The sequence below is a fragment of the Diadema setosum genome, chromosome 4, assembly GCF_964275005.1.
Source record: "Diadema setosum chromosome 4, eeDiaSeto1, whole genome shotgun sequence".
Taxonomy (NCBI): domain Eukaryota; kingdom Metazoa; phylum Echinodermata; class Echinoidea; order Diadematoida; family Diadematidae; genus Diadema; species Diadema setosum.
In genome coordinates this window covers 546,321-690,499 of record NC_092688.1, presented here as the reverse complement: position 1 = coordinate 690,499, position 144,179 = coordinate 546,321, and the positions used below count along the sequence as shown (strand labels likewise).

At 38.2% G+C, this 144,179-nt stretch overlaps 8 protein-coding genes across 12 annotated transcripts in view; 3 read left to right on the top strand and 5 right to left on the bottom strand.

Annotated features, from left to right (window-relative positions):
- Positions 1 to 12,676: 12,676 nt before the first annotated feature.
- Positions 12,677 to 18,319, bottom strand: LOC140226736 (MORN repeat-containing protein 3-like). Its single transcript, XM_072307168.1, has 5 exons — positions 17,765 to 18,319; positions 16,239 to 16,393; positions 15,204 to 15,363; positions 14,163 to 14,347; positions 12,677 to 13,675 (listed from the first exon to the last, which is right to left on the bottom strand). Exons 1-5 carry the CDS (start codon positions 17,907 to 17,909, stop codon positions 13,607 to 13,609), a joined length of 714 nt encoding a protein of 237 aa, XP_072163269.1. The 5' UTR covers positions 17,910 to 18,319; the 3' UTR covers positions 12,677 to 13,606.
- Positions 18,320 to 26,350: 8,031 nt separating this feature from the next.
- On the bottom strand, positions 26,351 to 40,334 carry LOC140226735 (2-(3-amino-3-carboxypropyl)histidine synthase subunit 1-like). The gene is made up of 12 exons (XM_072307167.1): positions 40,253 to 40,334; positions 37,828 to 37,898; positions 37,164 to 37,233; positions 36,882 to 36,945; positions 36,059 to 36,180; positions 33,746 to 33,900; positions 32,596 to 32,714; positions 31,537 to 31,605; positions 30,549 to 30,705; positions 29,478 to 29,578; positions 29,032 to 29,110; positions 26,351 to 28,204 (listed from the first exon to the last, which is right to left on the bottom strand). The coding sequence occupies exons 1-12, from the start codon at positions 40,332 to 40,334 to the stop codon at positions 28,013 to 28,015; spliced, it is 1,281 nt and encodes a 426-aa protein (XP_072163268.1). The 3' UTR covers positions 26,351 to 28,012.
- Positions 40,335 to 46,392: 6,058 nt separating this feature from the next.
- LOC140227507 (sin3 histone deacetylase corepressor complex component SDS3-like) lies at positions 46,393 to 71,882 on the top strand. The gene is made up of 11 exons (XM_072307907.1): positions 46,393 to 46,581; positions 48,851 to 48,917; positions 49,629 to 49,776; positions 50,535 to 50,594; positions 55,757 to 55,853; positions 56,876 to 56,971; positions 61,375 to 61,436; positions 63,787 to 63,814; positions 64,510 to 64,560; positions 65,379 to 65,704; positions 67,245 to 71,882. The coding sequence occupies exons 1-11, from the start codon at positions 46,455 to 46,457 to the stop codon at positions 67,338 to 67,340; spliced, it is 1,158 nt and encodes a 385-aa protein (XP_072164008.1). The 5' UTR covers positions 46,393 to 46,454; the 3' UTR covers positions 67,341 to 71,882.
- Positions 71,883 to 72,011: 129 nt separating this feature from the next.
- Positions 72,012 to 95,431, bottom strand: LOC140227505 (THO complex subunit 5 homolog). Its single transcript, XM_072307905.1, has 16 exons — positions 95,266 to 95,431; positions 91,196 to 91,333; positions 89,634 to 89,845; positions 89,088 to 89,234; positions 87,360 to 87,474; positions 86,568 to 86,700; positions 85,944 to 86,062; positions 85,050 to 85,149; positions 80,749 to 80,860; positions 79,543 to 79,644; positions 78,903 to 79,114; positions 77,597 to 77,700; positions 76,756 to 76,843; positions 75,412 to 75,527; positions 74,264 to 74,466; positions 72,012 to 73,832 (listed from the first exon to the last, which is right to left on the bottom strand). The coding sequence occupies exons 1-16, from the start codon at positions 95,386 to 95,388 to the stop codon at positions 73,766 to 73,768; spliced, it is 2,091 nt and encodes a 696-aa protein (XP_072164006.1). The 5' UTR covers positions 95,389 to 95,431; the 3' UTR covers positions 72,012 to 73,765.
- A 164-nt stretch (positions 95,432 to 95,595) lies between these two features.
- LOC140227506 (3-oxoacyl-[acyl-carrier-protein] reductase FabG-like) lies at positions 95,596 to 110,341 on the top strand. Its single transcript, XM_072307906.1, has 9 exons — positions 95,596 to 95,733; positions 99,558 to 99,697; positions 100,099 to 100,191; positions 100,830 to 100,968; positions 102,238 to 102,278; positions 103,168 to 103,237; positions 104,577 to 104,613; positions 105,709 to 105,772; positions 106,023 to 110,341. The coding sequence occupies exons 1-9, from the start codon at positions 95,664 to 95,666 to the stop codon at positions 106,188 to 106,190; spliced, it is 822 nt and encodes a 273-aa protein (XP_072164007.1). The 5' UTR covers positions 95,596 to 95,663; the 3' UTR covers positions 106,191 to 110,341.
- A 4,899-nt stretch (positions 110,342 to 115,240) lies between these two features.
- LOC140226734 (transcriptional adapter 2-alpha-like) lies at positions 115,241 to 132,177 on the bottom strand. 4 transcript variants are annotated; one of them, XM_072307162.1, is made up of 16 exons: positions 132,038 to 132,177; positions 128,839 to 128,997; positions 128,217 to 128,276; positions 127,659 to 127,750; positions 126,392 to 126,489; positions 125,291 to 125,341; positions 123,652 to 123,743; positions 122,020 to 122,092; positions 121,154 to 121,217; positions 120,665 to 120,708; positions 120,153 to 120,263; positions 119,632 to 119,703; positions 118,984 to 119,116; positions 118,221 to 118,264; positions 117,546 to 117,619; positions 115,241 to 116,939 (listed from the first exon to the last, which is right to left on the bottom strand). In XM_072307162.1, exons 2-16 carry the CDS (start codon positions 128,974 to 128,976, stop codon positions 116,754 to 116,756), a joined length of 1,332 nt encoding a protein of 443 aa, XP_072163263.1. In that variant the 5' UTR covers positions 128,977 to 128,997; positions 132,038 to 132,177; the 3' UTR covers positions 115,241 to 116,753. The 4 variants fall into 4 exon arrangements, with proteins under 4 accessions (XP_072163263.1, XP_072163267.1, XP_072163266.1 ...); XM_072307166.1 differs by having other exon boundaries at positions 128,839 to 128,986; XM_072307165.1 differs by lacking the exon at positions 132,038 to 132,177 and adding an exon at positions 131,760 to 131,851.
- Positions 132,178 to 132,282: 105 nt separating this feature from the next.
- LOC140227504 (UPF0390 protein zgc136864-like) lies at positions 132,283 to 136,495 on the top strand. Of its 2 annotated transcripts, XR_011901054.1 has the most exons (4): positions 132,283 to 132,474; positions 133,976 to 134,031; positions 134,686 to 136,178; positions 136,276 to 136,495. XR_011901054.1 is itself a non-coding variant. In XM_072307903.1 (3 exons), the coding sequence occupies exons 1-3, from the start codon at positions 132,369 to 132,371 to the stop codon at positions 134,824 to 134,826; spliced, it is 303 nt and encodes a 100-aa protein (XP_072164004.1). In that variant the 5' UTR covers positions 132,283 to 132,368; the 3' UTR covers positions 134,827 to 136,493. The 2 variants fall into 2 exon arrangements, 1 of the variants encoding a protein (XP_072164004.1); XM_072307903.1 differs by having other exon boundaries at positions 134,686 to 136,493.
- Positions 136,496 to 141,686: 5,191 nt separating this feature from the next.
- The window catches only part of LOC140226733 (mRNA export factor GLE1-like), an 18,624-nt gene continuing 16,131 nt past the window's right edge, over positions 141,687 to 144,179 (bottom strand). Inside the window, exon 16 of the mRNA XM_072307161.1 lies at positions 141,687 to 144,179. This exon is cut by the window's right edge and continues 216 nt beyond it. The gene's annotated coding sequence lies outside the window, so the exon portion shown is untranslated.

Sequence of the window (144,179 nt, the reverse complement as noted above, 5' to 3'; positions counted from 1 at the left end):
CGATGCAGAAAATCCTTAATAAATTCATTTGAATTTGGATCGTGTAATGTCATAACAACACCTATAATATCATCATAACACGTCGACGACAAATGTCATAATGGCCATAACACTAATGTCATAACACGTCGACGACAACTATCAAAATCGGATTAACCACAAATGTCATAACACGTCGACGACAAAATTTAAAATCGGATTAATCACAAAATGTCATAACGTGTCGACCACAAATGTCAATTTTTTCAAATTTACTGCAAATGTCATAACGCGTCATAGGGGAGGATCCAGGAATTCCGTAAAGGCTGCGCGCCGCCTTTACAAAATCAAAGACTGGCGTGACCCCCCACCCTTTTCTTCTTTTTATTTCTGTTGTTTTAACAAAATATAGAGAGGGGGCACAAGAGAGGGAAGCGCCCCCTCTCGATCCGCGATTGCGTCAACCACAAATGTCAAAATCGGATTAACCACTTTAATGTCATAACACCTCGACCAGAAATATCAAAATTTCCAAATTTACTGCAAATGTCATAACGTTGTCAGAGGGGAAGATCCAGGAATTCCATAATCAAAAGCTGGCGCAACCAGCTTCATTTCAAAAATATAAGAGACGGCGCCGCGCCGCCCCTCTACAAAAGTACAAGCTGGCGCACCCCCCCCCCCCCCCGCCCCCATTTTTTTTTTGGTTTTTACTTCTGTTGTTTTAACAAGAATAAAAGGGGCACCAGAGGGGGATGCGCTCCCTCTCGATTCGCGATTGCATCATCCACAATGTCAAAACTCATTGCTTGCATTTCAGGGGCGGATCCAGGAATTCCGCAAAGGGGAGACACCTTTCAAAATGAAAGGCTGGCGCAACCCCATCCCCCTTATTTTTTTTTTTTCGTTTTATTTCTTTTGTTTAAAAGAAAAAAAAAGAGAAAGAAAATGAAGGAGGGGTTACTTTTGTAAAGGCGCCTCCCCTTTACGGAATTCCTGGATCCTCCCCTGTGACGCGTTATGACATTTGCAGTAAATTTGGAAATTTTGACATTTGTGGTCGACGTGTTATGACATTTGTGGTTAATTCGATTTTGACATTTGCAGCAAAAATGGGGATTTTGACATTTGTCGTCGACGTGTTATGACATTTGTGGTTAATCCGATTTTGACATTTGTCGTCGACATGTTCTGACATTAGTGGTCATTACGACATTTTGTCGTCGACGTGTTATGACATTAGAGGTTGTTATGATATTGCACGATCCAAATTCAAATGAATTTATGAAGAATTTTCTGCATCGATCATGATATTATAAAAATGAAATACCAGTCATTTCTTTTTGTTTACGAGACAATGGAACATGCACTGTGTACATCCGAATATAAAACTGAGATATACGTGTACAGATTAAAAAGACTCAGAGAACACATCGATTGGGAACTACTCGGAATAAAGAAAATCAAATGATCTGACTGAATTATGGCACATGTATTGGGAGTGTAAATTCAGAAGACTGTCGTCAAATAAGCATATAGCTTGAAGATGCGACAACCACATTAGTGGTTGTTATGACATTAGTGGTCGATTATTGTTGACATTAGTGGGCTCTAACATGGTGACAGCATATTTTGAAAGAAAATCATACAATGATATTGTGAATTCACCTAACTCCCTCAGCTTTTGAGCATCTGACTTGAAATTTGGCACATGTGACAGCTATAGTTTTGCAAACTTCATTTTTTCTTAATGTCAAACATTGTGTTGCCATGGTAACATTATTTTCATGAAAATCATAGAAATTGCTGATTTATTTACTTTACTCACTCAGGTTTTGAGCACTTGACTTGAGATATGGCACATTATTGTGAGTGAGCAAAATAACATATTACTGTACTGTTAATTTTATTCAATGTTGAACAATACATTGTCATGGTATTTTTTTTTTCAGGAAAAGCATACAAAGTAATCATTGCTAGTTGAGCTAACTGCCTCAGTGTCTAGTTGGGGGTATATTAATCACACTAGGTGATACTTCTAGTACTTCTTGGATATTGAAGGATCAGATTACATCTGTACCTTCATGAAAAAAAGTGCTTGAATATAAAGAAGTGAATAAAATGCATAATGACTTCATGCAATAGTGGTGTAATTTTTCTTCATACATGTGACTGTACATATTTCTAGACAAACTGATCAATGTATATAGAGAGTAGAAAGTGGTCTTGTAAACAAACATTGTAAAGTTTAAGAATCAGAAAGAGAGAAGGGGGAGGGACAGAGAGAGTATGAGAAACAAATAAATTGTATGATGTATATAGGCTAATTCAAGCAGTGATCGAGGAAGGAATACACGAGTCATGCATTTGAAAAAGGAAGGGGTCGAGAGAGGTCGGAAAAATGAATATGCAGAGTGAGTCTTTGAAACTAGTATGAAGAAAAGAGCGGGGCAGGTTTGAGAAACAAAATAATATACATCAGTATGAAGATAGATGTAGGGCCTTTATTATAGCAACAGGTATAACAGAGGGGGGTTGGGGTCTGAGAAATAAAATTAATACATGTACATACAATGTATATATATAGAGGGGGTCTTAGAAACAGAAATCATGTGATATGAGAGGGAGTCAAGAGAGATAGAGCTTGTATTTGGAACAAATACTATGATGTATGGAGAGACGGGAAATGAGAGACGTTTTGGAAATAAGAGAGTGAGGGGGTCTGAAGGACAAATACATTACTTTTGATACAATGTATTAATTTTAGAATGAGAAAAATGGCAAGCATGATTTTCCAATGTATTTCATTCCATTCAGGTGTCATTAGATTATGCGATCATGTTATTTCAGAACTGTCTGATACATGTACATGCACATGTACCAGCCTATTCCATAACTTTCAATTTTTTTGTTTTATATTGTCTTGTTTTTCGCACTCTCACTCGTTTACATAGTACAATGTACGTACATGGACTTGTTGGATGCAGGTCTACCACGGCAAGCAAAACTTTCACAGCGCGTACAAACACTCACTGATGCACGTGTACGAATCGAATCGGCGCGAGCGGAGGCACTGTACAAGTACTTAGAACGCTTCGCAACCCGAGCGGAGTAAGCATAGACGCATCACAAGCGGTTTCATTGAATTAAATTGCGAAAAGCCACAGGCTTGCGTGTAAATAAAAAATACGCCGGCGGGCGCTGCCTCTCTCTTTTTCTCTCTGATCCGAAGCTCTGTCAGCCTTTAGTTTGCTAGCTCGCTGCCTATGCTATCTTTGCGCTGATTGCACGATCTTGTTCGCTGCAGTTCCAACGCCCGGTCAAAGGTTTCGGCACATGTTCGGCAGGTACTTTAGTAATAGGAGAAGTTAAAGCAGGAAATCAAAATACAGTACGACTTGTAGTATACTATGAAGTACTACTTCCTAGTACTGACTGCTATGCCTACTACATACTCTGAACGTATTGCCGCCGCGCATAGCCCTCGAGAAGGTGACAGTTACCGTGATTCAAAAATGTCGAAACAATAGACACTGCTTAATGTTGCAAACAATTGTTATCTTTTTAAAAAAAAGTAGTCATACTACTAGTATTTTAATAGTGGATCGATCCCGTTTTGTTCAAGAAACGCTCATGCACTCCGAACTGAAAAAAGTGCACCTGGTGCGGAAGCAAGGTGTGTGTGTGTGTGTGGGGGGGGGGGGGGGTTTAAGGGATTTAGCCCCCCACCCCATCCCACACGCACACTCTTTTTTTAGGGGGGGTCGTAAAATAATCGATATCGGAGAATTCCCGCGAATAGTTTCTAAAGGTTCCGTCCTTACGATCCTGTCTAAAACAAAAAGGGTGTACCAATTATGACCCGCAGCCCCTCCCCCCTCTGCCACACCTTGAATTGCTAATAGCATTAGGAAAAGTCACAGAACCTCCTCATCTCCCTCCCTCGATCATCTCTCTCTCTCTCTCTCTCTCTCTCTCTCTCTACCTCTCTAGTCTCCCGTTGAATATATAACAACCCTATCAAAATCACAATAGCCCCCTCAAAAAACGAAAACAAAAACAAACACACACACACACACACACACACACACACAACAACAACAACAACAACAACAACAACAACAACAACAATGAAGAAAAGAAGTGCTCGAGAGCCCAGGGCACCATTTCATTAAAAAATTGTCAGGTCATATAGTGATCCTTGATTTTGATTGACTGAGAAGATCTGGTCACTGACTGTTTTGTAGGTATGGTTGTCAAGGCTGACAACTTTCATGAAACGGTGCACTGATCCGCAATAAGACAGCTCATTTTCAAGCGTCCTTCAATCACGAATAATAAGCAACACTAATGACAAATCTTTAAGGTTAAAAGATTAGGCCTACACTTACTCACATTATTATAATATTTTTCTCTTCCTCCTGCCATTTTACTGAATGCAAACAGTGTGAATAAATAAAAATTTGTTATATTTTGGATAAAATTTCATCCTCTGGTGATTGATTGAAAGAGCCTCACGTGATCATGGGTATTTTCAGCTATATCAGAGTATTAGCATGTTTGGTACCCAATACTATTTGCAGAAAGACGTCACTCCTATAATGACATTTCGCAAATGGTGTATATGTACTACCAAAGAGATTTTCCCAGGTGGGTGGGGAGGAGAAAAATCTCTTTGTGTACTACAGATATTTGTAAAATGATGTCACTAAGCATTTCTCAATTGTGCGCAGCAGCTTTGCACCGTACCGTCACTAGGCGTTTTCACATCAGCCCGATGTTTCGAAATAGCGCGCTATTTTGCTGACTATTTTCTGCGAAAAATATCTCGAGCTTGGATTTTTATCGGGCTGATGTGAAAACGCCTAGTATAATAAGACCGTCACTCTGTGAAGTAACATGCAACAATTTTTAACAAACAATTGTTACGTCACAAAGTACTTCTGACATAGCGCACTGCATGCGTCGTACCTTCACTCCAACAAGAAAAAAAAAAACGATGGTGATGTCACAAAGCAATTTTGACATTGCGCACTGCATGCGCGTCGTATCGGCGTCACTCTAAAAACCAATAGTGACATCACAAAGCAATTTTGACATATATGCGCGCTGCTCGTACCGTCAGTCTGTGAAATGTATTTCTTGTAAAGCAATTGGGACGTCGCAAAGCAATCTTAACATTGCGCATGGCTTCGTATCGTCACTCTGTGAAATGTAACACAAAACAATATTAACATCACAAAGCAGCCTGACATCGTGCGCTGCTTAGAGTCACTTCATAACATCGCATCCACCACTACGACACGACTTCTTGCTTCGCAATTTCCCCATTTTCCCTTCTTTTGTTTAAATTTTTATCCAAAATATAAAACAAAATGAAAATATGCTTTGCCTAATTTCGAGTCTCTGGTTGAAACTATAGGCCTCGGTGTCTAAAAAAAAAAAAAAAAAAAAAAAAAAAAAAAAAAAAAAACTTTTCCTTTTGGGGCTGCGCCCCTCAGTGAATAGTTTGGATCCTTTGGATCCTTTGGATTCACCTCTGCCCATAGTTATAACCAGAAACTCTCAAGGCAAAGTATCAAGTTTTGTTTACTATGACAGCGCATGATCCAATTATTAGAACCTTCAATTTCTTGCAATTACTGCCAGATAGGCCTAAGGTTGATTCGAATCAAAAGTTGCATAGTTAGTACAGGGTGTCTTATGATAATGACGATCAAGAAAGGAGCTGAGAGCAAAGAATCGCGTCGCGCTTATTTTTGTTTGTTTGTTTGCTTGCGCTGGTGCTTGTTTGCGAGTCGTTGTTTGTTGTTGTGTTTTTGTTTTTTGTTTTTGTTTTTGTTTGTTTTGTTTTGTTTTGTTTTGTTTTTTGTTTTGTTTTTGTTTTTGTTTTTGTTTTTTTTTGGGGGGGGGGGGGACCCAGAGATTGAGTTGTGGGTAAGTAGGGCCTGTACCTTTTTCGATTATTATCTGTCAAACAGATACTAAACCTGTTAACGCACTAACAACTGAAGTGTTTGATCGCAAAAGGAGCTACGCGCCATTTCCATGAATTTTAAAGTCAGGTCATCATCAGATGGAGCGAAATAAAACCTCTTCTGTGATAGGCTACCTCACTTGTGACATGACAGGAAATATGCGAGAAGTTATCATTAAGAATACCAAATGTTTTCTTTACTGTTTTCTTTGCTTTTTTAGGAGCTTTAATCACAAATATTTCAACTTAAAGGAATGGTCATAGTATTGGTGAAAATGAGGATTGGGCTTTTAACTTTTTGCAAGATACCAAGAAACTGTTTATGAAATACTATACAAAGCATGTCATTCTAATAGGAATTCAAAGTTTATTACATGAAAATCTGTTTTGGAATGGCTGAGACATCAAAAAACAAAACAAAACAAAGTGAAACAAAGCGATCCTAATAAAACGTGGGTCCTATCTTTCATTAGGATTGCTCCGATGTGGATATCTCAGCCGTTTCAAAATCAATTTTCATCAAATAAACGTTGAATCCTTTTTGAAATTACATGCTCTAATTCATATTTCATGAGAGGTTTCTGATCTCAAAAAAAATTATAATATAAATTGAAGTTGAAGTTGAAATTGAATTGAAGCAAACTATACAAAAGAATGGAGTTTAGTCGTTTTGCGATCAAACTCTTGCTCCTTTCTAGATTGCATCTTTGTGTTGGTGTTTGGCAGCAGGAGAGAGAGTAGCCTTTTGTCAATGCCCTCTCGCTTTATGGTGAAAAGAGCCCAGCTGCGTGGGGTTGCGGTGTCGCGCTCGGCTGGGCTTGCTTCGCTCGCCTGGGCTTGCTTCGCTCGCCTGTTACAGCGAGAGGGCCTTGATAAAAGGCCAGAGAGAAAGAGACCATGTCCAGAGAGGGAAAAGGAGAGGATGGGGGGGGGGGGGGGGTGGATCACAGTGATGAATATTACGTGTGGGGTGCCAAGTGAACTTGATGATGGATTGTGATGTTCATTTAAAGGTGCATGGTCCCGGTGTTTTAGTCAAGTGCGTACGCGGGCGCACGGCGCAAGTTTCCTATAGAGACCTACGCTATCGGCTCCTCTTTAGCGCTTACGCTTTGGCCCACTTCCCCGAGTCCGAAGAAGTCCGATTCACTGTAGTCAGTGGTCGGATCACAGTTCGGCTCATGATTCGGCTGAGGGGGATGACAGCTTTAGCAAACTTCCTTTGTGATGTCATAATAACAAGCACATGCACGCACCCTGGCATTATACAGACTGCGCGATGCGCAGAGAAGACAAGGAACTTTCCGCAGCGTTACTTAGCAACACGTACGCACTTTACTCTTAATGACAGCTCAACTTCGGTAATCTTCGTATCAATGCTAACGGTGATCGGCAGTATCATCAACAGCGCCCTCTACACTACCGGGACTATGCACCTTTAAGCGGCATCATGTGCCAAGACCCATGCACAATGTACATGGTTTCCGTTGTGTTAGCTATAGACGCCAGGAAAACATCACTAACGGGCTTTCAACATAGCAAAAAACAAACGTCGCAGAGAGCCTCGGTAGACACCCATCTCTCGATCGGACTCTCCCCTCCCCCCCCCCCCCCCCACACACACCCATCCCCTCCACTTAGCAAAAGGCTCCATCCGCACTGGAACATAATCTTGGAGAATATATAGCGCAAAGGTCAATTTTCTATTTACTTTGATTCCTTTATTGGTCGCGTAATATTGTTTAACGGATTGTCTTCAAATTCTACACCATTTCCATGTCTACATGAGACATAACTCACATTGAAAGTGGTCAATTTCAATCGCGCAAAGAGAGAGAGAGAGAGAGAGAGAGAGATTGCTTCGGAGTACATCTGTTTGCTTCGACATGGAATTTTGAACACTATAATGCTGGATATATTATGTGGGATGCTGGTCGAGGAGGGTACCCATATTTATGATTGAATTTCCCATTTTGTTCAATGTTTGTTGAATACTGAATACGGTCGGCATAAGCAAGATTTGTGTACATGTATGTGTATGCGGGTTGTGTGTCATTTTTAGTAGTGTAGTAGTGGTGGATAATGTAGACCAATATTAAATGTAGATCTAAATATATAGGCTTCTATATAATAGACGACTTCGGGAGTTCGGGTTCTGGTATTACAGTTGCCCGAGATTTGTGCAGTGGTTTTGTTTACAGCGCATATATGTTATCTATTATTATCGCTTATGAATTTTAAAGTGTAGGGCCTATAACTCGTTTTTTAATATAATTCCTTAACAAATTCACCCTTATGATGGGCATTGACACTGAAATGCAGAGGATAACATACATGTATGAGCAAGTTATGCGAAAAGGAAAGTAAAAACTTCGACAGCTTCAAACTGTGGAGACCACGGAAAGTATGGGCCATACACGTCAAATTCGAAATTCACACAGAAAAAAAAAAAATGCTTTAAAAAGTTCTGACTGCCCGGAGTAATCCATTTGAAAGTATGCCTATGTAGTGTTTTATTATTTTCTTGCTGACACCATTGACCGAATGAAAAAAAAAAAATGCGCTTTACATCAACCCAGGTTGCATATGGGAATAATAAAAACTAGAAAAGCACACTCCGAGAACTCAGACCTCCGCCAAGCAGTTACTACTTTCCATCGATGATTTTGCTCTTCCGTAGAGATCAATGATTTCCACCCACTGAAAAATCGCCCGATTTCCCAATATAGAAGCCTTTGTTACGTCATAAACTCTCAGATGCGCGGCGCGCCTCGCCCCAGCAGAAACTAGAGCACGCACTTTAGTGCGCGCATGAAAACTTCAAAAATGCGCAGCTTGAACTCCCAAGTTCATTGACCCTACGTGGCAAAATATCGAAAATCCTTTATAAAACCCATAAAAATTTCCGGATCACCACCAAAATTTAATCATCTGTTCCTTGTATCATTTCCAACCTTTCCTGCAAGTTTCATCCAAATCCGTGCACAACTTTTTGAGTTATCTTGCACACGGTCAAACGAAACAAACTAAACAAACTAACAAACTAACTAACAAACAAACCAACGGTAACGAAAACATAACCTCCTCCCTTGGCGGAGGTAACAAAAACAAAACAAAAACCGGACCGAAATATTTAATATTATGTTGCCGGGTTTTTTTTTTGTGTGTGTGTGTGTTTTGTTTGTTGTTGTTGTTGTTGTTTTTACCTCTGTTAAGGGAGGAGGTTATGTTTTCGTAACCGTTGGTTTGTTTGTTAGTTAGTTAGTTTGTCCGTTTAACTCAACTTAACCGTTTAACTCAAAAAGTAGTTAACGGCAATGGATGAAACTTACAGGAAAGGTTGAGGAATGACACAAGTAACAGATGATTACATTTTGGTAGTGATCCGAGATTTTGGGGGGGGGGAATTTATGGAGGATTTTTGATATTTTGGCACGTAGGGTCAATGAAATTGGGGGCTCAAGCTGCGCATTTTTTAGGTTTTCATACGCGCACTAAAGTGCGTGCATCACTTTCTGCTAGGGCGAGGCGCGCCGCGCAAGTGAGGGTTTGTGACGTAACAAAGGCTTCTATATTGGGAAATCGGGCGATTTTTTTTTCCCAGCATGTTATACCTGGGTGGCCCTCTATGGAAGAGCCTAATGAGCTTTTCCCCAGGGGTGGAGAGGAGAAAAATCTCTTTGGGAAGAGCAATTGAGATCCGTCAGCACGTGGAAAGTGCATAGCTGCTTGGCGGAGATCTGTGCTCTCAGAGTGCTTTTCTAGTTTTATATAAATAGTTTATTTACTTTAAAGAGGAGTTATCAACACTATTCTACTTGCTTCTGAATAGGTGATGTATTGCCTATAAACACATAATATATATACTATCGCAATGGATTATGACTAATGAGCGAGTTATTGCATACGCACTGAATGGTTGCGAAGAAAAGTGGGTGCGCCCTCTGTTGCTCGCTGTAGGCACAGTAATGTAGTACAGTTGGACCCAATTGAAATTCATTTCATTCCATACATTTCAGTCTTTTATTGTCCATAATGGCCCGAATTCACGAAGGTGGTACAAATGAAACCATGGTTTAAACCATGGACAAAAACCATGGAGCGCCAAGTGTCGCAAGGAATATTTCGTTACAAAATTGGTCATTTCATTGACAAAATGACCGTTTCGTCAACGAACACAAAATGCCCATTTAGTTACAAAATGTTGTCATTTCGTTACAAAATAATCATTTTATCGACGAAATGACTGATTTCGTAACAATATATTCCATGCGACACTAGGTGCTCCATGGTTTTTGTCCATGGTTTAAACCATGGTTTCATTTGTACCACCTTCGTGAATTCGGGCCAATGTGTCTAAAGTTATAAAATCATTGAATGTGGTACATGTACACGATCCGAGCCTCTGTAAATTTCATCAAACTTCATGCACAGAACGATGTCATGTCTGGGAATTGAAACCGCACTGATTACGTATTCTGAAGTCATGCTTACAATTATATTTTGTGTTGTTTAAAAATTCGATGGGTACTATGCAGTTTGTGTGTAAACAGCCCCGGCTGCAAAAAGTGGGAATATATATATATATATATATATATATATATATATATATATATATATATAATGATACTTGTAGTCCGCGTGTTGGTACCAGTATAGAAAAGATGAAGAAGTAGAGTGGTAATGCATTTTGACAGTCCAACAGTGCTATTTATTCAGACCAAATTTTCGACGAATACATTCGTCTTCCTTACGGTCGACCCTGAGGAAGACGAATGTATTCGTTGAAAATTTGGTCTGAATAAATAGCGCTGTTGGACTGTCAAAATGCATTACCACTCTACTTTTTCATCTTTTATAAATATATGTATATATATATATACATACATTAAGAAATTGGAACAGTAAATTAATAAACTGAAAATTCACTTTAAATTCACTTAGTATAATACACGAGTATAGATGTGCTTTACACACCTATTTTTAGGGTGGGACCCTACATAACATAATTATGTGCCATAGGCTTGGTATACTAGTATCACCACTGACAATTTGACAGAATAATGATATATGACTTGTCAATCAGTAACCTTATTCCACTTACACTTAAAAACATACATTACCGAATTTCTCGGGGTAGATTGCTGGAGAAATTATTGTTCGTAATTACTGTGTATCTACTTTGGCAACTCTAAATTTCACTGTATATCTTCTGTTGTAGAAAGATTGGACAGAAGTGGCAAAAGATCTAATCTGAACAAAATGAAAACAAAAATGACAGAAATTAAGACGATCTGTAACCATCTGATGTGTTGCCAGGCAATTTCAAAATCAATCATGGATTTAGCATAGTTATAAAGAAATCTTTGACAATTTTGAAACTAAAAAAATCATACAAAAGTCAAAAGATTTATTTTTTGGAGAGACTTTTCTTTACTCCACTTCTTACGATTGATTTATGGTATTCAGTGAAGAGTATGAATTATCATAAGATAAGACACAAAAATTACATTGAATGTGGGATTCTTGGAGTTGATTGATTAAACAGGAAATTAATGAAAGTAGGTATTATAATACATTGTATGTACATACAAGTAAATGAATAATAGGCCGATACATCTAATTGCATTGCTTTGCATACCCAACTTTAACATATGATCCTTCTGCAATTCTCTGCGAAGTACATGAATGCCCTTACACAAGATTCTGTGTTTGCCCATTGACAAAGAACAGACAGCTAGGTTGGTATAACCTACCTGTGTGACAGCAATCAAGCAGAACATGTATCCCCTGTTCTAGATGGTCAACTCACTGCATGATCCATCGAACAGTGCAAAGGTATCAGTTGGATGAGAGATATGAATACAGTATGCACTATAAGGGCACCTGAAGTGGGTCACAAAGTCAAAATCTTGTTGAGCTTAATACACACAAACCTATACATGTAGCCGATTGCTACCTATGTCTCCATATGAGTTTTGCTGCAAAATAAGTGCACTTCTTCATTGGAAAAGGTACATTAGACAAAACACACACACACACACACACACACACACAAAACAACAACAACAACAACAACACACACACATTTGATACAGAAAAAAAAAAACAAATATTAATAGAAGAAAATTCAATTTCTAGTCAGCTAAAAAAATAAACATGAACTTAGGCCACAAATGCAGACACTCTTTGTGTATATTTTGTGAGCTTGGTATATCAGATTCCCCTGAGGAACAGGTTACTTGCCAATCTTTCAGCCTATGGTTGTTGATCCAAGTATGGCAGTACAGCTTAGTGCAGGTAATGAAGCAACATCATCGGATGTACCAGCCTTATACAGATGACATCCAACCTTCAATTAAAAAGATGTTGAAACACCTTACACACACACACACACATTTTGTATCAAAATCTGCTGGTTCCTCCTTCCTGTCAAAACTATATGATATGCATATCAATAATACACACACACACACATTCACACACATATCAATTGTCTCCTCACCATAATGTTTTATAATCTAAAGCTGGATCCATGGTTATATCTATACATGCATACAAAAGTGACATGCATGCTGACTGAACCCTATTACGTGTACATACTTTTAAGTCAAAGATTACTATACACTAGGGTGCCAAGTTTTCACAATGTCTACAGCTTTTGCATTTGAGTGAGTTATACTAAACACACAAGCACATGTAAGATACAGTGCAAACAGATTGGATTTGCTACACACAGTATTGTTGCAGCAGATTTATTTGCAATATATTATTTACAGTCAAGTTACATAATTTACTTAATACAAGGCATATTTACAGTTTACTTAAAAAGATGTCATCGTTTTGCAAAATGATGTGATCCACTTCTGAGTTAGATCGTGGGTGAGATGAAAAAGCTAATGTATTGTTGATTTGTTTGGAACTGCACATTGATTTCAATATCTAAATGTGAGAACATGAGGGTTTGCTTGGTAGTGTATCATTTTTCCATTCACTGGAACTATCAATGATACATTATCCAAAACACTGGAAGAAAGAATATGTAATTTTCTGAATTTTGGTAATGGTATTCATGTATGTATATTAGATATCATACTACAACATAAACGTGGTATATAAAATGATATAGATCAATGCATTTGACATAGTGCAGTAGCATGATTTACATCAGGCCGAAATAACTCAAGTGTGAAAACAAAAACTATCACAGATTTTTTAATACTCAAGAAAGTTTGTAAATTAGATCTGAGCTCCTCGATCTGTAAACCTAGTACAATGATGAATGACATCAGCAGCCCAGAAGCAATGTTGGGGGGAAAAAATGCTTTTGTGCTTAGTATATCTCACTTAGAAAATATTTTCAAGGAAAATTGATCCAGGTATACATCCAAGTAACCTAAATACACATTGACGCTGGTGTGTTCAATCCATGCACTGTTTCAGTTTCGTGGCTGGGATGTTTAAGTTTATCAAATACACATTGACACTGGTGTGTTCAATCCATGCACTGTTTCAGTTTCATGGCTGGGATGTTTAAGTTTATCAAATACACATTGACACTGGTGTGTTCAATCCATGCACTGTTTCAGTTTCATGGCTGGGATGTTTAAGTTTATCATTTCACATCCTAGAGACAAAATGTGCTGCATCTCAGTCACTGTCAGGTAAAAATGTGTCCTCTGCTTCTCTTAGCACTCCTTCTGGATCTGCAAGTTTGATCTGTGGCACCAATGAAGAACAAAATGAGACATTATCTTTATACCTGAGGTTACACTTTCCTAACACACTGTATTATCATGATGTCAAAGAAAGATATGATTGTACTTTTGAATTACTAATTCAAAAATTCCAACTCATATCTTTTAATGATTTTTTGAATGTTTAAGAACTTTCTGGTTTACAAGTGGTAAAACCTGAATATTTATATCGATACTCTATCTTATAGGAAACATCAATGTAAAGGGCAATCTATTTTACTTGATCAAACTCTTATATAGCCAATGGATTTAGTTACTTGCTGATATATTTACTTCACACAAAGCATGCAATGAAAATTGAGATACTCCCTTCCAACATCTGGAAAAAAAAACACAGATTTGAAGCTGAACATTAAAATAAGTTTTGTCTTCAAGAAGTAATGTCCAACATACATTTCATTGTTAAATAGAATTTGATCACATAAAGTGTGTCTTAAATGATACTGTACCTCAGGAATTGGGTATTGAGTTGGTTCTGGAGCTCCATCTCTGCCGAAGTCCACCATGGTGCCACATTTGGCGATGTCATTGACCCACACACCTTCATACATCTGACCTTTGTCCAGGTAGAAGAACTTTCCTTCCCCGTTCTTCTTGTCATCTTTCCACATGCCTTCATAGCGATTCTCTGAAGCTGTCAAATAGAGAAAGTATAATGTTAGCTTTAAACCCTATGAACTCTCAGACATAAAGCCAATACCTAGAGGGTCATCGCTACACATGGTCACTATCATAACAAGTACACTGGCCACAGATCCACTCACACACAGTCATGTCATGGAAATATCTGTGACAACCACACATATCCTTATGCAGCTGAGTTAGCTGTTCACAATGATACATTAACAAGAATCAAGATGTCAAAAACACAATAACCTTTCTATCCTTCACTTAAATCATATCTATATAACACAAAACACTAAATTGTTAATTCATACAATCAACCCTATACTTACAGTAAATCCAAAGGGATTGCAAAAAATCCTTTGACTTATGTGAATTACATTACATAATAAGATTAACGCATGTGTTTATATCTATCCAAGGTATGATTTTTTTTTCTTTTTTTTTTAACTTTCGCAAGGTCGATTTTGGTTAGGTTGACTGTAACACATATTCAGATTGACCATGTTTGTCACGTAACATTTCATTAGAAAGCAAAAGAGAAGAATGCTGACCTATGTCATGCATAAAACAATGTGAAATATATTAGCACTTTATACAGCAGAAGTATTGCAAGTCATTTCCCCATTCTGTCACTCTAGCTTAATATACTCCAATTTGTGACAGACTTTAATGTGTATTGGTTAATCATCACTAATATTATTGACTAAAGTCATATATATGACCAGCAGGGTATAAAGTGGGTGATTTGTTGTTGTTTGTTGTTGTTGTTTGTTGTTTTGTTTTTTTTTGTGTGTGTGACTTAATCGGGGAATTCAGATTTTGTAATGTTTTCTCTTTAAAGATTGATTGACTGAAATTCTTACCCAGTCTTAGCATGCCTTGCCCATTCCTCTCATCATTGTACCACTCTCCTTCGTACGTGCTTCCATCAGCGAAGTACATTCTCCCCCATCCACTGCGCTTCCCTGCATACCACTCGCCTTCATAGTACTCCTCCGATGTGTAGAAGTTTGTTCCATATCCCTGCAAGGCGTGTTCATGAAGGAATGTATCTGGATCATAGCATATTTACTTGACAGTTCATAATTGGAAACAAGTGGCTGAGCTTTACTGATTTTGTAGTAACAACATTGTTAGGGGCGGATCCAGGAATTCCGTACAGGGGAGGTGCCATTACAAAATTAAAGGGGGGGCACATGCCATTTTTTCTTTTTATTTCTTTTGTTTTAACAAAAAATAAAGAGGGGGCGTGCGCCCGGTGCACCCCCATCTGGATCTACCACTGATTGTAGATCCCAGTGCAGTTTAATTTATTTAGCAACAAGAAGTTACCTAACCATGGCAGTACAGCTGCCAACATTATTTTGTTGTACGAACAGGTGGTACTGGTATTCCATTCGGTTCCTTTCAAACAGCCACAGATTAAGACATTTAATATGATTGTACACAACAAAAATTACAGAAAAAATAAATAAATATTCTAATAAAGTCATTTGGAATATTTACACCATTCTTGTGATCTTACTAAATAAAGTCCAGCTGTGCGTCATCATATATCAAAACTGAAATTAAATGTAACTTACAATAAACAGATTTCACAGACACACACAAACCCAAAGCAAAAGAAAAGCTATGTAAGAGTCTGAAACACAAACTAATTTTGTAGAAATGTGTCATGTATAGCGGTATGTACATGCAACAAGGACTTCACAATTAAACACGACTCTTAAAACTTCATGAGCTTGTGCCAAGTTCAATTCCTTGTTCATTACATGTTTGCAAATAATACTGGACTTCCACTTATTTTGGCACTTTAATCACATGAGATTAGATACTGGTTCTGATAATTCTACTGAGAACAATTATAAAACACATATGAAAGTAGTGTGATTACTTACATGTCGTTTGTCATTCTTCCATCCCCCTGAATAAATCCTCTTGTAGCCCCCTCCCTCTGCAGGAGTACTTAGTGTGCCAAATCCATTCCTCTTCCCAAACTTCCAGTCTCCATCATACAGGGCTCCCTGTTTCTTCCATTTCTGTGTTCCTTTACCTGCACCCAAGTGAGAGAAAATATGCATACAGAAATTTTCCTTTTATTATACAATAAAGAGTACACATTTTGTCAACTACATGTATGTTACTGACATAATAAAGGTTGTACATATTTTCCTCCATTTTCTGAAAGAGGTAGTCAAGCACCCTTTCTAAAACAACAAAAATACAATACTCTGAATTATCCTTTGAACAGTATTATCTTCATAGAAGCCTTACTATGTATTAAACAAATTATTAACATACAAGTATATTTAGTCCTCTTATCCAGTGATAACAGCATAAGAGAACCAAATTTAATTCATAACTCTGAAACATACTGCCCAATTATCCTCAAATTTCACTGATGTTCATTACAAAAAATATTTCTGCATTTATTGAATTCACATATAGACTCTATTGGGGGTAATCTCTATTGAATATCTGCATACCTGTGGGGCATCACCATTAACAAGTTTTCCTCTCAACATTTATCAAATTGTTGTCAACTTACGGAGAAAGGACATAAAATCACACTTGGAAATGGAATGGTGGAAAAATGAAAGCTTTCATGAAACACAGTGGCATGAGGGCATAAAAGTATTACCAGTAGCAGCCATCATATGCAAATTACATGTATTGACTTACAAGATCACTTCACAACTATTCCACTGGTTTGCATGTAATATGCAAACTTTGCAATATAATTCATAAACAAAGATACTCTTTCCAATGAAGAACTCTATCAATGAAAACCCCTGTACAAAAACAATGGTTTTAATATTTCAGTCAATTCAAGCCCCATATTTTCTTCCCGAATTCATAAAAAAAAAAGTCATCAAAAGGATGTACAATGTTGACTTGTGTGCAAGCCAATATATATGCTACGACACAATCACTTCATGGGCATAATGAGACAAGAAAATTGAAATCTCCCAATTTTCTTATAGATCTAGACCTATTTTCTATGTCTGATTTCATTCAAACCTAACTATACACAGCCCAGTCGCTGTACATGGTACGTCGCGTACAGCGACTGGGCTGTGTATAGTTAATTCAAACCTTAATTGGCAAGAACTTATACGTTTGGGTCAGCCACCCAAAACTCAAACTCTTCAGTACGCCACTACTCTACCTAGGTGAATTTCTTGTCAATTATGTGTGTGCATGCATCTGTGGGAAGCGACAACCCAACAATTCTGGGTAGGGCTGTGTAGAGATGTCATTTTACACTTGGTACGCATCTTGTACAATTGGGGTGGCAGTCCCAAAAGGAACTCTTTCCTAAACCTTTTCCATGTTGTTCTTTGATTTCGTCGATATTATCAATTTCAAACTTAACATGATTTGGAGTTGCATTATTGTCCACCAATTGATTTTTACTGCTCACCGTGTTTCTTGTTGTCCAGCCACTCTCCTGTGTACTCATCACCATTCACAGAATAAACTGTGTTTCTCACTCCTTTCTTTTGTGCTTTGTAATCCCACTCATGCCAAAGAGGTTGAGTTTTCTTTGGAACTTTCTGGTATGGCATTGTGAAAACTTAGCCTCTTAGATTTTCATTAATGTCGATACAAAAATTACCAAAGCAGATCCAAAGCACAACACACCAGCACGGTCGGTCTGTCTGCTGGAGCGCGCGGGAGAGGTCCAGCTTGCACCACAAGATCAAGCAGCTAGGCGCCCGAGGTTCAGGCGTAAGACAGCAGAGAAGAGCCGCTGGAAATCAGCTGCCTGCGCTGCGTTGTGTCGCGAAGTGAAACTGTCACAAAATACTTTTAGACTTGTGCCTTATATCATCAATTCCAGTAGAATAGCCTATTTGCGGAATAAAGAAAAGTGTTATTGTCAAATCGCTAGTAGAATGTGGCTTTTTATCCTCCGCAAACGAACATGGGCACGTCGTTACGATACCGACTGTACTGCATGCAACAGGTAGGTCTAGGTCCGCCGAACTGAGTTATTGGACATGTTGTTGCGGTCATAGGTCATCGCCATAGTAACAGCTGCAGCGCTAGCTGCGATAGTGCGAGGGATCGAGGGTGAGGAGCGCGCGATTGAAACAGTGTTCATCGAGGGGTTTTTTTTTTTGGGGGGGGGGGAGGGGAGGGTCAACTAGGTAAACTGTACCAAGGAGGTTTAAAAGTTTGAGTTTGAGTTCCAACTGGTTGTAATTAACAGTTGTCAATTTTCTACTGATGTACAAAAAAATTCCACAGGTGCACTTGACTTACCTTATCTCTTCGATGATCGATGTTCGATCCCGCCGTCTTGCTGAGCAATCTGAACATTCATTTTGAACATTAAAGGGATAGTACAGTATTGGTGGAGATGAGAATTGGGCTTTTAACTTTTTGCAAGATACCAAGAAAACACTTACGAAATAGTACAGTGTATACCATTTTAGGAGGAATTCAAAGTTTATTCGATGAAAATCGGGTTTGGAATGACTGAAACATCCAAAAACAAAGTAAAACAAAGCGATCGTAATGATCAAGTGTGGGTCCCATACTTAACTAGAATCGCTGTTTTGTATATCTCAGCCACTTCCAAACCAATTTTCATCAAATAAACGTTGAATTCCTCGTGGAATTACACGCTCTTTCATATTTCACAAGAGGTTTCTCATTATCTCACCCAAAATGTTAGAAACCTGAAATTAGGTCTCAACCAAAACTATACGTTAGATCCCTTTAACATAAGTTTGCTATACCAGGTATTTTGCTTGTTTACTCGTTAAAGGAAATGAAATCTCACTTAATGATAAAGCCTATAAAACCAAAGTCAATCCCATCCAGAAGTTTAATTGTGTAAAAGTGTAAATCACTCAGAGCTGTATCATGTGAAAGTGTCTAAAAACTATATCTTCCTGGATAGCCGATTTTATCATTTTCCACTTAATTCCCACAAATACATCTGATATGGAATAATCGTCGAGTATATTAGTCTTTATTGATAGATATATCTGAATAGTGCCCGGGCATGCCCAGTCGAGTAATTTTCATTTTTATTTCCCCATTTATTTATTTATCTATTTATTTATTTATTTATTTATTTGTTCATTCATTCATTTATTCCATACCTGCCAACATTTCAAGATGAAATATCTTACTCATGGATTGCAAAAATCTTATTTTATATGCAAACTGAAGTTAAAAATCTTACTTTCAGTCAAATCTTCAGAAAATACTCATGAAAGGTATATCTAAATATTTTTTAAAAATCTTATTTCTCTGACAGAAAATCTTATTTTGCTATTTTTAATGTAAAAAATCTTACTGAATCTGATGAAATCTTATTAGTTGGCAAGTATGTTATTCATTCATTCATTATCTATTTATTTATTTATTTACTTGTTTATTTATTTATTTTTGCACAATTCATTAGTGCATCCCCCTGTATTTACCATTATATAGGGTCCTAATCACATATCTTTTATAAGTGGGGATGGCAATAAGTAATTATCATCACTAAGACATATTTTTTTTGTGGAAAGTGGCCGGTGATAATGTAATGAGACACAAGTTAATTGTATTACTACCTGCGTGGCAGTTCCAGTTTGGCACATGCCTCAAATATTTTCGAGTGGCGGTATCGGACATATAGCAATTAAAGAATCAAATAAGAAGTGGATTGGGATGAGGGAGGTTCTTCTGTATCTCTGCGGTAACATGTACAGAGACATAATGATGTACTTAGGAGCTTAACGGTCATTGGCAGTGGGCCAAAACACCAAAGGCCTCTTTACGTCATTCGTAGGCTTAATGTATTAATTTTTAGCTGCCCTTAGTGTCTCGTGAAGTCAATGAAGGTTTCTACAGGCCTGAAATTGTTGACAATAATAGAATTTGTGAATAATCCTTCAGAAAAAATAAAAATAAAAAGTCAACGTTCCACAAGGGGAAGTTCTTCCCATAAAAAATGGGGATGGATACACCATTATGTATACTCTCGACACCAGCCCTCCCCCTACTAAAAGGTCCGATCCACTGCCCTTGAAAGTACATGTACAGTGGTGTTTAAAAGATATGAAAATTACTGCTCAACACTAATTTTTTTTTTTTTTTGGTCTGGTGGCCCATTGAGACCACTTAGGTGCCCTACCCCCCCCCCCCAAAAAAAGAAGATATGTAGTGACCCAAAATAAAAGCAAAAATAATCCATTTTTCATCTTTAGGCCTACAGGCCTATCGTTTGCCCAGTCAGGCTACCACAAACATTGAGCCCTGATGAATGAATATATATCTATGTCTATATCTATGTCTATATATATATGTATATATATATATATACATATATATATATATATATATATATATATATATATATGTAACATTGTGGTTTTTGTCAAAACAAAGAGAAAGAAAGATTTCTAAGAATCAAAAATTAAAACAAAAAGTAACATAAAAATACATTTTCTGGAAAATGAGTCACCCTGCGTCATTCAGGAAGTCCAATCCTTCCGGTCACATTCTCCACTTTTACTTGCCAAATTTGGGCATAATGTCCACTCTCTGCCCTCCTTGGGTCAAGCTATGACCTCATAGCCAGACATAGCCCTCCACCCAAACAAGTGGCAGTAAAAGTGACGTAGAACTGTGCGTCGGTGGATTGGAATTTAAAGTTAAAATATATCTTTGGGAAGGGACCTAAACCCAATAAATAGCGAAGTTTTCCTCTCCTCACTTCATATTGGAATCTTTGACAACGAAGAAGCAGCAAGATATTTTGAAGCAGAGCGAGTGATCGGGAGTCAGCTATCTTTGTCTCCGGCAGGGGGTTTGGGTTCAGTTTGATGATCAGAACCTGCGAATAATAAAGAACACCCGTAACCAACACTGCGAGTCCCGGCTCCATTTGTTGTCGTTACAAAAAAATTGGCGTCACGGACAGGATTCGTAGTTCACTGGTCATCGACAGCCCCCTCGCCGGAGACATGATGGAGAAATCAGCAGAAATCGAGGTGTTGAACGGAAGTAAGCTGAAGACGGAACGGGTGGAAGAACGGTCATGTTCATGGTCTCTGGCCGTGTCTATTCAACTGTAAGGAAGCAAGCGTTCAGTCGCAGTTGTTGAGGAGTGGGATGCCTCAACATTACCAAATGGACTCGTTCTCCTACCTACTTTCGTAAGGGTGCCCTCCTCGGGAAGAGCTCCTGTCCAGATGGTAAACTTCAGCAACAGCGACATCCAGCTTCAAGGACGCCGACTGGTCTTCTGGAACTATCTTCAGGCAATCCCTATTCATCTGGCGAGTGTAATGCTGTTTTGAGAGGATACATGTGGTTCCTCCTCTGGCCTCAATTGGATATTGAGGATGATGCCCAGATGCGATGACGGAGAACCTGGAGATAGCTTAGGAGCCCTGACGTCCCCAGAGCAGTCGTGTATAGGTGACAACCCGGACGTCAACTACCGGAACGACAGCGGTCGCGTGCCTGTGGCGGATGACGGCGAAGCAGTCATCATGAGGGAGGACGACCTCCCTGCTTTGGAAAAAGCAGGGGAGCGCCCAGAGGATGGACCAGAGTCAGCTCCACTCCCAGGCTGCAGGGAAAGCCGCCGCCAACCGTCACTGAGGAGATTCTCGTAGATGTTAGCAAGTCGCACTTGCTACTACTTACTCTACTTTCAGGTAGAAATTAAGTGTCTCATTAGTTGATATTAAATAATTATGTTTATTGGTATGTTGTCAGGGATGCCAACATGAAGCAGGGGAGAATGTAACATTGTGGGTTTTTGTCAAAACAAAGAGAAAGAAAGATTTCTAAGAATCAAAAATTAAAACAAAAAGTAACATAAAAATACATTTTCTGGAAAATGAGTCACCCTGCGTCATTCAGGAAGTCCAATCCTTCCGGTCACATTCTCCACTTTTACTTGCCAAATTTGGGCATAATGTCCACTCTCTGCCCTCCTTGGGTCAAGCTATGACCTCATAGCCAGACATAGCCCTCCACCCAAACAAGTGGCAGTAAAAGTGACGTAGAACTGTGCGTCGGTGGATTGGAATTTAAAGTTAAAATATATCTTTGGGAAGGGTCCTAAACCCAATAAATAGCGAAGTTTTCCTCTCCTCACTTCATATTGGAATCTTTGACAACGAAGAAGCAGCAAGATATTTTGAAGCAGAGCGAGTGATCGGGAGTCAGCTATCTTTGTCTCCGGCAGGGGTAAGTTATCTTCTTTGTCAAGCTTAAACTGTGAAGTCTAGTTCGAGTCTAGTATGTTGTCCAGATAGTGTTAGGATTATCTATGAGCTGCTACTTGCGCTATAGATCAGTGATAACATTGTTGCTATTTCAAACAGAGTTGAAATAGGGATCCTCTGTTATGTTGAACAGAGTGATGCGAATGTGCATGGGCACATCATGAGATTTCATTGTCGTTCGGATCACATATATCTGACTTCTGAAATGTATGGCTCAAACCTGCCTCAGACTCAGATTGGTTGATATGACAATGTTTATCGGTTATCAAGCTCCTACATTATGCGAGTGGACGTTGAGTTAAGTTGAGATGACAAATAGGAAGAACTTGTTAGAAAGCTGGTTAAAAGATAGACTTGACAATTTGGAGATAATGTTCATTGCTGCTTTCACAACATCTTGATTGGTGACAATGTGTGCGTGACGACATTGTGGAGTAAACACTCGTGAATGTAATGTTCTAGTCATATTGGAGTATGCACTAGGAGACCCCCCCCCCCCCTCTCTCTCTCTCTCTCCTTCTCCTTCTTCTTTATTCTTCCTCTAATTCCTTTCCCTATTTCCATATCTTGCCTATTGAAGATGATAGGAGTGTTTAACGGTATAAGGCCCGGTATTGAATGTATACTGGAGGTTCTTTGAGCGAATTGAATCTTGCTTTATTATGTTGAGTTGTATAAGAGAATATTGAGATATCGATATCTATACTTTGAAGTTTGATTCATGTTGATTCTTTGATGTCTGTTAATTACATTTGCTAATTATTCTACTTTAAATGCACTATTCTGATTTAGCATGTGACTACTTGTTCAAGTTATTAGCAAGACATTTATGAACTTCGAGAGCAGTGTAGAAGATTCATTGTAGCAAGAAACAATGTGACGTCAAGATTCTAGTGAACAGAGCAAATTCACTTTAACCCAGTGAGCGGACTTTGGACCTAAGGTCATTCAATCCTCTCTGGTCAGCGAGAGAGCATTCTTGACACATTTACGACCTAGGAGCTTTCACATGGAAACACCTGTTGCAGAACAGTAGAGCTACAGTAAAGCCAATACAAACGCTTTCACATTGGAGTTTGTATCAGAACTTCTAACTCTTTGGACTGTATAGAGAAACCTAATGCCAATTAGAGATTTGCAATTGAAAACATGTACGCTTGTAACGGAATAGCTATAATAATGCAGTTGAAACAAATACTCAATGAGCATAGCGTGAACTATCATAATTAACCATTCATTGTTTAAATGTCAATCAAAGACTATGTGCCAATTACAAGTGCAGTAAAATTATACTACTGAATGTCGATGTATAACGAATAAGAGTGAACACAACTGAATTATAAGACTGTGTATGCTATATTAATGTCAAATATTCATTCATGCATTCAATGACAATACAATGTACTCATTATCCCTTGTACATAATGTTTACATCTTTCAGGGCTTGGGTTCAGTTTGATGATCAGAACCTGCGAATAAGAAAGAACACCCGTAACCAACATAGCGAGTCCCGGCTCCATTTGTTGTCGTTACATATATATATATATATATATATATATATATATATATATATACATATATATATATATATATGTATGAAGAGTTTGTTTGCAAAAACCGATAAGTCCATATTTGCCAAATGGAGATATTTGCGATTAAAGGTCAAGAAAAATAAAGAGAATAATAAGAAAATCTTTGCTTCTTTTGACCATAACTTCAAAAATGTACCTTTATATGTAGTGAAGAATATATCACTTAAAAGGTATTATTTTGTACTTTATGACAGAGACCGTACTTCAAAATCTTAAAAAATGGACTTATCGCTTTTTGCGAACAAACTCTTCATATATATATATATATATATATATATATATATATATATATGTGTGTGTGTGTGTGTGTGTGTGTGTGTGTGTGTGTGTGTGTAGATATATATTTGGAAGAGTAAAATGTAAAATACCCTAATAGAGTGAGAAAACTGTGTAACAAAGTAATTGTGTATTGTTACCACTAACCAAAAATTGCCAAAAATTACCTCATTTGCACTTTGACTTTATACACAGCAGAGACCCTAAAATTCCTTTCTTGTGTAATCATTTGCTTGTTGACATCATAAAGGCAAGGAACACAGTGCTAATATGTATTTTGACAGATGTAACAGATGAGGTTTTGCTACCTAAAAATAAATTGAACTGCCTTATGATTCCTGGGTACAAACCAACCAAAACATGAATAGAGATTGTATAATGTATACAAAAACAATCCACAAAGACACACATAGTTTAAAACTACTGTAAAACCAGAAATTTGTGCGTGTATGAAAATTTTGAAAATTTTGCGAGGAGTCAAGTTTTGCAAGAGTAAAATGCATGTGGAAATGTTTGTTTACGCAATGCATTGATAGCCAGTGGTGATTTGGGCAAGTTTCAGGCCTGCTATTAAAGACGTCCCCGGTTCCAATTTGCAAAAGTTTCATGTTGCGAACAATGTTTCTAATTTACAGCAATATCAAAAGTAATTATTTTTGTTAACCAAAACATAAAGAAAAATGAATCAGAAGATGCAATTACAAATTGCAACAGTGCAGGCCTGTCAGTCTGTAGTGAGTTTCTTTGCCATCTTTTCATGTATACATGAATACTAAAGTCTTTTTGTTTTTTGTTTTTTCTGTTTGTGTGTTTTTACAGATAAGATACACTCAGCAAAAACAGAAAGTAAACACTTTTCGAGTTCATATTTTTCATAGAAGATTTTGATGAAAATCAATGTATTATATACCATATTAAAGATAGTTTAATTGGCTATCAAACTAGTAGGGCAATATAAAGAGAAACTTCACGCATGAGCGAACAAATTCATTTTCGTCTTCCAAGGCACAAAAGTAAAAATTGCATACATTGATATGTTGTCTTTCATTTGGAAAGGCCCTTCAAGATAACACAAGACCATTCAAATTCATGAAATTCTTCCGTTGAGATGCTTTCATTGCAACTGATTGACAATTTGCCCTGCATCGACGTAAATAAGCACTGAATTGATCAGTGTTTTGGTAGTAGCCATGATAAAAAATCATGAGCGTACATACTCGAGCGGGATCCGAACCCACGACCTCCTGATCACCGGACAGGTATCATCTCCACTAGACCACCAAGTTTTCGCCCGACAGCAAGTGTTGGTTCTAATCCTTATAGCATGCAGCGGGTACTGCGTAATTATTCAAATTCATGAAATTCTTCCGTCGAGATGCTTTCATTGCAACTGATTGACAAATTGCCCTGCATCGACATAAATAAGCACTGAATTGATCAGTGTTTTGGTAGTAACCATGATTTTTTTATCATGGGCGTCCGAGGTCCGAGGCCCCCCCCCCCCCCCGACGTTTCGCGCGATGTATCACTATCGCGAAAAGCTATCACCACAACGTTTCATGACTTTTTTCTTTCGAGTCTCCCGCATCTTTTGACACTAAATTTGCGATGCCCGGGTGCACAGTTCCAAAGTTGCGCATAAATATGTACATGCATGTCAGACCAAAAATTGCTCGAAAACGTGAATTCGTGTACAATTCCAATGCAAACTGTGTTTCCAGGCAAATTTCACAAAAACATGATTATTTGGGGCTTTTGTTGATTAAAATCAATTAATAACATATTTTCTTGTTCGGAACAATGTCGCGGACAAATTTCATCGAAAAAACAAAGAAATACATAAGAAATTCAAAAAACAATAAAATACATAAGAATTTTTTTCTAATTGCCCATTTTTTTCTCTTACATTTGCTAAGGACACTAAAAAGAATATTTACACAAAAAAATGTGCCTGTTTTGAGCTTTATTTAGTGATTTATACCAAACTGTCTGATTTCATGCATCCATTATGCATAAATTAGCATAATTTAGCATAACTTGTTGATCCCCCCCCCCGGCTCTATCGTCTACCTAAATAGCCCGGACTAGTTAGGGTTAAATTGTACATTGCTTCTCTCATTTCTTTTGAACTTGGATTTGGAAGAAGATTCTTCATTTTCGTCCATTATTTTACCCTTTATTAATCTTTTGGGCTTCAAAGATATTATTGAGGTCATAGCTTTATTTTTGCAACTAAATTCATGATTTCTATGGTGTAAAATTTGTCTTTTCTTCTTATTGTTACATGGAAAATCACTTATCAAGAGCACCCATAAACATATGCACCCATATACATGTACTCATATGTCACTCCTACATCACACCAGACTTGAGCAGAGCAAATAGACCAAGTGGATTTAGTATGGCAAGGACCCTCACCACTCCTCAGACGTTCCTCTAAAATTAAAAATGTTCATGCAATTCTCTCAAAAACAAATTAGCATGAAAAAAGCACACATTTTTGTTTGTGTGTGCTTTTAGTTATATAGGACACTATTTCATTTTGTGTATCTGCAGAATTACAATCATGCCATATTCCTTTTACCCAGCACAGTGCAAAAAGTCACTTGTGCAGAAATATCCATGTTTACAGTAATTTGTAGGACCAGCTACAGTAGCAGCTACAAAATGTGCAATAACTAATAATGCCCAAGCCATACCATGTGAGGGTATGACCTGTATTCTTGTTGGATGAGAAACAAACTGCTAATCAACATTAATGAACTACAAAGGGGGTGTACTAGATAGTATCACATTTTCTTTCAGAGGCTTAAAACAGCAAACAAGTTTCCAATTCCTACAGAGATTCTAAGCCCTACAAAGCACATTTGCTTACGGCTGTACATCGCAGTAATTGACACTTGGTTAACTGTAAATAAATCCTGAATGTAACAAAAACAAGATCTGCACATGTTCTTGCAGATGTCTTGAATACCAGTATATTTTCTGCTCTTCTCTATTTTAATAAACTGGCTAGATTTTTGGGGTGTGGTTACAATTATATCAATACTGGATGGGCAGTAAAGAGATTTACCTGATGTGGTGAAGGAAAGCAACAACCCCAACCTTGCCAGCCTATGATAGTGGTGCTTTGACGGCAAGAACCTTAATCATGCCTATGAGGTAGTGGCCAAAATGAGAATAAGCCGCTTGCCACCAAGCAAAAACAATGACATGACCCCATCTCAACAGGTCCTACAGATTTGACACCAGCGTTGATACTCTCTTGCATACATGGGTTCACCAAGGTTTTCTGATGTTCAATCCTGTCAGTACACATTAACACCTCAGGATATTCTTCAATATGCATTCCCTTCTGTTCCTCCCAGCATAAACTACTGTCATCACATCTGTGCTCCCATTCTTAGTTCTTTATCTGTCAGATGGACTTGCAGCCATAGCATCCCTAACCAAAGAAGCTGAAGAGTTTGTTTCAAATACATTGTACAGTCTCATCACTTCACTGCTGGTGGCTTGGTCTCATCTCTTATCCTCGCACGCAATAGCTTTCTCCTAGTTTCATGATTCCACTTTGGCACCACCCTCTTGGCTGACATCTTGTTTCACTGCTGACCTTGGCTGAGCTTTCCTACCAGGTCTGAGAGGGCGGTGGAGCTGGTTGTTTGGTGTCCACGGCCCTAGGCTGTCATTGGCATAGAAGTCCATGGGATAACATGACTGCCACTCTATAGACCTCAGAGCTACCGCAGCCTTGATAACAAGATGAACAGATACACACAAAGACACAAGCATCAATCTTAATGCATGTACAGTGTCTGAATATTATGTACTTTGCAAACAAGGAAAAGGTCTGATCTAGAAATGAAACACTGATGATCACAATATGCTTTACACTAATTACTGGTATTACATGTGATTTTTGACACAAGTGCTGGTGTAATGCAAACCCATGCTATGTTATCATGTTACTTGTGGTCTGGACTTTATTCATCTTTCATACATAATATATACACACACACATACACACATGTATGCACACACATACATACATACATACACACATACACACAGACATACACAGTGACATACACAATACCATCAGCATTTTGTGTAACCTCCAATCAGGCTCTGAGTGATTACACCATAAACCAAACTATTTTGTCTACTGTAAAACAAGGAATGTTGGCGGCTTTTTAATTGTGCAAATTTCGCGAGAGCAGACTTTTTGATAATCAAAATGCAAGCTAAACATCTTTTCTACACTATAGGCATCTAATATTAGAGGTATCTCACGAAAATTTCATGCTGCAAATAGGGCCGTTGACTCCAATTCACATAAATTTAATGCTGCGAAAATATCTTGTTTTAAGTATTTGAAAGCTGTAGGCCTAGATTGCAGTCATCGATATCAAACCATGTAAACAAAATCATTGGATACATTCTTCATGGGAACAAATATGCCTTTGGAGCTTTCATGAAGGAATTATGTATAAAGACTTTTTGCCGGATAAGACAGATAAATTCTGACTGGCTGTGCTCTCCAGTACAATGCTGGACGTGCTGCTGTATGTACTTACCTCATATGGTGACAAGAGAGGCTTTGGGAATGCATATCCCCAATCAATAGACAATCTTGGGCAGGCAATCTGTATCCATCTAATAACAAGAAAAGAGAAATCAAATAATTATCTTTCAGGTATAGAAATCAGTAGACAAGAACAGAAAACACAACAGAACCTTCCACACTGGGCATTTCCAAAGTTTGGTTCATAGAAATGTCATTGCAGAGCAATTTCCACTCAATACCATCTTCACTGGGTCCTTCAAATTCTAGCTCCACATTATTCTAATAAACAGAAAAAGATGAAACCCACTTATTACTTAGTGGTATCATCAGAGTTGAGCATAAGATTTAAAAAAAAAAAAAAAAAAAATCAGTTATGCAATTTTCAAGTACAAGGGGAAAACACGCAGCATTTCATCTCAAACAAAATAGTGGCATGGGTTCAAATTTCATACTTACGCATCAATATCAGTGAACAAGCCTAATTTGTCGGGGAATATCTCCGACAGTAGAACAATGACATATTCCTTTCCAGCTTGCTTGATCTGGTCCTTCAAGTTCTGTGAAAGCATTTTAAAGATTCAAGAAGAGATTAGAGCCAAGATGTTACCTTTTTCTCATGGTTCTGCATTGCATTATTTTGTAAAGATACAAGAAAATTGCAGAATCATTGAAGCACAAAGAAATCTGGAGAGCAATTTATTAGCTTCAGATGAATAGGGACATGCAATCGCATCAATAAACAAAGGCTTCTGACATCTACCTTGTCAGTAATAATTCATCAACCCCTACAGACTTATGGAAGACCAGTCCCCCGGATTGAAGTATGTGCCATGCTTATAATAAGGATATTAAATGAAATGAAAAGGCAACTTTGAAGCAAAGCCATGTCTTCTGTTTTGCTTCATACAGATATTCTTTCATGATGACCACCTCAGAAGAAAATGTGTAACTTACATTAGCTTAACCACAGTTATGGAGGCATCAAAATTTCAATGCTTAAAAAATGCTGAAATAAGGATGATTTAGGTGAATTTGCATAGCATCCATGCGAGTCCCCCCCCCCCCCCCCCCACCCCACCCACCCACACACACACACACACACACACACACACTCAAAAGATGGGAATCCCTCCAAGTTTCCCTAAACTTGTTGGGAGAAGTGGAGTAGGTAAGGGCTGATAAATTATGGTATATTGTATAAGGGTGTGGTAAGGAGAGAGGAAAGTCACTGGTTACAAGAGGCTACAAACATCATATTATTGTATCTGGTCAAAAGCCATGGGACAGACCCTACAAGATCTGACAGGAGACAATTGGAGGGGACATTAAGCTATCACATATTGCCCAGGTAGAAATCACACTTGAAGCAGCATAGAGAAAGGCTACCATGGAGATGAAACATCAAAAAACCCACACAGTAGCAAAATGGAGGTGATGATGATAATGAAGTCATCTGCAAGTTTTCTGTCTCCATATGAGAAAACACATCATAATTCTACCCAAAATCAGAAGAAAATTGAAATTCACCTCAAGAACTTTGGTTGACCCTTGTCTGCCTAGCGTGCCGAGAATGAGGCCAAGTTTCTTTGCCTGGGACGCCTTGCTGATAGCCTCCTGACGTAGGGTGTGCATCTTGTCTGTCTCATAGTACTCATGGGAAAATATCTTACTGTACGGATCATATCTGGATTTAGAAAAAGGCAGGGTTGCATTCACATGAATTGTCATATAGAATCTTCTTATACAGAAATTTTTATACACTGCCCACAGTAGACTCCCGTTATAACAAAGTCATTGGTACTGACAGAAACCACTTCTTTCATTACAAAGTTTTGTTATAATGGAACAAATAAACAATAAAAACAAAAATAGAGCTGATAATGTTGGAGCCAGAATTTCTACTTCATTGCAACCAGAATTTTGTCATAACCATGTTCACTATGATGGGAGTGCACTGTGGAAAGGAAGAGGCAGGTTAATCTTATGAATAATTGCTACATGAACAGGTGATACTTCAAAATCAGCTGAGAGTCATGGCCCTAGGACACATTTTCTCTACATGCAGATGACAAAGAATCTTCTGACATCACTGTAACAAGCCCAGTGCCCATTCATCCTCTTCTTGGCACAGACACATAATTTCCCATCAAACAACAACAACCCAAACCCCATAAACATAGTAAACATACATGTATAGCTGAAAGTCCCTATTGAGAGACATTATTCATTGCGTGGAAATACCATTTTAGCTGCTTCTTTCAACAACAACAAAAAAAAAGACTTTTAATACAACTTTCACACAACAGATATACTCTACACTGATCCTGCAAGTAGGTGAAAAAAAGCATTGTCCTGCATTTATTATCAGTGCCTGAACTGGAATGTTGCTCAAACAGAAAATACATGATTGGTTTAACACTCACGCAACTCTCACAATGTTGGTCTTCAAACAACTTTCCAGTCCTATTCAGTTTGAATGAACAAGATAATGTAGAGTAAGAAAAAGAATACAAACTTGTAAGCTTTGACTGATGGGTTGGCAATCATTATGGACTCCAGATGAAACCGTCCATCTCCAAGGTAACTGGAAAAACCAATGCATAAGGAAATCATGCAAACATTAAGATGACCTACTTGTTATGGTATTACAATGCTGCTTTTTAATATTCACATTTTCAGTTCATCATTTAGTCAGACAAGACGCTGGCCACACTAATCTTTGGTATATCTATCATTCTCTTATCAAGAAAATTAACCATTAAACTATGAAATGAGAATTCTTTGATTTCTCTCACAAAATTCTCTCAGGAAAGATGACTTTGTTCAAGAGATTTACAGAAGTAATTGAAGAAATCTGATGATAATAATAGCTCCAAACACTACCTGAATACAACCATGTGTTCCAAGCATTAGTGACATTGTAACATGACAATTAATCTATAATTGTTTCCATGACTAACAAAGTCAACACCACTGAGGAAAGACTTCACAGCACTTGATGGAGAGGTCAAGAATCTAAACCTGATCTCACTGCATATCATTAGAAACATAAAACTTGAACATTTTATATTTTGCAAAATTAAATATCTGAATGCTGTCAAACATTTGTATTATATTGTTTTATTCTTGGTAAACTTTTGAAGAACATAAATGATTGGAAGACTCATTTTCTCCTTCCAATCTTATTCTGACAATATTTGCTGTGTAAACAAAGTGACTGAGTACATTTTTCTTTTCTTCTTTTTACACTGAAAGCAACTGTTTTGTCTTAAAGGACATATAGCAAGACCGCATTTTTATCGAAAAATAAAAGTGAAAGACTTTACCAAGAATATCAATAGTTAAAAAATAAAAGTGTAACTTTTCTGACATTTCAGTTCCAATCACACTCCTAGCATTCACACATATAACTTTAATATCAATAGAGTTGAAACTCTATCTTGCTTTATTGCACAATTTTTCTCTGATCTGCTGCCCATCTTTAACAGCTTGAATTATTCAAATTGCACCTCCATTAAAGACTCTCTTTTAATGTTAATGCCCTGTTATTCAGACATTGAGAAAATGAACTCACATGATGCTGTCTACTTGGCTAAGTATGGGTGCTGTGCAGCCAAGGATTTCTCCCTTGGACAGCGGCCTGCTCTGGGGAAGCACCACTTTGTAATCTGGCTGCAAGTCTGCTGCAGAGGCCTGTGTAACAAAGGAAAGACCAGAGTATGACATCAGTCTAGCTTACAACGAAGGGTAAGTCTTGAAGAAGAGAGGTTTGCAGTGACACCATGTGTTTGTAGTCCTTGAATGGGAAAGTGTAGGGGAAGGAGCCAAGGACAGTGGTGAGGTTGCACTAATGGAGACAGAAAAATTGGGGACAGTGACAGCTGCATGGAAGAATAGAGTGAGAATCAGGCGAAGGGTTCAAAAGTCAGTGGGAAGAGAAAGATAAACCAGAGAGGAAAAAGGAGAGGAAGAAGGAGAAGGTTAGAAAATAACATAGATAAGATAGAAAGTGATGAAGATGTGACCTTCGGAATCATGTTCAACAAAATGAAGCACGAGAGCAAAGCCTAGGTAGAAATGATGGCAAATGCAGACTATATTAGAATCAAACATTAGGTTTAGTCTTGATTCAGCTGGGTTATGATTACCCTTCAAAGTAAGTATACCAGCCTCATGTCATATGTGCCCAGTGTCGCTCTGTACAGTCATGTCTTGTAATCTCTTCCTAAGCAGAGTGAGTCTACATAGTAGTCCTGGGCTATAACAAGATTATTCTACATTCACAGCTTATCCGTCATTGCAGCAACATAAAATCTCGGTGAGAAACTCAGAGGTGCAGGCTTTGCTTAAAAAACAAAACAATGAAACCTTTTACATATCTGCATTACCATTTCATAGAGGTAGTGGTGGCTGCAGTAATACTAGTAATAGAAGTAGTAGCAGCGATGCAGCTGAAGAAGTACGGCCATAGTAGTAATTTGTGTAGCAGTAGTAGAAGTAGTTGTGGTGGTAATAGAAGTAGTAGTAGTAGTAGTAGTAGTAGTAGTAGTAGTAGTAGTAGTAGTAGTAGTAGTAGTAGTAGTAGTAGTAGTAGTAGTAGTAGTAGTAGTAGTAACTATAGAATTTGAAAGTCAAGCTTTCTGAAATTACAAAGACATAAAAAAATCAGCAACCCATAAAGAGAATACTTTTCAATAATCAACTACTTATTCTGGTCTACTCACATGTAAGGCAGCAACAAACTGGATTGTGCTAACAAGAGCCAATGACGTCCCAGGGTCAAAGTTATGTCTGATAGTGTCCAGAAAGTGAGCTGTGTCTATCTGGATATCCACAAACACATACAGCATGTTGATGTCTGTTGTTATGTTTATAGGCACTGTGAAAATAAGACATTAAGAAAAATGCTGATTAATATCAATGTCTGCAAGAATATAGTTAATTAAATATTCATTTAATTAAGAACAAGGTTCAGAACTGCAATGATGTACCATTTGAATATAACAAATACTAGGTGTTAAAAAAACCTGTCCCACTTTTTATCCTTAATAGTTCAAAAACTATATATCACACAACACTGACATTGATATGAGCAATAGCTGAATAGTGCACAATTTTGTTGGAGATAATTTAAAAATGATTGCATAAATCAGTTTCATAAAATTTATTGTTAAATTAGGTTTCAGATTTTGCTCTGTTTTCAACCCTCTGTACAAAATTTTATTTGTGCACAGGGGTCAATTGGTGTGTATGGGAGTGTGTGGTTAACACCCTGACAATGGTCCTAAACAATGGCCTGGATTGGAATGTTCTATTACATATTCATAAGAAATTCCACTATCGCAGCTAGTTTTTATTCATCCTGAAAAGTAGTGGATGCAGGCATATGAAAACATGTGTTTATTTCTTTCATGTGCATGCATTTTACCCGTTACCATGAATTCAGACTAGCAGTGCCCAGGGCAATCCATTATGAATTATTAATAGAGCATTCATGTGCCTTTGAAGCAAGAGTCCAGAAGCCTATCTAAAAAGGTGGTATTCGCAGTATTCATGTCTATTGTTAACAGAGGGTCATTGTAAGCACACACTCACATACACATCATTGGTTGTTGTGTAAAGTTCAATTTTTGGAACTTAACTTTAACCCTAATCAGGCCGGGCTTTTTTGGCTATGTTAAAACCAGAGGGGGGCGGATTCCGCCCCCCCGGTGGTGCAATCGCAACGAAATTTGGCATGCATGACACCCACGTCATAATCTACAAGACTGTGTCATAAAATTTTTCCAAAAAAATCAATTTCTAATTTTAATTAATTAATTATGCAAATTAAGCTTAAGATCACATTTTAGCCTAATTAAACGCATTGGGAGTCTACTTTTGATCTGTTAATCTGCTTTAGCATATTCAACAATTGACATAAAAAAAAAAACTTCCAAAACACAATTCAATTCTTATATATTTTATTGTTTTCAGAATTTCTTATGTATTTCTTTGTTTTTCAACTTTTGTTTTTTTATAAAAAATTGTCACTGACCACTTTTCTACCATATTTAGCATAAAATTAATCAATAAAAGTGATTAATTGTAAAAATAATCAGGTTTTTATGACTTTCATGACAGGGTACTGTTTTCCATAGGAAATGTACACAAAACCACAAAATTTTGCCCGTTATGGGGTGACATGCCATTACAAAAATGGGCATGGCTTCGAAAAAGTATGCGCAGAGGTTGCAAATTTGGTGTCAAAAGTTGTGCGAGACTTGAACGAAGAAAGTCATGAATCCTTGCGACAAGGCCTTCTCGCGTTACAGAATTATAGCGCAAAACATTGAGGGGGGCGGATTCTGCCCCCCCCCCCCTGGCCCTGTTAGGGTTAAAAGTAATCATCGATTTAACGAAACTGATTCATGCTCTCATATTCAAATCACCTCCAACTAAATCGTACACTATTCAGCTATTACTTATATCAATAACAGTGTTATCTCATGTATAGTTTTCAAATTATTAAGGATCAAAAAAGGGAAATGTTTTTTGTAACACCTAGTACATGGTATAAAAAATGTTATATTTTGGACTTAGCACTCCTAAAGGATGGCAGAAATGAGGACAGTAAGAATAAAAACAGAAATAAGTCATAAAGGCAAGATAGCTGAGAGATGAGTATGAAGCCATGTACGGTACATGGGTGTACAGTGGTCATGATAATCATTAAATGCATCCAAAAGTATGTGTGCCTATCTAGTACCTTTGTAAAGCTGGATACATCTAGAATCATAGAACATAAAGCTCATCGCATCAAACTATCATGAGACTACTTTATCTACACCAATCAAAATAGACAAACTGGTGTTAATTGTACACTGATATCAGTAAGATCACAAATTCAGTGCAAGGGATTCCAGCCTCATAAGACAAATATTTCAAAGAAGTAGATAATTGCTGATACAGATGAGGAAATCTAATGAGAAATGAAGGTGTATGTACAGTTTTTTAATATATTAATGCTTAGATTTATGTGTTTGAGATCCCCTTACCCAGACAGCTGTGACCATAGTGCACCATAAGGTCGGCCCCTAAGGCCCTGGCTGTGAAGTCATCCACACAGCAGGCACCATACGTCACATCACCCATGATAACTGTGTCTGCATCAGTGAACCTTACCATAGAATACAAAGATGTTGATTAGAATGGAATTTAATCCTCTGCTATAAGCCCAAACAAGGGAAATGCAACTTTACTTAGTTTAGTTTGCAATCAAGCATGGATGGGATGTCTTAATGGGATGGTTTTATTATTGTTGTAATTATTATTACTTATCTGGCATTTCAACATAAAATACAAGCAGACATAAAACACAAACAGAAAATCATATTACATGATATAAAGACTGAAGTGATTCTAGGTATTAAGCCTCAACGTCAGTTAGTACTTGCAAGGAAATTAAGAGTGCCTTTGTACCACATTTATTACAATGTACTTCGGAGCCTCAATTCAATTCAATTCAATTCAATTCAATTCAATTCAATTCAATTCAATTCAATTCAATGATTAGATCACATCTTAGACTACATTATCCATGGTAAATCAAAGTCACTGCAATGTGCTGAAAACGGTGACAAGACATTTGCTCCTGCAACAATTGCTCCAGTCCTATTTTCTCCAAGGACTTAGGGTTAGGGTTGTGACAGGGTTTTTGGTTTTAGTTTGATGTCAGGATTAGGATTTGTGTTAGTTATGTTTGTGAGTAGGTTTAATGTTTGGCTTTAATAGCTTGCAGACATGTGGGAGATATTATCATAAAAGTGAATGTCATGGAACTGCTGGAAACACACATGGTTTGGGTTTTTTTTATCGTACCTTTCAATGATGTCTGCAATGGTGCAGGCAAACATTAGCAATCCCTCTGGAAACTGAAGAGCAACTGTTCAAATAGAATAATACATTGTCATAGAACGCAGAATGATAACAATGTCATTTACTGGACCTGCACTCTTCCAATTAAGGTTATGATATAATGCAATTATTAAAAGAATTGACTTGAACTGAAATATGCACATTAACTCCAACACTTCATAAATCTGAACCGAGCGTTTTTCATCAAGTATAAAGTACATCATGACTTGTTTTGATCTTATATACCTCGTTTTGCTCCAATGCACTTTGTCCGCCATATTGTCTTTGGTACCTCAAAACTGTAGTTTTGTGGAAGCTGCATAAAAGGTGTATAAGAAGAAAATGAGATCATGCTTAAAGAGATATTACATCTAGATTGCATTCATGAATCATATATATCAGTCACACTCTGGCACAGATCGCGTGACTTTACCACGACTGTACTTTGATGACAAGAACAGGGGCGGATCCAGGAATTCTGTAAGGGGGGGGGGGGCGCAACTAATATTTCTGGTGCCACTTCCAGGTCTCATTTCATTTTTTTTCTTTTTATTTCTTTTGTTTTTAACGAAAAAATAAATAAAGGGGGCGTGCACTGGTTGTGCCTCCCTCTGGATCCATCACTGAAGAATGTCCTTTACAGGAAAAACTGATTTATTCTGATGTTAAAAGTCAATTTCACATAAATTTCAATAAACATTCTTGATTTAAACAGCTCAGCATCATCAAAATGATTGACTTCCTGAAAAAACAAAGAATGCTTGACTAATAAGATGTACATAAGTTGTCATGAAACTTCTCGGTTCCTTCAATTATGGCGAATGTCAAAATGAAAGTAAACATTCATCTTTGGGCTGATTGAACAAAATGAAGGATTAGAATATCGAAGCATAGTACTAAGAGATCTTACACTTCTCATGGCATCTTTCAAGAGGGGATCATTGAGAAGTTCCTCGGGTATTTGTCCAACTGTCTTCCCTCCTGTAAAAGACATGAAAATACACAAACAGGACGATTACTGGCTACGATGCTGCTTCCTCTCATGCATACCACTCTACAATGTATATCTCCTGTCACACACCATGTGTGGAGTAAATGTCTTCACTTAACCCATATTGCTTGTGAGCATTGAAACTCCAGATTGCAGTGTTTTTGGACAACAAAAAAAAAAAAAAAAAAAAAAAAAAATATGGGTGTTACACAGTGGCACAATTTTCGGATAGCTGTACATGATTTTTCTTTGTTCCCCTCACAATTACAGTATGGTACAGAAAAACTCATACATTTAATATCATATTTCAAAATAAATACATTTAAAGTGTATATAGGTATCTTGTTTATTTTTACCCATATGCGACCACGAAGCTATGCTACAAATAAAAAGTTGGAGCAGGGCAATTCCGCAGTTAGGTGGACATGACATGGATAAAAGAAATGTGCCTCTTTATCTTACCCTTTAATCTAGGTATCAACTAATGCCATGGATGTTCACCAATCATTAGGGTCTTTCAAATTCAGTAGATTTTATTTTTCGTATTCATTGATTTTGTGAGATCTAAAACCATCATTTAAAATGTACATGTGGGACTGGGGACGCTGAAATTTACTTAAATGCAAATTACAGTGGGTTCCTTTGAAATTTCTTCCTCAAAGTTTTGCTAAAGGGTAAAAGATGAATGCATTTAAATACTCCAGAAGTCATGTGACATTTTGTCAATTACAAAAGGGTGAAATGACCTGCGGAATTACTCCGGACAAATGTAACGTTACTAACCGTAACGTTACTAACCATGCTTTTGGGGGTCTAGCTTAAAAATTATTGGTCGAACTGCTAAAAAAATTTGCATGAACATTTGTCATGATGCAATAATTGAAATTAATGCAACACTTTGTTTGAAGTAACTTGAATTTTTGCACACTTTTTGTTACAAGACATTGATTTTTTTGTCATGTCCTTTTTTCGTAACGTTACTAACCAGCCCTTTAAGTTGCTATAGCAATTCTAATATTTCTTGGATTGTGTTCATTCTTTTCTGTATCATAAACCTGGGAAGGATGAACATGTTTTTGACATAATTTTGACTTGAAGTGAATAAATGGTAATTTAGTGGTAAAAACAAATATCTAAATTTGTTCAAATGTAACGTTACTAACCGCGGAATTGCCCAGCAATTGATTATAGAGAACCGACAGTTCTTGCAGGACCAGGGTAGAGCTTAGAGTCTGACTGCTTCACAGACAATTCAGGAATGAATTTAGGAACGATCCAAACCCTAATGCAATATTTTTTCCATGTGTTGAAAAGGCAATCAGTTGACAGTTTTTACAGAAGATAATCATAGTCAACTGATATATGTATACAACTTTACAAGTACAGTTGAACCTCTCTTATCCGGCCTCCCTTTATCCGGATCTCTCTATTATACGGACGCAATCTCGCCGTGATTTTTTTTTAATAATTACGGGAGGAAAGGGAGATTCCCAACTCCTTGAGAACTCCTACACAAACACACATGAATTACATATTACTTTCAACATTAACATACACCTCTATTTTGGGGTCTGTTACTGAGTGTAACAATGAAAAGGTTGCAGTATACATATTGCTACATGTGGTACTACAATGGGCTACATCAGTACATGTGTATGTATATGTACATGTATAAAGCATTGAGTCTCCCGTATCCGGCCAAATCCCTTATCCGGATGAGCCCCGGTCCCGACTTGTCCGGATACGAGAGGTTCAACTGTACAATAAAAACATGAATTTCAAAACTGGTGTGACATGGACGGACGTAACATTAGGGCAGCTGCAGTATAATTTCTTTCCTTCGTTTTTGATTTAAATAATCTGAGCTTACATAACATTCTATTTCTTTCAGTGAGTTTCCAAGTCCTTGTAAAAAAAAAAAGAAAGAATGATTTGAGAAAAGAAAGTTGACTCAAGTCTGGAATAAACACTGAAGTGAACAACAAGCATGCTCAACAGACTAATATGGACAAAATTTCGAAAATGCAAAATTTTGTCCCAAATGATCATGTCCTTAGTTTGGAAACGCTATGACATTCGGAAAGAAAGATGAGGACAGGAACCCTATCTACAATTATAGCTTAGGGCCTACTGTACAACCAGAAACACTCGTGGCATGAAACTTTTGCAAATTGGAGCCAACAGCCTTTATTGTGGTATGAAAATAACTTTTGCAAATTGCCAATGGCATTCAATTACAACATTGTGCGGACAAAAACTTTTGCATGCATTATACTTTTGTGAATCTTAATGGCTCTTTGCTAAATTCATGAAAGTTTCATGTACTTGCAAATGTATGGAGTACCTTTCTTTGGTTTGCCTGGAACAATTCGCTTTGGAGCGCTTTCCTTGGCCGAAATCACAAGTGGACCCGATGGGGAATTCATTCTTAACCTTTGATTGTCACATCAGGCTCCTGCGAAATATGAGTAGAAACAAAATAAATATGCACGACACATACATCCTACCGAGCAAAAAATGCATTGTAAAAACGTTAATGTTAGCAGTCTTGTTTTATGTGGCATAGAATTGTAGCTGCTGAACACATGAATGATGAATTCTACTAACTTTCCTATCTAACAGCCGAGTTAGACTTGATCAATCGAAACACAACATATAATGTTCCAAATGGTCCAAATGGCACAATTCACAATGAAAGGAAAAACAAACACAAAAAAACCTGGAGTCATAAGGGGCCTGAGCTTTCGATCCTAGCAGAATCTTCATCACAGGCAAAATGACAAACAGGCAGGGAAAGCAATCACATATAAGGACTTCACACAACAAGAACAGTCAGGGACAGGCTAGGGACACAGAAAAAAATGAAAACAAAAGGGGAGGGTAGGAGGTCATGGGCAAGGAGCCCAACAGGTAAAGGAGGGAGATTTACAGAGCAGGAGGAGGACAAAAGGCAGGGGAGGGTCAGTGATGATCCAGAAAATCAAGGGGGCAACCTTTGAAGGATAAGGATGAACAGGGAGGCAACATTCATTCATTCATTCATTCATTCATTTATTTCCATATCAAAACATAACATCTACAAATATCAAAACACAATTGCCTTGGTACATTTATACATTTTGAATGGAAGGATCATAGAAAGAACACACGAGGCTTGTTGGAAATGATCCCCTACAAACAATTATTAATACATTTCAACTAAACAATTATCATACAAATTCAATTGATAAAACAAAGGTGGAAGACACAATGAAAAGAGAAGAAAAGAGGCAGAGGTGGAAACAATGCATACTTATACTTATAGTTTCAGATACATTTCATAAAAAATATATTTTTATAAAGGCTTTTAAATTGACGTAAAGTCTTACTACATCAAACAAGATAGGGAACAACAGAGGGATAAAGAAAGGAAAAGAGTGAAATAGCAACAGCAAGAGGGGGGGGGGGGGGGCTGAGCAAGCAGCGAGCCGTAATAAGGTGTACCGGGTACCAAGAGGAGGCAATGAAATGAAAGTGAGAGTAAACCAACAAATGCCAGTTATCAAACATATCAAAGCATATACATAAAACAATGATAATAATAACACTAATGATATTGATAATAGAAATGAAAATGATAATAATAATTAAAAATATATATAACAAACATATGTGACCGTGCATCACAAAACGAATAAAAAGTCGCACACACTGATTTTGTGTGAGAGCTGAAAATAGGTGAAATAGGTCAACCTGGCCAATCTTTACTTTTTCATATTTTCTGAAAGAGCTAGTCGTCTTCTACATTATACGTCAGTTTGGGATCATAAAACGAAAAGGAAATTGGGATTTTGGCAGTTTTTCTGGAACACCTTTTGGTAGAATAGTGTGATTAGGTGTTTCTCAAAGAGTCCTCTTTTCATTTCTTAAAAACCCTGTCTATGCTCATCACTTTCGACTCCAATAACTTTAGAAGGGATGACGCTACTGCTTTGAAAGCTGGCATTGATCATCAACAGAATGTGTTAATAAAGCATGCAAAAATTCAGCGTAATCTGATAATCTCGTCATTGTTGTTGCTCTGGTGGTTATTATCCTGTTATTTGTTCCATTCATCGCACAGGTAGCGCGGCTTGGTATAGATTAAGTGCTTGAATAGTCCCTGTTCTTCAGAGCCTCTTATCTCAGTTCACACTTATCCAGAGTGTGTACTTTCTTGCCAATATTTAGATAGGTTAGGAGAGTCCATAAGCTTAGAGTCTGCTCTTTCAGAATCTGACCTTAACTAAAAATCCATGTCTGGCGACTTTGTGTTGGTTTTGTGGTACAGGGTCACATTTTATACATTTAAACAATATAATTTTATATTATATTCAGTGCGAAAAGAAGAGCAATCGTGGACGTAGCAAGGGTCAACGTGCGTGTTTATTGCCGAGCTTTCGGTCCCGTTAGGACCTTGACCCTAGCTACGTCCTCGATTGCTCTTCTTTTCGCACTGAATATAAATAAGGAGCTACAATGGTGCTGTAAATGGTCGAGACCCCTTCTCGCAGTATATATAATTTTATATTATATACTCAGTATATAAACATGATGAAAAAAAAAAGGGGGGGTACAAAATCCAAGGGAGAGAGAGAAAAAAAAAAATATGTTGATATGCGAGCATGAATATGCATAGTAAACACAAACAAATACATCAGGGCTGCCAACCTTGAGTGAGAGATTGGCGTGAGACACTGCGAGGGAGCAGAGCGACCTCCTGGCTAGCGCCTGGCGGCCTGCTGTGCGGTCGTATGTACATAAACAGTCAGTGTATGTAAAGCGATGTAAAGCACACGTCATAGTCATACATGTACTGTAATTTGCCAAAAGTACAAGCTACGCTCACGTGGTATAGGTAGAAACCAATCGTAATCCAATAGCTTGTCTTTGCACGCGAACCGAAAACGATTGGTTAAGCTTTACACCCGCGCGGGAAAATCTCCAAATTTTGATATTCGGAATATCAGAGAATTTAGAGATATATTTTTGTAGTCATGTACATTCCATTTTAGGGGTTTAGTGTGAGATTTCGTTTATCAGAGTGAGACAGTCAAAATTGGTTGAATTGCGTGAGTCTAACGCTCAATGCGTGAGAGTTGGCAGCCCTGATACATGTGTGTGTGTGTGTAAGTGTGTAGGTGGAAAAGGGCTGCAAAAAAGAGACTCTGACAAGAGGAAGCTAGGAATGAATCAATTGGGAACAAAAGGGTCTGCAATACAGTGTAGGTCTGCAAAAGAAACCCGATAACATAATTGTAGATAGTCTAATGTTCACTAACATGCACAGAACTGCAATTCAACTAAGACTAAGGGTAGAACCTAGCCTATAATTCAGATCTGGCTCTATCTCATAAATAATGGATAAGCCAGTTCGGAGTTAGCTCATGGGCACATTGGTCCGAATGACCTTTCTTTTTTCTCAGTCGGTTAGGGGCACTTCATTCGTTTTGAGAGCGACATAATGCATAAGCTTTACGTAACAATTTATGGAATACATTGATCCTGTTCAAACAAAGAATGAACTTGTATACACCAGATGACCAGAATGATCTGTCACGTAGCACATGGGAAAGCATCCATTTCATTATTTTGCGTTGAAAGTATTAACAACCTCTTTCTATTGATATTGCCAAATACCACTTTTGCTGTCAGGTAGATGTGCTGGCAAGCGGCATTTACAAGGATTACATGAATAATCATTACATCACAGATGCTTATCCGAGTGAATTTAAAAACCAACATGCATGTTGGTCCGAATGACCTTGTTTCTGCTCATGCGCAAAGTGGAACTCCGAACTGGCTTATTGTCATAATCTCATTCGCAAAAATGGACAAGACCAAAGACAGTTTGATTTTGTCTGTCGTAAAGAGATTTTAGTGGAGCCTTATCTGGATGCTGGAAAAATTGCTACAAGGACGCTAGGACTGAGGCAGTATTAACTGAATTACTTTTTTGCTCCAAAAATTTTTGTAATTGAAATTCAACATCACTTTCATTAAAAAGAAAATGACTAAGTAGTATGTAGAATCTAGATAGACTTGGGATGGGATCAATTCATTCTTTCATGTTTTCATGTTCATGGCATGGGGAATGAATGATATTGATATGAATTTTAAGATCATTTAGAATGTAACATTCACTTCACAAAATACGAAGATAAACCATAATGCACCCCAGCTAAAATTGAATAAAAGAATAATTAATACTGATATGAATCAAGATATGATTACATCTAGGTCTATGTGGCTTCAGGCCCAAAGGCCCAGGGTTTAATAGGGTTAGGTTAGTTAGAGTTAGAAAGTTAGGGTTAGGTTATGGTAACATTGATTTTTCGTCCATACGTATGGCTGTGCTGAAGTCAGAAGCCTAAATTTTATTAATATTAGGGTAAGGGCACCAGTATTCGGTCAGCCCCCGGTATTCGGTCACTTGACTTATCACTAGTCACCAGCCAATAAGTTCAACTGTCACAACACACGCAAATCACATTAATTCACATACTTGCACTGCACGCATTCACAACAGGAAAACTCCCTTAGCCCCCTCCAAAAATCCATCCAAAATCCCAAATTTTACCGTCAAAAGTGCAGAATCGGTTCTACTTTCCAAAAGCGCGCTCGGATAAGGCCCAGTTTTAAGAGTACGGGTCGCAGAAAAAGCGCTAAAAATCGAGAAATACACCGTTCTCTCGCTGGATTTTTCGCTTATCGCAAGCTTGGAGTGTAATGGTATCCTCAAAAACTCAAAAGAAAAACAAAATTTCCGTACGTGCTGATACAGTGTCCCAATGTACAAGGGTTGAATGCAAGTGCCGAGGCCCCAGTATTCGGTCACCAACGGTCACAGCAACGTCCCCGATGCAATTTTGCGCCAACAAGGTAGCGCGCATGCATTTTTCAGCTGCCTTGAACACACATCGACTTTGAATTTTCAAGGTGAAATATTTCGGGATTTTGTGCAATTCTGTGAGATATTTAACAAAATAAAAGTTGAGATTGAAGAAATTTGATATATTTCACATGCATTGCATTGCTGTAGATATGATGTATGTATGTATGTATCATTTTAGTTTGAAAAATATTGACCGAATACTGGGGATGTTACCCTACTGTATTTGGCCCCCTAAAACCAAGGTCAAGGATTGCCGTGCTTTCTACCACACCACTGTGACCACTTAGACTTCTACCACTAACACCCATTAGAAAGTCTACACTTTGACTACATTACTACTGGGAGGTGTTTCACAAAGCCGTTCTTAAAGTTAAGAAGGACTGAAGTGCGACTGGTGATCAGTTCTTGTGTGCTATACTTATCAGAATCTCAATAATTCGGCAGCACAAGAACTGATCACCAGTCGCACTTAAGTCCTTCTTAACTTTAAGAACGGCTTTGTGAAACACCCCCCAGACTAGATAAGTAGATTACCAGTCTCACTCTCAGCTCATCTAAAAACTACGTTTGAGGTTCACACTAGTTAGCATTCAACTTGTTGAAACCTAGCTACTCATATAAACTACTCTGCGCTGCGTCATCACGTCATGTGAGTTGTGACACACATCATGACATCTTAGTATTATAGTTTATTCTAATTCTACTGATTAAAATACCAGCGATTTAATTTACACTAACCAAACTGTTATAGGATCTAGACTGTAGATTTTTACTAGCCCATCGCTAGTTAAGTTCGTGCACACTGTCTACGTGTGTTGGTTAAAATGCCTACCTAAAAAGTTGACCTTTCTACTTCAGCGCTGGCTCCGCTAGCGCGCGCTAGGCAGTGAATTTACTTTCACACCACCTCGTCAGTGCAGCGGGTCATCAGCTGAGCTCGTATCGGGGTGGACCGGCGCGGGCGGCCGGAGTGGTACCGATAGAAGAGGCCGCTACTCTCCACGCCACGATGCACCGCTCGGGGATCACTGTAGTCGCATAAGCTCCGTCGGTAGCTCCGTCGGCTTCACAACAATAGTAAACATACCTCTCGTAAAAGTTCTAGATGCTGCCTTCATACGATGTGAAGCTCTTCATTATTTGGACGCTGGCATGGCTTATAGACTCAGAGGTTGGTTCATGATGGATGAACAGTCTTTGTATCACGTCGATGTCATCATTCAATTTTGTGCTTCTCGTGAGTTAGTAATTCATCATAGAATAGCCCAAATAACGCCCAAGATGTCGGGCGCATGCCCTTTTGCTTGGGATATTATCTCATGGTCCTGAACGATAATTGGGCGACTTAGACGTCAAATAAAGACAGAAAACTCACCAGTTGACCTGTGACCCTGGTCGCCGCCGCGCCGCAGTTGTTTATGAATTCGTTCTCTGGCGTTAGAACGAGTGCGAGTGTGCATTATTTTCCCATCATCTTGCATGAGCTACACACGGTTCATTCAAGCCGCGCTCAAACGTTAAATTTACATCGTTATATCATATGGACTGGTGCCGTGGTAAGCAGGATTTCATTTTGAGTTCAAACTAACGTTAGCTTGGTTAGACAAACTCACTTGGTTGGCTTCAAACAAGAATGAGTACATTGTTTGGAAACAAATCCCTGCCAAATGGCGTCGATCCCGCGAGAGAATACGAATTCAGCGACAGCGAGGATCACCGCGACAAGGGAATAACAACAGTGCAACATGAGTCCGATGAGGGTAAGTGAAGTAATGTTTAACGTTAGCATGGTTAGATGGCCCAACCAAGCCAATGCCAAGCAAGTAAATTAGAGTTTATCTATAACGTATAATATGTAGATCAACGCTCTGTAAAATTATAGCTGTATGTATGCTGCAGTTCAGGCAGGAAAGCCGCAGCTTTCCTGCCTGACGCCAGTGACGGACAGGAGCTGTCCCTCCTGTCCTGATCACGGCTGATCCTGTGTGGTTGTGAACGTTTGTTGCATGTGACACATGTCATAACTTAGATTCTAGTTTAGTAAGAGTATGGTAAGGCCCTAGATATCTACCACCTATCGGCACACTGCATATCAGGACTGTTTACGTATAGATCTAGAACGAAAAGGTACGCTTGGGATTAATTTTAAGTGCCATTAGAAAACGAAAAGACGAAAATCAAACTCCTAAACAAACTAACAAACCAAACTAAACATGTTTCAATTACCAATGATTTTTCTTGATCTACATCAACGATCTACCAGACAGCGTTGAGCACTCGACAACACGCCTTTTCGCTGATGACTGCCTGCTCTACAGGCGTAATAGGTCAGCCCAAGATTGTACCAATCTTCAGGAAGACTTAGACCGGCTACAGGAATGGGAGAGCAAATAGAAGATGGAATTTCACCCTTCTAAATGCCAGATCCTCCGCGTGACCAACAAGAGGAAGCAAGTTACTGGCCAGTATAACATCCATGGGCATGATCTCGAAGTGGTGAGTTCCGCAAAATACCTCGGCCTCCACATCGACTGCAAGCTTAACTTCAACTCTCACGTTGATACCACAGTGAAGAAGGCTAACTCTGTTACTGGCTTCTTACGTCGCAACTTCAAACACTGTAGCCGTCACATCAAGCAGGCCACTTACTTCACATATGTCAGACCAGTGGTGGAATATGCTGCAACAGCATGGGACCCACACACTCAGCGGAACATCAACAAGATCGAGATGGTCCAGCGAAGGTGTGCCCGCTATGTGACAGGTGACTTCAACCAAACATCCAGTGTGACAACCATGCTTAACAACCTGCAGTGGCATTCCTTAAGGGACAGACGCCTTCACAGCCGCCTGGCTATGTTGTATCGCATCCGCTTCAACCTTGTTGACATCGCTTGGCAGTCCTACCTCAGCGAACGGACATCAGCCACTAGAGGACACGGCTCTCGACTGCAGACGATCCAATGTAGCAATCAGGCATACGCTTCTTCCTTCTTCCCAAGGACCTGTAAGGACTGGAACAGCCTCCAAGAGGACCCAGCTTCTTCTTCTTCTCTCGACGCCTTCCGGCTTGTCTTGAGTGGGAAGAAGAAATAGTTTTGTCTCCAGAGGACACAAATTTTTACTTACACGTTGTATATATACATGTACGCACTTGCACAAAAGCTATCCTATCTTAGACGTGTGTGAGGGTCCACACACACACACATTTCACAGTGCGATAATCTTCAAAACTTGAAGCTGCACTCTACCTGGAAGAAGAAGAAGAAGAAGATTACACATCCGCTAGGTAACGACGCACGACTGTGAAATTCTCGTGTATTACCTATATGGAGGGAGGGGGTGCCGATCGTGAGGTATCCTTTTTAGCCGTGCGAAGAAAATGCATCACATGAACTAAAATTGCGTTATTTGACAGCGGAAATTCAGAATCAGCAGGACGTTCACGAGATTCGAAACTACAGCATATTTGAGGAAGTAGAAGAATTTGTTTTATACTTCTGGGATAAACGAGCTGCAGATCCTAAAGGTTAAGAGGTGGTACTCTCAATCATACCAACTAGAATCTATGAGTATGACATAAGCATACTTATTGGTAATAATTTCATATTGCATATTTACCATAAACCCTAGACCTATCTCAGTTTCAGCGTCACAAGACAACTGTTCGGTTTACCATCCATTCCATGTTACACTGCGTCTCTGGTTAACCATTGCATGCCATTAGCATGTGATCTTGACCAACACTAACATTATTTTCCATTCTTCTTCTTTTGGTAAAGCACTTTAAATTACTACAGGCCATGTAAATCGTATTCATGGGGTTCGTATGTATACCTTACTCTTCACATTCAGACATGTCAGAAAGTTGTCAACAATTTTCCGTTTCTACGATGCACCTCTTCTGTGTAACATATTTGATGTCTGGAGAATTGGATGGTTTTTGTTACAAGTTTTTAAAAATATGTCTAGATCTATATTAACCTCAAACATGACTAGATGTCTAATTACTTTTATGCTTGCTTACAGATACTGAGGATGCCAGTGAGACGGATGCAGCCAAACTGGAAGAGGAGTACACTGAAATGAAAGAGATGTATGCCACTTGATTCTCTCATGTACCTGTGTAAAAACTCTCCATTCGAGTTCACATTAAAAATGTGTATGGTGAATCAATCAGATGGCAATTGTAGAAATTGAGCTGAGATGAGTTTGCAATGCATGAATTTATCATGGTGGTGAATGAGGACACTCTCAAGCTATCTTTCTAAATAACGAACCACGTTAACATTGCATCTAATGAGCACAGAAGAATTCTTTGTTGTTTAAAACTTAGGCATGTCAATGACTTCCACACTGGAGTGCTATCGCAGAGACTTTGATGTCACATACAAAATATAGCAGGTACAGTAACTGTGTACTAGTACATTCTAACAAAGTTTATGGATTTGAAACTGAAAAGCAAAGTTATGCAAATAAGATGCCCTTACATAAATGTTGTGACTGCTATTCACCCTCATTTTCTAGAAACTGAGGAGTAATTGCATGAATTCATTCATGGCATGATGTTGATATTCGTAATTAGTAAATTGATTGACTATGATAGAGTTTGTGAATGTAACACTGATGAATGGGTTTATACCAAGTATGAATTAAATGTAAATTGCATTGGATATACTTCAAGCTACATACATGTATGTCAGAGATCAGACAGCTTTACTTCAGAAAAAAATTATGAATGTGTATTGCATAGCTCATATTTCAGGCTGGAATGAATGTACGTTGTACTCTGCATTTGTGTGTCCAGGATCTACAAAGAAAAACTGGCAACGTTGAAGAAACAGCTCCAGCAAGTCATGGACGGTAGCCACCCTGAGCTGAACAAAAAGCTGAAAAAAATGGAACAGCAATACAAAGAACGCCTCAGGATGGCCGAAGTTTCCAAGCAGTTAGAGGTGACAACACCATTTCCGTTATGCTGGTCAAATCCATTACATTCTCCTTTTCCAGGCAGACCAAGAGAATGTTCTTTTGATTCTTACTTCAAGATGATATATTGAAGACACATTTCAATGTTATTGCATGATATGGTATGCCTGGTAAAAATCAGTTGATTTTCTGCATTTCATACCTCTGAAACAGTGGAATAGGACATCTGACATTATATGGATGTACATGTACTTGAGACTTGTTTCAGGACCCATGCATGCACACATTTTGTGTTTGTTTTTCATTTCATGTTAACAGAACTTAATTCATATCTGACATTTTGCTTTTGTACCACAGACCAAGAGACTGCCTTTCACTTCATGCTTTAGATTTGCAGATATGTAATGTTTGTTACCCATAACATCTACAATGTATCACTTGATGCTTACACTTCAGATCATCCTTGACTTTGATCACATGTTTCTTCTTCCACTTTTTGAGCACTATGTTTCACTTAAAAAAGAAAGAAAAAATACTAGTACTAAGTGGTATATAAAGAAAAAGATATAGCATGATGCCAACTAATATCATGAGGCAGGAAATGAGGCACAGTTTTGTAGGAAACAGGGCTGATTAAATGCATGGGGATCTTTGTTTGAAACCGTTGGACAAAAAATCTATCAATGTTTTGCCTTTGATTTCCCACTGACTGTGTCTTTACACTTCATGCAAGTTACTTGCTATATCTCTTAATGTCATTACCTTATGTATTTTTTTTTTTCAGATGGAACTTGTTGAAAGAGAATATGTCAAAGACCAAAAGAATGCAGGAAAAGACTATGAGGTCAGTAAACTTACACACTGTATACTTGTTTGTCTTTATCTTTGAGAACCTCTTGAATTCCAGGTTAGAGTGTTGAAAGTAAATAAAGATACATGCTAGATACATTATTAGCTCACCTGAGCCAAAGGCTCAAGTGAGCTATTGCGATCGTCCTTCGTCCGGCGTCCGTCGTCCGTCGTGCGTCGTGCGTAAACTTTTTACATTTTCATCTTCTTCTTGAAAACCCCATCACCGATTTTCATCAAACTTGGCAGGTAGCATCCCTAGGGGGTTAGGAACTCAATTTGTTAAAGACCTAATAAAATGGTTTAGACATTTTTTTCTCAAAGATGTAACATTATTACATGTTAAATTCTAAGTAATTCTATGGTTGTGCGGGGTTTTTTACTGTTCTGAATTTTGCTCTATATTTGTTAACATAATGGATGCAATTTCCTCGGTTTTGGAAAACTTGCTATACTTTCGCCGCATGCGGCGCACTATCACTTCTAAATTGTGATGACGTCTAAGAACGGAGTCGTTGATATTGATTGTCCGACCAGCCTAGCCATAGCCGAGCTGGCAAGGCTATGCTAGCGCAGCGCAGCTGCAGCGTAGCGACAGCCGCGCCGGCCGGCGGCTAGCGCTGGCGGGGGAGCGAGCTAGCGAGCGCATGTGCTGCGCTGCACTTTTGTCATTGGCTAAGCCTTTAGACAAAAGAATGTTTAATGAATTGTATCGGATTTAATACTGCCAATAATACAGATTACAACTGTGGTACGCTTGGATATCCATTATTTTCGGCAAACTCGTGAAATGGGCCCCATCACTGCGTGTCTGTACCGGTACTCTGTACTATAAATACTTCGGCGACTCGCCTGTTTGAATACTCGTGAATTCAGCCCCACCGTGTGGCGTTCATCGGTAGGTAAGCACGGCGGTGGGGCTGCCTTCCACAGTTTGAATACTCGTGAATGCGGCGAAAATGACTTCCTAATATGTCCCTCGACTAATTTAACGGCCAATTTAACCATAAAAACAACCCTACCTATAAACCCTAAACCCTAGGAGGACCTACCCTTGCTTGCTATAAACGCACGGGTACGGTGCACGCGCACTGCGGTGGGGCCTATTTCACGATAGCCCCATCACCACTGCGTGTCTGTACTAATACTACGGCAACTCGCCTGCTTTATAGGCCTATGTTAGACCTACTCTTGAATTCAGCCCCACCAAGGCGTTCATCGGTAGATAAGCACGGCGTTGGGGCTTTCTTCCACAGTATGATTTGTAGAACAAAAACTACTCGACCAAAATTGACGATCATTCTTGGTATCGTTTTTCTTAGAATATGGCGCATCTAAATTACTGATAACAAATATTGCAGAAACTGACCATGGGAAACTGGTTAGATATCTAGGCCTTTTTTTTTTTCTTTTTCTTTTTTGAGCCACGACCCACCCTGTAACTAACATATCCCCCTAGAGTGTAGCCTCTGTACTACTACCAAAGATTCTGCTATTACTACTTACTAGTCTACTAGACCTAGTGATAATAGTACTGCTACTAATAGTAGTACTAGTAGTAGACTACTACTACTAGTAGACTGCTACTAGATCTACTACTAGACTACTACTAGTAGTTTAACTTGTTACTGTTAGCGACGGGCCAGGCCACGGCCGGGACGCTCCCGCTTGCTGCGGCCGGAGTAGCCGCTCACTTAGTGAGCGAGCTGGGTCTGTTCTTCCTACTACAGTTGTACTTACTAGACACACAGTTACAACTTACAATGTCAATCATGTAGAATACAGTATATCCTTTCTAACGTTAAACTATATGGGGGCATACTAGACATACCACTCTGTATTTCCCAGGCGATCGTTTCCGTGAGGTCTATTCTTGGACTGGACTGGGTGCCATGTTCATACGCTCAATAATTGCACTGGCAGAGTGGGTGAGATGCAGCCCCACGATAACATTCTGGTTCATAGGCTGCCTCTCCCTCCCCATCTTCCCCTTCAACTTCATATGCCTCCTCTTCTTCTCCGCTATTGTCAGAGCTGCAGTCTTCATCATCATCATCATCATCATCATCAATGTCGAAGTTTACCCATATAGGGGAAGACATCATGCTCGAGGTACCAGGAATTTGTGCAAGCTAAATTAGTGATAATGTACGTGGTACTAAATGCGTACATGTCGACAGTCTGTGGGTCGACTGGGAGCGCACATCCCGCGGGGCCCGGGCCTGGCCAGGCTAGCTAACGTGTACGCGCGTGTACCAAGCTAGTAATCTAAGTGCTTGTGCTGAGCGGCGTCTGCTAGCTGAGCATGACTCCGTGCTTATACGTCATCAATCGGTTCAGGGGTGTTCGTCACGTGACTATCTTTTTCGCAAAAGCTGCAACGAGGTCCTCCAAAAATGTGATATTTAAGGGAGTTTCTAGAAGCGATAAAAACCGGAACGACACTGACAACATATTTACATTGATAATCATGACATATATTTTACATTTCTTTTGCATATTAAAACATTTTGCAAGCATTTTATTAGGTCTTTAAAATGGGCACCATGCCCCACCCAGGGGGCCCCCAGGGGGCCCAAACCCTCCAAAATTAAGGAATCTATAAAAAATCTTCTTCTCTAGAACCAGAAGTGATAGAGCTAAGTTAATACTATGAGTTAGTACATTGATGACTGTAGTTTCAAGTTTGTTCATGGCAGAATCAGGGGTGCCCCCCCTTGGGACCAAGGGGAGGGGGATGGGGAGGGGTCCTAATGGGGCCTAAATTGTACATGTTCATCTTCTTCTTGAGAACCCCATGACCCATTTTCACCAAACTTGACAGGTAGCATCCCTGGGGGGTTAGGATCTCAATTTGTTAAAATGGGCACCATGCCCCACCCAGAGGGTCCCCAGGGGGGGCCAAACCCCCCCCCCCCCCCCCAAAAAAAAAAAATGAAGGAATATTTAAAAATCTTCTCTAGAATCAGAAGTTATAGAGCTACACATGTACATGTAAGATAATACTATGAGTGAGTACATTAATGACTGTAGTTTCAAGTTTGTTCATTGCAGATCCAGGGATGCCCCTCTTGGGGGGGGGGGGGGGGGGGAGTGGGGGCTTGGGAAGGTCCAAATGGGGGCCTGAATTGTACATTTTCATCTTCTTCCTGAAAACCTCATGATGGATTTTCGTCAAACTTGGCAGGTAGCATCCCTAGGGGGTCAGGATCTCAATTTTATCAAAATGGGCACCGTGCTCCACCCAGAGGGCCCCAGGGGGCCCCAATCCCCCAAATTAAGGAATCTTAAAGAATTTGGACCCTTATTGTACATTTTCATCTTCTACTTGAGAATGCCTGGTCAAATTTTAGTAGAGCTGTGAATAATTTAGATTAGTGACTGCGTGAAAAGTGAACTTGCGATACTCAGGTGAGTGCTAGACCCGCGGGTCTCTTGTATAAAGAAGATATGTACATGTTGGTGTGGCATGAGTGTGTTTTAATGTTCCTATATTACTGTTTATTCATTTTTGTAATATGCTCATATTACGTGAACAAACTGCATTCTTGGCTCTGAGCAAACATTAAACTATGCATGAAAGAAAAATGTTCAAGGATGTCATGATATTGAGTAATTGAGCAAAGTAATTTTGCATACTGCTTACAGCTGTAATGTCACATTGAAAATCAATATCAGATGTAACCGTCCTTTTGCAACTGATTTAGGTTTTCTTTATCCTTGCTACATCAACAACCATAAAAAAAAGATGTGAAAAAAAATCATAATGTATACAGATGTACAGATAAGGATAACTATACACAGCCCAGTCGCTGTACATGGTACGTCGCGACAGGGCTGTACGCGCGACCACCAACCACTAGGAGAGCGACGTAATCGTATCACGATAGCTTTGAATTTTGATACTTAACATCATTTTTGTCACCTCAAACTCATCGAGTATACACTTCAATATTTACTCTACATCTGAGTTATGCTATCAGTATTCAAATGTACGCAATGAAACTTACCGAAATTGATCATCATATCCAGCATGTCCACACGGTACACAATCTTTCACGCCAGGCCTAACTATACACTTGAACACTAGCCCAGTCGCTGTACACGGTACGTCGCGACGTACCGTGTACAGCGACTGGGCTGTGTATAGTTAGGCCTGGCGTGAAGTATTGTGTACCGTGTGGACATGCTGGATATGATGATCAATTTCGGTAAGTTTCATTGCGTACATTTGAATACTGATAGCATCAGATGTAGAGTAAATATTGAAGTGTATACTCGATGAGTTTGAGGTGACAAAAATGATGTTAAGTATCAAAATTCAAAGCTATCGTGATACGATTACGTCGCTCTCCTAGTGGTTGGTGGTCGCGCGCGTACAGCCCTGTCGCGACGTACCATGTACAGCGACTGGGCTGTGTATAGTTAAGATAAGGACTGATCTTAAGTGTCAAACATTCTCTTTGACTGTGAACACAAAGATGTGTGCATGTGTCCCATCAAATGAAGTTGGCAGTAAACATCAGTTGTTTTTCCTCTTTCACTTCTTGAATTCTGTATGTTTTAAGTTGAAAAAAGAAGAAGAGAAAACTGTGATTTAAGCACTCTGTGGGTGCAGACATCCACCAGGCAGCTCATTTCCACCCATACACGCATGCTGAGAATTGCCCTCTTCCCCAATTCTATTGTATTTACCTCATCAGCTTACTGCATGTGATGCCTTGAGCACGCTCTCAGTGCTCGTACATTGTGTGTGCACACCTTGAATACGCGCAGCTTAAACTAGCTCTTTTGTTGGCCCTATTTGTCAATTATAATTTTTCCAAATAAAATTGAAAAGTATCCTGGCTCCAGATGCTTGTGGATCCAGATCACTACCAAATAGGCATTATGGGTATCTGTTCCTAATGTCTTTTTCAACTTTTCCTGTAAGTTAAATCCAAATCCATTCTCATATCTTTTAGTTATTTTGCAAACAGACAGACAGACAAGCAAACCAACACTGACAAAAACTTAACCTCCTTGGGGGATGTCATGATATAGCATGATACCAACTAACATCATAAGACAAGATAGACTGTTTACTTGTAGGCAATGATTCCATGGCACCGGGAAAAAAAAAGGAACACTTTTGTTTTCTCCTTCTGTCTTCTGCAGACCAAGAAGATGGACCTGATGGAGTCATTGTTGATAGAACTAGATGACAGAAAGAGAATGATTGAGATAGAACACCAATCAATGGAACTCACAGGAGGTAAGCTGTACTTCTCTCTCTCTCTCTCTCTCTCTCTACATAGACCTTTGGAGTAGTGAGCAGAGTATTAAACATTACTCCAAGCTCTACTGAAGATTCTGCTGAAGATAACTACATGCTAGTACTGATTACAAGGAGGGCGCAGTAATTGGGTGGGTGGGAGGGCGGCCAAAAAAAAAAAATCCTCCTTTTTAGAGTTATATTTCATTGCCTTGTGCCCTACGTACACACACACACAAACAAACACTTACGCATGTACAACATTATCGTTGTATGGCAGGTTACTCGACTCGGCATTTAAAGTGAAAAATTATGATTTTTGCTGATATTCATGTTGTAAATTATTTTCTTCTCTGTTAGTGTTATAAATTTCTGTTGCCCCACAAAGACTCCACACCAAAAGATGATGCATTGCACATGAAGGTGGTGGGTTAGTGTGGGTAATGGTCATTTGTTAGTTGTTATGAATTTACAGGAACAATTTTTTAGTAAGTGGTAAGACAATAATATGTCAAATAGTTTGACTTTGGAGCATATGATTTGATTTACATCACTTTGTTTCTTCAACAAAGGCTACTTTCTGTCCAGGACAAATAGAGGTATATTCCATAATTTGACTGTAGCCTGACAGTCAGTAGCGTAACAAAGCGAGTGTGCTCCTCATGGGTGCATTGGTGTATTTTCATATGCTTCACACATTTAATGGCATCATGTTACTTACTCCACTGTTTTATTCTCCTGTTCTGTAAAGTATTTTATACTATGCCATCTTGTATACTACACTCTCAGTATGAATTGACGTGAGAAGAAATGGAGTCTATGTTTTTGTACTCAAGTTTTTCTGAAGTATAGACCGTAGGAAGATCAACCGAGGAAAGTCTTAATACTTGCTTGCCAGATGCTGATAGTAGCAACTGTTGGTAGTAATGTGACTGATATAAAGTTCACAAGCTTGTATGAAGTCTGAAAATTGTGAGTTGCTACTGAGCTATGTTGCCATGAATCTATGTCTTGTGTGTTAGACTCCATGGAGATCAAGCCAGCTATCACGAGGAAGCTGAGAAGGAGACCCAATGATCCCATTCCATTGCCTGAAAAGAGACGGAAACCATCACCTGATATCCTTTGCTGAGCTATCATTTCACACTGAATCAAGTTCGCTGCTGTCGTCTATTTGTCTAGCTGAATACATGTACAGTATGTCCTCTATTGACATCTTTCCACTTGATTTGTGGATTCTACAAAGAGGGCTATTTATACCCCCGCCAAACGAAGTTTGAAGGGGGTATATAGGAATCAGCGGACAGTCGGGCGGTCGGTCGGTCGGTCGGGCGGTCGGGCGGTCGGTCCGTTGCAAATCTTGCGTCGCGAACTACTTCCTCAGTTTTCAACCGATTCCCATAAAACTTGGCACAGATGTGTGCCTTGGGTTGTAGATGTGCAAGACGTATTTTTTGACAGTACCCAAAAGTACGTTGCCATGGTAACGGCATATTATGGGCAAAAATGGGTACAAATCTTGCGTCGCGAAGTCCTCCCACAGTTTTTGATCAATTTATATGAAATTAGGTACAGATGTTCATCTGAATATGTTAATGTGCAAGACACATATTTCCGCAGTGGCAAAAAGTGCGTTGCCATGGTAACGGCATGTTATTGGTAAAATATAGGGCAAAATGCTTCATGGCAAAACTGCTTCATCAGTGTTCTTCCAATTCTCATGGAATTCATATTGAATGTTTGTCTTAGGATATAGGTCAGCATGACACATTTCTTGACAGTTACAAAAAGTATGTTGCCATGGTAACACGCTCACATATTATGAGCCAAAATGATGGAAAATTTTGAGTTGCAAATTACTTCCTCAGTTTTTGCCCAATTTCCATGAAACTTGGTACAGATGTGTGCCTTTGGTTGTAGATGTGCAAGACGCATTTTTCGACAGTACCCGAAAGTACGTTGCCATGGTAACGGCATATTAATGGCAGAAGATCAAGGAAAGATCTTGCGGATTTAACTACTTCCTCAGTTTTTTGACCAAAGCTTATGAAATGTTGTTTTGACCAAAGCTTATGAAATGTTGTTTGGCGGGGGTATAACCAGTCGCTGTAGCGACATTTCTAGTTTTTTCTGGGCAGTATGAGGTTTAGGGTCATTTCAGCTTAACCCTATTCTAACTGGGCTATTTGAGACCAAGTTTTTACTGAGGGGGGGTCAATTTGACCCCCCCTTCAGATCTCGGCTGCCGATCGTGCAATCGCCGCAAAATTTTGCCTGAAGATAGAGCTGGATGTAAGCTACAAGATAACATGGTCATACAATAGAAGAATATTGCCTTTCTATTTTTGATAAATGAATTATGCAAATTTGTGCATGAAATCATATTTTCACCTATAACTTCATTAAAAAGACTGGAGGATTGCTAAATTTTTGTGTCAGAATTCCTCAAGACACATCAAGCAATTTTCTTGAAAAAAATTAGCACAATCGAAATCAATTTCTTTTGTTTTTTATTGTTTTGTTAATTTCTTATGTATTTTATTGTTTTTTCGACCTTTTGTTTTCTCTTGTTTTTTTGCCAAAATTTGTTGCAGGCACTTTTTCAGGCTTATCTACACTAGAATTGATTAATTTCAATGGTTAAAAGTTGAAATAATCTAATTTATATCAATTTAACCAAAAAACACAATTTGCATTGGATTTACACACGATACCATGAATTTGAGCTGTTTTTTGGTTGACATGCATATGCAAAACATTACGTAACTTCGAAACGGTGTACCCGGACGTCGCAAATTTGGTCTCAAAATATGCGGGAGACTTCAATGAAAAAAGTCGTGAAACGATGCGGCAAAATCTTTGCGCGTTGCGAAATCGTGGCAAGAAACGTTGAGGGGGGTCAATTTGACACCCCCCCCCCCCCCCCCCCCCGTTAGAATAGGGTTAAAATGTTGTGAAATTGTACATATGAAGATTGAAGTAAAGCCCACCGCACACTATACAACTTTTGGTTGCACGACTAAGCAATGTTGGATCTGAAATAAACAAGCATGTTTATGCTGAGGCTATTGTGATTTATTTCGGATCCAAAGTCTGTCAGTTGTGCGACCGAAAGTCGTATAGTGTGCAGCGGGCTTAAGGATATTTAAGCAGCTTTATGGTAAGCATGGCTATTCATTCTTCAATTTCTATTTTTCATTATATGAATTAGAAAAGAGTGAAGTAGTACTATCAGTAACAGACAACATCATAACTTCGATACTAGTTTATCACTGGTTTTGTAGAGACTGTATGTCGCTCAGGTTACACCAATGAATCACAGACTTGGGAACACTAGTGGAGCAGAACACATTTCGTCAGGATTGCAGGCTCTGATTTATAAGAACAATTTTGTAATAAATGAAAGAGAAACCAAAAATGCAGATTTTTCATTTATTTTAACTGTCCCTCACTCCCTTTTTTTTTAGGCTGTTTCATGTGATTTTTCCAGAGAATTCAGAATTAGCAAGACCTTCAAAGATTTCTTTTGTCACCCTTACTAAGGGCCTTAGGTAGTAATACATGGAGCTATTGAGGGTGAGCTGATTTTGCTATAAAATACGTTTCTCATGAACACCTGCCCCAAGTATATTCAGGACTAGTCTTTAGTGGGTTAATGCATGTATATAGCAGGCAAAGATATTATGTGTAGATGGTACATTGATTGGAAACAGTACACTAATCTCTGTGGTGATGATGGTGATCTTACATAGGGTGCGTTTATCAACTCCTATTCTCGGCAGAAACAGGTTATCCAAACAGCTTTCAAGGAATTTTTATGAGTTGATAAACGCAAAGCTGTTTTGAAAGACCTTTAGGAAAGCCTTTACAAAAGGGTGCGTTTATCAACTCTCCTTTCTCGGCAGAAACAGGTTATCCAAACAGCTTTCAAGGAATTTTTACGAGTTGATAAACGCAAAGCTGTTTTGAAAGCCCTTTAGGAAAGCCTTTTCGAAAGCCCCAAATTTGTGGCTATCCAAACAGGTTTCCTAAACAGGTTTTCAGAAACCTGTTTGTAAAAGCCTTTTGGAAGTTGATAAACGCAAAGCTGTTTTGAAACGGCTTTGTAGTCTTGTACTTCAGTACTTGTACTTCTCCTCGGGTCGAATGGCGCAATGCAGCTGTGCAGTGACAGGCCAGTTAAAAAATCGTGTTCGCGAAGAGAGTTGATAAAAGCAACTATTTTGAAAGCCGTTTCTAAAGGGCTTTGGAAAGGGCTATCGAAAGCCGTTTAAACAGGGGAAAGTTGATAAACGCAGCCAAAGTCTCATGCCGCCACTCAAAAATATTTGAAGTATGTGCTAAACTGGAGCTGCCTCACAGATAGGAAGACAATTGATTCATGTGACATTGCATCATGACTCGTCACTCTCAAAGGAAGATATGTCTTTATGATGGTAATTGCTTTTCGCCGTCCCTTCTTAGAAAACAAGCGGCACATTAATAGTACAGGCAGTCAGGGCTTTGGAAAGGGCTCTCGAAAGGGCTTTCGAAAGGGCTATCGAAAGGGCTATCGAAAGCCGTTTAAACAGGGGAAAGTTGATAAACGCAGCCATAGACTAGTACATTGTATATCTGGCCAGGTGTAGAGACTATGGGTGCGTTCGAGCGCTCTATAGCGAACCAAAGCGAACTGAACCAAAATGTACCGTACTGAACTGTGTCAGATTTGAAGCGTTCGAGAGCTCTGTTGAGAAAGCGTACCTCACAAGTTATTTTTAGAAAAGGTCACACATTTTTGTAGCAAGAATGTCATTCACCTGGCGCTTGAACTACTTACAGCTTTCCCGAACAAAGAGAATGATGTCTTTACATTGTGACGTATGTGCATGATACGTGCATTCTCACATGCGAACTTTTGGTACGCTTTTGGTACGCTTTTGGAGCACATCGGGAAGTGGTCCACTTTTGGCTCGGTACAGTACACTTTAGGAGCGTTCAAGCGCTCCTCTGGTGCGGGTACAGTACGGTTTGCTTTAGGAGATTGCTCGAACGCACCCTTATACCTCTGATACCTGATACAATGGTATGAATGTTACATTGTCTAATGGAAGCCTAATGTTTAATGTTGCCTCGTTCTCATGGGTCTGTGTTGGCCCCAATCAAGCAAAATCTTGCTAAGAGGAGAATAGACCCACTGTGATTTATAGACAGGCATCTCTGTTGTATCAAAACTACAACTGTACTACTAGTAGCAGTCTAGCTTATGGCTAGTAGCACCACACTTCTGTTGTTCATTCTCCTTATCAGTGCAGTGTTAATGATGATGATAATAGTAGTAGATAACATTTATATAGCACTTGATACAAGCATTTTTATTAGTGGATATGCACAAACTAAAAAGTTGAAATTGCTTTCCATGTGAGATCCATTCAATGACTTCACTGTTCAAGATATAAGAATGCATGAAGAGACAGAAAAAAAAAATGATTTATATTTGCTTTTTCATAACTTTTGAATATTTGACTTGACCAAGATGCACCTCAGTTTTGCTATTTGCTGAATGATGAGGACATTACAGCTGACATTAAAGCCCTCACCAAGGTAATTCATCTCTTAGCTTTCAGTGCCTGCCTGCTTATTGAAGACTTCTCTACACTGTACACAGTAGTGACTGATAAAGCATCAAATACTCTCTTTGCTGAAGTCCTTATCAAGTCCTTTAGTAAAAATGGACTTCCCTCTAATTCTTCCTTACAGTGTGTTATGTTCTGTTCATGTTTTTGTAGAATGTGCAAAATAATTTTGAGTGTGCTTTTCCCAAGAGCTAAACAAAAGGACTTGTGTATTTTATCATTATTATTTTTTATTGATTGATTGATTGATTTGTGTGTGTGTGTGTGTCAGGGCCCTGTCATCTCACTGTATTTTAGTTAAGGACTTTGTCACACACTGTACTTCATTTCAACACTACCAGGCATCATATGGGATATACAGTGCACTCCCGTTATAACAAACACGGTTATAACAAAATTTCGTTATAACGAAGTAAAACTTCTGGTCCCAAAATTATTGCCACATAAGTCTATGGTCAAAAATTTGCTTATAACAAACATGATTATAGCGAAATTTTCGATATAACGAAGTTTTTTCCGAGCACCACCAACAAAGAAAAACAAAAGAAATGTGCTCCGTTATAATGAAATGCGGATCGCTTTCGTAAATGCGGAGTGGAACAAGCATTTCCAGCATCTATGGGCAAACGATTCAATTACATCTGTACTGTGTGTTCGCTCCGTAACTTGCATTATTGTAATACAATAATATGAAATTGAATAAGGTTTGTTTAATTGTTCTGAAGGCTCTTATTACAAAAAACAAAACAAAACGAAACAACAAAAAAAAAAGGTTCTGATACACCTCAATGTCCGTCAGTTCGGAAATGTAATAGAGTTTGTTATTACGAACATGTTGGCGTTATACCAAAGGTTCGTTGTTCATAAGGTTCGTTAATCCGACAATGAAATAGGGTTCTTATTATGACGATTCGTTAATCCGAGTGACATAGGAATTCCAAACGTTCGTTAATCAGAACATTAAAAAAAAGTTTCGTTAATCCAAAAGTGAAAAAGGTGACTCCACTAACAAAACTTAGGAATTGCAAACCTTATAATCGTCTTTAAAAGATAACCAAAACTTCAAAATAACTAACCTTTCCCATTTTTGTGATTAACAAACCTTCGGAATAACGAACCTTTTATTTTCATGTTTGGATTGAAAAACCTTCGGAACAACGAACCTTCGGAAAAGTGAACTTTTCATATTTTATGATTTACAAACCTTCAAATGAAGAACATCATTTCATTTTCCAATCAACGAACCTTCGGAAAACGAACAATATACTAATATCTAAATTATGAACTTTCGGAAGAACGAATCTTCGGAAGAGCGAAGCTTCAAATGAACAAACCTTCGGAATCCCGGGAATGGCGAAACTTCGGAATACGGGCCTTCAAAGTAACAAACTTTTGTAAAAAAAACAAACGGTTGGCATAGCGAATTGTCATTTTCTATACGGGTGTGACAATACCAAAAAAAAAAAACAATTTTATATGTTCTCTTTTAAGTGTAACATTCAGTAAAATTAAAAATAGTATCCCACCTCACATAGCTTTCCAGTGTATGATGAGTATTCAACAAACAGAATGCGTGGTTTGCTTATTTTCGTTATATTGTATTTGTTCGGTTATAACGAAAGAAAACTGCTGGTCCCGAGCATTTCGTTATAACAGGAGTGCACTATATGATGACTGATATATAGTATGCTGCAATTAGTAGAGGTGACATTTCTTTTTCTTCTTCTTCTGGTTAAGTCTTCAGTTAGCTGAAGATTCTTGCAGACTGTATGTGTTTACTGTAATTCACATTAATTCAGTAGTTATTTACATTATGATACAGTTTATTTGCAGATATTTACAAGCACATAGATAGTAAATATAAAGAACATAGACTAGCATTTAAAGGCTCTGACAACCCCCACCCTAAGAGGCCCAGTTGCACAGCATCTTACATGTGTAGCTTGGCCTCAAGACCCGTGATGATATATTGTCAATGGTCAGATCAGTTTGCCTTTTGAAATGTAACAGAAGGTATAGTGAGGCATACTTTGATGCTGGAACCCTGTGCAATGTTGTATAAGAATAAATAGTTGGTTTCATTTCCTAATGTATTGGTAACCATTACTGAAGACCAGAGGAAGCAAAGAACAAGTCTTTCTAGATCACAATTTCGATTTCAGTTTTGTATGTAAATAAGATTTGGTGGAAAAATGAGCAAATCCGGATAGCTAACCCGGTCCTCTACCGACTGAGCTATAGCTTCGCTCGTATCTTAGCACCCGTTACCTAATGATATATATTTTTTGTAAACTTTTCACTTCTGATTTATTTCACAGAGTAAAAGTGGAACAACCAAGAAATCAGGTAATTTTGTATCTAAGATTGAATTTCACTCTGTTCACACACTTTGTCCATTTCCTCATATAATGGCATGTCTTTGTTCATATCTTTACAAACAAGGCAAAAGATAGCATTCAATGCAACACACCTCTGTGTCTACACAGAAGATATTCAGGTGCTTAATGATGTAGCTGAAGTAGTAGGTCTAGTTACAGTGTATGTACTACAACTACATTCAAACCTGTCTATAGCGGCCACCCAAGGAAGAAAAAATAGCTGTTACAATGTATAGACAGGTGGCCACTATAGACAGTTTCTTTAACATGCCTTTTTTTCTCAGAGGGAATATTGTTTCTAGTGGCCGTGTACGACAGTCGGCCACTAAGACAGGTTTGACTGTATGTCCTATTGCACTGAATATTGAATGAAGTCAATGGTCAGACATGCTGGTATATTGTGAAAACATGTTTTGTATGTGATTAGTTTATAGAACACCATGTGTAGAATGTGGTTGACTGATATCACTCTCCCACTCTTTGATTTTTTTTTTCTTTCAGTATCTTAATCCAAGTGACAGTATTATTTTTTTTTTTCAAAAAGGATGAAAGAAAAATAAAAATCCAACAAATACAAGTGTATCAGTGGCATAGATGAAAACATAGATGAAGGGAATCATTGAAAATCATGAAAACTCAACTCTGCCATTGTTCTTGATGCAGGAAACATTCGTAAGTCAGCAGAGAAGACACAAACATGGAAGCCCAAAGCCTGTAAGTGACTGATTTTTTTCTGTAGTACTGTACTGCATACTTGATCGTATTTGGCTCTGTGACCAGCTACTATGGCCTGCCACCATTCCTGCTGATTATAGCAAAAATAGAAACTATGTTGAAACATTATCCAGTGTCAAGGGTATAAGTACGTGCAGACAAACATAGGTGTCCTAAAACATTTGCTGAGTGGACATCACTGCCTCACTCTCAAGCTAAGATGCCGGCTAAAAGAAAAACATTCAACAACAGTGATCAAGTGATAGATTTTAAATTGCTCGAGATCATTTCATGGTATCATGGGAAACACAATCAGACTAGGTATGATAAAGGGTCAGCACAGTGCAAATTACATTATGGATGAATGATCCCAAATGTAAGCAGTTAATGTAGTCAGAACTCTTTTAGGTTTTTCAAGATCTACCATATGTACAAAACTCTAATCTTTAAATGAAAAAAAAAAAAAAAAAATATATATATATATACATGTACAGACCAATGAATGGACATGCAACTGACTGCTTGAAGCTAGTATTAAATGAGTTGAGTGTGTTGACAAAATGCTGTCCCAGATGCAATCAGAATTTTATCCTGCAAATATCTTTTTGTATCACAAATCAATACAGGCAGATTCCAGTCAATTTGTTTGTCACAACAATACTGAATACCTTTTGCTTGTACATTTAGTTGTTATGTAAGGCAAAAGACAACCGGACAGCTAGAAAAAAAAAAAAAAAATAACCCCAACAGAGTAACACAAATAAGATATGTCATGGTAATTCTTTTTTATGTATTTGTTTGCTTGTCATATTTTTTAGCATGGAAACCCAAGACAGGCATGAAATCCCATTCCAACCATGGCTCACACAGCCACAGCAACAACTCTGCAACTTCAGGCAACACAACCAGCACCACAAACACTTCAGGCATTACAACGTCCACTACTGGCAGCACCAATACCACCACAACCTCCAGCAGTAACAGTGGAGCCGGAAGTGGCAGCAACCATAAATACAACGTGCGCATTGAGGATGGAAAGCTGTTCTATGAGAAGCGGTGGTTCCATCGAGGCCAGAATGTGTATGTGGAGTCCAAGGACATGGGAAAAGTTAGCGCAATCATCACGTCCATCGGTCAGATTGAGGTGAGAATGACTAGATAGGCAGCCTAGGTATGTGCTGGCTTAAATACTGTACATCATATGAAGACCAATCCTTCTGAAGTTACTAAGCACCAATTTTTGTCTTTTTCACACTTGTTGTCATTCTCCACCAAACCAGGTTTGATAGAGGTATTGAAATGGGGTTAGCAGTCAGAGTATGAACATAGGGTAGGAAATCCATACACATCGACATCCTTGGATGAAACAAGTTACTGCCAGGTTTGTCGTAGAGTTATTTGCATGTTTGAAATTCAGTCCTGGATGTTGTACATCATTCACATGTCTTCCATTGTGTGACTTCTGTAATTGTAAGTGTTACGACCAAAATCACTCTGAGAATGATCGCACAAAAGAAACAATCAACTAATGTTCAGGCGGTTTATTAACAGTGATATTGTGGGTACAGACTCGTAATCGGTTTTCACATCAGTACAATAATGATCAATAAAAACAATTATAAATCGGTAATGAAATCACTTACAGCCAAATTTGAAAGCAAGTAATCCTTTGACAGTGTCCAGATACGATGTTCGATGCACAGATGAGTGATCCTTGACGCACCGATGAATGATTCCTCCAACGTAACTCCAGAGGCACTGGTTGCAATAATCCACGGTATAAATCCGGGGTAAAGTCCACGAAATATGTCCACGGCGAAACGTGCAGAATCCAAATGTTATGACGACCACGTCCAGTTGATGCGTTGAATGATGATTCACTTTATAATGTCCAGCAAGGAATCCAGCCCGTCACAGCTTTGCCATAATAATGTCCGTTGACACTAACATATGGAGTCTATCTCCAACGTAGGCAAATTAATTCTCTGCAGGCAAAATGTCTCCCAGGCCTTATCTCCACAAACACAGGTTGTATCGTAGGTCAGCAGGTAACACAGGACTGACTATAACAAGTCGCTTCAGAGCCAGAAGTGACGTAACTCTCAGAGCAGAGGTGTTGGGTACTCTGCCTACCTCAGAATTTCTCCTGCTTATATACTATCCATTCACCCCTTTCTAGTACATTCTGTAATTTTCTCCAACCTGGGGCCACATACCTGAACATACTAGCAAGCCCAAGTTCCAGGAATCCTGGATGACTCACTGCCTAACTATGTGCATAACATCATTGCCAAAATTAACTACCAATCACATTGGGCTACAGGGACAGTGCCTCACTCGGCCAAACATGCAAGCACTTCCCAGAATTTTCTGGAATGGGTGAAATCATTCTAGATTGAGTGAGCTGTAATGTATTTCCTGTCACATGCATACATTGTACATGTACTGTAGCTACATTGTATACCACATAGAAAATTCTCCACTGATCTGGTCAGCCTGTATGTACTATATCTATATCATATAGAATGTTCTCCATTAATCTGGTCACCCTGTGTACATACAATGTACACATTAAAACAACCATGCATACAGCCTTGATACCTTAAACATGTACATAACTACTTGTGTGTACATTTGTGACATAAGTTAAACCCATCATCTTGTTTTGTCTCTTCTATCTGTAGATCTGGGTGAAGAAAACCTTGGACAACCAGAAGATGCGCATCTATGTGACTCAAATGCAGAAAGGGAAATATAAGATCAGGAAACGATCCACATAATCCCCCAGGTCTCCTTTTTGTCCTGGGCCTGTAAAGTCTGTATTATATTGTAGATAGGTAACTCTAAGGGCACTTCCTTTGAGATATTTGTAGCATTAATCATGATTTGCCAGATGTCTTCACTGATTTAGCAATATTGGCCTTCTCAAAGCATTGGCACACGATAATCAAAAGATTGCATAAAAAATACATGTCCACTACGTAAGGAACAGTTCTTAATTTTGACCGGTCCAAAGAGATATCTGAGGTCAGCAGACTGGTGTGGTAATGCTCGTCTGAAAGACAACACTGGATTAAAACAACAACAGTAAAATATGTATAGATGAGGGAAAGACAATGCCATTTTGCCTGGTTATTTTTGTATGTGATTGTGACCAACTTAGAAACTTCTACGACTATCTTACTTGGGTTCAATTTTGTATGAAACTTTGCTGATTCTGTTTTTGTTTTGATTTGATTTTACTGAAGTCAACTGGAACACAGATTAAATTGAGTGAACTCAAATTCAAGAGTTTCAAATGCCTGCTTAGGCTAGTTCCAGTTTTAGCTAAAATATGGCATTAAATGCCAAGACAAAGGTTATCTTCCAAGTGGAAGAGAGGTATTCCTTGTAAGATGACTTTGTACAGGGTGCATATCGTCAAAGTCCCTTTATTTCTCCACTTTCTTTCTAAAGGAGATTGTGACATGCATCAAAAGAGCTTTTGTTCAGTTGTTCACTGTTCTAATTGCTATCCAAAAATCTTTCTAGTTTCTAGACTAACCAAGGTTTGCTTGCAGTCAACTTCTATGAAATATTAGTGAGCTTTAGATTTGTGACACTAAAGTAAGCCTATGGCACAGCTATTCGGGCAAAAAAAAAAATGTCCTGCACATGCACCAGTCAGCTGCTGTTCCCTTTGTCCAGCTTGGGAGGATGCATGTGATAAACACGAGTGACACAGATCTAAAGCTTGCTATTATTACCAAGAGAGGAGTCTTGATATAATGATGAGGTCAGATACTGTGATAATCCTGGTATTGGCGTAAATCAATGGGGCCAATTTTCATATTTGTGTCAGCCTTTGGTGATATTTAAACACAGAAATTCCTCTGTACCATTATACCAAGGAGGTTCAAGAGAATGGAGTCACAACCAGGCCATTTCCTTTGCTAGATGTTCGATGCTGCCACACAAAAATATTTTAGCATGAGCCAAACAGGATCTGCCACGCAGATCGGAAAACAATTGACTTGTGTCTCATTGCATAGTCACCAGCCACTTTCTAAGGAAGATATGTCTTTGTGATGTTAATTATTTTTTTGCTATCCCTTCTTATAAAAGGTAGGTGGTACAGACACAAGGATGTGCGAATAGAAGTTGCGCAAAAAAAAAAATGCTGAAATAAAGATGAAAATTACTTGACTGGGCATACCCGGGCACTAATCTGATATATCATCAATAAAGAATTATACTTAGTGTTCCATATTAGTTTTATTTATGGAAATACTCCTAAGTGGAAAAGTGATAAAACTGGCTTTTCAGGATGGTACATTCTCATGATACAGCTCTGATTTACACTTTTGCACAAATTGCTGGACAGGATTGAATTTTGTTTTACATGCTTTATTAAGTGAAATTTCATTTCATTCAATAAATAAATAAGCAAAATATGGCCAACATTTAATATTCAAAATGAATCTTCAGATTGCTCGGCAAGGCGGTGGCGTCGAACCTCAATCATCAAAGGCACAAATGCACCTGTTAAATTCTTTTGTACATCAATAGAAATCTGACAACTGTTTGAATAATTACAGCCAGTTGGAACTCCAACTCTATACTCAAAGAGGAGAGACATTTTGACCACGAGTTGATCGAGGAATTGTTGCAAAGTTGTGCATGTCAGTAATTACACACTGGAATAAGCTTTCCCCAGATACAGGAGTGATGATGTTGTTACTTGTAAGACTGTGTCAAACCTTCAGCTGCTCAGAGGAAGCAAGAACTTGTTTGCTATTAAAACCTAATGTAATTAAAGGGACAGATAGAAATCTAAAGATTGTGTTGTGAAATCTCGGTCATTATGATTTTTTCACTGGTAGTGGTATGTCATTGTTTTGTGAAATCTCAGATGTTATGATAATTTCTACTCTGCTATGTCATACAGGGTGTATATTGAGAGTACAAATTATCTTAGGGTACAATGTAGAGGTGATTTTGATTCTGTGGGCATTACCTCATTTCAGAATCTGTTGAGTTTGGAGTAAGGTAAATCCACTCATTATAGAGCATTTACATTTATGTAATGAGTAGCAGTTTACATGAACAATTCCAATGTACATGACTTACCCATGGGATGAGCTGTTACAAGCTTGTAGACCAAGCTTGTTATCCTGAATTGTTTGGATTTTTCAGTGTTACAATACAGACAGAGAGGGCTTGTTCATGTAGGGGAGGTGCAACTACTGTACATGTAATTGCACTTTCCTGGAAAGATTTTCTTTTGAATGGAAACTCGTGATATTATAGAAATTCAAAATTCAGTAAATGATGTTGATTATAGACTGTTCTAAATGAAGAGATAAAAAGGTGATCATATGTAAAACCCACCCACAACTTCTTGGTGTTATTGATGACAATTGCAGCAATATTAAAGTACGTACATATTGTAAAAACAATATGAACAATTTGGACATCTGCGATTTACAACTTGTAAGGGAAAGGTATCAGGTGCTAAGTGTTACTGAAGTAATGAGCGATAAGAACAGATAAGAGAATGAAAAGGTGCTGTGGACTGCAGTGTGTTTGGCAGACCTCAATAGGGATGATTTGGCTCAAAAGAAAGAAAGAGCACTTCTTATAGAAGTGTGTACAGTACATGTAGTAACATTATCATCAAAATAGGAAATTCCTATCGTAACATAAGCTAAGAATGGTCAAAACTCAGATTCTTTCCTCCAAATTCTGGATGATTGGGGGTCTGCATTTAGTAGTACACTGTACATGTGCATGTAAAAGTGAACGGGGTTAAGCAAGCTTGCTTACTACCTACAAAGGTATAACTTGACAAGGTGAATTTGGCTGTCCATATTTTCCATTATTGTATGTAGCTGGCCTTTGTTTTCTATATATACCTTTACCAAGTACAAGTGTACTGGTTAGCCCTTGCTACATGTACCTTGTTTTCACTTGGTTTCCCTGTACAATTTGACGTGTTACTGGAATAATTTAGTTCATGCCTGACTGCACAACATGAAGAGGCTGAAAGACCCTAACACTCATTAGTGCAGTAACAACCTGCCTCTAGACTGAAGATGTCGAGTGTAACAAGACCCTATGGCAAGGGTCTTGCTATTATCATCAGAAAATATGCGCTTCAGTCATAGCAATTTAACCCTAAAAGGGCCGGGGGGGGGCGCGGATTGCCCCCCTCGACGTTTCGCGCTATAATTCTGTAACGCGAAAGGCCTCATCGCGAGGCTTCTTGACTTTCTTCGTTCAAGTCTCACGCAACTTCTGAGACCAAATTTGCAACGTCCGCGCATACTTTTGCGAAGCCACGCCCATTTTTGTTACGGAATGTCGCTCCAAAACGGGCACAATTTTGTGATTTTGTGTACATTTCCTATGGAAAACAGTGCTCTGTCATGAAAGGCATAAAAACCTGATTATTTTTACAATTAATCACTTTCATTGATTAATTTTGTGCTAATTATGGTAGAAAAGTGGTCAGTGACAATTTCCAATGAAAAAACAAAGAAAAAACAAAAGTTGAAAAACAAAGAAATACATAAGAAATTCTGAAAACAATAAAATACATAAGAATTGAAATGAGTTTTGGAAGTTTTTGTGATGTACAATTGTTGAATATGCTAAAACAGATTTACAGATCAAAAATTAGACTCTCAATGCTTTTAATTAAGCTAAAATATCACCTTGAGCTTAATTTGCATAATTAATTAATTAAAATTAGAAATTGATTGTTTCAAAAAATCTTATAACACAATCTTGTAGATTATGACGCGGGTCTCACGCATGCAAAATTTCATCGCGATCGCACCACCCCGCCCCCCCCCCCCCCCGGTCTGAGCATAGCCAAAAAAGCCCAGCCCCTTTAGGGTTAAGATAATTTTTGTTATTTAACATGTTAAGAGTGGCAGCAGTGTCTGTCTTGTATTTGGGTTTTTTTTTTTTGGTCTCTTATGCAAAGAACCTACTTGTGGTACATGTGTTATTACATGATAAACAAGTAAATATGGCATATTGTTCTATACACATTAATGAACAACACTCAAGCCTCAGGGTTTACAGTATTTACAGTATGAAGCAATGCATTTTATTGAACATGTAATCCGTTGTCATTTACACATGACACATTGTGAGAAATGAGAAAGGTGTCAGCATTTCTTTTCAAGAATTTTTTTTTAAAGTGTCATTCAACATGTATGTGCAAAGTGATGTGGCCTGTCAATGATAACAGACTGAAACACTCAAGGCTGCAAACTGTGTATGAAGGAATGGTAACTTGACAAGCACATTAAAATGTTGCTGCAGGAACAGAATACTGGATATGTGTCACATACTATTCCCACTGCATTCCACAACCCACAAAATTGTGGGAGCAGCAGTCATACATGTACTGGAATATTCCCTTATTTCTGGTTCATAATAAAATAAAAACAAACAAACAAACCTCAAACACAATGTACTTTCTGTAAGTGCAATTTTGTAGTGTTTAATTTAGACTGAGAAAACACCTGATTTAGAGTATTATCAGATGAGTGTGACTGAAAAAAAAAAAAAAAAAACCCAAACAAACATATACACTGTACTAGGTATATTTTACAAAGGAACACTGATACAGGAGGGTTAAACACTAAGGCCTGAATCCACAAAGGTGAATTAATCCTGGTTTAAACCTCGACCATGGTACAAATTTAGACAATGGTCTTGAAATACTAAAGCATACGTGTATCAATGCGCGTTTGTTACTGGACGTCTGTTGGTGTACGCAATCTGTCGATTGTATTTATGCATAAGGAATTTGCATAAGCCATGGCCTAAATTTGAACCACCTTCGTGAATTCGTGCCTTACTTTTTATCTCTGGTGGCCGGGCCATTAAAATCTTTGAAATTTATAATTTTGATGGCTCAAAATAGAAATGAATTGCCCACCACCCCCAAAAAAAAAACCCAAAAAACAAAACAAAACAAAAAATTCCTTGAATCTTAGCAGCCAAATCTATCAAGAGATAACCTTTTCGCTATAGTCTATCCCTGGATATACAGCTGTAGTACCAGACCAAGTTCGGTTGGAGATCTCTGGCCTTCAGCCCAAATAAATCAACAAAGAGAAGAAAACTAGTATCAAAGGCTGGACTCACTGTCAAAGAGGTCTCCAGTGGCAGTACACTTTGACAAGAAAGTTGACTTTCCTTTCATGGTAATATTGGTTTTTTTTTTTAATATCAACACAGTAACATTACTTAACAAAACAAAAACAAAAAAACACACACACAATGAACAAGTAAAGCAGGAAACCAATTGATAAATCCACCACTTTCACTACATTCGACTCCAATCGCCCTTCATTTATTCCTACATCATGTTAATGATGTTTACTCTCTTGATCGCTGCATATCTTTTTTCCAAACGTGCTGAGAGATGTGGAGTATCTAAACTGTCATATTTTATAAAATCAGCATAACAAAGTAGTTAGATAAAACAACTGCTCTTGATTCTATGATAAAATCATCAGTATGTACTCCTGATTAACCTGTTGCAGGAATTCTCTTAAGTCAACTGCTCATCACTGTATACCAAAGTATAGCTGATAGAAAACATTGAATGAATATGACAGACAACCATAACACCCAAAATATATGAACAGAGTTCTTGGATGTACTGTAGTTGATGATCCTCAGTGTCCACACTGCAACACAGGTTGAGTTCACTGAAAGTTCATACTGTAAAAGTGGATATTTTTGTGCGAGTAATTTATTTATTTTTTTTTTTTCACTTGGCCGGGTAAGATGACTTCCCATCTTTTTAATTCCATGGAATCACAACATTGTTAACTGGAACATATTATGGCATGTTAAAATATTTACACGCTTTTATTTTCGTTATAGCTTCAGGTTGCCTGATATGCATGAAAATGTCCACTTTAACAATTCACTACAATGTATTTCTAAGCTGATGACTGATTATTTGAAGGCAGCACCTCTTAAATTACCCAATGGATCAAGTGATTTTTTGTGTCTTGGCATCATCTCATCCTAATGACGTCTTGAAGCATTTAACACTGATGCAGTCACATCTGTAATAAAACCCTGCAAATGGCGAAGAGATCTTCAGTTTCAAAGGCTTCTGGTTGATACATGTTGAAGAGGAGTGTGATAAGATGATTTGCTGCTTGGCCATGGAAGAGACGGCTCATCATCATCATCGGCGCTGCATGAAGTATCCCTGCAGTGAATTATACTTGTATGGCTTGGATCGGTTCCTCCCTCTGAAAGTATGAACAGATGACAGTGTAAATAGTTAACAAGAAAACACATTCAAAAGCAAACCATCCTCTATAACAAATCACTTATACATGTTATTCCTGTATTTTTAAGGGAGGCATAATAATGCATTGCTGATTCATGCAATGACTAATAATAAGTTTAACCAGCAAATAGACATTTGAAAAACAAAGCAAACAAAACTAGAGGAAGAATTAAGTCTGCTACACTTTGTTCTCACAACACTGAGTTTTCAGGAGTAAATGGTAATCATTCTATGAATAACATGACTATGGAGTGCTTTTGTGCTCTTAATACTTGCTTTGTACTAACAATTCATGTTATGTCCTACACAAATGGCTACAGGGTACTACTTAAAGGATACAAATCCATTAAATTAAGAAACCAACAGGTTGAGAAACAGGTAGATAATTACCTGGTCATCCTGGTGTACATCTTTTCTGCTACAAATTCTCCTTGTTGATGGGATGCGGTCTGGTCCCGTCTCCGGCCTCCCTGTGTCTCCAGGAAGACGTCCAGACACATGAGAAGCCGCTGGAGCTGGTTGGTCAAGAGATGGTTGACCGTGTTTTTGCCAATCAGCTCACCAAAGTGGATGTTCACCTCAGCCTCCATATCCTGGAGTTAGACATGTGACATGGAGAGATGTTAAGCCACAATGTTTGGGGAAATCATCACAAACGAGAGCTGTAGAAATTGCTCTCCTTCTTGACTGAATGAAAGAGGACCTAACAATGCAAAACATTTACACAGACATGAAAATAACTATCAAAACATGATTCTGTCATGCTAATTACTAATATTTTATTCATAATCTCTAATTTAATTTAATTTAACGCAATCTCTAATTTGTGATATCAAGAAAGACAAATGAAAAAGGGATAGATTGTAGCTTTACAGCAAACTGACTTTATGTATATTGCTGTTTGGACAACAAAACCTCCCGTCATATGTTCCAGTGAGCAAAAAAAAAAAAAAAAAAAAAAAGACAGCCAAAGAAATATTACATATGGGATCTCCTTTTCTTTGATAATGCGCTGGTGGCTTTCTTTTTTTTTTTTTTTGGGGGGGGGGGGGGGGTAGGGAGAGACAAGACAGATACATTAAGCTGATTATGTGATAATCGATACAAACATGAGGTGACTTTCACCAAATTTGAGATACAAGGTCTTGACACCCAGAGACGATATGTTCCTTTAACCCGTTGAGGACAAACTGATTTCCCTATAACATGTATGTCCCATAAACACCTGTCCGAGTATACTTGGGACTCGTCTTTAACAGGTTATAGGGAGAAAAATAACTTTGAGGCCTAGCACAAGACAGAGAACACCGACTGTCAGTAAAATACCAGCCTGACTTTGACCAATACACTATTTGGACATCTGCTGTAGCATATTCAAACCTGCCAATAATGACTAAATTACATTTCTGTTAGTTTTTATTTTCATACAATCAATTTTTTGTCCAGTACGAGCGGTGACCTCTTTATTTGATTTACTTTGTGTGATGCAGAGTGAAGGAAGGAAAGTAAAGACAGAGGGTTCTGTCAGTGGGACTTACCCGTATGTGAGAGTTATTAGTGGCATTGTGTTGTCCTTGCCATGCTAGGTTGAGGATAAAATGTGCAGGCTGGGCAGGATAATCCAACCCAAGCAGAATCACAGCTTGCAGTTGAGCTGAGGCAGCAGAATGTAAACATATCATTCCATTATAATAAATCATAATATGCAGGGGATCATTATCATGTTTCATGCTGGACATTGCCATACAATATATTTGATATGAATAATGTAACGCTATACAGTTACAAGTTATGACAAACTGGGGAGTATTCCCTTTAACCCTATTCTAATTGGGCTATTTGAGACCAAGTTTTTACTGAGGGGGGGTCAATTTGACCCCCCCTTCAGATCTCCGCCGCCGATCGTGCAATCGCCGCGAAATTTTGCCTGAAGATAGAGCTGGATGTAAACTACAAGATAACATGGTCATACAATAGAAAAATATTGCTTTTCTATTTTTAATAAATTAATTATGCAAATTTGTGCATGAAATCATATTTTCACCTATAACTCCATTAAAAAGACTGGAGGATTGCTAAATTTTTGGGTCAGAATTCCTCAAGACACATCAAACAATTTTCTTTGAAAAAATTAGCACAATCGAAATCAATTTCTTTTGTTTTTTATTGTTTTGTTAATTTCTTATGTATTTTATTGTTTTTTCGACCTTTTGTTTTCTATTGTTTTTTAGCCAAAATTTGTTGCAGGCACTTTTTCAGGCTTATCTACACTAGAATTGATTACTTTCAATGGTTAAAAGTTGAAATAATCTAATTTATATCAATTTAACCAAAAAACACAATTTGCATTGGATTTGCACACGATATCATGAATTTGAGCTGTTTTTTGGTTGACATGCATATGCAAAACATTACGTAACTTCACAACGGTGTACCCGGACGTCGCAAATTTGGTCTCAAAATATGCGGGAGACTTCAAAGAAAAAAGTCTTGAAACGACGCGGCAAAATCTTTGCGCGTTGCAAAATCATGGCGCGAAACGTTGAGGGGGGGGGTCAATTTGACCCCCCCCCCCCCCCAGTTAGAATAGGGTTAAATTCTCTTTCAGTGTTAGGCTCTGACATTTCCCATTTATTCAGCAATACATGCAATAAGGTTGGAATCATTGGCACAAGACAGGATTTATACAACCTAGGAAATCATAACTTTCACTTTAGATTGGGAATTCAGTGTCAGCAGAGAAATTTCACATGTGCTCATAATAATATGTGAAGTGCAAGGAATAAGCTACCCACTTACGAAAAAGCATGCATGGATACCCTTGCATCTAAAAATCACAGACTAGAAGAAATGAATGGAGATGATAGATAAGTTCTCCCTACCTGATCCTCTATCCATGTATGTCTGGAAGACTGAGTGAGATTCCTGAAGGAGGGCGGCCGATGGATGACCTCTCATGAAGGGTAGAGCCTACAACAGAATATTAACAAATCTTCTTCGTCAATCTCCTTCATCAATACTATACAGAAGAGTCCTGTTTGTGTAAAACCTGTACAGGAAAGAGTACCAGTATGCACACAAGACCTAAACTAAACTTCTTTTATCTTTAACTTAGACCCTGTTAGATTTGCTTAATTCAAGTGGATATTTAAAGAGCATGCCAAATTTTCTTCCAACTGCATTCCACCAATGACTGATGGTTGGTTGGTAGTCCTTGAATCAATCACAACTATCCTAACTTGTGTGACTCTGAGTCTCAAATTAATTTCAATATGCAGCTAAGAAAAAAGAAACAAACAAACATAAGCATGAGTTTCATTTTAACAAACTTAGAATGGTCCCCAAGAGAGCTTGGTATCTAGGGAAAAAAGGACATAGAGAGTGGCATTGGTATGGTTCCAAGTGCACCGAGGTATCTCAATCTCACTACTGATAACTTTCAGCTACACTCAGTAACACTTGTAACAGCATTGTCAGAAGTTGCTTTTGATACCATTCATTTATCTTACATGGAATTATAAACAATCTTAATAAAACATCTTTACAAAACAAATGACTTTTCTATGAACATGTGTGAAGGTAAAAATCACCTGGGAATTTTGAATGATACTTCAGTTCTTGATATCATAACCAATATTAATGATAATCCATCACCACAGCATACCCATACTTTGTTGAGTATATCAAGTAATGACGAGCAGCTCACAAGTTTCTCTAGCTCACCTGAAAATCATCATGAGTGAGTTTAGTCCAAGACTTGAGCATGGAACAGACCTTGGTAGGAAACAGGTTAATAGATGCTGCTGGAACCTGTAAGTTGTGTTTCTCTGTTAACCCATTCATTGGCAGAGAGACAAAAATGAAGACAATGCCATCTTATTCACTTCATCATTTCTTGCAATTTGCTGTACATCACAATTGCTAAATGTTCTTTCCCTTAAGCAATAATTTTCATACATTTGATAACACCATAATTCTTGTTACAGCTTGACCCAACAGAATGCTTCATATGTATGCTTCCTGTATGAATATAGATCATCTATGATTATCACATAAGAAGATAATGTGGAATTTTTAAAACTGGGAATGGTGTCAATATCAAAGTTTTGTGAAGTAGACCTGATATGAGATCTACAATAGACCTTATAAGCCATCCCACCAAACTCATCAATAATCTTTAGACAGAATTACTAACATTACTTTGTCTCCTTTATATTGGGAGTGACTCAAGACAGCAGCCATTTTAGGGTAAGTCAATAATCGGCTGTGATGCAAAAACAACACACCACTTTGTTTACATCTTCCAATGATTGTTTTTTTTTTTCTTGTAAAAAGCATACTGTAAAAGTGGATATTTTCGCATGACTAATTTTTCACGTTCGGCTGGGCGAGAAGAGTTTCCTGTGTTTTTAATTCCGCGGAATCAAGACATCAACTACTGGAACATACGGCCAGCAAAAACATTTGTGTGCTTTTATTTTCGCGCTAGTTTCTGGTAGCGCGAAATGCGAGAAAATTTAAACACCGCAAAAATTTCCACTTTTACAGTAAGCAATACTTGTTCCAAGACTCACAAACACCTGACTTTATTCCACTCATCTCTCCATTTCAACATTTACTGTATATGCCACATATTTTGTGAGTAGGGACAGAAAATTCACCAGTGTTTCAAATAATGATTGAGCACCAAATTGATGGAGTGGGAAATGTAATCACTTTGCAAGAGAAAAATTACAGATTTCCCACCCTGGATACAACATAAAATGACTTTGCATTACCAGAGGCAATATCTTTTCTGAGTATTTTACTTCAGGAACATTGGTCGACTTACACAACTCAAGAAAAGACAACCACAAAAAAAAAAAAAACAATATATATACCACGCAATACTGTAAACACTAATGAGAGAAAACACACACACACACGCACACACACAATAAGAAATACATTCACTGTATAACACAAAGCCACATGAAGCCAAAGGTCTAGAAAAGATAAGAAGGTCTAGAAAAAGAAAATGGACTCTCACCTAGAGAGAGAAGCTGTTGGTTGAGAGCCAGACGAGCCTTGACCCTTGCTTTGAGAGCCTTGACCGTTGCCTCCATATGACTGGCACTCACTGTAGATGTAGCTTTCACAGCTTGACCATCATTAGATGGTAGGAAGTCCAGTCCCCCTAGCCACTGGGCCCAGCGGTAAGGGTGTCCCACTCGGCTGATGTAGGCACTGAGAGATTCCATCCTGTGAAGAGAACACAGTTCATGCTAGGTCTGATGAATCTCATCAATAGGTGGAAAAAAACAAAACACAGACTATGCAGCTGTTTGATGGCTTCTAACACCCAGTGGTGATACATGAGATACCATTTTGACACAGTGTGGGAAGATTATGATTAGAATGTTTGATATCTCACACAGTTGATATCACTTCTTGAATAGATGATCTGGCTTGCTTACTGATGACATGCACATTTACTCTATCAATTTTTGAAAACATAATCAAATTCATTTTTTCTGTTTCTTTGACAGTAATATACATTGTATTTTCCTGCAACTAGAGCACATACCAGGTACATGTCAGGCTGTACAGTGAAACAATCCCCATTCTACAAATACAGATGATGCAGCCAATCATACTATCCCCAATGCTTCTTACAATATGATTCTCACCCTATCTTGCCCAGCTGGTAGGCATTTGTAGCACTGGGAGAATCCTTCCCATCATCCCCTGGGTACAGGTGGCTCAGTAAGTTGGTTGATGATAACAGGTCGCTGAAAGGAAAGGGTGAATTTCTTTGGGTAAAATATATTGCAAATGGGAACTTGTAAGAAAATTATGCAATTGAGAAGCACATTGATAGAATAAGAAACAAGTTCTCTTCTCAGGAAATGAGTAATTTCTTGGAGATGATAAACCATGAATCTTTGTTACAGGAGGCAACATTTCCATGAGTTCCTGGTAGTTGTGAATATAATTTGACTTGCAAAAATTCATGAAAGTACAGATGACACCAAATATGTAGCTTGCAAAGGTATTGTGAAAGGCATTACTTCAACACATTAAGCATTATGTTTGTGTGCTTAAAAAAAAATCGATTCACTTTACACTTTGCTTGCTTTGATGGCAATTCACATGTGTTCTGGTGCATTCCTAATACTCAAGCATCAACTACAATAGAAAAATTTATGCCTGGGACATGATAGGAATGCTTAGTACACAATGACATTAACCACTTTGAACCTGAATCTAACTTAACATTATGCGATGAAAACAGAGCCCTCATTTTTCAACATAAATGAATTTGCAACTTAAATCCATTTCACAAATCAATGAAATTAAGACAACTTTTTGCAGATTTCCACAAATATGTCTCCAAATGCATACACTACCTAGATAGCACCACATTACACCTATTCACAACATCTCATCTTTACTGATGGGTTGTGTCTCGTTGTGTAAAGATGGCAATTGAGGGGCTTGTCTAGCAATTTCAATTTGAAAACAGGAGATTTCTTAGATTCTGGTGCAATATTGTAGTATGCACAGGAAACATGCTGTGATTCTCAGTGCACCAGCTCACGTTTAATAAAATTTTCAAAAAGCAAGTCTATCTGCCCAAACCACATTAAGTGTCTGATGTGAACAGAACTACATTCACCCAGTCATGTGTTATGTAATGATGTGATGATGACTACATTGTGAAAATAGCAAGCTTTAGATCTGCAACACTAACACTAAGACCACGCAGCCTCCCAGGTTGGACAGTGGAAATGGCTGTCCCGTGCATGTGCAGAACACCATTTTGGGCCTAATTAGTGTCATCTCAGCATTCATGTCGCAGATCTAAAGCTTGCTGATGTCTCTACATAGCATACCCAGCAGAGTTGGCGACCTGTGACACTGTGCCACCCAGCTTACAGTGGACACCTACTGTGATGATCTGGAGGACAATCAGGTAGTTGAAGGTCAGAGTGAGGAGAGTGCCACCTAAAAGAGAACATGACAACTGAGAACTGAGAAGAAGAGAACATGACAACAGACTTCAGACCATCTAAGTTCACTTATGTAGGCCTACACATTTCCCCATCTCTAACAATCTCTAACATCTCTAATAATTTCGGGATACAAATTCACTGACACTAATGTATGATGTTGTTAGTTAACTACATGTATGTATTGATTATTCATGTTCTGTCTGGGGAAATTGCTCTGTTAAAAATAGAGATTTCTTTATTGTTTACAAAAGAGGGCAGCACAAATTATTACTGTACGAGCTGAAATTATTGCGTACCGATATTTTCGCGAATTGCTACTTGGAGGACATTTGTTATTTTCGCGTGTTGTTATTTTCGCGGTTCAAAGGCGATTCGCGAAATTCGCGAAAATAAAACCACCGCGAAAATTTCAGCTCGTACAGTACATCAAATTATGATTGCCAAAGTGTAAACAGGAATGGTATTATAAAACTTTTGAAAATTAAAAGCATTTAAAAACAGACAAAATTATTTTTTGTCAACGTTCATGTTTAAATGCATCCATGGACTTGCCCCCACCTGAATGTACAGCAATGAGAGACACCCTAGTACTCCTTGGCCCGAATTCACGAAGGTGGTACAAATGAAACCATGGTTTAAACCATGGACAAAAACCATGGAGCACCAAGTGTTGCACGGAATATTTCGTTACGAAATTGGTCATTTCGGCGACAAAATGACCGTTTCGTTAACGAAATGTTCATTTAGTTACAAAATGTTGTCATTTCGTTACAAAATAATCATTTCATCGACGAAATGACTGATTTCGTAACGAAATATTCCATGCAACACTTGGCGGTCCATGGTTTTTGTCCATGGTTTAAACCATGGTTTCATTTGTACCACCTTCGTGAATTCGGGCCCTTAAGTTTTCAGTCTGTGGAATGGTTCCCATTTGATTCAGGGTCTCTACTGCACACTCTGCAACACATAAGGTACTCCACTGCTTCCCAATGGTTAGAATACAAATTCTCCCCATTTGTCTACCACTGCTTTGCCATTTTCATATTCTACTGCATATCAATGTTGAGGAATGCCAACTTTTGTTTTTTATTGTTCCACTTTAAAAAAAAAAAACTAGAAATGTCGCTACGGCGACTGGTGTATGCCTCCGCCATAATGCATGGTTCTCCTAATAGGTCTATAGTACAATGTCTTGACAATGTGTGATGACAGTTTCACACAATTGGCAAAATATCAAAATGACAGGTTTGCCACAAATGCGCTGAATGTTCACTTTCCTAGAACTAGGTTCAATTGGATGAATGATTAAAACGTCAGAGTGCAGGTATTTGGGGGAACTGATGATTTTCACTTGACTTTTGACCCTTTTACAAGTTTATGCATTGAGTAATTTTCAAGGTATTGAGAAAAAGTATAATTTCAGTATCAAATGGCAAAATAGTATTATCGAAACCTGGCCTTTGACCTTTGACCCCACAGTTCCAAAGAGAATCACTGTTAGGTAGAACATGCATAAATATGTAAGTTTCATGACAATACCTTGAGTTACTTTTGAGATATGGAGGAAAAAGTGCAATTTAGCACTTTCACTTGACCTTTGACCTTTTGACCTTTGACCTTTTGGCAAGAAACTTCCCACAGAATATATATTGGGTTATACATGCATACATCAAGTTTTAAAAAAAATCCTTCAGGCATTGCATAAATATAAGGAAAGTAGTTATATTTTGAGGAGTTGACCTTGACCTTTGACCCCTGACCTTTGACCCATGACCCCCAACTTCCCTAGATAATCACTGCCCATCGGTACAAGCATATATACTAAGTTCCATGAAGATACCTTGAACCATTTGCGAGATATGGAGAAAAACATGAAATTTCAATTTTTTTTCACAAAATAACCTGTGACCTTTGACCTTTGACCCTGTGACCCTAAAATCCACACAAAGTATCATCCCCCAAGGATATACCCTCATACCAAGTTTGATGCAAAACCACCACACGGTTCTTGAGATATCGACAAAAACAAAACGGGACAGACGGACGTACGGACGGACGGACGGACGACCCGAAAACATAATGCCTCCAGCCACTTCGTTGGCGGAGGCATAAAAAACTAGAAATGTCGCCTTGGCGACTGGTATGCCTCCGCCATAATGCATGATTTTCCCAATAGGTCTAGATAGTACATGTGGACAATGTGTGATTACATTTTCACAAAATTGGCAAAATATTGAAATGACAAGTTTGTCACAAATGTGTTGAATGTTCACCTTCCTTGACCTAGGTTTAATTGGATGAATAGGAGAGCATGTATCTAGGGATTTAAGGACTTTAACTCGACTTTGACCCATTCATACATTTAGGCATTGAGTAATTTTCAAGGTACAGGTGTGGAGAAAAAGTGCAATTTCTGAATTGAATAGTAAATTGTTACCATTTTCATCTGGCCCTTGACCCTAAAATTCATAAGATAATCACTTTCAGGTAGAACATGCATAATATGTACTAAGTTTCAAGATAACTTGAGCCACTTCCGAGATATGGAGGAAAAAGTTAGTTCAGCACTTTCACTTGATCTTTGACCTTTTGACCTTTGAGGCAAAAAAAGAAGAAAAAAGAAACTTTCCAGAGAATTTCTATTAGGTTACACATGTATGCATACACCAAGTGTAAAAAAAAAATAACCCTGCTGGCATTGCATGATAGGAGGGAAATAGTAAAATTTTGAAGTGTTGCACTTGACGTTTGACCCCTGACCTTTGACCCCATGAACCCTACATTCTCTAGATAATCACTTCCAGTCAGTATATGTATATACTATGTTCCATGAAGATACCTTGAACAATTTTCCAAGGTATGGACAAAAAAAAAAGTTTTAATATTTTTACTTGACCTTTTGACCTTTGACCTTTGACCTCATGACCCAAACTTTCACCAGAGAATCTTAATTGGGTAATACATGTATACACTAAGTTTCAAGAAAATATCTTCAGGCATTCAATAGATATGGTGGAAATAGTGAAATTTTATGTATTTGATCCTGACCTTTTGACCTTTGACCTTTGACCTCATGACCCAAACTTTCACCAGAGAATCTTAACTGGGTAATACATGTATACACTAAGTTTCAAGAAAATATCTTCAGGCATTCAATAGATATGGTGGAAATAGTGAAATTTTATGTATTTGACCTTGACCTTTTGACCTTTGACCTTGAGCATGTGCACCCAAAAGTTGATAGGCACAACTTCACCCCCTAATACACATACATGCCAAGTTTCATTAGGATACCTCAACGGGTTTTGATAGTTACCTTGTCCACAAAATTCATTATGGACGGACGGAAGGACGGACGGAAGGACGGACGGAAGGACGGACGGACGGACGGACGGACGGACGGACGGACAACCCGAAAACATAATGCCTCCGGCACCACTTCGTGGCGGAGGCATAAAAACATTCTAGCTCTCTACAAGGATAGTGGTGGTTGTCATGGCTGTAATTGTTCAGTTCAATTCAATTCACATTTATTTTCTCTAGGCAAAGTAACAATGCAATATCCATATCTTGTTCAACTGCAGAACTTTAAAGGTAGGGAATCCCATTTGCATGCCTTAAATGAAGAGTTGTATAAATACAGTGGTATGTTGACGAGAGTATCACTTTAGAAACTCCCATAAAGCATTGAAAGTGGAAGGTAACATTTAGTACATTTTTATTGACCGTTAGATTTTGAATTGAATTTTTTTCGGGGCTCACCGTAAATTCCAGTACATTACTAGGCTACCTTTGCAGACCCATGCACTGCATGTGTGTCCATCATGTATATTTTGTGAAGAAAGTTCATCAAAACTTACAAACATTTCTATATACATTCTTGCCACACACTCTATATGTTATTACATCAGCTCTTATACTTTTAGATTTGTGTTTATAGATAAAAAAAAAAAAATACAGAAGACTGCAACAAAAAGGCTTAAGTGTGGCTGACACACAGAACTACTGAGTAGTTGAGTTTTGTGCATTATTCAAATTGTAGATAACTGTTGACTTCCAAATTTCTCAGCAGTGGCCTAAACAAGTCCCCTGAGGTTCATATTTAATGTTTTGCTGCATTTTGGGAGGTCTGTAAAAGGTATCCCCTACCTTTAAAATGTAGGATGAGTGAATATTACCTTTAAATCTGAGAGTCATGATGACTTGTAGTGGGTGTACTGCTAGGATCTTCTCTCTTTGCTCCTCCAGCTTGTCACCAATGGTCTTTCTCCTGCGTTTCTACAAACATACAAACATACATACATACATACATACATACATAAAATCTTAATAAATGCACATATTAGGGTTTGTCATAAAACTGTATTTTTTACATCTAATTCTCTATTACAAATTAGGTCTTCTGCTAACAATCTCTGGGCACTCTGAAGGGTAGGAAAAGTTACTAATGTACCATGAAAATGATGACATGTTAAAGTTCAGAATTTCCCGAAAATGAATCTTATTTGAAGTCTCCATCCACAAGCTCCTGCTTTTCAGGGACCTTCACCATATCCTTCATGTCTTGTATTCTTGTGAATTCACACATGTCTCATTTCATATGATTGCAATTAGAAATGGAATTGCAGACTAACATTTTGACATATAATTTTAATAAGAGTGTTTCTAAATTCAACACATCAGATTTCCTTTACACTTAGCAATACTACCAAATAAGTTTGAATTTCATCAGTTACATATGCAATTACTGTGTGTAATGTAAAAACCATGACTCATGACCTTTGACCTCATAATATAATTACTTCATTCTGAATAACTAAATCACACACATAATTATACTACTTCACTTGGCTGCCAAGAGGTGACCACAAATGACAAGAAATCATAATTCATTGATTCATTGTTTGACAAATGTCTCTTGCTCCATTGCATGGTGAAGTGCTAAAAAAAATAGAATAAAATACCTGACAAAAATGCTGATTACAAATAGTGACAACAAACAATGAATGAAGAGAACCAACATGAGATAAGCACACAAAAGATGTCTATTACTAGTAGGAAGGCAGACTCACAGATTCTGACAAAGTGTCTTCATTGTCTGAGTCACTGTCATCATCCACCATACTGGATGTAGAGAGAGCTGACAAGGCTGTCTCAGCATCACCTTCAATCTTCAGAGTCATGGAGCCATCTGTGGTCAAACAAGGTCTAGCTGTAACTATATTTTATCAACTCTCTTGTTAAATACATTGTATCTGGCTAAGAATTTGAATAAGACATTTAAACAGGATGTCAACAAATACATATCCGGAGTGATTTTCACTTTTCAGCAAAAAGGTACAGTCAACATGATGCCCCTGCAAAAGTCAAAGTGTCATAATTGCTTAAGGAGAATACCAGAACAAATATTTTTATTTGTTGCAAGATAGCCTGTCTTGTTTTGTCTTTTATATATAATGAGAACACCCATTGCTATGGAAATTTGAAGTGATGAATGAATATGGCATTATTATTCAGGAGGAAACACTGAAAAGAGCAACTGCATTTAAGATTTGTGGTGTAGACAGTGTACGAGGTATAAACAGTGCTAAATTGTGTGAGTAGTATAATCCATTGAAAGTGATATAAGCAGTGTAAAGTTATGTGACTGGTGTGAACGTAGTAAGTGGTGTAAGCAGTATAAAGTTGTGACTCACCACAAGCCTCATGGTAGGCATTGGCTTGGACATAAAGGATGTATAAAGGTCTTGGGAGGAGCTTGGCCAGCTGGTGTTGGGAGCGAATCTCATTTAGAGGCATTGATAGGTATTCCTGGACTGGAACAGTGCTCTGGTGGGAATAGAGAAAATTAGTCACTGATAGACTTTCAATAAACATAAATCACAATAAAGTCATTACATGGAGTTTGCACTGGGATTGACCCTTTGTATACTCATACAACACCAGTCATCATGGGTCTAGGGCAATTACACCCTGGGCAATTACCCTGGACCATTCCCCTGACCCTAACCCTAGTCCTGAACCTAATCCTTACCCAAGCCCAAACCCAAACTCTAACCCTCAACCTAACCCTAATCTTTACTCTAATCTTATCATTAACCAGTATTTAGCCGGGGACGGGGGTGGGGGGTAATTGCCCTGATACGGTCATCATACACTACACTACCAACAAAAGGTTGATTTCCCCCAAACTTGGTGCATTACAGGTGAGACAAATCCAATTACATTTTATAATGCGATGGTCCAATACGAGACATTTGATACAAATTGTAATAAGATGATTACATAATCTCTGTTCACTGATAGTATTCAAACATCTCTGATAATTGGTGGGTGTGTTCATCTGCAAAAGCAAGTTTGTAAAAACATACAGGAAGAAGTTTTGACACTGCTTGGCAATTGAGAAGACAAAGTTGAGTAGCAAATTACCTGAAATCCAGACATATAGATCTAGTACTACAGCTGAGCTGGTACAAATTTATAGCTACCTGGAGAATAGTGGTTAACCTTGGCAGCAGACTCTCCAAGTAATCCTGTTTCTTATGAATCTCCTTGGCAACAACATCTCGGTTGCCTTGCCTCATCTTGTACTGCTCAGCTAACCTGGGTAAATCAGCAATCATGACAAAAACTTCAGTAACACTTTGTGTGGTAATTTCTATGCAAAAGGAAGAAATGATTATATGTGACCCGCTACAACAAAATGATCCTAAAGTCGGGCGAGGTCGATTATTTGAAAATTGCATGATATAATCCCCTAATCTTTCTGCTTTAAATTGATATATAACACATTTTATAAAAATAATCGGCTGCGGAGATATCGATGTTTAAAAGAGAGCATGTCTAGACGTCTGGAAATCACTGTTTCGAGAAAAGCGCCCTAAAAGTCTTCCTTTCGACGCAATCGCGATCAAGGGACACGCAAGTTAGTTTTCACCTCTGGACAATAGAAGGTAAGCCCTAGCAACCCCCGAAGAGTTCATTCAAGCACATCAGCGTCGGCGGTCTCCTCACCAACCAATCAGTGACCAGGATGTGAGAAGCGGCTGAGCATAGCGCACCCCGCCCGCACGCACCAGTCGACTGGGCAGTGTGCGAGCTTCACGCTTCGGTTAACAGCAAGCAGCAAACTGACTAATGAGATCACTCTGGTCGTTGTTAGGGGCGGAACCTATCGGTGGCGCTCAATCCAAATTTTCGAACCAGTTTCTGCTTCGTTGAAACGCCAAAAAAACATGGCTCAGAAAAACGCTATTTTTTGGTCTTTCCTTTGATCATTTTGCTTCAAAATTTTGACAGATGATAGAAGACATGTTAGACTCCAATAATAAGTCAAAATCAGAAAATCGTAAGTTTTGACCAATTTCAATGCTCTGACTTTAAACTCGATTTTTACGGCTTCGACCGTGCGCGACTTTAGGACCTTTTTGTTGTAGCGGGTCACATATATTGGATGGCAATGAATGAGATGCCATGGAATATTGCATGAACTAGGGCCAATATTGCACAAACTGAAGAGAGTGCAATGTTGGCCCTAACGAGTGCAATATTCCCTGGTATTCCATGAAATATATCCATCCAATATAATTGTCATTATTATTATCTATCCAGAGAAGGCATAAACTGTAAAAGAAGTATGACTAGAATTTGAAGTCGAATCTGCACTAAAGAAAAAAAAAATGAAAGTGACCTGCACTTGCATAATGTAGCAAGATGTTTGTGTACGTGTAACTTGTAACGAGAGTTTGCGCACTCATCGAACGTTCAAGCAACAGATGAGACAGAATACAGTGTGCCATTACAGTAGCCCACAGGGAATTTATACATAGGCCTATAGATGTGTATCATTCAATACACTCTCGTATTGCACAGTGAAAATTGAGCAGACGAGAATATGCGCTTTTATTGCACTGCTAAAACATCCTTTGTAGATGATAATTGATAATCATGCATTCCAGTGATCAGGTACTGATATCATTTACAGCTCACACACTCAGTTACATACACAGTGGCGGATCCAGAGGGGGGCGCACCAGGTGTGCGCCCCCTCTTTATTAGTTGTTAAAACAAAAGAAATAAAAAGAAAAACATGAGATGAAACCAGGAAGTAGCACCAGAAATATTGCTTGCATCCCCCCGCCCCTTTACAGAATTCCTGGATCCACCCCTGACAAACACACACAGTGTAAAGCAGATTCACTGCTGTGGCATCACACCTTTTTCTCTGTTCAAGTTCCCAGTCCAGTCTGGCGAGCTGCTGTTTATGTTCATTGTTCCTGGTGACGTTTGGTTTGGAGATACTGGACGGAGCTTCCTTGTAGAAAGTCTCTACATCCACCAGCTCAATGTCTTCATCCTTGGACCTGACAGGAAATACACCAACACAAGTCATCAAAATTTGCTGCAAAGATCGTTCTACCTGCTCACCACACCATCCCTGCTCACTTACTTCATTTGGGGATATTACTCCAACCTTTTGCAATTCAAACAAAGGTCAATATGACTTTGTAGCCATCTCTCCTTGCTGCTACTAGGCAAAGAAAAGAATCACCATGATTGCCTGGTACATGAGGCTAGAAGAGTCACATTTGCTGGATTTGTCTATAAAGATTACCTGTCCACACAGGCTATTAAATGTGTTTCCCTTTAAAGCATGTGACATCGGAGTTAACTTGTCGAAGAAGATCAGTGATGACTACTCTTTCCCAATATTTGTCACCATATACGGCTTGTTAATAGTTGTAAGTGTACTAGTGACTCACTTGAATTCAAGACACTTGGTAATTTCCTTCTGAAGGTGCATGACTTCATATAAGAGGTTCTGTAGCTGGAGATGGAGAGTGTCCACTCTTTGCTTGGCTCCCTGGGTGTCATCACGTGCCTTTTTACATCTCAGGTGTGAGATGCGATTCAGCTTCTTGAGGGTGACAAAGAGAAGCGATGCCTCTCTCTGTTTGTCTTTAACAGCTTCATCCTTGGAACAGATTAAACATAGAGTGCGATCCAGTCAATGACTTTGGCAATCATGCAAAACTCCTAAGTAAGGCATGCAGCATAAGGTTTGAAATGGAATAATATTGATAGTACTGGTATGCAATGTATCCAAGTATTATGTTGATCTAACAAATCTTGGCAAATCATTTGAAAATGAAAACAATTTTTTTAATAGTAATATCAATGGCAAAAATTTGCATTTATATAATGCATACTAATCTAGAATCTAATCTAGAAGATTCTCTCTGTGCTGTACTGTCTGTTGTTATACCATCACACACAGTATAAATAATTGCTTTCAGCATACCAACAATGAAGGTCAGGTATTATGAAGAGTAAATGGACAGATACAATCACCAATAGGTAATGAAACCTTTAAAATGTGGACTCTATAATGTGCTCCCATATCTGATTATTGAATTGTGGAAACTGTCACAAGCTTTACGGCCTACTGAACGTGCATGACATTAATAACATCTACGAGAGATATCTAACTATACATTTTACTCTCATCAATAAAATCGGACCAAGGAGGTTTTATACATTGGAGTTCCAACTGGCTGTGATTATTTAAACAGTTGTCAGATTACTATTGATGTACAAAGGAATTCCACAGGTGCACTTGTGCCTTTGATGATCGATGTTCCTTGCCACCGTCTTGCTCAGCATTCTGAAGATTAATTTTGAACGTTATCATAATTTTGGCCATATTCTGCTTATCTATTTATTAAATGAAATGAAATTTAAATCAATGATAAAGCATGTAAAACAAAAGACATTTCAGTCCAGAAATTTGCGCAAAAGTGTAAATCTGAGCTGTATCATGTGAAAATGTTTCAAACTGTACCATCCTGGAAAGCTGGTTTTAACACTTTTCCATTTAGTTTCCACAAATGAAACTAATATGGAATAATCTTCAAGTATAATTCTTTATTCATAGATATATCAGATTAGTGCCCGCATATGCCCAGTGGAGTAATTTTCATCTTCATTCCAGCATTTTTTGCTCAATTTCTATTCGCGCATCCTCATGTCTGTACCACCTACCTTTTATAAGGGATAGCGAAAAGTAATTACCATCAAAAAGAAATATCTTCCTTTGAAAGTGGCTAGTGATTATGCAATGAGACACAAGTCAATTGTCTTCCTATCTGCATGGCAGATCCTGTTTTGCACATACTTCAAATATTTTTGAGCGGCGGCTTCGAACATTTAGCAAAGGAAAGACGGTTGTGACTCCATTCTCTAGAACCTCCTTGATCAGACTCAAGTAAAGCATACTAAAAATTGGGCTGATAGAAAACACAGAAACAAACATTAAGTGCCTTACTTTTTCTGACTGCTGCTTGAGAGAGTGGATGTCAGCCATCAGCTCTCTGAGTCTGGATGTGGTTTGATTGTGGAGGTTGATGTCTGTCTGCCAATCTCGGGCTTCAATCTCTCTCTCTTCATCATAGGGAGAGTTTTCCTGAAAAGATAAAATGCAAGACCATAGTAGAATAGAATTTGGAATATATGCACTTTTAAGATCTGGTTCATTCTGATTTTATTTTTCTCATGATACATGTATTTGTAAAATGATGTCAGACTTCACTTTCATGGTACTGATTCGTGCGTACAGAAGCGAGAGCAGTAGAAAAAAGCACCATAACTTTTGAGGCGGATCAGGCCGATAAATGCGGCAGCCCTGCATTGAGCGAACCTGCTCGCGCCCATGTTTTGGTGGGTTGCTGCACATCACTGATTTAACCCGTTGAGGATGTGCTGATTTTCACTGGGACTCGTCCTCAACAGGTTAAACTCGAGTTATGTCAAAAAGCATAGGCAGAGGTTTATCTTCTTATCAATTTCATCATGAAGAGAGAGTGGGCATGTGTGAACATGGTGAACTTGCGACAATTTATAGAATCTATGTCACATTTGAGATGGATGATATGTAAACAGGGAGCCTCATGAGCATCCCGTACAAATGCCTCATAAGGAGGCCATGCTCATGAGGAGGAGGGATCCATATGAGCCCAAGCCCCCTTCATGAGCGGGTTTCCTGGACTGATCTCACGATCAGATGCTACCGTATACAATGTAGAACTCTACCAACTTGAAATTCATGGCTCGTTGCGGTGCTCATGTAGACCCATCTCTACGACCAGACCCCTGTTAACATGATCATGGTTAGCCCGACTAAACGCCGTGCTAAGCACGGCTTCAGACAGGCGGGGCCTCGCTATCACATCCGGGAACCACAACACAACTACAAAACTACAAAATTTATAGGTTACTTACAGAAATTTATACATTACTCACTTAAAGTGCATCCTTATATTACAGAAGGTACACAAGTCCATGGCACGTAGAAGAATTCGTTCGACTGCCGCATATACGCGATTCGCTACTACATGTACACTCACTCATGTTAGCATGACGTCATTTTTCATTCATTAATTGGAGCTACACCGAAGCTGCATCATCATTGGCTCTTTACCCCCGTCATTTACATATTTTCCTACAACGTTGTAATTTGGGTCAATCCACGTCAAATCATCCAATTTTCAGAAAAGTTGTCACCCGACCCCCTCCGATTTTCTTAAAAATCGCACCAAATGTTCCCCAAAGTGTCTGACGAAAAAACTCAAAATATTTTGCCCCAAGGTCAATTGGTTGCTAGGATACAGCCTCACATAGCAACCGGTGCGCATTCCAAAATATTAGTTAAAAGAAAATTAGGCTTTTTTGATTGACTGTTTTAGCATGGATATTAATGCAAAAGTGTTCATTATCTAGAAATTGAGAGAACTTTATAGTCTTTGCAAGAAAAACTTACTGTGACGCGAAATTGACTTTTCGTTAACGTGCACGAGGTCACCGAAAATGGTGTTAAATGTTAACTTCGAAAATTTTAATGCATATTTAGAGGCTAATATCTTCCACATTTCATCACCTTAGGTTCTAAAACATCATGCTGTTGAAGGCTTTGACTTGCTCAGTAATTTTGGAAAAAATCAGGGCATTCATGCGCACCGTTTTTACGGAGAGCGCCCTCAAAGTTGACAAAAATGAAAAATGTGCCAAATTCAAGGTCACGGATCACCCTTCGTCCCACCTAGGAATGGCATCAATTTTTGTGTATTGATAGACATTTACCTATATTATCTTGGGTTATCAAAGAAATTTTGCTACCGAAATGTTCAATGGCAAATTTACCCCACCGAAAATGGTCGTAAACGGCCAAATTTCCATGTAATATCACATATTGGGTTTAGAGGACATTTCAAATGTCCACACTTTCAAGATGAAAGGCACTAGCCCTGTGATATTTGCAGTAGGCATAGTCTGTTATACATATTTCAGTAATATATACCACAAAACACTTTTATTACTTAATAATGACCTTGAAATTTAATCCAAAATTTGATGAAAACAATAAATTGCTTCATTTTCCTCATTGCACTGCATATAAATGTGTGTTTTGAAAGACATTTCACAGAGCAATATTTCAAGAATTATGAAAGTTGAAAGCCTACCTTATTAAGGTTCTAAAGTTTTTGTACTCTTCTTTCAGATGTAGTGTCAATTTGATCATGAATGTTTTACCCTTGACCTTGAAGCCCTTCTAAAATAGCTGGAAATTTGTTAACTACAAATTACACACACGACAGGTGTATTATGGCATGATATAGTTGTGATTCTTTCACAAACACAAAAGCTTTGTATGGTGTAAATGTATATACTGGAATTAATCTATACATGCTTGTGAACGGTTCATGAACGGTACATCGTCTTTCACGCCAGGCCATTTCCAATATCCGGGAGGTCACATGATCTGAATGCCCTTTCAAAAGGTCGCGCTGTCGACCGTGCTGCTACACCAACACTCAAGCAGCGCATCGCACGCACGCAAAAGATTTCCGCAGAGATCAAGGCGCCATTTTGAATTCTGCAACGATGAACCCTGACGGTGTTAGGGAATCCGCCAGAAAGTATCATTTTTTGGTTCCACGGACTTATCACGAGGGCTCTCAATGGACTTACGAACCTTCTGTAATACAAGCATGCACTTAAGGTGAGTAACGTTTGGTAACGTGTACATTGTTTATAAAGAACGTATGAATTTTCATAAGTTTTGTAGTTGTGTTGTGGTTCCCCACTTTGTAGGTGCCCGCTCGTTGGTCAGACGCTGTATTCGCGTAGCGTATTAACAGCGTCTGGTCGGGCTAACAAATAGTATAACGTTAGACTAGAGTAACTGCGTCAGTAAGCGGCCGTGCAGCCGTTCGCGGCAGGTACAACATACACGGTAATATACAGCTAAACACAGCATTGCACTGTTACATGCACACTACACATATACTAACACACTCGCAATCAACAAAAACCAACCGATAAAATGGGCACGATCTCTGACGAAAGTGAAATTTTCTCACCTAAATGACAACATATCGAATCCAAAATGAAATTTTCGGTACTTCTTAACATAACAGTTAAGAAACAATGGTCCAAGAAACTGGATTTTTTGTCGTTTTCTCGATGTTCATGGATTTTGAAAACATATCCTCACGTCAAATAGGACTAGAATTTTCGCGAGCCGATGTGGGCCGCCATTTTTTTCGGAAAGTGGAGTTACCATCGAAAAAAAATGAAAAAAACACGAGAAAGACATCAACAACACCGCCAGAATTGCGATCTTGTTTGCGGCCAATGCATGTGCGCGCGCTATTTTCACGTGCTTTCGCAATGGGAATTGGCACTTACGCAATGTTCGCGAGACATTGTGAAGGCGTTCAGCAAAGATCGCGGAGCACGCACGTATTGCATAGGGATTGTACATCGTGCCGCAAGCAGAAATACTACGTCGCATATCGCCCTTATCGGCGAAAATTGTGCCGGGTTTTGCCCTGGTAAATCATGAAAATTGCGTTGGTCAATGGTAAATTTCTTTCATGAAAACAATTGCGTTAATTAATAATCTTGTCTATGATACATGAAATGGTTGAAAATAATTTGCCTGATTTGTTTACAAGTTGGAAAAACCCTTAACAATGCTTAAACTGCCGCAAACGGGATATTTTACTCTAACTGTAGAGCTACGCAGTTTCGCTATGCGCGACCATTAACGTAAGTCCCTGTCTGCGCGAGATCTAATGTTAGTTCCCTTGGCCTTACTATACAGCGACTGGGCTGTGCCCTGTGGGGGACTATATCACGATAATGCCGGGGGGGGGGGGCTGGATTTAGGACCTAATGTCAATGACAAACAAAGCAAGCGCAGCAAGCGAACACAGCAATACGACCGGAATTACCCGACCATATCAGTCCTATTTACAATGCAGTAATTCATAGAGACTAACCATGCTAACGTGTTGATACAGAGCCCTTCGTCTAAGAATTTGACTAAAAACATACCCTCTTCTTGACTTTGTGCAGAGCAGGCTTTTTGGAATCTCGCTTCGGAGATGAACGACTGCTTTGTTCATCGTCTGTCTTTGACGTAATTCTTCTCTTTTTCTCGCGTATCTCGGTAGACATTTTCTTACAGCCGCTTTTTTTCCGTCATCCAAAAAAGTTGGCACTTGAGGCGCAGGCATGCTCAGATAAAGCCTTTAGAGGGCGTGCTGCATCGAGGCATCTCGTTCGTTTATTATACATTGTACATTGTACATAAGTGGGCATGCACAGGGTGTGTACGATCTTTGATGCCGAGCCCGAGTCTTTACACTTTGTACCAAGGGAAGAACCGTGTCTGGGAACATTGCCTCTGCGGGGCTAAAACGCAACGTTACTCGAATCGCAACTTTGTAGAAATGGCAACACAGTCCTCGGAACCCGCGACCCTCGGGGCTTCTCTCAAGGGAAAAGTTGCTGTCATTACGGGTAATGAGTGATGTGTCAGTTTAAATGTAAATCTAAATGCCATTCAGTATTCATCATGGTCATGTTGCAAGCCATATGCATTCATCCGGCTTGCTTGCCAGGCCAGGGCAGCTCGAGGCCTGGGTGAGCACGCACGTACACGCACGCCTCCCTCTTCCTGGGGGACGCGAGAGAAGCACGCAGCTCAGGCTAGGCGCAGCTCGCGCGCAGCTCAGGGAGAGTATGGTTGGGTGTCCATAATATCGGACACCTAACGTTTTTCTATCAATAGAAACGTGAAAAATCTCACAATTTGCCTGAAATTTTACTCACGTGTGGAGAAAATACTCCGGATTCACAAGCGCGCACTGAAAATGCGATCTGAGGTACGCGCTCTAGATGGCGGCTTCGAACGCGTGGGGTGTCATTTTTTCCGCACTCAGTTGCCCGGCTCATATCGACCGACCACCCCGCCCTCTATTGACAATACGTATAAAGCGTACTTAAACGCGTTTTTTCGACAAGCTGCTGTTTTTTTCTAGTCGTAATTTTTTCCCCAATAATATTTGAATATATTTTGAATCCTTCGATATTACTTTTGAAGGACTGTTTGATGAATTTGACTTGATTTTCATTAGGAAACTTTTCATCGTAATTGAAATAAATTAGATGAGTCGGTTTGTTTTTTCACGGTATTCATTTCTCGTTTCTGCATCAACTCGTACGGTCGTAGCGCAAGCGGGCGACAAAATGTTTATGTCATGTGTATGTGTAACGTACTGTGCACGATCGTACAAGCGGCGGTGACAATTTTGCGGTCAAAATCGTCAAATTTATTACGGAAGGATACGCCTCTACATCTAACAACCAGTCAGCAAAGGTAGGCCTAGTTATGTGTAGTTACACGATAAACCTTATTCGATTTTGCTAAATTTCGATAATTTAGAGGGAATACTTAGTTGTTTTCGCCACATTTTACTCGGTAGCGTAGCCCAGTGAAGAATCGAACACCGTTGCGCGTAGTCCCATGCGTACATTTTCTTTCTGTACGCGCAATGCCATTATAATGCGCGGCCGGTCGTTATGGACCCGGTCGGTGGGTTGGACCCCTACCATACTTATGATTACATCCACCCAAAAAGGGAGGGGAGAGGCCCAAGAGGAGCTGTAGTATGGTTGAGGGGTCTAACGTTAGATATCGCGCACGAAAATTTGTGATGCTCTTATACTGTAAAAGTGGAAATTTTCGCGGTGTTGAAATTTTCGCGCATTTCGCGCAACCAGAAACTAGCGCGAAAATAAAAACACGCGAATATTTTTGCTTGCCATACGTTCCTGTGCGTGATGTCTTGATTCCGCGGAATTAAAAACACGCGAAACTCTTCTGACCCAGCCTAGCGCGAAAAATTAGTCGCGCGAAAATATCCACTTTTACAGTACCGGGTAATGAAAATTATTTCACAATCGTACCTGAATTTCTCAATGAATATCACGAAAATGCAGAAAAATCACCTCCCAGAATCTCCTGATGATACGATGACGGAGTAGTGCACTGTCGCCGTTTGTATGTCGGACTTAATTTTATGCGTTCAATTTCTCGGCGTATGTAAAGGTCGCGCAGCTGCCCTATGTAGTTTCATGCGTGAAAGTGTCTGCCCCTCTCTGCGGCTGAACGTGCTTCGGCTTTCGTAGAATATTATAAACGATCGATCGAACAAAATACGAATTCTATCGGCTACGATCATACGAACGAGACAAGCGAGACGACACGTCTAGGCTACAACATCCTTAAAAAGATTTCAAGCTAAGGTAGGTAAATTATAAGGTAAAAAATTGGAAATTTAGTGAAAAATTTGTTCCAAAAAATTGGAAATTTAGTGAAAAATTTGTTTGAAATCTAAATTTCTTACCTGCTTCCTTCTCATTTTTAGCGGTTGTCAGGTATGTTTATTCCATGGGCGTATCGGCAAATTTTGCGCTTAGTCTTTACGCGTATTAATGCTTGCTATACGCAGTTACGCTATGCGCGATCATTAAGTCCCTGCGCGAGACCTAGTACCCTTACTATACTACAATGTCTAGTAGAGTGAACAAATTTTACTGTCCCATTTTACATTTGTTGCAGTATTGCAGTGTTCATGTTGTTGTGGTTGAGCTTCAACAAGAGGCACATGTTTCATGTTTTTTGTGTGAATTTTGTGAATTCGATGTGTTCCAGAATTATTGTGCGAAACGTTGAGGTTGAGGGGTGGATTCCACCCCTCCCCCAGGCCCATAATAAGGCTTACTGTAAAACGAGGTATCTTCGCGTGCATTTTAATTTAGCGAGCAGCAACATTTGCAAAATTAAAATGCACGCTAAATTTCTGCATACACAATATGCAGATTGGATGCCAGTTTACAACTTCAAGTCGTGAAAATTCCATGCTGCGAGAAAGGCCGGCTCCGGCTCCAATTCACGAAATTTTTATGCTACGAATATATCCTGCTTTATAGTAAGCACCAACTGTTTGGAAGGCCGGACTGCATGCCTTTTGCAGGGATGGATCCACGAATACCTTAAAGGGGGCCGGGGGTGCAAAAAAAAAAAATGTTTCTGGTGCCAGAGTTAAATCACCTGATTATAAGCAAACAAACAAACAAAATGGCTCTGGTGCAATTTTTTTGTTTGCCTTGTGGTACCACTTCTATATAGATCTACTTCAGGTTTTACCAGCAAGCAAGCAAAAAAACAAAAACAACACAAAAGGGCCTCAGCACAATTTTCTGGTGTCACTGCAATTAAAAATTAAAGGTAGCGCACATGCCCCGCCCTTTCATTTTTTATTTCTTCTATCTAAAAAAAAAGAAAATTTAAAATTAAAGGGGGGCGCATGCCTGGGGCGCCCCCTTGGATCCGCCACTAGCTGTTATGCCCCCCCCCCACTAATTTTTGCCTTACACATACCATGGACCTACAGTAGCGCTCAATACAACCTTACCATGGGTAGCGTACGCGCAAATGCATGCACATTTGGCAAGCAGTGGGGACCTGGTGCATCCATGCCTTTAGAAGCTAGCAAGGGTAGAGTAGTGTAGAGTGGTATATAGCAAAATCAGTGCCTAAAAGTGGAGAGAATGATGTCTTTCCATCCGCTTCGATATTTGAGTGCATGCACCTTCAAAATCAAAACAGTAACAGCAACATTTAACTGTCATCTCGGCCTCCTACCGATAGCACTACGGTAGTTTTATTTTATTACCTCCAAGGAAGTCATGTTTTTGCCGCTGTTGGTTGGTTTGTTTGTCTGTCTGGATGTTTGCAAAATTGCTGAAAAAGGTACAAATGAAATTGATTTTGAGGAAAAGTTAATATTGACACAAGGAACAGATCGTTATTAGTCTTACACTTTGGTAGTGATACATCGGGTCACTGTCTGAATCCAGGAATTTTGCAGGTGAAGGCCAGCAATTTTTGATATGCTTCTCACAGATTTACAATAATACAAGTGTTGAAAGCTCCATATGACCTCCCAAGGTGCAATTTATCTTTCCCTGCATACTGTAAAAGTTGAAGTTTTCTTGGTGATGAAATTTTTGTGCATTTCTTGCAACCAGAAACTAGCGCGAAAATAAAAGCACGCAAATATTTTTGCTTTCCATATGTTCCAGTAGTTGATGTCTTGATTCCGCGGAATTAGAAACCCGCAAAACTCTTCTTACCTGGCCAAACGCAAAAAAAAAAAAATAGTCACGCGAAAATATCCACTTTCACAGTAATAGAAACATTCTTTGTAGATGCTGATATGGAATGATTTAATTGTGAGACACTGAAAGTGAATTATTTTCATCATTTTGCTGCCCAGGTGCCAGTTCAGGGATTGGAGCAGAGACAGCACGTTACTTTGCCTCTTTAGGATGCCGGCTGGTATTGACAGGACGCAACATGGATGCCCTACAGGCAGTGGTTGATGAGTGTGTGAACCGGGGACTTACAAGAGATCAGGTATTGAATCTTTAATTCATTTCCATGAATCTTGTATTTATTTCCAACACCAAGGAGAACATTTGTGGTGTAGTGTAGAATGGGATTACTGTGGTACAGTGGATATAGAGTGCTCTAGAATCTCAAGCAAGAGTTTCTGGGTTGATATGTTGCAGTGTACAAATGAATGTCCTGTGACAAGATGTTTGAGCCACATTGGTCTTCTTGTCTCAGGTATGAGAGTAGATGCCCGACTGTGATGGGGTGAGCATAATGTCAGGATTCTCAGGAAGTGTTAGAAGGATACCCTAGGTAGATAAAACATGATATCCAGTAAGATCACAGCACTGGTAGATCACATTCACCTCACATTGACCTTGTTGTGTGTTGTTTTGTTTTTTGTTTTTTTCCATTCATCAAAGGTTCTGATGATCCAGGCAGATTTTGAAAATGAAGCTGATGTCAAGAAAACAGCAGACCAGACCGTAGAGAAGTTTCAGCAGGTTGATGTCCTTGTAAGTCTGACCTTAAAGTTAAGAATGTGTTATCAGTCTTGTAGAGAGTTACTCTCAAAGGTTAACACTTCCGAGTTCACTAAGCAGTTTTCTCTTGATCCCATGCAGATAGAATATACTGTAGTATGTCCACCAGCATGTGTAATGCATAATGTAGGTACATCATTTTTGTCCCATGTGATTCAGTGTCAATGGATATTCCAGACATATCTGTAATCTGTTATTATCTGAATAGACAAAGTGGCACATACTGATGCAAATGTTCTAAACATTATGGCAGTTGGTATCGAATGAGATTCATCTGTGGAATGAGGTATCCATGAATATGTCATGATCACAGTATTTTGTTTATCAAGTTTCCCCCCCCCCCCCAAAAAAAAAAAAAAAAAAAAAAAAAAAATAGATGAATTTCAGAAATAGGCTTCATTCATTCAGTCTCCACATAATCCCAAATAGAGTACCTATTGGTGGTAATAAAGACACCTGGATGGATTTCTTTTTTTCAATGTAAAATACCTTCCTTTGCATTTTGATGCTCAATACACTTTGCAACATCTTGTCTTGTTAGTTACAACATGCTACAGTGTACAATATCTTGTTAGTATTAATGTTGATATCATCTTGTTTTGAATACAAAGGTTAACAATGCTGGTATTGTGATTCCGGACTCCCTGGAATCTACAACACTGGAAAACTACGACCGCACCTTTGCAGTGAATGTGCGAGCACCTCTCCAGCTGATACACCTCCTTGCTCCTCATCTCCTCAAGACTAAAGGTGAGACAGAGATAGGTTGCTTGAATCAGGCTTGTATTAGACTGGCCATGGGTTGGATAGGGGAAGCTCTGCAATCATGTCACTTTTAACTCAGGGTGTTCTCTCGAGAAAAATCTTGTTCAACTCATTTGGGGATCAAATCTCAGAGATAGGTTGCTTTAATCATGCTAGTATTAAACTGGGTAGGATAGGGAAAGTTCTGTAATCATATCTCTGACTTGGGAGTTCTCTAGAGAAGAAAGTTGTTTCAACTCGTTTGGGTATCAAATCTCAGGATAAAGCATGCACATGAATGCATCATGTACACATGCTGTTGTGTACATTATGTATGGACCACAACATAAAGACAATATATTAGAGAATTCCACAAAATTCTTTTTTTTTTTTTTTAATGAAAAGTTCACATTCCCTGGACTTGTTACTGACATAATAAGGGGAATATAATTCCCTTGCTGTCTGAAAGATGGAAGTCAAGTGCTCTTATTATGCAAGAAAAAAGAGAATATGTTGAATTTTCTTTATAATTCCTGTAATCTTATAATCTGACCTTGATATGAATGTGATGTGTGCACGCACATGGATCCCTTCACTCCTGTACCCCACAATCATAAATCTAATCACTTGTGAAATTATTGTGTGATCTTGTTGTAATCTTCTCATCCAGCAATGGCTGCATGAAAATGTTGAAAATGCATTTAACTTATGAACAGATCATCTGATTTTCCTCAAATTTTGCTGATGTGTTCTACTAATATTTCTGCATTCACTCAATCCACATTTATAGTTGGGTTTTATTTCCCTCTGAAGATATATATGTACCTTTACACGTATACCTAAAGACAAGTTCCACCCGAATTATCTTGATATTATCTTGTAGTTTCTTTGAGGTTTTCCATCGTTGTACTTTTCAAAAGAGCGATTCTATGGAGGCTGACCTTTCTTTAGAAATCTCCACATGTCTGGATTTGAAAGGAATGTTGTCTATTGTGTGACACATGTGTAGGAGTAAGAATTTTGACAACCTAACCTCCAGTTAAAACTCCACAGGAGATGTTTAGAAGGTCTACTCATCCAAGATCCAAGAACCCATAGAATGTATAGCTATGTCATGATGTCTTTCTTGTTCAATGTGCTATAATGGGGAACAAGTGCTGTTGAGGGGTGTGTTTACATGATAGTATGATGTGGAAAAATCCTTCTAAGTATCCATCTAGCTTAGCCATCTTTGATTCTAACATTTTGTTTTCTCTCTCACTTTGCCCCATTCAGGTTCTGTGGTGAATGTCTCCAGTGTGAATGGAGTGAGAGCTGTAAGTTCCACTTTGCTGGGTTAGGATGTGTAGTAGTTTCTGCTCTGTTTGGATGTTGTAACTGATGGACTGAGGGAATGTTCAAAACTCCAGTGGTCTCTGCTTGAGGGTGTGATTCCAGCCTGACATTCAAGCTGATCTATTTTGGTCTTTGATGTTAAGGAGCACAACAGTACTAGTAGCTTATTTTGTTGATCTATTAGAATATTTTACTCTATTGCTTTTAATCGTGTGTCATTATTTGATCACTTATTCAAGGTGTACCTAAACAGGCAAATTCTCTTGAATTTAGATATAAACAAATTTTAAAAGTTCTGTTTAATTAGTTGAATACTGGTAAGTATACATTTCTGTAATACAATATTTTATAGCATGACAACAAAAGTGGTAATATTCAAGTTTGTTCCTTTGCAAACATTACATTACTTCTCTTTTGTTAGGAGGGGGTGGCTTGTAGGGAGGTAAGAACCTAACAGTGTGTACAAAATACAATACTTTCTCCTACCTTCAATATGTGGTGAACTTTGTCTTTGATATACATTGAGTATTCACATGCATTCTACACCATGTTGGCAAATGATACAGTATAAAAAACAGAATTCACAAAACCTTTTTTTTTCATGTGCGTGTTTTCATCATTTTCTGTTAATTGAGCAGTTAAAATAGATGAACTTGAGAGGGGATGTTTCCATGTCAGCAATGCAAATTCAGTGAGAGTGCCATTCTGTTCTTCTGTAGAAGGTACACTGTACAGGTATTATGGTTTAAAACTGCTAACATCAGCCAAAAAGAGAGATAAATAAATAAATGAATAACAGTAGTTCGAGAAGACTGCCATATTTCAGCCAGCAGCTAATCTACCCCAATCCTTGTTTTTGGTTTTCTCAAGTTTGCAGGAGTCCTGACATACTGTATGTCAAAGAGTGCTCTGGATCACATGACCAGATGTGTGGCTGAAGGTGAGATAGTTTTCTTTCTTCTCCAGCAGCAGCTCAAATTATCTATCCATCTTGTAAAATACTTTGCTTAAGATACTTAACATTTATTTGTTTGTGTAAGCAGAAAAAAAAAAACAGAATGTGCTTGTTGCATTATGAAAAAAACAATTTCTTTGGTTTGTCATTTAGAATGTGGACTAACAGCTAATGTGTGATGAACCTTTATCAAACTCTCTGCAAAAAGCATGTAGTAACTGACATTTGACACATAATTTAAGAGTATCATATTTGCCTCTCCTGACCAAATGTCTTTTAAAGGTAGGGAATCCCATTTGCATGCTTTAAATGAAGAGTTGTGTAAACACAGTGGTATGTTGAAGAGAGTATCATTTTAGAAACTCCCATAAAGTATTGAAAGTGGAAGGTAACATTTAGTACATTTTTATTGACCGTTAGATTTTGAATTGAATTCTTCTCGGGGCTCACCGTAAATTCCAGTACATTACTAGGCTACCTTTGCAGACCCATGCACTGCATGTGTGTCCATCATGTATATTTTGTGAATAAAGTTCATCAAAACTTACAAACATTTCTGTATACATTCTTGCCACACACTCTATATGTTATTACATCAGCTCTTATACTTTTAGATTTGTGTTTATAGATAAAAAATACAGAAGACTGCAACAAAAAGGCTAAAGTGTGGCTGACACACAGAACTACGTGTACTGAGTAGTTGAGTTTTGTGCATTATTCAAATTGTAGATAACTGTTGACTTTCAAATTTCTAAGCAGTGGCCTAAACAAGTCCCCTGAAGTTCATATTTAATGTTTTGCTGCATTTTGGGAGTTCTGTAAAAGGTATCCCCTACCTTTAAGACAAATAGATTAAATACAATGCTTTTGGATGTCACAGAAATTATTTGACAGTCACATAGTCTTAACATGTTCAACTTTTGCCCATTCAGCTGAATTTTTACTGAATTTTTGCTTTGGTATCACTGTTATCACATGAACAAAGTTTCCTGTCATTGCATTTCACCATTTTGCCAAATAGACATCTTAGAAAATGCTCATAATTTTTACAAATTTAATCCAACAGTGAAACGTATTTGAACATGACTCACCATATCTTAGTTCTTTAAAAAATTAAATGAAGCAGGGAGGGATTGAAGTAATAGTCTATGTATTTCTTTTAAATATTTCTTCAGTACTGGACGTAACCCTCAGAACCTTCCTTTTGTATACCACAATTTTCTATTTATTTTTTTTTTTTATCATTTTTTTTTTTTTAGAGTAGCGAATCAATCTGCAGAGATGTTACTATGGTAACAATTCTTTGCTGTTCTTATCCCTACAGAGTTGGCACCACATGGAGTGAGAGTGAACTCAGTGAAGTAAGTACATCACACTTTAAAACTTTCAATGCGTACACTCTGGGAAAGGAACCATTCGCTAGTGTATCAAAAAGGGTTTTGGTTTAAGCCATTAGCCACTGAAGTTTAGAGGGATGGTAAAGTTTTGGTTAAGAAGGGGTTTCCAAATTACTGTGTAATGTATTCTATATGAAAACAGAAAAATGGTAAAGTATGAAACTATTTAAAAACAAATGGAGGGGCAGGTGTGGGTGGGTCAATTACTGATGGGTTAAAGAAGTAACAGAATATTAAAAAAGGGGCAGCAAGGCAAGGAAATTATTACATGATCACCAGTCTGTATGAGCAAAGTTCTGTAGAACTAACACTCTGTAGTCCCCATAGTGTGATGGGGCAATTGTGTGACAGACCCCATATCAATGAAATGCACATGTGCAGGTAAAAGGGCATTCTGATTCCAACCCTTATGCAATATGGTCATTTATTGGTGGTTTGACAGACACCTGGTATAATGCCTGGATGAACATTTTGGCAGTTGCTCAGGACATAGACCTACTGCCCATTTTCAACAAGGAAATTGCTTCCCCATGTCTATGATCAAACTTGTGGTGGACTGAAAAATTTGAAGGTGGTTTTCTCAAAACACTGATTTCCAGGACCACTCTACTTGCTCTCATATAACCCTCAACATATATCACCAAAATCTCAACAAAAAAAAAATTACAGTGCATACCCGTTATAAAATTCCTGTTACAACAAAGCTAAAATTCAGGCCGCAACATTATCCGCTGTATGTTTTTCATTGTTTGTTCGTTGTGAGGAAATTTTGATATAACGAAAGAAAACTGCCGATCCCAAGGACTTTGTTGTAATGGAAGTCCACTGTATCTTTATGAATTTGTCAAATTTAATCAGAGGAATAGGACAATTATCTCTTGGTTGTTGTTGTTTTTTTTTTTTTTTTTGTTTGTGGGTTTTTTTTTTTTGTTTTTTTTTTTTGGGGGGGGGGGGGGATTTACCAGTACTCCTTTTGTTGTCACATATTCTCCGTAGATGTAAACTTAGCACCCACAAAGAAGGGATTTTCATTTTACTGATTTGTTTCTCTCTTTTCAGTCCTGGTGTCATCAAAACTCAAATTCACAAGAGAGGTGGCATGAGCGATGAGCGATATGAAAAGGTGTGTATAATGATGAGTCTAGATTATCCAGTCACCTGATTTAGGGTGATTATTCTGTCATGCAGCTTTATTTCTAAAATTCTTTACATTCAAGATGAGCATTCCTCAACCATCAGTGTAGTGGAGGCAATTTTGCAGCGATCATCATCATATCAAATGTAATGCCAATATCTTTGATAACTCACCTTAGTGCCTCATAATAATTGTATCATGATCAATGTCTGATGACATGTTTTCATCATAATTTCAGTTTATGGAGCACTCCAAGACAACTCATGCAATGCGTAGAACAGGATTTGTTGATGAAGTTGCCCGTACTATCGCCTTCCTTGCATCCAGCGACTCCTCTTTCACAACTGGAGAAACCATCACCATTGATGGAGGACGCCATCTTATGCTGAACCCCGTCCAGTCATGAATTTTTAGATTAGAAAATGCCAGACAAGAAACCACAAATATGGCATAGTGGTATAATGGCATATATGCCAAGGTTATTTTAATAGATTTTATGAAATCTTGATTGAATTTCTGTCAAAACAGTGGTTCACAGTTTAACTGAAAAATGAAGCATGTCTATAAATGAAAGACATGACTGGATAGGATCTTTTCTTGATTGTACCAAGGAATGGTCTAATAAAACCTTGTTTGTGACAAAGGTAAGGAACATATTAGCTGTTTAAGTGCTGAATTGAGCTTGGCTTTTGCATTGTTCTGGCATTGATCACAGAGGACTAGAAGTCCTGCTGAATCATGCAGGTCCTACTTGTGCTCATGACCCAGGTACTTGGACGATGAAACACACGGGTGTATTTCAGGATTCTGTGATCTTTGGAATCGTCTACCTAAAATTTCTCAGATAGGACTGATAGGGAAAAGAAATCACGCATGTCAAAGGTTGTTCGGCTCTGGTTAAAGAACATACTCTAAAAGTGGGTTTGAATGCTTCTTGCTTCTTGCATTCTAGTATATCTGAGTTACATGTCCGATCACAGTTCTGTTTGTATTTTGTCACTTCACCTTTGATATTTGTTTTTGATACAGCAAACCTCTTTCATTTGTCTATTACGAGGTACAGTGAATTGACACATACTTTATGTATATTAGTGCATACGTCCAAAGGCTGTTCATTTTTGCACAATAACAACTTTAACAAACACTGCCGACAGCCCTGGATACTGCACAAACCAGTCACAATGATCTTTGACTGGTATATAATATGTACAGTATGCACGATTAAGGTTTGCTTATTCAACTAGATTTAGATGTCCTCATGTAATTGGTATTGTCGTGGTTCAATCATGTTCAGTTTTATATTGCTTTGATTTCGCATATGCTTGACAATTATGCTGTAGCTTTTTAAGAATACAAATTGTACATGTATGTAAATTCTACAATGTAGTTTGTTGTCAATCATACTGTTCCTGTGTGTTAAGCTGCCAGTCTAATCTTGTTTTATCATCCATGGGTCCAGAGACTTCAACCCCAAGCATGTCTTGAAAAGGAGATTCTCCCTTTTGGACCCCAAAACAAACCTGAGAATACTCAATATGTGACAAAACTTTTAGGGATAGTAGTTTCGGTTGAGATGGGGCTTCATGTTTTCAACTTTCTTTCTTTTTTTTTCTTTTTTTTTTGTTGGTAGTAACAAATCTCATTTGAAATAGGAAAGAGCATATAATTCTAAGAGAAATTCAAAGTGTATTTGATGAAAATTAATTTTGAAATGGCTGAAATATCCAAAATATGTGATCCTGATAAAAGGTGGAACCCACCTATCATTAGGATTGCTTTGCTTCAGTTTGTTTTGGGACATCTTAGCCATCTCAAAACCAATTTTTCTATCAAATAAATTGTGAATTCCTCGTAGAATTGTACGTTCTTTAACATTTCATAAAGTGGTCTCTAAAAATATCTTGCAAAAAGTTAAAAGCTGAGTACCCACCTCAACCAATACTATACCATCCCTTTAAATTGGGTGGGAGGAAGCTAACTTCCAAGTGCAGGAGAAAATATATATCTTAGGCAGGAGATGCACAGAGAGCAGGAGAAATGTAAACTTAAATGGCAGAGTGGGAAATTTTGCAAAAATGACCTCAAGGCAAGAGAGTTAGAGTTTATCTTCAGTATGTAAGTGTATATTCCTGCTCTGTATGTTGCGTCTGTGTGTTGTGTCAAAACCGTGACAGCTTATGAGATCAAGAAACACAATTTACAGATGCTCTGGTAGAATAGATTGGGAATGTTTCTTTTGTTTTTCTTGCTCTTTGTATTAAGTAAGCTTTAAGCAATGAAAAAGTCTTTCCCTAGTACAATCAGTCATGTCCTTTTGATTTAGGGCATCAACCCAATATCAATCTAGTAGACGAAGAGTCTTTAAAATAATTTAGTCTCTAATTAATTTTATGTGGTCACTACGTGATATCATTTTGCTTGCCACACTGTTCTAATAAAGAAATTAATGACAGTACATTCATTGTACTCCCAATATAACAAACACAGTTACAACGAAAGAAAACTGGTGGTCCCAAGGACCTCGTTATACACTATAAACAGGAGTTGCCTGTAGTTTCAAAACATGGAAGTCAACTTCAGAAAAAGGAAAGAAAATTTGACTGCATCAGATGTGATATTGTATGCATATTAGGGTGTTTGTATTGTTGTATGCAAGCCTGGCACTGGTGTAGCGATCACTTCATAATACAATTGTACGATATGGTTGGTCAGGTAGGCAAGAGCTTCACCATCTCAGTTACAGCATGTGTGTATATCCCCTGCTCTTATGCTTGTGTGATTTGGAAAAACAACCACACTAAAAAGCTGACTGTTTGATTCATTCACAAACTCACATTGACAATGTGTACAATGGACAGACTTGGTAGCATGTTGTAATAGATCATCGTAGTACTGCATCTACATATGTATGTGTACAATGGACAGACTTGGTAGCATGTTGTAAGAGATCATCATAGTACTGCATCAGTGTGTACAATGGACAGACTTGGTAGCATGTTGTAATAGATCATCGTAGTACTGCATCTACATCTGTATTGGATGAATTCTCAGGAGCGCAATATTGATGTTTCACAGAAATATAATCAGTTATGTTCTTTAACAGCAGTTTAACTCAAAGAAGCATTGTTTTTCACACTAAATTACCAGTACACTGCATCACGAGATCTAATCTACACTGATGCACTTAGACTTGTTTGTAAAATGATGGGTAAGGCTTGAATGTAAACTATACATGTATTTGCATACACAGCAAGCATACAAAAGATATGTTCGATTGATGAACTGAAATATGTTGTCAAAGTCTGTGATGTAGAAATGAGGTGGAGCAAATATGTTTTAGTCAATTTATGATGTGTATTCACAGCATCCTCTCATCTGTGCCTACAAATGTATGTGAAGCCTATCATAACCTCATTTTGTGGTCATAGGTTGTGAGTCAGATTCTTCTAAATAAAATCATGTCAAACTGCAAAGATATATAAAATCTTGCGGTTAGCTTTTCATTTCTAAGACATGTACTGTACGTGTACATTCTTCCATATCATAGTTAGGTTTAGTTAAGCCCGCCCCACACTGTACGACTCACGACGATATGACCTTAAGACCAGAAGACCCAGTCATATGACCTGCCAATGCACACTATACGACCCGACCTTACGATTGGGCTTATGATTAGGCTTACGACTGTCCTGTCTTCACTTCATTAAACCAGTGAGTATTAAAGCATGCGCTTGCATTTTACTGTATTTTGATTGGCTTCGTGGAAATTCAACATGTCAAATCTCGACAACTGGCACTAAGACCCACTCATACGACTGGAAACTGGCAAGACTGGTGACATTACACTTCTGGTCTTAAGGTCGTACGACTGGTCGGATCGTATACCAGTACTGTGCGGCAGGTAATATGTGCTGTTTGTTATTTTTTAGCCACAGAATTGCACATGGATGTTTACATGCAAGCATTTAAATTATGCTTGCATTATGAAAACTGTTGGAAGTGATCAACGAAGCAAAACAATGCCTACAAACGTCAGCTATTGTTGTGGCTCTATCTCAGATATACATGTACCAAGCATATCAATATTTTCTAAAAGTGAATATTTCTGAGTAAGTGTTGATTCAGTCATGTTACTCTGATGTTCTTATAACATGTCGGATAGCTAGCTGACATTAAGCATGTTGTATATTTCACGATGGTCTGATTTTAAAAAAAGAAATCGCAAAACAGTTCTTGTGCAGTGGATATGAATATGCAAATGAGTGAGCTGACCATGTCATAACCTCGCAATTTTCCATTGATGGTACAAGTATGTATACAAAAAATGACAAAAATTCAGTGGTTCTTTCATTGAAGCTGAAACGTAATTATGATGCTATTCCTGGTTGAATAACTTCAGAATACATGTAGTGATCTGTTACATATATCAGGATTTGAGCCTCGGGCATAATTGCGTTGAATGAAAAACTGGATATTTCAAAATTGTAATGTACTAACTACAGTATGCTCACTTTGCCATTTGCATATTCACATTGACCGTTCAAGAACCGTTTCTTCAAAAGTTAGTGAAACTTCAAATTGTCATAACTTTCGTATTTTTCACCTGATTTCAATCAAAATTTTACCATTCATATTTTACTCTTTCTTATCAGACTAACTTATATTTGGACTGGACTTCCCCGTTAAAGTCACCCCCCCCCCCCCCCCCCCATGAGAGTAGAATTACAAGTGCACTATCAAAGCGGTGAACATAAGCAGCAGGTTAGCATAAATTTTGGCAGCTCTAATTGCCTGGTGGTCTGTTGTACCATCACCCCCTGTTAGAATCTTCAAGTTAATTACAATCAGATTTCAATTAGACTTTTCATTCTCTCTGTACACAATGACAGAAACAGGCAAACATCATGATTTCTCTGAAAGATACATACACCTGTACTTTAACACTGGTAAAATGACTTCACTCCTTTCAAATGATATTTGTAATCTTGGAGGAGAGGTTTCCAAAGAAAATCCAAATATCACGATGCGACATATTACATGGATGAAGCAATGTGTCAAGCAATATCTCCCCTCATGTGTCTGAAATTGCTGCCTTTCATTGCCTCAAGACATATGGCATTAGTATGTAGTGTGTTTTATAAGGTGGCCAGAATTTCTTGCATTGTCTACCTTCTGTATGTGTCATCCCCATCTCTCTCTCTCTCCCTCTCTCTCTCTCTCTTATTCTCTCTCTCTATATATATATATATATTCATCTATCTATCTGTATTTATCTATCCATCTATCCCTTCTGTTCTCATTCACTCTGACTTTGTCTTTTTAGGTACAACTTCTTGTGTGATTTTGTGGGGGTTATTTCTCATGCCAAAGCACTGCTTGGATTATCAAATGTGAACCATGCATCTCATGTACGGCATGTGATGTGGCACAACATGCTGGCACAATGCCAAGTATCAATTGGCAATATCACTACGAACAGTACTTGGCTGTAAGCAGATACAGGCATGCTCATTACACATGGGGAGGTAATTCACAGAGTGTGTGACAAGCTCCAAAATTTTATTACATCTTAAAGCTCACTTTACGATATAAAGACACCATCACAGACAGACATACAAACACTAAACGAACCTATTCTAATGTCATGTAATTGGCGTATGAATGTGGGAAAAAGCCAACTGCTTTACATGGCAAGTTTGACATCACATTAACCCTAACTTACCTGGGCTATTTAGCAAGCTTGAATTCCTGGGGGGGCAATTATGCCCCCCCTTCAGATCTTGGCCGTTGATCGCGCGATCGCAGCAAAATTTTGCCTGAACATAAAGCCGGATGTAATCTACAAGACTGTTAAGTTAAATTTTCAAAAAATTTGCATTTTTTATTTTATATTAATTAATTATGCAAATATATGCAAAAAACCTCATTATCGTCTGTAATTGGCTTATAAAAGCTAATGGAATGCTGATTTTTGGTGTAAATATTCCTAGTGACATTCAGAACATTTGTGCGTTAAAAAAAAATTCAGTATCAAAATTAGTTTCTTATGTTTTGTTTTATCATTTTTTTATGTATTTCCTTGTTTTTTCGAACTTTTGTTTTTGTTTTTTTCAGCAGAATTTGTCATACACATCTTTAGAAGCATAATTATACTAAATTGAATTTATTTCAGCAATTAAAATTAAAAATATGAATCTTTATATGAATTAATTGAAAAAAACACAATTTGTATTGACTTTGTACACAAAATCACGTTTTTGAGCAATTTTGGGGTTGACAAAATTTTTTTGAAGGGGCGTGGCTTCGGAACGGTATGCCCGGGCGCAACAAATTTGGTCTCAAAAGTTGCGCGAGACTTGAAAGTAAAAAGTCAGCGAGCGGTGCGGTCGAAAAATTTTGCGCAGCGGAATGGTCACGGAATTTGTCAAGGGGGGGGGGCCATTATGCCCCCCCCCCCCCCCCCCAGGTAAGTTAGGGTTAATGGATGAATAGGTTGTCATAACACACAAAGATGACATGCTCAGTATGATAGTCTTACATGCCCGTGAGAATTTGTGATTGTTTTGCATGGTGAGCGTGTGAATGTGATCCGTAAACTGCTGGGACATCATAATCATTTCTGCAAGGTTATTTAAAGCCTCTTTCTAGGACCTATCAGATATCATATGCTCCAAATAAAACTGATTTTTGGTCGAAGAAAACAACAAAATTCTACACATACAGTGACTTAGGGAAGGAAAATCACACATATTTCAACTCGGTCGGCACTGAAAAATAATCTCGACATAATCATGCGAAATCACACGTATATCTTCCCAGCAACGCACTTGAATTTAAATCGCAAAGTTTAATGCAATTTTGGGGAATTTGCCTTTGATATTTCAAATCAAGTTCAAAACGTACAGTGTCTAGAAACGGGCCTAGGTTTCCGATCCCGCTCTCTCAAAATCATTCTAGAGATTTGGGAATTGTGCGTTGTCGTTACTAACCCGCGCAAGATTTATGCATGAACTAAAACATTATTGTTGCTCATGTCAGTAGGCATGTTTTGGCGGCAAAAGGAGTAAAGCGGGGTTCCCACTATCGTGCGATCCATTGCGAACGCCACGATTGGACATTCGTAACTGATCGTGGAAAATTTGTTGAATTCGTCTGAAATTTCACGTTTGGATACGAGGTTATGCGAGTCATTAAGTGTTGGTACGCTTGGATGCGATATGGTCACGATTGGTCTATTTCAAGCGATACGATCTGTCACGATCTGGTCTCCCGTTCAAATACGATCCGACAGGATTGTCCTGATTGAGTTCACGATTGGTACCGATCTAACATGACCATTACGATCAGGATCCCCGATCTGGTGCGTGCAGCAACGTACTGATACGTTCCAATACGAATACCACGAACCAATACGGGCTGCTGAGATAAGATACGATATCTTTTACGATCGGGATCAGAAGCGACCCCCATTTAAGGCGCGATTGGACCCGAATGGGAATATTATAGTCCGGCTGATGATAGATTTCATAGTTTCCCTGAAATTATACAGAGTGATTAGGCCTACTAATTTTATCCACAACCATTGATGATGGCAAGGCTTGACAGGTTGACGATGATGACAACGTAACCTTTGCAGTATTGCTAATGACGATTATGTTATCAGAGAGAAAGCAGCACCCAGGCCAGCCATAGCCTCAGATATTCCCTCGTTTAATATTAAACGTAAAGAAATTAATAGATTATTAAATCGACTGCTCATCCTCCCCCCTCACAAAAAAAAAAAAAAAATGAAATAACGAACCCAAATACATCAGATCAGATGATTGCCCCTCTTCCCCAGAAAAAACAGCAAGCCAAAAATGACCTTTCTCTCCAATACATGAAGAAAATAATTAATGATGAAATGGAAGCTAAGAAAGAGGATAGGATCATTTTGAATGTTATGTAACATAGTATTATGTGTTACATACGCTCGATATAAGAAAATTGGCCGAATGGATAGTATTGCTTATGTGTTGATTTCATATTCGCAAAGTGTATGAATCATATGCCTTTTTATTTCAAAATGTCGTTATCTCATGGGTTTAAAGTTGGGTTTATTCGGCTTGATTTAGTGTTTTACTTAACAATGTTTAACATAATTGATACACACACATAACAGAAAAGTGACTCCCTAATCAAAATGATGTCACTTTTTAACAAAAAAGGAGGTTTTACGCAAAATTATTTCGCAGGGGTATATTGCTACACTTATTGAATAACTAACTGTGAAAAATAAGAGTGATCTTCATTGTCATAATCATACGAGTGATCTCCCATCCACGACAATGGTCACTTTTACATTTGCAGTAATAATGAGAGTTGAAAATAACCATTTTCCTCTAAAATTATGCTCCACCAAACATACAAAAAAAGACACTGAAAAGTGTCAAAATAGATGTAAAGGGGTCAAACGATGGCTGATGAAACAACAACTCTTAATTACTATACAATACACAAACAGCAGGATACTGCACCCCCCCCCCCAAAAAAAAAAAATACTCTGTAATAAACTTTTAAAAATCAACCTTTGATATGTACCCATTCAAGCACGATTCATTAAATTATTCTCATCTTTGTACTGACGTTAGTCAATACGTGCAGACATACAATTGCCATTTTATTTTTGCTCATTTTTTGTTTTCGTTACAAAAGTTATCCCATATCCTGTTTTGTGTGTCTGTATAATGGTAATAGCGACTCATTAATGAAAACGTCATTAACATTATGTATGAAAACATCTAAAAATCTGTAATACAACTTTCATTTTATGAAATCATTTTAAAAAAAATGATTTGATAACGTACCTTAAAAACTACGACAATCAAACCCCACACCGTCATACAATTTACCGTTTGGAAATCATAATCTAAAGATGCAGGCTACCACCTATCAGAATACAAAATAAATCAATTTATGAGTAAAATAAGGGCAAATGGGCAAATAATGATAATAATAATAATAAGGGAAGTGAAGTGAAAAAGTCGGTCCCGATCAACACGATTAAGAAGCACGATTAGAAGAGATTTGCTGCGTTTGGATACGATCCTAGACGATCTGATGCGACGATCACGATCAAAAACTAATCGTGTTAATCGTAGAAAATTTTTGAACTGTCCAAAATTTTCCTACGATTAACGCGATTGCCACGATTGACCTTAAGATCTGATACAATCTGATAAGACCACCACGCTTGCTGCACGATTAAGACCACGATTTCAATCGTGGCGCCAATTGTGATAGTGGGAACCCCGCTTAAGAAATGGGTAGCGATCCACATCGTGATCCAAATCTTACTCTGTACAGGGGAAATTAATTTTCATTTATAAGTCGACTTACACGTAAGTCGACGTTCGCGTAAGTCGACGTGTTTTGCTCAGTCCCGATTATGTCGACTTACGCGAGGTTGACTGTATTTTGTTTTATTCCCGGATATAATGAGATGCCAAATAAACAAGAAAATTTCAGTGTTCCTAGGAAGCTTGTTATAACAAGGTTCCTCTCTGTATCATTGCACACAGCACTGCAGAAATCCAGTCTAGAAGAGCTAAGATCTCTACAGTGTATAAATTTGTAAGGAGAAAATGATGGTTGTGGAGGTGAGGTTACTGGTACTGCTATAAGGTACAAAGGACATAAATACTGTAAGTGGGAACACTTGAAGACTTGTGCATCAACTTTACTTTGGGAAGAAGTTGATAGTAGAAAAGTCCAGGGTCCTATTTCATAAAAGTTGTTATCAGTGACAACTGCCACATTTCTAGGACAAATTTGCTCTCAGCCAATCAGATGCAAGGATTTCCGTAGCTTATAACAAATATCGTAACTTGTTATTGATAAGTTTTATGAAATGGGACCCAGGTGAGTCTTCCATTTATCCTGAGATGAGACTTGACCAATGTCTAAGAAAACACACATCATGTAGCCCAAGCTCGTAAATGGACTTTACCTGGATTACAGATCTCGAAAACTTAAACACATCCTTTGAAGAATTTTTACTGTTCAGATACCATTCCTGCATCAGTTTTATTGATTCATTTTATTCAGTTAATTATTGTCAACTTATTAACAAGTTGTAAGATTGTAAGCAACACTTGATTCGACCACAACCTTTATCTAAAGTGACTTTCTCATGATGTCACACTTCTTTCATGCATAATACAAGTCACACACAGCTAGGACAGACAATTCACATGAAATATCTGTATGTATACTGAAAAAGCTGTTATTTTTTGCGTACAGATATTTTCAGGAATGAGGTCTAAGACATTTTTGCGATTTGACACTGAGGCTTATCATTTTGCTCATTCACTTCACTGTACATGGCAAGGTTTTTGCACATTTGTTAAACTCGCACATAACACTGATTCTTGAAATTTCCGAAAAATACCGGCTTCTACAGTACGCATACTCATTCCTAACAATCGAAGCCATGCATAATGAGGAACCCTAGTTATGAATATTGTTAGTCTGCTGGTGTGTGATGCCCCAGTGTCCACACACATACACACACATCTTCAGACAGGTTATCTAGCAACAGCTCCATCACATGAGGTAACTGAATGACCAAAAGTTGATTTCACATAAGCTGGACACACGTCAAAGATGATGGACTTTAAAAAGTCTTAACACTTTCCTTGTGTGTTGAAGACTCATAAACCTTGATATATAACAAAAATGAGATTTCAGTGTTCCAGTGACTTGACTATAGTGAGACTTCAAATGAACACCACTGGTCACTTCACCTGTCAGATCCAAATCCATTTCCATGATGTTGATTAGCAGCAATAGAAAATCACACTGCTGCACCTGTTGGCAATCCTCATGATGGATCCAAATCCAATCCAAAGATGTTGATTTACAGCAATACAAAAGCACACGAGTCAATCCATCGTACTTTGAATTTCTTGCTCTCACCTGATGCCAAACATCAGGAGGACTTGATGAGTTTCTCCTTCACAAAGAAGTCGTAAAGTTTACGTGTCTTGTTAACATCTATCCTTATCAGGTTTCGAGCTTGTTTCAGTTTCAGGAACCCCAACTTCTGAGCCTCACTGACGAATGTTTGCTTGTACTCAAAGTAAGCTTCAGGAATTATTCTCAGTGACGCACAGAGCTGAGGAGGAAAAAGAAAGATCAGGATTAAACTTGTGGAGGTAACAATGCTTCTCTGAAATGCTTATAAGAGGGCCTAGCACACAAACAGCTCATTCTGGCATACAGTAATAGTCTATGTCACAGTCAAATTTGCTAGTCACAGTCTTAGCTACAGAAAACATATCCATTTATCAGACCTTGTGCCTTGAAAACTGAAGACAAGGGTGAGCACCTCCATACATGGTTTATTATGAAAAGCAGGCTTACAAGTAGACTGTTTCAGCAACAGTTTAGATTCTTGTCAGTGTTAATTACCTGTCCAAGTGAGTAATGCTTCATAGTCAGCTACAGCTTCTTTTCTGTATGCTAATACACATGCATATCTTACCAGATTGCACAATAAGAAAATTCACCTCGAGACAAATATTTTCAAGTGACAGTAGTCATGCTGACGAAGCGGGTGAGTTTTGAATGCTGTGCGGACATTAGTGATTACAGTTCTTTTTTTGTTAACAATTTACCTCAAATTCAATTTTGCACCCTCAAAAATAGCAAAAGAAAAATGCTGCTACTATATATTGCTACAGCTATGAAAGAAGAGTAGAAATTATAACACTACAGTTACCTCTTTCTCAGTGTCTGATAGCTTGTCGTATCCAGCAAAGCCAGTCAGGTCCAGTGGAGGGGTCTGCCTGCGAGCTGAACATTGTGACATGAGAAAATGAAATGCAACCTCGAGCCACATCTACTCAGAAGAAATGGTGATAAATCAACTGGTTTCCTTGTTACCATTATGCTTTGTAACCGTAATGAGCAGACATCTTAGCTCCTTTTGATATATCGTTCCTTAAAGTACAACACAACATGGTGAACAAAACTTGATGTTACTTCACATCGTTGCATTCACTTTCAAGATGATAGTGGGGTTTTTTCTCCCAAAGAATTTCCCACATACTCAGAGTGAGTAATGTGCTCATCTTCACATTTTAAGCCATCACTTCAATACAGTGTACTCCCATTATAATGAACACAGTTTGTTATAACAAAATTCCCGTTACAAAGAAGTAACAATTCAGGCCGCAGCAATATCCGCAGTTCAGTTATAACGCGACATTTCGATATAACGAAAGAAAACTGCTGGTCCCGATGGCATCATTATAACAGGAGTCCACTGTAAACTGTTAATTGTAAACACATTCATCAAGTTTGCCAGTATCTCACACATGTACACTCTTAAGTGAAAGCAGCTTGATGATCTCAGAGTTGACAGTACCATGTTGGGATAGAGAAGAAGTCTTACCTGATGGTGGTAGCACTGGAGGGAGCTCCTTGTGACCAGCCTCTCTGACAGAGACAAAACAAAGATTGAAAACCGTTTTCAAAACATGTTCACTGATCTTACATCAGAGGCTTGTGGAAAAAGTAAGCGAAGTTATATTTTCTTCACCTGGGTTTCTCTTTTGCAAGACATGTACATTGTGATGGACCTTGTCACAGTTGTCACCTTTTTCTGTTATGGGTCCTTTCACTAAAGTGACTCGACTCTTTCTCTTCTCTTCGTAAGGAGTGAAAATATGCTTCTTGATGTTTGGTATAGAAAGTAATGACTGGTGGAAGAGTACGAACTAAATATTGGATATTGTATCAAGCAAATATAAAATGCTTCATATAGTGTACGACTATACTCACTCAACAATCTACATCTTAAGTGCAAAAAAGGTTGCATATTAAAAATGTAGTTGTGCACCAGCAAGCAAATAAATGTGATTCCTACACAAACCATAGGATGTCATGGTGAGGCGCAATATCAAAAGAAATGGCCAATTACAAGTTTGAGCAACAAAGGGAAAGCTATCAACCTAATGGAAGAGTAACAACATTCATTCAGTTTTTAATTTCCAGATTGCATGGATCAGTCAAACAGATTTCCCTTTGTGTTGCCCATGATTTAAACCGACATCTCCTGGACTTTCAAATCCCACAGTATTTCAATAGAACTACACAGTTGAAGTGAGCAGCCAGGATGACATTAACAAGTGAAGATATTGTGAGTAGCCACTAACAGGAGAGCCTGTCTACGCAGCCATTGTTGGCAGGCCTGAGGATCTCTCGTGATGGATAACACCTCAGTCAGTAGGATCTTCCTTTCCTTCATCTTCTCTCGTCTCGCTTTCAAACGATTGTAAACCTCCGCTCCTGCAACCACAGTGGGGAAAAAATCATCGACAACATTAGGAAGGGGAAAGAGTGATAGAATAAACTCCTAACCTCATAACCTACATGGTATGTATTTTAGTACTGTAATTGTAAAGATTACCAACTACTTCATTCTCTTTTCCGTAACTCATTGTAAACTACTTGATATCTTCTCATCAGAATCATTTACATGTACTAGATACTGCAAGGGGAATATTTCCTACAGCAATCCGTTGATATATCACTCTAGCACACTCTAAAATCCCTCACCAAGCTCAGGGAAGTAGGTTTTTTTTTCTACTATCATATCAAATCTCCCCTCACAGCACACATCAACAGTACATCAATGTTAAATGGCAAAGGGAGAGAGGCCAAAAAACAAAGAAAACTGCAAAAAAATTGCTGGAAATGCAGTACAAGATTAACTGTTCCACATACACAAAGTAGGTGGTCAGAAGATCCGAATTTGAGATGGCATTCATGCAGTGGTGTGCCTTTCTTCTGCAAGAACTCACCTACAAAAGTCTTGATGCCGTTTCTCCTGTACTCCTGTAACTTCTTCATCTCTTGTTTCAGGTCTTGTTCATCTTCCAAGAAAAAAAAAGAAAATATGCAGAAGTCCTATATAAACAGCAATCATTGGTATGTGTTCAGCCCTTGTCACATTAAAATTATACTAACTTTACTTTTGGTACCTCAGACAAAAACCACTTCATCAAGAGCACTGCAACATGCTACTGCTCATAACTTTCTTTAATTACACTCCTTTTGAGTACTCTTCATGTGTTTATCTGCATATTGTACGATCATGTTACAACACATGAGTAAATGTACACTTTTCAAGATAAACATTGATTACCTGAAGAAATGCTGAATGCTGAATTCTTCAAAATACACAATTATCTAACAGAGGTAAAACTCATGTAGAGTTAGCAACAACAAAAAAAAGTGATTTGTCACTACTTCTAGCAGCTGAACACCATCATATGGATGGTCCAAACAAGCTGATCATTCTGCGGAAAAGACAATGACTTACAAATGAGGCCCTCTATGAACTTGTCATGTGCCACAGGAGTGTGAAGTCTGCACAGTCTACGAACTTTCTCCAGCATGTCACGGATTGCCTGATTGTGTGTTCTCTCTACCACTGCAAACAGTTGGATGAGGAAAAGAAAAATTGCAGAAATATTGATTTTCTTAGAAGGATAGCATACTTAATAGGTTGTCCATCATACCTCAAATATTAACTGTACACATTCATATGATAACTGCAAATGATATATACCTTAGATTTGAACTTGTAAGCCATCTTTTTTTTTAATGTGCGATGGAGAAACACAATCAGAGTGAGAAAGAAGCATCATCCCTTTTCAAGAGAACAAGTTAGTGATTAACACCTTGGAGACGACATACACTACACACAAAATGATAAAACGAAACGTCAATAAAGTGAACTAAAACCACAACTAAATTACATGACTGGCAATGACAAAATAAACAAAGTCTACTAATCAGCAAGCAACACACTCAAATTGATTCATGACTTACTCTGGTGTCTGAGGAGGTTCACCAAGCCCAAATTCCTCACAATTCTGAAAGTAAAATCATATGCACAATCAAATTAAATATTTCAGGAATAATTCATATTGGGAAGTATAAAACTAGACAAAGTTTACTGACACACATCTATTAATGTTATTTGAGACATGTGAATGCATTTCTTTACACACCAGAAGCGCTGTGTAAACAACATGCAAAAAAAAAGTGCATTTACATTCTAATGACATCATAAATTATATTGTTGCATTAAAAGCAATTCATCCTTGCAAAACTTGTGTTAATTCAGGATGAAGACACAGTGAAATTACTTCAGGTGATAATGACGATGGTGATGACATTTATATCTTAAATCATCACTTTCAAAATCTATCACAGTTTTACTTTTATAGCTGACTATGATAGCTATCATTATTTCAAGAGTCATACTGCAATGTGTATCCACCATGTATCCCTGATGGCATCTCAAGCATGACTTACAGCTTTCTCCGATATCTCTCGGTTTGTTTGGAGTGGTAGATATCCACAGTGGCATACTTGAGTTCTGGAAGAAATCAGAACAAGAGTAGAAAATACACACCACATCATATGATTTTTGGAACTACTTTAAATCAATAGACATTTTGAATAAATTTCGAAGCTTCTATACCACTAACTGGTACAGCCATATTTTGTTCACACTCATTACATGAATTGAATTTCATTTGAAGACGATAACTGCATTCAAGAAAGAATATTTCAACCTAGAACTTTCAAGAATTGCAGCACTGATACATCATTGTATTCTTTTCCTATTTTTGTATTGTATTTCATCAGTCACCTTTTGGCTGCTTTTACTTCAAGAGCAATGAATTCATTTATTATTAAAACAGATTATCTGTTATGCCAGTAAATCATGCAGGACAATAATGTTCATGTTCACATTCATGAAATTCCTGCTCGAGTATGTATGCCCATGATCTTTTTTGCCATGGCTACTACTAAAACACTGATCAATTCAGTGCTTATTTACGTCGATGGCGGGCAATTTGTTAATCAGTTGCTATAATGTTCATGCTACTTATTTTGGGAGTTGCTATCAGTGTTACTAATGGAACAAAATAGTTTGAGATGAAGCAATGCCTGGTTGGAAATGGAACTATAGGTTATCAGCAAGAGAGCCACAGACATTCATATAATGACTGATTGAGAGACAATATTTATCATAAGCTTTAAATCCTGCAATGAGCATGATTCTCTAACACATATTTACTTTCCCATCTTAACCCAATCCATACTGAAATGCCCATAGAGTTAATACGCGGGCTGCCAGGTTCCCGTAAGGTACAGGTTAAGACTTTATTTACCTTCAAGGAGCGTGTCAGTCTCATTGTGGAAGTAAATATCTTTGATATCAAGCTCTGCATAGTTGTCATATTCCTATTTATCAGAGAGAGAGGAAAAAAATACATTCATAAATAGAGATAATCCTACCTGTTTATAGTGTAATATATTTTGTGACTTATTGTCATTTTTACTTATGTGTTACATGCATAAAAAAAAAATTGGGGGAGGGGGATTATCTTTTGTAAAGGGAAGGAAACACATTATCTTGGCTGTGACAGATAAAATGAAATACATACAATACATTATTCAATCTGGCAGACACAATTCAGTACAGGTGTTTTTCATGGTTACAAAGAATGTAATGCACACTATTTTGTCATCTTTTGACAATACCTCTTTGAGGACAGGCTGATTTTGCTATTACACACATTTCCGACAAACACCTGCCTGTCCATTGGGATGAGTCTTCAACGGGTGAAAGGTCCTGTTTACCTTTGGGAACACTGATTTTAAAAAAAAAATTTCAAGATATCACATCTGATGTATATGTGTACATGTAGGTCTGTTGTATCACAAAACATCCTACCATATAAAATTTTTGCAATAAAGCCTAAAATATAAGGTGATATCAGTATTTTTCCCATTAAACCATAACTATTGATGGTTTAGTCTGGAAACATTTTTATTATAACTATTGTTCACATTTTGTGTATTTAACAATACTTAACATTGATTATACAGATCCCAAATTTTACAGTGGCTGTTCTATCCCAAATTCACATTTTAGAACTATTTCAAAGCACTAATGCTGGGTTTTTATTTCATCTGCAAATGGTAAATTATGCCTTTAAGCTTGGTCACCAAGTGTAAAAAAAAAAAAAAAGGTAGGTATGTTTCGTATGTTTTCAGATGAAAACAGCAGAAACTCCACAGATAGCTATTGAAAGACACCAAGTGGGGAAGTGTTGAAGCTAGGTCATGTGGTTAATGTACGAAGAAAGAAGGCAGAGAATGATCAGGGCCCCATTACATACAAAGTTGATAAATTGAAGTAGATAGCAACTTTTGCTGGAATGACAATTGTCATGGTAATGACAAGAATCCAGCTTCCTGATTGGCTGTTGCTACAGGAAGTTACCATTCAAGCAACAGTTGCTATCCTAACACTTTTATGAAATGGGGCCCAGATCATATGACCAAGACTGAACAAAAAGCCTGATAGAGTAGCATACATGTCTGCTTTACAGAATGGCATTGGGGGAATGGTGTAGAACAATGCTTCTTAACCAGTGGGCGGCAACGTTCTCACAGATGGGCTGTGATGTCTTCCTAAAATAAAAATAAACAAGATTTGTACTCGATTTACACATGTAACTGGGCCTCGAAAAAAAAAAAAAAAAAGGGAAAAAAATTGTATGAGTCAAAGAGGGCATCGGGTTAAAAAAAGGTTGAGAAGCATGGGTGTAGAAGACTAGAAATTGGAATAGCTTGGGGAAAAGAATAATAATGATACAGAATTGAGGCACAAGCGGGGGGGGGGGGGGGGGGGGTGAACATGACCTACCCTCCATGATGTTCACTCAGTTCTCAACTCTAACAATCCTTACCCCATCCCACTCATATCTGTCTGACAGCCCCATCCCTTTTCTCACCATGTTGAAGTCAGACCTGGCAGGCATGTAGCCAGCCATCTCAGCAGAAGCCTTCTGGGAGTCCCTGGCAGGTCTCGGAGGATCATCACACACTGTGGGAGACACAAAAATACAGCAGTCATATTAAACGCATACATGGTTTATTCCTGTTTCTTCACTTGTCATCAATATCTCATGGTTACTCAGATTATATCATACAGCACAAAAAATGTCATAAATATCTTAAACATGAACGAAAACTGGCATTTGTAGAAAGCAGAGGCAAAGTAGAACTTGTTCTACTTTCACTAGCTGTGTACCTTTACTCAGTGTTTCATTTCTCTTTCCTCTCTCTCTCTCTCTCTCTCTTACACTTTTGTCTGTTTCTACACTACTTATCTTTTCTTTTCTTTCTGTTCTGTTGTCTTCTTTCTTCCTTTCTTTTTATTTCTTCCTTCCATACAACCCAACGGTCCTTTTCAGGACCACTAGTTTTAATTTACACATTTCTTAACAGGTTATTTCTCTTGTCTTCTCTCCTCAGGTCTACACTTTAACCTTATTTTAATTTCTCAATTTTGCATTTCTCCCACAGGAACCTTTTCAGGATTTAACTGTCATCAATTTCCTCTCCATTTATTTTTCCTTTCCGCAGCAGCATTTAATTCTAGGATCTACACTAGCTCCCTCTAATTTACGTCTTGAATTTCAATTTGTTCTTTTCTTCTTCTTTTCATTGCCCCCCCCCCCCCTCTCTCTCTCTCCCTTCTCTCCGCATATTCTCACCTCTCCTCTACTTACCCCTCCTTATTTCTGTTAATCGTCCTTTCTCCATTCATTCGCATTCCATAGCCACACTGTTCGCCGACTTCGTTCTCCTCTTGGTTTCATGAATCTTCACTGCTCTCCCCTATCTCCATGATTCTCCAACATTCAACTCCTTCCTCTTCCTCTTCCTCTTCCCTTCTATTTCATCTTTCCCCTTCTAACGATGTCCGAACATCTTACTTGATTCTCACACTATTCTTCCTTACCACTCTCTGTGTTCCTTTCTCTACTGTCTCCACTAGTGCAACTTCAACTTCCAGCCCATTACTGTCTCCCACTCTTCACTTTTTGCCCTCCTCACAACCCCCATATGTCGCTTCCCTCTTCGTTTCTCCTCTTTCTAAGCTCTTCTTCCAAACTACGATCCGATTAAGGACTACATACACATGGTGTCACCGCAAATCTTTCTTCCTAACAAGCATAATTATATAATTTTTTAACACTCAATTTGGTAATTGCAATTTTAAACTATGACACATTCAATCTAATTGTGAATTACAAGTTTAAGGAACTTAGCAATGTTGGAGAACTTTTAAATTGTGTACTTTGGTTTGGATTCTTGAGATGTTGCATAGTGTGCTTGTTACATAGGCCCTGTGACATTTTACTCATGGAAGATTTTAGGCTCTTCACACTGTTTTACCACAAGAAAACACTGTTCACCAACCACGCTTTTATATCAATATTACATAATATGTCCCACTATAATTCATCATGCCAGACTATCATTTTGCACTACAAGTAATCAGGAAATGAACAGGAAAGTTTAAGACTTGAAGTTATAAATGAAGTCCTAAGATTATTTAATACTTGTGTTTAGTATTTGGCTTACTTCTGTAGGGCAGGCTGGCAGGCTTTGCAGGCAAAGTAGCCACAGGCAGAACTGTGAAAGGATATTACATAATTTATTTATCACTCACCACATCTCATCTTGCAACTGTTTGACAAGTTGCCTTACATCGACTTACATCTCATCTTTCCATCTCCCTATACATTCCGATAAATGATCATGTAACAGCTTCAATTATTTTGTATTTACATGCACTCACATAAACTTTACTTGACCATTCTCCTTTTAATACCATACTGAGTTTTGTCACTACAGTATACACTTATTATACACCTAGCCAAGAAGACCAGGTAAATGTAACTTAATAACAATCCTGGGCAAATGAAACACTGACATCACAATATCAATTACTATGTCTTTATTTACTGCTCTTTCTAAAGCCCGCCGCACACTACACGATTTTGCCCCGATTCACCGGTCTTAAGACCTTAAGACTAGAAGTGTGACGTCACAGTCTTGCCATTTTTTAGTCGTACGACTGGGTCTTAGCGCCAGTCGTAGAGATTTGACATGTTGAATTTCTACGACCAGTCGGGAGCTTCCAGCCATTCACAATGCAGTAAAATGCAAGCGCACACAGTGCGCACTGCGCGCGCTTTACAGTCGGGTCGTATAGTGTGCGGTGTCCGGTCGTACGACCGGTCTTAAGACCCAGCTTGGCTTAAGACTTTAAGACCAGTCTGATCGTGTAGTCTGCGGTGGCCTTAATACCGTATGTAGACTATATCTTGAGGTGTTTACCATATAGACCCTCAGTCCATTTTGCCATACATCAATGAGTCAATGGCTGTGTCGCACTAAAAACACTTCCTAAGTTTATATTTCACTTGATTAACTGGTTCTCCTACATTGTAAAAAAGTATTCCAAAAGAAAAGCATATTTCATGCACTGGTATATACACATAGTTTTATGATTAGTTCACGGACTGACTACCAGGTACTCTTTACGTGATAGACAGCTAGTAGGTTTGTGAACTTTTCTCACCTGACCAAACCTGACAAAGAAATCAACTGAGAATCACCTAGGTACCTATGATTACTATTATTCAGTGGGTAGGGTGTACTACTTCATGGACACTTTACCTGGTAAAGGTGGTTTGGTATTCTCAATGAAAGTCTTGGTGTAGTGTTGCTCACATTCTTGTCTTGTTTTACCAGCTACTTGGTTGGATACATCATACCTTTATGACAAGCAAAGGAACAAAGAAGAGTGCAACAATGTCATCAAATCCAGAGGGCATGTGTACTCTTGTATACTACTATCCAAAACTAGGCAACAAGAACAATTTATTGACACAACAAGCAAATAGAGAAAATGTTGAGCTCTTACAATGTGCCTGGCCAAATGTTAATATCCTCTGGTTTAAACACACATCCAATACATACATGATATATGTGTGTCTAAAAAACAATGCTCACACTATTTATTGACAATCACAAAAAAGTCTGATTTCAAGACAAACATTCTTTGACTAAAAGGGCATCATCCTACTGAACCAGGCCTTACATCAGGGACTGATTACTATGAGGTTAAGTCCATACTTTGCTAGCAAACAATTTGTGAAGGCACTTTGTTACTTCTAGTTTGATGATCACACTTACATATATTTGAATTTATTCTTTTTTATTCTAGACTAACCCCTACAATACATCAAACCATATTTTAGTCAATTTCTCATATGCTTTTAACTCTGCAGTGAACAATCACTACAAAGCAAGGACTATGTCTCCCATGTACAGGGCTTTCCTGGAAAGCATACAATGAATAAGTTGTCAGTCTGACACAACTCCACAATGAACAATAACAGAACACAATACAAATTTCAAACATGCAATACAGCCCCTATGGAAGACCTGTTATGGATCAGGAAGAAGAACAAGACTTACGATTGGACTGAAACAACACAAAAAGAAAAACTGCTTTCATTTCTCAAGATTTAAGTAGGACTGCACACTAACCCATTTTTTCTTCTGGTCCAACCTGTCAGTTGGACCAACAGGTACCTAGAGTTTCCATTTTTTTACTGGTAAATTCCTGAAGAAGTTACTGGTCCGACAGTAATTTTTACTGGTTCTGGACCGTTAGACCAGTGCCAGGGTGCAGCGTTGGAGCAAAGTCAAAATTCTTTTTTCTTCAATGTGACCTTTCACATCGAAGACAATGTAAAATCCGAAGCAAATTACCCCGCATTGCGCACTTCATAAATTTGCAAACATCTGCATCACTATCTCTTATAGTTTACGCTGACTTTTCTATCTCCTCAGATAAAACATGAATGCAAGTTAGCTGCCAGCAATGACTTTAGGCCTACTATCACCATGGTGCTATAGAAAAAAAAATGTCACTCACCAGTTTCCTAAACCATAGTCTGAAACTCCTTCTAGAAGTGACATCTCTTCTTTTGCACTCCAGTTTGATTCAAACAGAGAGAAACTGTTTGTCTGGCAGAAGAAAATGAAATCCACATAAATCATAAGTAAGAAACACTTTATCACAAATGCAGCTACTGTTCCCATGATGATCACTCCAGCAAAGCATATATTCAAGGAGTCTGGTGTACCTTGCTGTAATTTAGTAGTATTGTATTCTTGAACAGCTAACAAATTGAAATTACATGTCTATTTTTTTATTAAGTACATTTTATGTACACATGTTATTGCACAGAGTGATTGCTTATTCTATCTTAAATTTCTCCTAATCAGACAAACACATAAACGACCTTAGGATTTTTTTTTTATGAAATCACGACCAGATATTATCATCACATACATTATGATACAACATAATCTCACATGGAGCAACTTTACACTCACATGACTTATTTAGGCATGAAATCAAGGAATTACACTGAAAAGAAAACATGCATTTAGAAGTCTCTAAATCTGACACAATTAACTTGTAACTTACAATAATCTCATAGTCATGGATGTTCTGATGTTTGGAATTCTCCCATCCTTTGGAGAAGCACTGAAATAAAGAATAGCATGGACAATAACATCACAGCATTTAACCACTACAATTTCTAAGTAAAAAATATCTCGGCTAACCTCAGCAAGTCATTTTTCTCCTTGGGTAAGCAATCTCACAAAATATCAAAGCTTCTGTTCTGAACTGAAGAAACTGGCATGATGTATTTCAAGAAACAAGTTCTCTAAAATGAGATATAAACACAGGCATGGTGTACTGCCATCCTGACATTAATAGAGACCTCGGTAGACATCTTATACTCTTATTACAATCATATGGCCTGTGCTTTAAACTTGTTAGTTTTGCCATAAAATGTGATATACTCATACTGTATAACAAGCTTATGAAATTTATCTTCACGTAGTTACAGTGCTATTCTCAAATCCTGCAAAATACTGAACTATTATATTAAAAAAATATATATATTTCATGTAAAACCTTCATGACTGCTGATAATTTGGAAGCTCAAACCAAATTGTGCAAATAAGTCAAGATGTACAACTTACTACTAGTAGTACTGGTATGTTCAATGTGTCACTGTCAGTTAAGTGTATAAACTTACTTGCAGACAAATATCAAGTTTTGGAGGACCACATATTGCACATCTGATGTAAGGCTCCATGAGAAATGATGAGCATCCAGGACAGGGTGGATGGTCCATGGACTGAGGGTCAAAGGCCAAACCTGGCAGGGCAGCCATCTTGTATACACTGGAAATACACTGGTTTGGATAGGACTCAAGCCATGACACAACAAAAAATGGGGCACCAACACAATTATTTAAAGCTATAAGGCCAGATTATCTGGCACATCATATTCTCCAGTACAAATTACAATAGACTGTCTTAACCATAACACAAGGCAAGAGTATAAAATTATGAAGCCTGACCCAATGCCTAACCACCGTATTTATCTTTCAAAACAAAATATTACATAGGTCTACATTTCATCACTTGAACCATAATCTTACATCTCATATAGTCATACTTTTTCTTTGTTTTCTCTTAGTCTCCTCATTTGTTCCTCTTTTGCCTTCCATTTTTTCTTCCTGTCTCTTCTAAAATGATATTCATTACAGGAGCTCAAATGACAGAAGACCTTTCAGCCATGCTGAATTCAGGTCATAGGCCAACTAGTCAAGTGTAGACACCCTATCTACAACCTGTACTGTCAATTGCAATCACATTAGGATGCTTTCCATAGGAAAAATAAATCTTCCCAACCCTTTGAACCAGGGCAATTATCTCTTGTAGGCCTAGACAGTATTAAATACTGAATAAACAAATGGCAAATTAGCATCCGCCAGCTGACAAAAAACACAGACGCATGTTACCATGGTGAAGGTAGTTCTAAGGTTCATGAAAGCATGGAAAGATAACAAATAAATGTCTATAATGTCGGCCTACAATGCATGATGTACTGTAGTTTGGGAGTGAGCACTATAATTGTCATATTATGAATTGAATTTAATTGGGCAAATATGCACTTTAGGGCCATGACGCATTTGATGCATTATTTCAATTTTAACGGTTAACGTCCTTCAAATATCAGAGAAATGTTATAGGCCTACAGCTTTACAATAATCTTGTCATTCTGGCGGAATATATCATGTTCTGTGCTATTTGGGAAGGAATGCAAAAGGGATGGCCCATCTTTAATGGAAAACTTAATGATATCAAAGAGTGTCATTAACTGCTCCTGCTATAAAGCATTACAGCATTTTTTTTCTCGGCCACAACGATGCTTAAATCATATTCAGTAATTGAGGAGCAGTTGAATTTTGTTGTCATGCCGAGACATGGAATCCATAGAATTCAGACAAAAAAAAAAAAAATCATTAATTCATAGAACCCTAGGCGATCTTTGTTGAGGAATTTTGTCATTCTTTAATATGTGAGCAAAAAAGAGGTCGAGGCCTTCTCATGCGTAGGTGAAGGGTTGTAATCAAAGCAAAGACAGTGCACACTGAGTTCTTTGGTTGTAATACAACAGACCAGGGGTGGATCCAGGAATTCTGTGAAGGGGAGGCGCCTTTGCAAAATTAAAGGGGGGGGGGGGCGCACGCACCCCCCCCCCCCATTTTTTCTTTTTATTTCTTTTTGTTTTGACCAAAAATAAAGAGGGGGCGCGCACACTGTGCGCTCCTCTCTGGATCTGCCACTGCAAAAGGTGGGGAGGAGCTAATCCCGCCGCAGGGCGCTGTAACCAGTACATGTTGGGGTCACTGCTGGGGTTACATGTAGGGTAACTGCGACCAGCAGCCCCATACGCATAGCGTAATGGGGCTGCGCACTGTAGCATTCAGGATCATGACAGGGTAGTATAGCAGACAAATATCAACTTAAACTCGAAAAATTTCTTCAATTTGAAGACTTACCAGTGAAGTTGAAGTATTGACAACAGGGTTCGTGCAACGTTTAGTTCTGCTAATCGTCCCTTTTTGTTCAAATTGATGACTTCATGTGACTCGATCCAGAAGAACTTTGGAGAACTACACTGAATTGACGGCCAGCGCATGCGCACACAGACTCAATGGATTTGGGTTTGTACGCATGTGATGTGTGCGCATGCGCCGGCAGTCAATTCAGTGTAGCTCTCGACTCTCCCAGGTTCCTCCGGACCGAGTCATGTCATCAATTCGAACAGAAAGGGACTATTGGCAGACCTAAACGTTGCACGAACCCTATTGTCAATACTTCAACTTCACTGGTATGGTAAGTCTTCAAATTGAAGAAATTTTTCGATTTTAAGTTGATATTTGTCCGCTATATTAATATTATTCCTGTCTGTCATGATCCTGAATGTTTATGCGCAGCCCCTAGAATATACCAATTTTGTCCATGAATGGCATGATTAGCGTTATACCTAACGTTACGCCTACGTTACGGGCCTACCAACTTCTCGACTTATAATTACAATTTAGTTGATTACGCAATTACGACCTCACTCCTCAAAATATTGGCATACTCGTGAAATAGGCCCCACCACTGCGTGTCCGTACAAATACTACGGCGGCTCGCCTGTTTATACTCGTGAATTCAGCCCCACCGTGTGGCGTTCATCGGTAGGTAAGCACGGCGGTGGGGCTTTCTTCCACAGTATAATACTCGTGAATGCGGCCCCACCAAACGGCGTTTACGCGAGATGCATACGGCGGTGGGGCCGATTTCCACAGCATAGCATCTTTCGTCCCGTTTTTTTCTTTGGTCTTCTACTTTTTATTCTCGGAAGGACTCCCTGAAGTCCCTTCACTAATTTAACGGCCAATTTAACCATAAATACAACCCTACCTAACCCTAAACCCTAACCCTAACCTAACCTTGCTTGCTAACGCACGGGTGCACGCGCACTGCGGTGGGGCCTATTTCACGATTTTGCCAAAATATTATCATCACTGAGCATCAGTGATGTTTTCACTGCAGTGGAACCTGGGCTTGGCTGGAGCGCTCCATTGCATTGTCACTAGCACTGTCAGATTCTCACAGTTGAGTTGAAACCAGCAGATTGATTGAGATACACACAGTTGAGTAAACCGGTACTGCACTGTGTGGGCCCGCGGTGGGTGGATGCTTCGCTTCCCGTTCGTTCGCAGAGATTGGTCGCTCGCTCGGGCTCGCCTCGGGCAGTAGCGCTGCTCCGCTGCTGGTCGCAGTATTCACACTAGGCCTATGCAGTGGTACACTGTACAAACTGTATATACTTCCAGTGAAAATATAGTGTAAACAGAGCTCTGTGACGACCCATTCTCGATTAACACCTACCTTATCCTCACTAACGGTTAGATCTAGCAGTAGTCCACTATATAGTAGCCATTCCCAGGCCAGAAGAGCCGTAAAACATCGATTTCTGTTGCAGAAGAATGATATGACAGCCGGCCACAGCAGAATCTTTTCCTTCCGAGCTCGCTCGAGGAGGATTGTCGTTAGTGTATGCGTGCGTGCGCGCCTGCGCTGCATGCATGCGCATGGTAAGTACGTACGTGCGAGTGGGTGACATGCTACTTTATCCTCGCTCACGTTTTCCGAAGTCAGCCTTTTACATTTACAGGGTCTGTGAATTGTAGCGTTTAATAGACGAGAACAAAAAATTACCATGGTACAGGGAAAGGTGAGGACGAAAGTTCAAGTTCCAGGAAGTGGGAGGAAAAATAAACAGAGGACTTCACACCAGAAAAAGTATAATCAACCTAAGAAAGGCGGTAAATATACAACTCTGTATTATTATTGTGACGATGTGGAATCATTCTGTAGTGTAGCCCCACATATTATTTTATGTGTTATGAAAATGTGACGAACCTTTGTTTTGATAGGCGCTCTGCATCGGTTGATTAAAACTCGATTTTTGAAAAAAGAAAAACAGATAGGATTTTTTCTTCTTTTCATCATGGATAGTGGACATGTGTGTGTAACAAAAAATCACCGTGCAAAGTTGCGACAATTTACACGTCAGATGTGAGATGAAGAACTAGACTACTAGTAGATTAAATTTTACTAGAAGTGAATAGGGGGCCTCATGAGGCGTTCCCCCCCCCCCCCGGGCCTCATGAGGCGTGGGGGCAGTCCTCGTACGTGGGAGCGGTCCTCATGAGCGGGTTTCCTGAACTGTACTAATTAGTAGTAGTACGTAGATGCCGTCTAGTTCTTAATCTTAGTGCTAGGCTACCTAGGCCTACCCCATGTACTGTTACTCGCTAGCACTCGAGTCGTAGTGTTAGTGTTAGTATTTAGTCGCATGACATGACGTAAATTATTATCATAGATTCATATATATGCACATAATGCATGTATTACCCAATACAGATTCTCTGGAAAGTTTCTTGTCAAAAGGTCAAAGGCCAAAAGGTCAAAGGTCAAGTGAAAGTGTTAAATTTCACATCTTCTTTGAACTTTCTATAAAAGGATCAAAAGTTGGGTACCGGTACAAATCCCCAAATACTTGCACTCTTATTAGACAGTATAGCCATTCATCCAAATAAACCTAGTTCAAGGAAAGTGAACATTCAATGCATGTGTGACAAACCTGTCATTTTAATATTTTGCCAGATATATGAAACTGTCATCACACATTGTCAAGGCATTGTGCTATAGACCTATTCGTAGAACCATGCATTATGGCGGAGGCATACCAGTCGCCATAGCGACATTTCTAGTTTGCTTTATCTTGCTGTGTAATGATCACCTCTGTGTGACTTTTCCTTTCCTTGTTCCTTCATTTTAAAGGGACTGTAAAGTATAATAGTACTGGTTGAGGTGGGGATTCATGTTTTGAACATTCCTAAGTGAGATAATGAGAAACCTCTTATGAAATATGAAAGAGCACGTAATTTTAAGAAGGATTCAACGTTTATTTGATGAAAATTGGTTTTCATATGGATGAGATATGAAAGAAAAAAATTATAATAAAAGACTACAGGCCACGCCTTTTATTAGGATCCCTTTGTTTCACCTTGTTTTTGGATATCTCAACCATTTCAAAACCAATTTTCATCAAATAAACTTTTGATACCCCTTAGAATTGCATGTTCTTTGACATCTCATAGAGTGGTTTCTGAATATCTTGCAAAACGTTAAAAGCTAAGTCCTCTCCTTGACCAGAACTGTACGCACCCTTTGAGTTTAAAATACATGTCCCTAGCCCTTGTGTTTTGTTACAAACACCATCAATATTGGATAACAAACTTCATTGTTTTACATTTTCAGCTCGCTACATTGCCCCCAAGAAAGCAAGGCAGATTCAGGCTGCAAAACTCAAAAAGGTAAATCTACCTTGAATAAACCAGTATCCAGAATCCATGTGGTATTTGACTAGACGGATTTATGATTATTCTAATGTTACACTTATGATGAAGGCATGTAAGATTGTAAGATGTAAAGTACATTGAGTATTCAAATATGAAAATCAAAGCATAATACACATTGTATTTTTGCTTTTTTAAGAAAAAAAGACTCTACTTTTTTAATGGTACACCCATACAGTTACCATATTAAAAAAAGCTGTACTATCTTGCTAGTCCCCACCTCCTCCCCCCACAAACAAACAACAGCAGCTGCAAGTGAATGGTATTTAAACCAACTTGAGTCATGTTCTGTGTAATATCCATTGTCCTCACTGAAAAATGTGTGCCATCTTTTGTCAACATTGCACAAGTCAGCATTGTTGGGACCTCATGAAAAATAGTAAATTGTAATGATTATCATCCAGTGGGATGTTGATTCAGAGTGCAGTTATGGTACACTTCTTTTCTAGAAAGAGATGCAATGGTAAGATCTTCTTGCAAAAGAAAAAAAAAATCAGATTTGACTAGCCATTTGGAAACAGCCAAAAAAAAAAAAAAAAAGGATAAGGAATTTAATCAAGCCTGTATGACTTGACTTTTCTTTGTTGCCATACTTTCCTTTCTGATTTGCAGAACATCACAAAAGCAATCACTGCACGAAATGAAATGGACATCATATCCAAGGCATCATCATCAGAACCTAAGCAGCTGGCTGTTGTTGCAACAACTTCATCAGGAGATGGGACTGCAAAAACCCAGAAAGGGAAAAAATGACGGGCAGATTTCTTTCCTCATGAACACTGCAGTGTCTTCTGCTTGATTTCCTGGTTTTACCTGTCGGCGTATACAAGATAGTCATTGATATCACGAGAATTATGCATCTTGAGTCATCCTAGTGTCGTTCAGACATTGTGTGAAAGGAGTGAGCAAAACCACACTTTTAGCCTCATTATTGAATAATTCATGTGTAGACATACATCATGATGGAGAACAGCCGTGTGTCATCAACATGGAATTTTATTCAGACTCTGTCAATGGCAGCTAGATGTGCTGAATCAGAGGGGAAAAAAATGAAATATGAAATGCCTTTTGATGATGTGAGACAAGAACCTGGTACTGGATATGTACATGTAGTGTATATTGTGTTTTTGTTTTCATTAATTTTGCAAGTTGACTATTACAAATTTGTGAAATTAATAACTCTTGAAAATGCCTCCAATAACACTAATGCACTGTGTATCATCTGCAAGGTGAGACATCAGTAATTTCTTTTTTTGTTGATACTTTCTGTCACTGTTGCTCAATAGCAAATTCAATCACTCAAGTTTTTTCAAAAAATCCTAATTTGTGAAATACAGTATACAGTACAATGTACATGTACATGTATTCTGTACAAATATAGCAGTCTCAGTTTATGCCACTAATATCACATTTTTGTAAAAATCACATCAACAGGACTACCTTGTTTGTGTTTTTTAAGTTATGATGAGTGTTACATGGGGCAAAATTATAGGTGATCAAGACTGGTGTAAATCAGATGTTACTGCCAAGTTTCTTGGCCTCTAAAAAGGTTTCTCACTAGTTCAGTCTATGACAGTGAAGAAAAGCCCAGACTGGAACTAGTCCATAATGCTGTACCCACTGTTGTGTAGCATGACAGATACAGTACTGTATGATGATCAACTGATGGTTCATAGTAGCTCTTGGCATGGATTAGGAGTCTGAAGCTTTAACCTTAATGTTGAAAAAGCATTCCTTTATGTACAATTCTGTAAAGGACCAGACACAGTTCAGCCTGACTTCAACTGACCCACTCACATGTATCCTTTCAGCAGTAAATGCATGGCAAGAAATGTAAAATCTACAAATGACTGTTCATGAGATATCAGGTGTTGTCCTTCTCTTCTTTGATGAGTGAACACAAAGACAAAATGCCAAGTAGAAGGTTTTCCTAACCTCCCAGCCATCCTGAATTTGAAGAAAAGAATCTGAATATTTGGCAAATCCCAGCTCTTGTGTCAATAGGAGTTTCCTATTACATGTATTATCGATAGTTTTACTTCAAACTCCAATGGGGAACTTACTCTTTCTTTCATATTTTGGAGCCAAATTAGAAAGTCAGAAAGGTTTGGAGATCTGGATTTTCATATACATGGATATGGGAAAAATAGAGTAACTTACTCTTTCTTTCATATTTTGGAGCCAAATTAGAAAGTCAGAAAGGTTTGGAGATCTGGATTTTCATATACATGGATATGGGAAAAATAGAGTTACATGTTCTTTGTATTAGCTGTTTTATGTATTGTCTAAGTCTCGTTGGCTTTGGAAATACAAGTACATGTATATTGATCACTCAAAAAAATGTTATACATTGTATCTGACTGTGATGACTACTGGTATGTGTATGATGCCATTACATGCTGTATTTACAATTTCTTCTGTGGGAGTCTCTTTGTGTGTGTGTGTGTATGTGTGTGAGACAGAGAGAGAAAATAACATATGTTTCATTGTGGATATGATGCTGATATTGAATGAAATTCAAATAAAGAATATCATTCAATTAAGAGAAGAGTGTGCTTAAGTGTCTGTGTGTGTGTGCATGGATGTATCCAATGTTATACTTTTACAGTGAGGACATACACTGTAGAACAATACATGTATAACGGACATTTGATGAAACAACTGTACCTGAAGGCCTTGTCACAGCAGTGTTTTTTTGCAGCAGTTTAATTGATGTATTTTTGTCATACACTGTACAGTATACACCTCTTTGAAATCAGATGAAGAAAGCCCTCTTATGATATACAGTTTGTACCATATAAAAATTTTTTGGTGCTAGTACATGTTTTACAAGAGCACTACATACCAGGAACAACACTGAATTTGGCTCACCTACCTGCAGTGAAGCAAGTGTGTCATTCATATACTGAAAGCCTGGTCTTTGGCATGAAATTATATAAATATACCTGTATCTGTACACCATTTCATTAACAGCAACAATTTTCCACAGATTTCTCGCTGTATAGAAGCTAAAGAGTATTAAACACGTTACGAGAATTGATTTAAAAAAATAAGTTCCACAAAAGTGTGTACAAGCCATACATAATCAATTGAAGGAGTATCTCCATGAAATAAAAAGTGTAATCGCCTTTTCCTCATCACATTCCTTTGTGTTTGCAATCCAGTTATTGCACGATCATCAGTTCACCTGTTCTGACAAGTGCTGGCTGAAACCCACACAAATGCATGTAATGTTCAAAATAGGAGATTTCCATGTTCAAGTATCATTACAAAACACTCATTTTTAGAAACTGATTTGTAATCAATCCATTTCACTAGAATTTACCCAAATTTCATGCAAGCTTAAATTCATAAGGCAATGTAGAACAATCGTGGCATTACACAAAAATATGATTTGACAGGCATGAGTGAATTGTTCAACAATCCACTTTATTGACAAAAAGAATGTAACATAGGAGTTCCACATCACCTAGCATCCATTCCTGAAACTAAAATTGCACACAGTAAAAAGGAAGGCATGTACATCCAAGCATCTGAATCGCAAGCCTCATCACAGCTTGTAGTTTGCAGCCTGACAATGTAAACTTCTCAGACACACAAGCTACTTGTATAAGAGTCACTTTTAAACACAAGTTTTGAATTAAAATTATGTCGGCTTCATGTGGAAAGTAAAAATATCACAATCAATTTATATTCGTGATTTCCCATGCTATTCTCTTGTCTAGTGTTGCTAATTTGTACATATAGATAAGCTGTGCAGAAAATTTATACAATTTTACAAACATGAATGTGACTGTGTTACATGTACATTCAAATTTTATGGGTTAATGTATTAAACAACTTCAAATCCCTTCTTTTAATAGCAGTTATGGAAGATCTTATAAATCAAATACAGTGTACCAAGTAGGTAAAATGACATCACAATTACAATATGTACTCCTAACATACATGTACAATGTACATTCTGTCTGTCTCTCTCTCTCTCTCTCTTTCTTCTTCATACACTGTATCATTAAAATATTCACACCTGATCTAATCAGATGTCAAGTGCTCTAGACCCACTGCAACAAAATACAACCTGACAAGGAATTTACATGTAAGTACCTACAAAGCCTATTCAACTCGAGTAACACACGTGTGTATTACAGTCGACAACCGTTATAGCGAAATCATTGGGACCAGCAATTTTCTTTCATAATATTGAAATGTCATTATAACCGAACAAATAAACAATAAAAAGTATAGAACAGGTAATGTTGGGGCCTAAATTTTCAATTTGTTGCAAATTGAATTTCGTTACTACTTCGATATAACGGGAGTGCACTGAATCATAGTCTATTTCCAATAAACATGGTAGGCTATTGTGACTGCTCCAAGAAGAAGGCACGGTTTGGACTGGTCATTGTAGGTGTATTTACTGTCTGCAAAAATTCCTGATCTGCTGATCACACAATGCCAGCTAATCTGCCCAATGTTTAATCAGCTCCACATCCTTTTCATTACAAAGTTCTCAATTTGCCAGCTTTCATTTAAGTTGCAATACATCTACTTAGTGTATCTAACATTAAATTCAGTAGTACAGTATAATTCTGTCTAGTAGAATGTGTTTCACAAACTCAATAATGACAATTATTTAGCCCATCTGTTGTGACTAAACATGTATGGCTGTCTCTGTACTATGAACATGTATTTCTCTCACGTTGGCTTTACAAACAGAGCTAACATCTGACTGTATGAAGGGTCATGAGGTGCACCTGTCTCTACCTGTTTCTTCAAGTGTAGTATACATTACATGCGCAGTGGACTCCCATTATAACAAAGTCCTCAGGACCAGCAGTTTTTATTGTTATACGCTGAAATTTTGTTATAACTTAGCAAATGAACAATAAAAAACATAGAGCAAATAATGTTGCGGCCTCAATTCTAACTTTGTTGTAACTGGAATTTCATTATAACCATGTTCGTTATAACAGGATTGCACTGTATTATAACAGACAATGAATGATTGATTCAAATGTAGCAGAACAAACTGAAACGTAATACTCCCAGCATCACTTTTTGGTGAAGGTGATGGGACAAACTGTCACTTCCGAGGCGATCTGGATGTGGCTATCTTTCCGAAGCACAGCTGAGGAAAGATAGCGTACACATTCAGATCGCCGAGGAAGTGATAGTTTGTCTCATTGCCTGAAACTAAAAGTTGATTATTTGCTTTATATTCCACATCTAGGGTCCTAGAAATTCCCATTTTATTCCACATTTGAAACCGTTTTAGCTGTCTTTAGGTATCCTTAAAGCTTAGGCTACGTGTGCGCGTAGATGACAAAACAATGAATTTGCTGCTATATCCTAGGTCACATGATAGTCCACAGTGCAATGCACTTTTATTTCGCACGTACTCATCTTGCATTAGGACTGTGTGGACTGTGTGGAGATCAGCGAAATAAAAGGGACTATCAACATAGAGTGTAACGAGTTGGTACAGTACATGTATGATGCTGTTACATGTATTTTACCATTTTTTCCGTGGGAGTCTGTGAGTGTGTGTGTGTGTGTGTGTGTACAATGTATGTGTGTGAGAGAGATAGAATATAATCTGCCTAGTTTTAACATATGTTTCATTGTTGATATGATGCTGATACTGAATGAAATTCAAATAAAATATAATCTAATCTAAAAAAAAAAAAGAGTGTGCATATGTGTTTGGGTGTGTGTGTGTGTATGTATGTATGGCAATGTCCAATGTTATATTCCTACAGTGAGGACATACAATGTACAGTGCACTCCCGTTACACAAACACGGTTATAACGAAATTTCGTTATAACAAAGTAAATCTTCTGGTCCCAAAACTATCACCATTAAAGCCTTATGGTACAAAATTCGCTTATAACGAACACGGTTATAGCGAAATTTCCGTTATAACGAAATCTTTTCTGAGCGCCACAGACAAAGAAAAACGAAAGAATTGTGCTCCGTTATAACGAAATGCGAATTGCTTTCGAAAATACGTAGCGGAACAAGCATTTATAGCGTCTCTGCATGGGAGAACGCTTCACACCACTATGTGTTCGCTCCTTGTGTCACACACAGTTTCTGAGAGGAATTTGCGTTTATTATTGTAATACATGTACAGTTATCCCATCACATTTCACATAGCTTTGCAGTGTATTCAGCAAACGTAATATACGTGGTTCCTTGTTTTCGTTATATATCGTATTTGTTCGGTTATAACGAAATGTCGTTATAACGAAAGAAAACTGCCGGTCCCGAGCATTTCGTTATAACGGGAGTGCACTGTATATAATAATTTATGAAACAACTGTACATACCTGAAGTCCTTGTCATAGCAAAAGTGTATTTTGCAGCAGTTTAATGGATGTACTTTTGTTATACACTGTACAGTTTACATACACTTCTTTGAAGTTTGAAATCAGATGAAGAAAGCCCTCTTATGACAAAAATCATAAATTTCTGGTGCTACTGTATATTTTTTACAAGAGCACTTATACATACCAGGAACAACAATGAACTTGGCTCACCTACCTGCAGTGAAGCAAGTGTGTCATTTATATACTGTACGTGTACACCATTTCATTAACAGCAACAATTTTCCACAGATTTCTCGCTGTAGAAGCTAAAGAGGATTAAACACATTACAAGAATTTTAAAAAAAGTACCACAACAGTGTGTACAAGACATACATATTCAATTGAAGGAGTATCTCCATGAAATAAAAAGTGAAATCACCTTTTCCTCATTATATTCTTTTGTGTGTTGCAATTCAGTTATATGACCATCAGTTGCCTTAAGAAATTTTGACAAGTGCAGGCTGAAACCCACACATAAATGCATGTTATGTTCAAAATAGGAGATTTTCATGTTCAAATATCATTACAAAATGAAACATTCATTTTTTTATACTGTTGTAATCGGCCCATTTTAATGTAGAATTCATCCTAACTTCATGCAAGTTGAAATTAATGAGGCAATGTAGAACAATCGTTGCATTAAACAACTAGAAATGTCGCTAAGGCGACTGCTACGCCTCCGCCATAATGCATGATTTTCCTAATAGGTCTATAGTACATGTGGACAAAGTATAATTACATTTTCACAATATTGGCAAAATATTGAAATTACATGTTTGTCACAAATGTGTTGAATGTTCACCTTCCTTTACCTAGGTTTAATTAGATGAATAGGAGAGCATGTATTTGGGGATTCAAGGACTTTAACTTGACTTTGACCCATTCATAAATGTATGAATACTGTAATTTTCAAGGCATGGAGAAAAAGTGTAATTTCTGTATTGAAAAGTACACTGTTACCATTTTCTTTTGGCCTTTGACCCTAAAATTCATAGGATAATCACTGTCAGGCAGAACATGCATAAATATGTAGTAAGTTTCAAGATAACTTGAGCCACTTCTGAGATATGGAGGAAAAAGTTAGTTCAACACTTTCCCTTGATCTTTGACCTTTTGACCTTTGAGGCAAACCCCCCCCCCCCCAAAAAAAAAAAAAAAAAAAAAAAGAGAAGAAAATTTCCAGATAATCTATATAAGGTTATACATGCATACACCAAGTGTAAAAGAAAAAAAAAATTGCTGGCATGACATAAATATGAGGGAAATAGTAAAATTTTGAAGTCTTGCACTTGACCTTTGACCCCCTGACCTTTGACCCTATGAACCCTAGATTCTCTAGATAATGACTGCCAGTCAGTACATGTATATATACTATGTTCCATGAAGATACCTTGAACAATGTCCAAGGTACAGAGAAAAAAGCAAAGTTTTAATATTTTAACTTGACCTTTTGACCTTTGACCTCATGACCCGAAACTTTCACCAGAGAATCCTAATTGGGTAATACATGTATACACTAAGTTTCAAGAAAATATCTTCAGGCATTGCATAGATATGGAGGAAATAGTGAAATTTTACGTATTTGACCTTGACCTTTTGACCTTTGACCTTGACCATGTGCACCCAAAAGTTGATAGGCACAACTTCACCCCCTAATACACATACATGCCAAATTTCATCAGGATACCTTAAAAGGTTTTGATAGTTACCCTGTCCACAAAATTTATTACGGACGGACGGACGGACAACCCGAAAACATAATGCCTCCGGCATCACTTCGTGGCGGAGGCATAAAAATACGATCTGACTGGCATGAGTGAATTGTTCAACAATCCACTTTATTGACAAAAAGACAGTAAAATGAGAGTTCCACATCACCTACAACGTAGCATCCATTCCTGAAACTAACATTGCACACAGTAAAAAGTAAGACCTGGGGATGTTTCATAAAGCCATTTGTAAAGTTACGAATGACTGAAGAACAACTGGTGATCAGTTCTGACGTGCTATACTTATCAGGATTTCCCTAATTCAGCACACGAACTGATCACCAGTCTTTCTGAAGTCGTTCGTAACTTTAAGAACATCTTTATGAAACAACCCCTGTAAATCCAAGCATCTGAATGGCAAGCCTCATAACAGCTTGAAGTTTGCTGCCTGACAATGAAAACTTCTCAGACACACAAGCTATAAGAGTAATTTTGAAACACATATTTTGAATTGAAATTATGTTACCTTCATGTGGAAGGTAAAAATACAACAATCAATTTATATATTCATGTTTTCCCATGCTACTCTCGTGTAGAGTTGCTAATTTGTTCATATAGACAAACTGTGCAGACAATTAATGCAAATGTACAAACATGAATGTGACTGTGTTACATTCAAAGTTTATGGGTTAATGTATTCAAAGAACTTCAAGTCCCCACTGTAGCAGTTATGGAAGATCTTACAGTGTACCCAGTAGGCCAGTAGGTAAAATGACATACGTGTACTACAATGTAATAACAATTACATGTACTCCTAACATACATGGACAATGTACATCATCCCCTCTTTTTCTCTTTCTTCTTCATATCATAGTGTATTCACACCAGATCTGATCACACGCCAAGTACCTAGACCCACTGCAACAAAATACAACCTGACAAGGAATTTACATGTACCTACAAAGTCTGTTAAACTCCTGCAACATATTGTGTATTGGATAGAGTTGACTCCCATTAGAACGAAGTCCTTGGGACCGGCAATTTTCTTTCAGTATATCAAAATGTCATTATAACCGAACAAATAAACAATAAAAAATATGAAACAGATAATGTTGGGGCCTACATTTTTACTTTGTTGTAAATGGAAATTCGTTATACTGTGTTTGATATTCTTTCATTTAACACCTGTTGCAATACGTCTATATCTAACATTAAATTCAGTAGTACATTGTAATCACATCCAGCAGAATGTATTTTACATACTAGTACTCAATAATGATAATTAGCCCATCTCATCTGTAGTAACTAAACATGTATGGCTGTCTCGATCTGTACTATTTCTTTCAAGTTGGCTGTACAGAGCTGACAGCTTTGACTGTATTCAGGCTCATGAGATGCACCTGTCACTATGTGTTTATTAAAGTGTAATATACATTAAATGTGCAGTGGACTCCCATTATAACAAAGTCCTCAGGACCGGCAGTTTTTATTGTTATACTGTACGTTGAAATTTCATTATAACTGAAGAAATGAACAATAAATAACATAGAGCAGATAATGTTGCGGCCTCAATTTAACTATGTTGTAACTAAAATTTCGTTATAACTATGTTCATTATAACGGGATTGCACTGAATTGTAACAGACCATAAATGTAGCAGAACAAACAGAAACGTAATACTCCCAGTATCACTTTCTGGCAGACACATCAAACAGTTATGTGAGGGTAATCACTGTAAACAGAAGAGAGTACTTAAGTTCTCAAGAACAAGCCTGAGATCTAGGGGAGTGAGACTGAGTGTCATGTTTCAGCTTGACTCGGTGCCATGACTATATTATGCACGGTTATCTACATTGTATTGTGGACAGGAGTTATGTCTGTACCATGGTCATTCTTCCTGCTGTTGATAAAACTGATGAAGACTCTTTATAGAGGAGCTTAATTATGTTCAAGTTCCTTCAGTACTAATTCCTGAGCACATGATTTAACTTAACCTGTACAGAGCATTATATTTCTTGATTTACTACA

Excerpts from the sequence above, each read along its gene's own strand:
- LOC140226736 (XM_072307168.1), bottom strand. The coding sequence starts at position 17,909 with ATGCCATACCAGAAAGTTCCAAAGAAAACTCAACCTCTTTGGCATGAG. Across the intron at positions 16,394-17,764 it reads GCTGGACAACAAGAAACACG|GTAAAGGAACACAGAAATGG; the intron begins GTGAGCAGTAAA and ends ACTTGGGTGCAG. Across the intron at positions 14,348-15,203 it reads GCAAGGCATGCTAAGACTGG|CTTCAGAGAATCGCTATGAA; the intron begins GTAAGAATTTCA and ends TCTATTTGACAG.
- LOC140226735 (XM_072307167.1), bottom strand. The coding sequence starts at position 40,334 with ATGAATTCCCCATCGGGTCCACTTGTGATTTCGGCCAAGGAAAGCGCT. Across the intron at positions 36,946-37,163 it reads GTGCATTGGAGCAAAACGAG|TTGCTCTTCAGTTTCCAGAG; the intron begins GTATATAAGATC and ends CTATTTGAACAG. Across the intron at positions 32,715-33,745 it reads AGTTTGTTGCTGCCTTACAT|GCCTCTGCAGCAGACTTGCA; the intron begins GTGAGTAGACCA and ends TTTGTTACACAG.
- LOC140227507 (XM_072307907.1), top strand. The coding sequence starts at position 46,455 with ATGAGTACATTGTTTGGAAACAAATCCCTGCCAAATGGCGTCGATCCC. Across the intron at positions 55,854-56,875 it reads ATCAATGGAACTCACAGGAG|ACTCCATGGAGATCAAGCCA; the intron begins GTAAGCTGTACT and ends CTTGTGTGTTAG. Across the intron at positions 63,815-64,509 it reads TGGAACAACCAAGAAATCAG|GAAACATTCGTAAGTCAGCA; the intron begins GTAATTTTGTAT and ends TTCTTGATGCAG.
- LOC140227505 (XM_072307905.1), bottom strand. The coding sequence starts at position 95,388 with ATGTCTACCGAGATACGCGAGAAAAAGAGAAGAATTACGTCAAAGACA. Across the intron at positions 79,115-79,542 it reads TACCAGCTGGGCAAGATAGG|GATGGAATCTCTCAGTGCCT; the intron begins GTGAGAATCATA and ends TTCTCTTCACAG. Across the intron at positions 77,701-78,902 it reads CCAACAGCTTCTCTCTCTAG|AGAAACACAACTTACAGGTT; the intron begins GTGAGAGTCCAT and ends ATGGGTTAACAG.
- LOC140227506 (XM_072307906.1), top strand. The coding sequence starts at position 95,664 with ATGGCAACACAGTCCTCGGAACCCGCGACCCTCGGGGCTTCTCTCAAG. Across the intron at positions 100,192-100,829 it reads TTCAGCAGGTTGATGTCCTT|GTTAACAATGCTGGTATTGT; the intron begins GTAAGTCTGACC and ends TTGAATACAAAG. Across the intron at positions 100,969-102,237 it reads TCATCTCCTCAAGACTAAAG|GTTCTGTGGTGAATGTCTCC; the intron begins GTGAGACAGAGA and ends TGCCCCATTCAG.
- LOC140226734 (XM_072307162.1), bottom strand. The coding sequence starts at position 128,976 with ATGGCTGCCCTGCCAGGTTTGGCCTTTGACCCTCAGTCCATGGACCAT. Across the intron at positions 125,342-126,391 it reads TACCAAACCACCTTTACCAG|TTCTGCCTGTGGCTACTTTG; the intron begins GTAAAGTGTCCA and ends ATCCTTTCACAG. Across the intron at positions 121,218-122,019 it reads GACTGACACGCTCCTTGAAG|AACTCAAGTATGCCACTGTG; the intron begins GTAAATAAAGTC and ends GATTTCTTCCAG.
- LOC140227504 (XM_072307903.1), top strand. The coding sequence starts at position 132,369 with ATGGTACAGGGAAAGGTGAGGACGAAAGTTCAAGTTCCAGGAAGTGGG. Across the intron at positions 132,475-133,975 it reads TAATCAACCTAAGAAAGGCG|CTCGCTACATTGCCCCCAAG; the intron begins GTAAATATACAA and ends TTACATTTTCAG. Across the intron at positions 134,032-134,685 it reads AGGCTGCAAAACTCAAAAAG|AACATCACAAAAGCAATCAC; the intron begins GTAAATCTACCT and ends TCTGATTTGCAG.